The sequence below is a fragment of the Pseudonaja textilis genome, chromosome 3 (genome assembly GCF_049901715.1).
Source record: "Pseudonaja textilis isolate UNSWEBS1 chromosome 3, rPseTex1.2, whole genome shotgun sequence".
NCBI classification, from domain to species: domain Eukaryota; kingdom Metazoa; phylum Chordata; class Lepidosauria; order Squamata; family Elapidae; genus Pseudonaja; species Pseudonaja textilis.
This window is the reverse complement of record NC_141992.1, coordinates 116,916,091-117,050,697: the sequence shown is the minus strand read 5'-3', so window position 1 is coordinate 117,050,697 and position 134,607 is coordinate 116,916,091. Positions and strand designations below refer to the sequence as shown.

Genomic DNA, 134,607 nt, shown 5'->3' with positions numbered 1-134,607 from the left:
GGAGTAAAATATTGCCGGAGCAATCCTCAAATTTTCTTGCAGCTACAGTTTTATTAAAGCTAAGAACAGTTTTTCCATATCGCCAATTCCCTTCAAACAACCCTGCATTGTTTTGTAACCCCGTTTATCCGTTCATGGTCGATAAAGGGGGTCAAAAAGAAGCAGGGAATTATCAATACAGCCACCGATCAATCCCATTGCACAACATTGCAATAGGAATCCTATTGAACAACAAGTAAAGAGTGCAGAGGAGGGCAGAGCGATTGACACATTCAGAAACGGCCTGCAATCATGACTCCTAATCGGATCAGCAGAAGATGAAAACTCGAGTTTAGCGTGTTGACATCAGGCATATTTTTGCAAACCGATTTACATGCAGCTATAATCTAGGTTAGTATGGAGATTGTACACCTGAGACAAAAAAATGTAACCATGAGGCCAGCCATAAGACTTCCGAATACCTTCAATTCCAGAGCATCTCCATCTGTTCTTTGCACTGCAGAACTTCGCCAACTGTTGTATGGCTCATTTAGTATTTTATATCCCTAACCTAATCCCTAATCACACTCAGGGCAGCAAATGTGATCAAAGCAAGCAGCAAAAGATTTAAAATAGGGTTAAAGGGGTTATTTAAAATAATTTTGAAAAGATCCCATGGAATTTGCAAGAGAATGGCTAAACTGGGATGAAATACTAATGTCCGCACATACAACTTTAACGTTTAAAATAGGCTAAGGAATGGAAAATCTGCCTGTTACTAGTAATCACTCTGCCCAGAAACTGACATGTACTGTATTCATGCCTGAAGTAATAAAAGCCTTTAAATCATGGCTTTAATTATGGAAATGTTAATTCTTTATTAAGCCTGATAAAGAAGCTGGAGTAGAATTCATGTGCCTTGTAACATTTTTTAAATTAAAACAACAAAGAAGCTACAAATGTGGAACTTTTCTGAAAGACAAACCCTCTGATTAAAAACTTTAAGAGGAACAAATGGCTTTGTTGCAAGATCGCTGTTCGAAGCACAGCTATTTAATAGGATTATAGTTTTAGGTTCCAGTAATCTGTTCTACTCATGCTGCATTTGAATGATCTATCTTTAGTACAGTGTCTGTCAGTAATCCAGTATGTAATTTTTTGCTGCAAACCGGCATACAGTAGATGCTTATTTTTTTCTACTGTTCCTCAGAAATGATGGAAAACAATTCCCACTAATAGGCACAAAGCAATACTGTTATTAATGGCTAATATTCAAGAAGTTGCTGAACTGGGACCAGGGAATTATTGGCATTTAATCAGTATCTCCTTGAAAATATTTGATGGAATATAATCACAATTGATTTCAAAGGAAGGTGGGGGGATCAGTAGTTGGGTTAAAATTCAACATGTCAGACCAACAATTCCCAAACTGTGGTCTACTAGGGGGACAATAGCAGCCTTCTCAGATTTAGCAGACTGGGCCTACTTGCTCCTGAGCCTTTTGTCTCTTCCTGTTGATCAGGCTCAGCTGGCCAGGCCGAACCCTCTTGACAACTCAATGGCAGCCTCCCCATGCTCCCTGCTTGTTAGCTAGCCAGACCCTGGTCACTATCTGAGTCCTGCCCTCTCCCTGATTACCAACATTTAGCTGTTTCTTGAGAATCTTAAAGGTCTGAATGGTGGGTGTTCTCTGTAAAGACTCTCTAATAGGTCTGCCATATTTGAGGAAGGTGACTCCTATTCTCATGGACTTCCAGAAGCTTGTGAAGAACCTGACATTACCAGGAGACCTTCATTCTGCATGGAACCAGCAGTGTAGTAATGCTTTTACATAAATTGCATTAATTAATATTTGCAGCAGTGTTGTTTTTGTTCTATATAGTAATTGGATTGTGTAAAATGCCTGAGGCAGTAAATTGATCCCCCCCCAAAAAAAATTAATAAATAGAATCAGTGGCCAAAAAGAGATTTCATTGAAATGTGTAGGTGATAATACAGATAGCCAGCCATGTGAATATTAACATTCAGAAAACTGATAATAGTGACTTACCCTTAAATGCATTTACTGACTCCAAATACACATTTGCCTGACCAGTACATTTGTTCTAAAAATTAGTAAGGGGTACATAAAATACTTAATTTTGATTTAATATTTTGTGCTGATTTTAATGAAAAGGCCTTTAAACAGGGAGACTATGGGAAAATATAGATAAATATGGATGAAATAATCATCTTGCCAAACAACATGGATTCAGATGCTAACAAAGTTGAAAATGGGGGGGAGGGAGTTGAATTGGATTATCACATTTCTCAGAAGTTTATTTTACGATCCATGAATGTAGAAGGTTTGCCTGGACTTGTTACCAGGAGTCATAAGTTACTTGAAGTCACACAAAAAAGAGTACTATCTAGCTACAGAGTTTTGATAAATTTTTGTTCCTATTTTTTCTTTAAGTAAAAAGAAAAATTGGAGAGTTGTTCGACCCATGTAATTCTATAAATTCCTTCAAAGGAGACATATATTTAACAATTAAATGAAATAAATAGTATCTTTCAAAATCTATTTGAAGGAATATATTTCAATAAATTTTGATGTTAATGATGTACGTTTTCCAAAGATCTGTAGTAAACAAGGAACTGTTCAAATAGTTCTGCTAAATCTAAAACAGTTCATTCTAGCTAAATCTGACACTATGCAAACATGGCTATGATTTTTTAAATTATAAATACAGGCTATTCAGATACTATATTCAAGTTACTATATATTATTTAAAAATTACAACTATGTTGTTAGATTTATAATCCACTTTTATTTTCATGTGGTGAAACCCAAAAGATCTTTAACTAACAGAATTATTTCTAGCAACATGACAATTCCATGTTTACCTTTTCTAGTTATTTAAGTGTTTTCCTAATCTCAAAGGCCCCACACATTCTAATCACCTTTAAGATTTTAAAGTAAAAGGTGTCATTTTTAAAGCCTGCCACTACATATACAGTATTGACTTTTTTCTTCTTCTTCTGTTCAATTGTGTCCAGTTCTCAAAGCTTCGTGGAAAAATCCCTGCTGTTTTCTTTGGAATATTTTTCAGAAGTGGTTTGCCATTGCTTCCTTCTTAGGGCCCAGAGAGTTTGACTTTGTGCCTAAGGCGGTGCTAGAATGCACAGTGTCCAGATTTTAGCAGATGCCTTAACCACTACATCAAAATGGCTCTCAAAAATCAGATTCCATTGTATAAAACATATAATAAAATATTCAAGTAATAGACCACTTTCACAGTGCAATTTTAGTTTATTTAGTCAAGTAATTCCCACTGAGTTCAAAGTAAGATTTTAGGTGTACAGAGAGTCTTAATGTTGTTAAATTAGTGAGTAAAATAATTAATTTCTCTGCCTCCTTTGTTTCAACCTTGTATTTTTGCTGACATTGAAAAGTCATATACTGTTTAGAAAAACATACCACAGGATATATTGGAGCTGTAACTAAGAAAGAAGAAAATTAATGGAAATTGTCAAGTTCTTGTCCAACAACACTGAGTAGAATTGTCTTCTATCTATGTTAAATTTTCAATAGACTAATATCAGAGATATTCGGTGATATTCTCCTCCCTCAAAAATCAAGTGAACATTTTTCAAATGTAAATGTGAAGCTTTTAATTGGTCAGCAGTCCTCTAGCAAAACATAAGAGTTTTGAGGGAATTGCTGGGTATTACCTTATTAAAACAGAGATGATAAAAAGAAGAAAAAGTCATTGCCAAGCCTTAGCTTAAGTCTTGAGGTACGCAAGAAAAGCAGGTATACCATATAAGCCAGGCAGACTGCCATAGAAAGAAAGCTATATCTCCAAAACCTTGTTGCTACAAGGAATCAAAGTGCTTTGCAGAACCAGCAGAAAGTTTGATAAAAGTGAGACAAGCCTTCCTGGCACAAGGCTCCTTGATAGATCCTTTCTTCTATCAGAAGGTGCAGGGACTCCTCTTGGAGAGTGGCAACAGCGTAGAATAGAACCAGATAGCCAGAAACTGTTTTAACTTTCCCACAATGCTCCACATAAATAAATACTACATTTGGGCATTCTGGGAAGTTAAAAAGATAACCTGGAGGGCAGCAAAGAAAAATGATTAAATATTTGTTTTTTCCTTTTATGTTTCTGCAGTTTTTTTTATCTTGTGTAAATGGTTCTTTTAATAAAAATTACATGAAACAACCATCTGTCATATTAAGTACCAATATTTCTTTTTCTAGTAAGATAAGGAAAGAATAGACTCAATTATTACTATTACTTGTATCTACGACTCATGCAGCATTTCCTGCTAACAACAGAGATAAAATATTTATCAAATTTGAGACATTTTAGCCCATGTGCAACAGGTGCAAAAAAAAAAAGCGCCCTATTTTATCTCCAGCATGCTTATATGATTTAATGCAGCCTAAGATTCCTAAAGATACCTTGCAAACCAACATTTCAGTGCCTACACACTTTGGGGGATATCTTCAACATATGTACTGAAATCTGTAGGGTGCTTAGATCTGGCCCATGGGTTGCTTAGATCTGGTCCACAGGGCCGCCCTGGAAACAGCAACGGACCAGCCCACGATGCCTCTGCCAGCAAAAATGGAGCTTGGGAGGGCTCCATTTTCACTGTCAGAGGGTTGCAGGAGGCAATTGCTGCCAAAAACTGAGCTCAGGAGCTCATTTTTGCTGGCAGAGCGCTTGAGCCGCCACAGGTGTCTTGACACGAGTCACGTTGAGCTGGCCATGCCCATCCTGGCCACACCCACCCCAGCCCCCAAGGTCAAACCCAACCCTGATGTGGCCCTCAATAAATTGGACTATGTTAACGAGATGATGCCACATGTCACAATAGCAAACCTTACCAACAATTAAAATCTATATCCAATTTAAATAACATAGAAGGAATACATTTTCATACAAATACCAACAAACAAATAACAAAGAACTCAGAAATTATATAAAAGCTCACTAACTCACAACCCCAACTTGCCAGCTTCCCCAGGAACCCATGCTGTTGTCACTATTGCTACCGGGCCAATAAATAGAAATAAACCCTTTCTAACTACAGCCTGTCTCAAACTTATTTTTCCCAACGGTTCTCTCCTGGCTTGGAATAAGATATGGACCAGATTTAAGTTCTAACACTACTATAGAATTTCAAGGGTATCTGATACCTCAGAAAAGCTCAGCAATAAGGCAACTTCTAACATTCATTAAAATAATTACTGCAGAATATGTTTATTTCATGAACACCCGGCTGACTACAAACTCTATTTGCTTCTCGGTATAACAGGCTGGGGGAGGAGGATCCTTCTAAGTGAAATACAGCCAGCTTTAAAAAAAAAACATTTTATTAGGATCAAAATATAATTTTTATGCAATTTAATAACTGCACACACTCTGTTGATCTAATAAATCAGGGCACGATGCACAAAGCTCTTGCTGTGCTAATAATCCTTTTTTCCAACCCATGCAAACGTCTCCTAAAAGTAAATACCAGGCATTCCACAGGTTGTGAGAGAGCCAGCATGGTGCAATGACTTTTGCTGGTCTACAAGTGGGGAGACCTAGGTTTTATTCTTCTCTTAGGCACAAAATCAAGCTGGGTGGCCTTGGGACGATCACTCCATATCAGCACTAATCAGCATGAGACTCTCATCACATAATGCATTGAAAACTTTGCTGTGTGAACTTAGTAAATGCAGTACAAAATCAGTGGAATTACAACCCAATAGGAGAAATGTTAAGATCAACAATAACATTCCATTGATTGTGCAAACTACTTTCTTCCTTGAAAGAGAATTGCATGATCATTCCAACTATTCACAGCCTCACAAAATCTCCTATGTTGAAATACATCTTTCATTTGGCTTTGGAGTGCATGCTTGCACACCCACATACACTCCTGCAGTTCTGACAGGGCTTCAAATTGCAAGCTGCCAGCTCAGACATGTGAATCAATATCTCTCACATATGATCTTTAATATGCACTCACCCAATCCTCCCCACACTCCCAAAATCTGGCTTCCTCAATCCTTCCCTCTTTCCTGCAAAAGTAAATGTAGGTCCTTGAAAGAAACAAAGTGGAATTCCAGGAACACAAAATAAGAAATTGGGAGTTTCATCTCACCCACACAACCATGATAAATGTCTGGAATTATCCCAAGAAAGCCAGGACAAACCCAAGGAACGCTAGAGGACTTGGCTTTGGAATTCAGGGGACCTGATGTTCAATTTGTAATTGATTTTGATTGTATTAGAAACTTTAGTTTCTCTTATTTCTGTCTGTAAAAGTAAAATGTTTTGTTACAACATCAAACTGGGCTCAACATTTACTTTTCTCATTACATTTCTTGGGAATTTCCTTCTTCTGAGACTACTAATTGAAGAACAATCTTATAGTCTCCAGAAAATGGTGCATGTATTATTCTGCCAATCATTTCCTATGTTTCAAGTTTTGTTAAAATAAAGCTTGACTTTGCTTAACTATATGAGATTTATTTAAAACCCAAAGGTGGGAGGAACAATTGAGACTATTATTTACACACCTTCATTTACAGGACCTAGAAGGCTGCATTATAAAAATTATTTTATTTTCCTCAACTTTACCCTTTCATGACCAGAAAGATGAGAAAGATCTGATCTGTCAGAATCACTGGAGTTAGAAAGAATTTATTATGTCTAAACAATAGCATGGCAATCTTTATTTGGAGGAAAATCAAATAAATTTTATTAGCTCAAGAAGCCCCAATCTTCAAAAGCAGGTTTGGGGAAACAATAATGATGTAACAACCAGCATTTTTTTATGATTCAAGTCATAATTGCTGATTCTCTTCTATAAAATGTTTGGACTCATTGCTGTATTTTTTTCAATATTTAGTTTTCAAAGAGATTTTTCAAAATGCTCTATTAATCAACTATTAGGCAATCCATTGTCTCATTACTTAGTACTGTATTCTGCTAAACCCCTATAGCTCAATGAGGATCTTGAGAACTTCTTAAGGTGGATCAAATTGCAGGTTTCTCTATAACCTCCTTTTTAATTCAATCTCTTAAATGTCTGGAACTTATCTGCACTTGGATTGCTACTAGGAGGAACTCCAATGCAGATTGCTGTTTTGCTTTAAGAAAACAAATCCCTTGACAGGGTGTGGGGGTAACATTTCCAGATGTGGTCAATTCTCTTCATCCCTCAACTGTTTTGCCTACATCGGCTGAATCTCCAGTTGGGAAATTGCAAGAGCATAAATATTCTGAAGTAGCAAGGAATCTTTAATATATTTTTCAGTGACTACTGTAAAACAATTAAACAAGAGCAGAAATTAATTACCCTCATGAGTAATTAATTCTAAAAAAAGAATAACAATTTCCAGGTGGAAAGATAGTTTTATTCTTACTACAAATAGTTTTCAATAATGAAAAGCTTAACATTAATTTTAACATGTAAATAACATTTCCTGTATTTTAATAAATGATTCTCGGCAGACTTTTAATGTTTGTGTAGACTATATTGTAGATCTTCAGATTTCCTTATATAGGATTTAGAATTCACACCCTTCCATTCTCTTCTAGTTAAATAATTTTTGATATGCCATTGCTTTCCAGTTTATCAGTTACATATTTCATTATTCCCACCCAAACATTCACAGATGTGATACAATATTCCGCAATAAGAGCTATCTGTATATTCACCAATTGAAATCAATTCCACTGGATTTGGAAACAAATTACAATTCCACTGGAAATTAAATACAAAGCAAACTTTTGGTCAAGGATCCAACTAGTTAGCACAATTGTGAAGGATTAAGGTAGAACTGTTATAAATGTTGATTCTAAATCTACTAACATTTGAAACTTTGCATTGTTTGTAGAAATAAAATAGAAATCAGTGTTCTGTAGGGCGCATACTATTGAAGAAATTTTCTCAGAAAAGGCAGTCACCCTACATTACAGCATCTGTGCCAATTGAGGGGGATTTCCACACATTCTTATCCTTCAAACTAGCTGAAAGCCAGTCATGATTATTTTCACTTTTGTTGACAGGACAGAATAATGCTATGCCAGCTAAACCTCTACAGAACAGTTCAAAGAAAGGATTTTCCAAGACAAAAAAACCCCTCAGCAGCTCTGCAGAGCTGTATCATTTTCAGCTAAAAAAAACCCCAGTTTTACTGCAGTGTCAAATGAGCCTCAGCCAAGCCAGCTAAAAATTTGTTCAACCAATACTGTATAAAATACTGTAATATAGATTCAGAACTGATTCTAAACAGGCTTAAATATTTCATTTGGAAATGCCAAATTTTGCTTTTTAAAGGCAATTCTACACAAAATGTGCGAAAGACAAGCTTTAGACTGAGATGCTAAAGTTGCTCTTAAATAAATAGCTCAAGACTGAAATGATCTCATTATGGACTGAAATAATGTTGTTGAGACCAATAATACAAAGGACTTGGGATGGATGATCATCCCTGGGATAAGAATAACAATACTATATTAGGACTGGAATTATTGCTCATGAGATGAAATACCCAGGACTAGATCCGAAGTAGTGGCATGCTGGAGCAGGCTCATGAGAGCCAATTGTTAAATTTTCAGAAATTTCATGAGCTGCTTGAGAGCACAGCTGAGTCATGATGCCTACTGTGCTGATCAACTGTTTTGCAGCTTGTAGCCCATGGTGGAAGTGGAGATGGTTGTTAAACGTTTATTAGCAGGGCTTCTGGAAACAGGGAAAAAAATGGACAAGCAAATACCTATCTGTTATGTTTTTCCCTTTTAAGATGAACAATATTATGAAAAGCAGTCACCAAAAATCAATTAGTGACCAAAAAAAATGGAGAAAGAGATAAAAGCAAGAAATCAAACTCAAGCTACTTTACACCAACGTCATTAGATTAGAATTAAATTCTTTATTGGCCAAGTGTAATTGGACACACAAGGAATTTGTCTTGGTGCAAATGCTCTCAGCATACATAAAAGAAAAGATACATGAGTCAAGAATCATAAAGTACAACACTTAATAATAGTCATAGGGTACAATAAGCAATCAGCAATCACAAGCCATTCACAAGGATCAGCAACCTTGGTCAGGGTCAGCATCAAAGGGCACTGCACCAATCACTATTTCCAGGGGCTTGTTGCTCTGTTTGCACCAAGTTGGCTGAGGAAGCTGTTGCCAAAATACCCACCTGAGGAAACAACAAGCGCTCCAGGTAAATATATTTCTTTTGGGGAACATAGACTTAATGATTTCAGATGCATCTGATCTGTGCAGATTACCAACTGTTAAAATCTTTCACTCAACCTTTTCATTCCTTTCTGTCCTTATAAAACAGCCTTGCTTCCAGGATATCAAAGCATATGTTTCCTTTTGGTTTTTTTAAACAACTCATCTCTTTCTCTTTAGGATTTTGTTAGCTTTGTTCAATCATGACTTTCTCAGTTGTCTCCTTCCTCTCCACCCAGTCATTCTCCCTTCACATTTTTGTTTTGTCATACATTTTTCTTTGTATATGATCAAGCCACTTATTTTTCACATCCTTTCCTTACTGGAAAATTAAACCACCTGCTAAGCATTCAATTTATTCTCACAGATGTTTTACTTCCATCATTTATCTCTCTCATTGCTATATCAGCTTTATTTCGGTCATAGACCAGCATGCTACTAATAACAATTACACTAAAATAGAAATAAAAAATCATATTGATAGCATAAAATGAGCTAAAGATAAAATTATTTACATAAAATTAGAGTACAAGAATTAAAACACAAAATAATCTTATAAAACCATGATCAATTTTACATTGAATAATCTAAATATGATCATTATAAAAGGACATAAGTAATATTAGAATATATAAAAAGTATGAGAATGTAAAATTATATTAACTTATTTTAAGTCTAATACTTACTGAAGTGCAGCTAATGTTTGCTGGGTTAATTATTGTCCAACCAATTATAACAAATAGCAAAATAAAACATAAAACAATATGTGTATATTTAAAGGGGAAGGAGAGGAAAAAGAGGGGTGGAAGAGAGAAGGGGAACAATGGAAGTTTCTAGAAGCCTAGTAAAGGGTCAGCATTACCTCATTTGGGGGAACATTTTTAATCATAGCTGACACAGAATTAGGCTCCATTGTCTTATTTCATTTTGGATATTCATGTACAATTTCCTAATAAATAATAAAATAATAAAAGCCTCTTATAACCTTGATGTAAATCAATAAATGGACAATAAACTTTATTTCTCATGTTTGTAATTTTTCACTGATCCATAAAAGTCTGGCCAGCATAAAGCTGCCACTGCCCACTATCATCTCTCATTTCCTTCCAAATATAATTCTTTCAACTTCTTTGCAAACACTTTAAGCTAGCCATGTATAGTTTAAAGTTGCCTTTCCCTTTATTTCCGAGGTGTCAAACTCAAGGCCCGGGGCCAGATCCAGCCCACAGAGTGCTTAGATATGGCCTGCGGGGCTGCCCTGGAAATAGCAAAGGACTGGCCCGTGGTACCTCTGCCAGTGAAAACATGGCCCTCCTGAGCTCCATTTTGCTGGCAGAGGGTAGCAGGAGACTGTCCCAGCTGAAAACAGCCCAGGAGCCCATTTCCTCTAGCAGAGGCTCAGGCCACAGCTGCCCCTGACATGAGTAATGTCCAGTTGGCCATGCCTCCCGCAGCCACACCCACTCCAGCCCCCAAATTCAAACACAACCCTGATGCGGCCCTCAATGAAATCGAGTTTTAACACCCCTGCTTTAAATAAAGTAACCAAAACAAGGGTCAAGCTGTACTAAATCAGGCTCTTTTATTTCCTGCTCTGAAAGATGCTAGGCATATTTGGTTAGAGATGTATACACTTCTATGATTTGATCTGAATCACGAGAAAAGTAGATATTGTAAGGAGACTCAGATATAAGAATAACAGGAAAATACTTTATTGGAATGTTTGGGCTAAACAAGGAATTAATACTTTTTTTTTTTTTTTCATATAAATTTTATTGAATTTACAATTAAAAAAATAACATAACAACATTACATAAGAAACAGAGAGAGAAAAAGAAAAAAGAAAGAAGAGAAAGAGAGAGGAAAAAAAAAAAAAAACCGCTCGGTCTTGAGTCTCAAGTGAGAGGACAGGAGATCGGAGGTGAAGAAGTCTGGTGCAGACTTCAACACCTTTTCTGGCGTCAGGAGCGATCCCCAGGGATACATGAACCCCGGAGAGGTTCGTGTCAACGTGGAGATCCTCGAGCTGCAGAGGGGGAAGGCAACTCCCCAACAGTGAAGAGGGAAGCTCCCGAGCTCGGCGCTAAAGAGTAAGCTGTCATTTTATGGCGGCTTCTAATCCGGTCTGCCACTTGAGTGAATAAGCAAAGCAGTGACAGCCTGCGAGATCCAGTAACAGGAACAGAGAAACGGTTTATATCTTGGATTCTTTGAAGTCTGAAGGGAGTAGAATGACAGAAGAATGATAGCATAAATTCTTCTCTCCTGGTTGTGATAAGCACCTCTTGGAAGTCCGGCGGAGAGCGGCCAGAAAAGCAATTGGGGAAGCTTTGGGGAAAGAGAGAGATTGCTAAAACCTGGAGATTGGAGATCCGGAACTGGTCTGAGCACAACATGACTATTACATCTACTTAATATTGGGGAGAAGATAAATTGAGCATTATATTGGACTTTGGAAGATTTGTATGTGGATTTTAAAAGTTGGAAAGCAAAGAAAGAAGCAGCAGCAAGAGGAAGAAGCCAGAGGCGAACAGAACGCTGGGATAGACGGTTTTGGGACTGCAGATTAGTCAGCACTTTTCACCATTTGCTGATTGGAAGGCCGAAAAGAAACCTCTAGCTGGAAGATGGAACTTTAGCTCACTCAATTTGCTCTCTTTATTACGTGGTACTACTTAAGTTTACTAAGTTGGCACTATTTTCTCTTTAAGATGACTTCCTTGTGGTTGTTTGTTTGTTGATTTTCTGAAGCTGTGGTAATCTCTCTTCTACCCCTTCTCTTATTATCTTGCCCTTGCCTCCCTATTGTATCTCCTAAACACTTTACATAATTTTACTTACTGGGGGGAAGAGGAGGATACACTATTATCAAAGAGTTAAGAGTTTACTGTTGTAAGTATTAATAGTAAAAAGGGATAAACTTTGTTGATATAATCTATTTATAAATTATTTAGACTACTTACTACATTTAAGATTAATTCCTTAAAGTGTTAATTGATGTACTATTGTTGACCAATTTTCTTATTACATTGACTAGAATATTGTTGCAGATCTCTATTTATGATATAGGGAAAAGACTGTGGAGTGAGATATAAAATTGAAATACATGAATAGTCTTTCAGGTACAGAACCCAAATACTGAATGGTGATTTGGGATAATATATTTAATATTGTGCATCAACAAAAACAAATACTTAGAGAGATGACATCCACAACAACTATGGCCTTAAAAACAGGAAAGAAGGCTATCCCGACCCTATCGACTACGTTGACAGCCACCCCACCAACATCTCAAAAACTATCGAGGAGTCTTTAATAGGGGAAAAGCAGCCCAATGTCCCCAATATTAATATACAAACTTCCATATTAGCCTTGCAGGAAGCTATATCTAAAATGCAAGAAATGATGATTAATAATCACAAGGAAACTAGAGCAGATATAAGTGAATTGAAAGATGAGATGGGGAAAATGAAGGCTGAAATGAAAGCGGATATAGCGAAGGTGGAGGGTAAGATAGGGTCTCTACAGCAGGCCATGGAGAGAAACGAAGTGAAAATAAAAGATATAGAGAGTAGAACAACACGCATGGAGTCTAACTTTGAAAGGATGGATGAGGAATTTAAAAATGTACTTAGAGAAACGGAAGACTCTCTGATCCACCTCGAGATGGACAAAGCAATGGCGTATTTAAGATTCCAGAATGTGGCGGAAGCCAAAAATGAAGAATTGGAACATTTGATGGCAGAAATATTGGCTGATTGGCTAGGAAAGGAAAAAGATGATCTAATTAAAGAGTTTGATGAGGTATATAGGGTTAGCACAAGCTACGCCAGGCGAACAACTGTCCAAGAGAAATTCATATCCGCTTCTCTAGGAGATGTCTGAGGGATTTAATTTGAAAATGTCTAGGGAGGAAACAATATCATATAAGGGCAGAGAAATTAGGATTTTAAAACAAATTCCAAAGAGAGTGAGGATGATAAGACAAGATTATAAATTTTTAGCTAATGATTTAAATAAAGAAGGAATCCATTTTAAATGGTTAATCCCGGAAGGGATGTTAATTACATGGAAAGAGAGGAAAATCAAAATAGAATCGATAGAACAGGCCCAAGTTTTTCATCAACAGCTCACAGATAAGAATAGTCAACCCACCAAAGAAGAACCTAAAACAAGACCACAGGAGGTCCGATATTATCACAGAACTCAAAAGGAACGACTTTCTCCAATTTCAAGAAGTGATAATCCACAACATGGGAGAGAAGAGCAAATCCCACAACAACAACAACAAGAGAACCGAATCATTACTAGGCAAAATCTAAGCAGAAGTAGATAAATGGTGGAGGGGAAGAAGTTGCTCTCCATCAATATAAACGGATTAAATTCATTATTAAAAAGAAAAAGGATATTCTCAAAACTTATTCAACATAACGCAGATATAATATGTCTTCAAGAGACACATATTTCAAGAATGACGAAAGATATCTAATTTGTCCAAAATTAGGTAAACTTTTACAGCACCGGCCGACCAACACAAGAAAAAGGAATTGCAATTTATGTAAAACAAGATGTAAAGGCAGAACTAATCTGGTCGGATCCCGAAGGAAGAACTCTGGTTATACAAGTTTGGATAAACCACATCACATTTTTACTTGTAGCAATCTATGCCCCAAATGATGACCAGGGGAAATTTTTAAACACCTTCACCAAAAATAGTAGGCTTTGAAAAAAGAAACATTTGCTTGATTGGCGATTTTAACTCCATTGCAGACTACCAGAAAGACCATAGTAATATGGGGAAAAACAAGAAGGGGAAAAGGGAACTCTCTGCAGCATGTAAGGAAATGTTGAGAGAGTTAAATTTAAAAGATCTATGGAGGGAACGGAATCTTGAAGGAAAACAATTTACATATTATTCTAACCCACATAAGACTTGGACCAGAATAGATATGGCTTGGATGGATTTGGACTTGGCTAATGAAATAAAAGAAATCAAAATTCTACCGAATGAATGGGCTGATCATAACCCAATACAGCTAATTTGGAGGGATAGGAGACGAATAAAAAAAGATGGACACTAAATAACCAAACTGTAAACGAAGAAGAGTATATTAATAAACTGAAAGAGGAGCTAAATTATTTTCTAAAAGATAATAATAATGAAACAACTTCAAAACAGAACATTTGGGATACTATGAAAGCAATTATAAGAGGCACAACAATTTCCTATAATGCTATGAGAAACAAGAGAATTTATGCCCAACAAAACGCGTTACAACAACAAATACAAGACTTAGAAACACAATTACAAAAACCCCTAAGACCCAAGGACTACAAAATCAGTTAATACTAGCCAAACATAAGCTGAATTTAATTGAACAAGATAAATTAGAAGTTAGCTTGAGAAGGTCCAAACAAAATTATTTTGAACACGCCAATAAACCAGGAAGATGGCTATCTTATAAACTTAAAAAGAAAAAGAAAAGAGATTGATACACCAATTAATAGATGAGAAAGGCATCCCACAACATGAGATTGAGAAGAAAAAGGATATTATATTAAACTATTTCCAAAGATTATATAAAAAGAAGAAATCAATGAGGATAAAATAAGAACTTATCTGGAGAATACGAATGATAAAACAATAGGGAAGGAGACAAAGAATTACTAAATAAGGATATTACATGGTCTGAGTTAAAATCTGCAATGGAAAATCAATGTAATAATAAATCCCTGGTCCAGATGGGATTCCAGTAGAATTATATAAAGCCACATTAGATTTAGTAGGGCCTCTGATGCTGGAAGTGTTTAACGAAGTACTTTCGGCTGCCAAAATGCCAGACTCATGGAGGGAGGCGTTGATTGCGTTAATTCCGAAGGAGGATGTGGATGCCAGATATATTAACAATTATAGACCAATCTCACTTTTAAATGCCGATTATAAATTATTTACCTCAATTATTGCGAATAGAGTAAAACAAGTTTTAAATTTATACATTCATGAAGACCAAAATGGTTTCCTTCCATTCCGCCAAATTAAAAACAATTTAAGAACCGTTATTGACGTCTTAGAATATTATGAAGCTCATCCAGAGAAACAATTTACACTCTTGTTTCTAGATGCGGAGAAAGCATTCGATAACTTACATTGGCACTTCTTAATACAAAAAATCTATAACATGAATCTGGGCACTAAATTCGAGAATATTATCACAACAATTTACAATACCCAACAAGCCAATATACTAATTAATGGTGAACAAACAGGCCCACTAAGCATTGAAAAGGGCGTTAGACAGGGTTGCCCTCTCTCACCCCTCTTATTTATATTTGCTTTAGAATCATTGTTAACGCGGATAAGACAAAATCCTGAAATTCAAGGGGTTAGGGTCAAGGCAGAGGAATATAAATTACAGGCGTTTGCAGACGATATGGTTTTCTTCCTAGAGGATCCCATGGAGAAAGGACATAATCTAATAAAAGAACTAGAACAATATGGTTCAGTAGCAGGACTAAAGATCAACAGAAATAAGACGAAATTACTGACTAAAAATCTAACAGAGAACCAGAGGAAAGAATTAGAAAAAACCATGGGGATACAGGCAACAAAAAGGTCAAATATTTAGGCATATGGTTAACACCACATAGTAAATCACTCAAAGAGAATAATTATGATAAACTGTTACAGCAAATTAAGAAAGATCTAGAATCCTGGAATAAGTTGCAGCTTTCTTTACTGGGCAGGATTGCCACAATCAAAATGAACATTTTACCAAAACTCCTTTACTTATTCCAGACAATCCCAATAAAATTACCAAAAATTTTTTTTTGATGATATAAATAAGGTAACTCTTAAATTTATTTGGCAAGGGAAAAAAGCTAGAATCAGTATTAAGGCCTTACAAGATGCAAAAAGTAGAGGTGGGCTAGCGCTTCCAAACTGGGAATTATATTATTGGGCAGCCAATTTACTATGGTTAAAAGACTGGGTCAATTTACGGAATAAAAGAACTCTAGCCTTGGAAGGGCACGACCTTCAGAGAGGATGGCACGCATTTCTATGGGATGTGGGGAAAACTAAACAGGCGTACTTTCATAGACATCTTATTAGAGATTCACTATTAACTAATTGGAAAAAATATGTAAAAACATTATTTAAAAATTCCGATTTGGCTTTCAACAATGGAGGCAATGGTTCATCCCAACAATTTGGATATAACAAAAATGACTAAATATAAAGATTTATTAGATCCTTTAGGGAAACTAAGAACTCGACAGGATTTACAGGAACAGGGATTTAAAATTGATCAGTGGTTATATATACAAATCCATAGTAGATACAAACAAGATATCAAAGAGTTTGGAATTTATAGCAAATTACAACACTTAGATAAAATCTTATTAGGATCAAATAAAAAGAATATTTCTAAATTTTATAAATATTTATTGGAGGTAGAATTAGAGCAAGAGATAGTGAAAGGGAACATGATAAAGTGGAGTAGGAATATTGGAAGAAGCATTACATTAACAGAATGGGAAAAGATCTGGAATAGAATCATTAAGATTACGAAATCTGCGGCGTACAAAGAAAATATGTATAAAATGTTATATAGATGGCACTTACCCCTTCGAGGTTAGCGAAAATGAACCCAAACTCTAGTCCAAAATGTTGGAAATGTAAAAACATAGAGGGAACCTACTTTCATATGTGGTGGACCTGTAAAGAAGCCCAGAAATACTGGCAAAAATTAGAAAATGGCTGGAGGAGATAACCAAAGATCAAATTGAATACAAACCAGAGTTCTTCCTACTAGGGATCTCTGATAAACATTTTCCTAAAAAGACGAAATACATAATAATTCATATTCTAACTGCGGCCAGATTAGCATTTGCCCAATGCTGGAAATCATCCCGTTTACCTACAGATCAATTGGTCATTCAGAAAATATGTGACTGCGCAGAAATGGACAATTTAACCATAGCTCTTAAAAATAAAGAGTCTTCAGCATTTGATAATAATTGGAATGCATGGTATAATTGGTTATATCAGAGATAAACTGTTTAATGAGCATAAATAAGCATAAATATCCATAAATAGCGATAAGATGTGTATATTTAAAGTAAGGTAGGAGAATTGGATCTTGTAGACTGTCAAAAAGAATATTTGTCTGGTTTTAACGTATTTTCTTTTTTCTTCCGTCTCTTTGTTTTTTTTTTTTTCTCTTTTATAATTAATACTTTTAATAGCTTTATTTTTAATGTTTTTTTTTAAGATGTTGAGATCTTCATATCCGACAACAGTTGGGACTGAAAACTCGGTTGTTAAGCAAAGTAGTAAGTGAAACTACGATTGTTTATGATCTTACTTCAGCTTTCCTGTGCTTTACAGACCCATAAACATGAAGATTAGTGACAAAATTACTTTTTCATCACTGTTATAATTGCAAATGGTTACTAAATGAGGACTATCAGTATTCTCTTTATAGTTTGACTTGCCTTCAGTATCTACTTGACAATTTACCACAATTGAAAGAAATATTGACTAAACAGTATGACCTGGATATATGGCAGCCTCCATGTACCTACAATTTTAGCTTCTCTACCGTGTTTCTCATAAAATAAGGCCGGGTCTTATATTTTTTTGAGCCCCGAAAAAATGGCTAGGCTGTCTTTTCAGGGGTGACTTAATTCCCCCCCTTGCATCCTCATCTAGAGCGCCCCGCGGGCAGCCTCACCACCAGCCACTCCTAACGGGTGATCATGGCGAAGCGCAGAGAGCTCCCTACTCCCACCAAACACCTTTGCTGCAGACCCAAGACCTTTGGCACCTGCCGCTGTTGCTTTCCCTTCTGCCCATTCCACCGCCACATTTGGAGCTGCTGTTTCCATGTTTGGAGTGCTACTGCCATTTGGAGTGCTGCCACCATTTGGAGCACCGCCGTCAGGTTTGGAGCTGCCACTTCCGTGTTTGGAGCTGCCACCGTGTTTGGAGTGGTGGCAGCGCTCCAAATGGCGGTGCTCCAAACAGCGGCAGTGCTCCAAACGTGGAAGCGGCAGCTCCAAATGTGGACATGGCAACTCCAAACAGCGGCAGTGCTCCAAACAGCGGTGGTGTTCCAAACACAGAAGCGGCAGCTCCAAACACGGCGGCAGCTCCAAATGTGGAAGTGGCAGCTCCAAACGGCAGCGGTGCTCCGAACAGTGGCAGTGCTCCAAACGTGGAAGCAGCAGCTCCAAACGTGGCAGTGGCATAGGCAGAAGGGAAATCAACAGCGGCGGGCGCTGAAGGTCTTAGGTCTGCAACAAAGGTGCTTGGCAGGAGTAGGGGCTCTCTGCGCTCTGCCATGATCTCCCATTAGGAGCAGCTGGTGGCGAGGAATTGCTGCCCGCAGGGCGCTCCTAACTGCAAGTCCCCCCGCCCTTCCCCCATTTCACATGTTTTAAAATGGGCCTAAATTTGGGGGGAGGGGCTTAATTTCATTTTATGCCTGGAAAACATGCTGGGTGTTCCTATTGGGGGAGGTCGTATTGTTGGAGAAACACGGTAAGAGATGCTGAACTTGAAAGTCAACAATTCAGTTTTATAAGATGTTAGGACATTAAATGGAAGTTAATTTTATTTATATATTTGATCTGTGAAAGGAAGAAATGAAATATCCGATTTTGGGAAATCAATGGATTCATTTATTAAAAACATAAAATATACTTATGGTTTAAAAATGAAATATTTTGGGGGGTCAATTATCTCCCTCAAGGAATAGGTTAAAATAGATCAGGGGTGTCAAACTCATGGCATCACGTTTTCATCATGTGATGTATCATGACTTTTTTCCTTTGGCTAAAATGGGGTTGGGCGTGGCCAGCGCGTGACGCATCCGTTCTTCAGGCTGCGAGTTTGACATCCCTGAAATAGATGAATAAAATGGATGAAAACCAGATTTTAGCAATATGAAGATGCTTTAGCTTTTTCAATCTTTATGATGTGTGGAATTCTGGGAATTAAAATCTGCACATCTTAAAGTTGCAAGGTTGAAAAAATGCTTTACCTTATATTATTTGATTAATATGTAAGTTAACAATTTTAGGAAGAAATATTTATGGATCTCAATGTGATGTTGAATTATATTTCTAAAATGTGGAACTTTTTAACTTATGAATTTTTTTGGCTTAATGGAGCTTGAGGTACAGCCAAAAAGATAATTCTATATAATTTAAAAGAAAGGCACTCTTTGATTTTAAAGAATGAATCTAGTATATGAGTAAGTTATCTATTTTCAAAAGTCTTTGTGCTTTAAAAATGACAAGATGTAGCATTATGCTACTACAGCATATGGTTCTGATTTAATAAATGCAACAATTAAATTCCCAATGAAAATATGGAACTAAAATGGAGTTAAAATTAAATATAAAGACCAATTTGATAATGCACTTTTTGAGGGAGCCAAAGGATGGTGCATGCAAATAAGTGCTGTTAGATAATATAAATTACATGAGAAATTAATACTTACATTTAAATATAATAAACAAGCTCATCCCTTCATTAATAAGGTCTGCCTTAGAATTTTTTCCTGACTCATTCAATTGGACTTCAAAGATTATCCTTCCAATTTCTAAGAGACTCTTGTGTAACATTTAAAACTTAAAATGGACACCTAACATCAAAAACGTCATCAAAAAAGAATGTTCTTTATGTGCCAGCTCAAAAAGCTCAAAACGGCCCAAGGAGCTGCTGATTCAGTTCTACAGAGGAATGATCGAGTCTATCATCTGCACCTCTATAACTGCCTGGTTTGGTTCTGCAACCCAACAGGATAGACACAGACTTCAGAGAGTAATTAGGACTGCAGAAAAAACAATTACTACCAAACTGCCTTCAATCAAGGATCTGTATACTGCACGAGTCAAAGAGGGCTGTGAAAATATCTACATACCCCTCACATCCTGGGCGTAAATTGTTTCAACTCCTACCCTCAAGACGACGCTATAGGCATGGCACACTAGAACAACTAGAACACAAGGACAGTTTTTCCCTGAATGCCATCACTCTGCTAAACAATTCCCACAGCAGTGTCAAATATTTAGTAAGACTGTATTACTATATCTCCTCCCACTTATGACTGTAACCTTGTAGCTTCTATTTTTACAATTTATATTGTTTTTTGTTTCCTAGTATGATTTGCTTATTAGTAACCTATGACTGTCACTAAGTGTTGCATCTTATGATACTTGATGAAAGTATTTTTTTCTTTTTATGTACACTGAGAGCATATGCACCAAAGACAAATTCTTTGTGTTTCCAATCACACTTGGCCAATAAAGAATTCTATTCTATTCAAAACACATAAACATTGTAGCTAATTAGAAGGTATTTCAGCAGATGTCATATGTTTCATCAATTTGTATTGTTTTGGCTTGTTAGGTTTTCTTTTCCAATTCATTTCATGCTTTGTTCTCATTGATTTCATGATCAGAATATCAGTAATCCATATTAGTGGATTACAGCTCACACTATAGTAGTTATTCACAGCTCAAAATGGGAATGAGCTTCCATTACTTCCTAAAGACATTTTCTTTTCGTATCACTCTTCATATTGTTCTTTTTATGTGTAGAAGTGCAATTTCCTCCTCTCCAATTATCAAGTACCCTGAGTATATGTCAATTGTGTACAAGTATATTGCTCGTGTCAAAAATATTATAATCAAAATAATATAATTCTCCATCTGGTGCGCTCCCAATAGGTTGGCACTACGACTATAGGTATCCCAAATCTCTTGGTTTCTAGCCTGGTGCTTTAAACACTAGCTGTCTTTGTATTACATTATACACTGCTATGATAACATATTAATTCATATCTTCTGTTTGTCATCGCAATATGTGCTATGCAACTAGTTTTGATTCTCTCTCTCCCTGCACCTTCCCCCACTATGCTCTTGAATTCAGTGAATGTAATTTGCAGCTATATTACATTTTTAACAGGATGTGTTTAACATTCCTTGCCTCTATAAATTGGAGGGGGGGGGGTGTTTCTAGGCACTGAGCATAAAGAGGCTTGTATGAATGAGGCAGAAAAATATGATTTAAAAATATGTGTGTATTAGTCATCTTGTTGAAAATACATTTTTGACCATTAATTTGCTTTCTTTTATAGTCCAATAAGAAAAAAAATGGGGAAAAAGTATTAAGAATGGGTATTGGTTGCATTCAGCCTCAAAAATCTATAGAGAAAATTTTTACTCTGATGTGTTTTGGGGGGCATATTTCTCAACGGTTGAAGATATCACATGAAAACGGAGAACAAGCGTTAATCTTGTTATTACGTAACTAGTGAAACTAAATCCGTTTAGATCTCAGAAAGAAAAGACTGAGCATTTAACGCACCAGAAATGCTTGACTTGCCAATGACCATTTGGAGTCTACTCGCTTATCTCACTTGCACTGATCTAGTCCTCCAACAGGAGGCGGCCTTAAGGGGGCGACCTTCCGTTTCTCTCACGGTCGGGCGTAGCGGAGAAATATCGCGAGATTCCATCGCGGAATGTTTTGAAACCGGGCAAACCGAAGCTTTGATCCAGTTGTTCTTAGTCCTTGAAGTTGCCTTCGGTTTAAAAGTGCTTTTTTTAAAAAAAAAAGAAAAGAAAAGAAAGGTCGATGGTCTCCTAGACATCTTCCCTAAAAACGATTCTCTTGACCCAGCGAAGCTTTCCAAGTTTAAAATAGGACGTTACCTTGCCAGAAGTGAAGATGGTGTCGCCTCTGAATTTGGGCGAAATTGAAGCGAGAGCGCCCTATTCCAAAATGGCTGCCGAGACAGACAGCCCAGTAGAGGAGCGTCTTCTTTCGTTTCCCCTGTGGTTTGGGACCCCGGTAAGGTTCTGTTCGAGCGGCGGCAGGGCAGGATCCCCAAGGGAGCTGGGATTAACCCCCTGTCCAGGGAATGAGGAAGAATGGACAGTCAGCAAGAGTTTTTCTTCAGTTGCGCGCACTTTTTGAAAAAACTCTTACATAGGGTTGGCCTGCGCAGGTCTGGTCTACCCTGAGGCAGGATTTGTTGCATTCCTCGACTACTGCCATCGGGAATCATGCGGATTTTTTGCAGTGCAGATAAGATAGTTCTATATTGGGGCCTCTCGTGTGATTTTGCAATAGTCACACTATCTCAGCCCGAGAAAAGAGGTAATGGACAATCTCTCTCCCTCTCTCACACACACACACGCGTTTCTGGAATTTAGCAGTGGCAAACTATGTATTGTTGCCAAGAAAACTACTTCGGTTTTCATCAGGAGTTCAGTTCATCTTAGAGGAACCATCTGTTCCTCTGTCTTTGTTATCTTAGAGAGGAAAAGAGCAAGAGAGAGATAGGAAATGCTCTCGAACATTTCATTTATCTAGAAGAGCTGGAACTTGCTTTCTTTGTTTTCTGGAAGATAATTCTTCTGCTAGTTTTACTATTTTGGGGGTGTGGAGATTGTGCCTGCAAGTCATTTTTAGTTCCTGGCAAATCCCTGGACTAGGTGACGCAGATATCTTGGCAAGATTTTGAAAATGGCTTGCTATTGAAAATCATGTTTTATTGTCAAACATGTCTACTATTCTAAAATCTTGCCACTGTGCTTCATGCTAAAACCTATTTTCTTTTCTTTTTTTTCTCCAGAGCGAGAAAGTGACCTGTCCTTATGATGCTAATCATCAAATGCCTAAATCTTCCTTGGAGAAACATATGATATCCTGTAGATTGAGGAAACTAGAATATTCTAAAGAGGAAGAGGTAATGCTTCCCACCCACCCCCACCCCCTTATAAAAAGGTTGTTCATATTTTGAGGATGGAAAATTTTTTTTACCTTCTTTTGAAAACAAGGCTGGCTTTAGATTTTTTAAATGGACACCTGCATACACCAGACTATTTCCCCCTGAAGTTGTTACTGCAAAATATGTTAGAATTCCATTAGCAACACAGTTATTAAAATCAAAGTCATAGATAAGGATTTTGAAGGATATTCTATTTACAACTTATTGAGACCTCCCCACCCTGTTCACTTTCTCCTGATGTCCAGCTGATGGAGAGAATATGATAGATGCAAATGATAAGTTTTAGAAAAGATTTCCAATAGGCTCAGAAACTTGCTTCCACAAACCTGGTTCTAATTTGGTATAATGTGATTCATTTTTACATCCAGATGCATGACTGAGAACAATTGTAGGTAGTGTTTATTTTGTTGTTCCCTTTGGTTTATTCTCTCACAGTTCTTTTACCTCATTCTAGCATTTCTGCTAGTTTCAGCAAGTGTTTTCAATGACTTTTTAAAAGATAACATTTTACTTTAAATACTTTCCACAGTTATATTGATAAGGTTATTGCATTAGATATGGGGTAAATATGCTTTCTGTTATATTATCTTAGTGCCCAAGGAGCTTGTCTCACCTGATTTTTATTTTTTTAAATAAAGATAAGTAAAACCATTTTTTAACACAATCTTTACTGGTCAAAATTTCTTGGTTCCAAAAAGCCACACATATTGGCATGTAAAATTAAAGTTCTACATTGCTTAAAGTGGAAGTGGTCACCTCTTCCTTGCAAAGCCATCCATAAACCTATTTTGGACTGGTTTTTTTCATGTTTCCAACCTTCTCATTTTAGGGAGGATTGTTGAGAAGTTGGTTGCCTTGCACCTTCAAAGGGATCTGAATGAAGTGGGATTCCAGTAGATTTCAGGGTTGGGTATGTGGCTGAAATGGCATTAGTTGCATTTGTGGATGGTTTCTAGATGGAACTGAATGGTGGTAATGCAACTTTCCTAGCTCTGCTTGATTTCTCAGTGGTTTTTACTACTATCAAATGGATTGGCTGTGTTAGAAGTTGAGGACATGGCGTTGTGGTAGTTCTCTTCCTTCATCCAGGATTGATGATGCCAGTAAGCGAGAGGTCTACCACACAGCCCCTCTTGTATGGGGTGCCACAGCTGCTTCCCCACTAATATTTAACATCTACATGGAGCCATTGGGTGAGATCATTTCTTGGCACAAGTATCAGCAGCTGCATCAATATGCTAACAGTGCTCAGTTGTATATCTCCATCTCTGATCAGACAGGAGGTTCTGCCTTAGTGCCAGGAAGCTGCGGGGTCTAGAGTGGGAAGAACTAGTTTGAACCCAACCCAGTAAAGTGGTTGTGCCTAAATCTGGAGAGTTGTGCTTTACACCAGTGTGAAAAATTATAAAAAGAGTGAGAACCGACATGACTCTACTACAATTTTGGAGCTCAGGTGCCAATTCTAAAGATCTACAAGATGATTTATGATGATAAATTAGGAAATTATTTTATCAGGGAAGTCTAATATCTGCTACTTTTATCTGCTACTTTTATCTCTTTGGATTTTCTATTAATTTCAGAAGCTGGTGGCTGATCAATTACGTTTCCATTTGATAAAATAATTTTACATGTATTTTGTCTCCTAGGCTAAAATGTATGATTCTACTTTTTTCTATGACAAAGGCAACATTCCTAAAGTTCAAATGGGTAAGTATGAATGGGGTAATACATACTAAAGTACCAGTACTGAAATGTAACATACTAACAAATGTTAGTTGATTTTTTTTAGAAGCAAGAATAAAAACATCAGACCAGATCTTGTATCTACTCTCAGTATAAAACGTTGATGCTGTGCAGAGATGAAGTATGGATATATATTTAAGAGCTGTCTACAAATAGTCCTCAACTTACAAAGATTGCTTAGTAGCTGTTCAAAGTTACAACAGATCTCAAGGGTTACGTACAAATAGGAATTTATATATATTTGCTGTAAATTGTTGTTTACTTCTGGTAAAAAAAAAAACCCACCCATTGCAGACGAATTCATTGCATGAATTTGGTTAATGTGTGGTGATTCAACTATTGCCACAAAAAGGATCCTAAACTAAAAGTGTTGTCACGTCAAACTGCATTTTTAAAATGCTTTTATTTTCAAGGCTTGAAATCACTGTTACTGTTTGTATTGTAAAAGAGGCAATTGTTGATTTTTTTTTTATAGCTGGCTTAACAATGGTAATTAAATAAACTATAATTAGCTGCATCATAATAAATGAAAACCAACACCCCAATCAAAAATAGATAAAAAACACTGGTTTAACACCCTATACGAACAATGTTAGTTTGTCTACCCCAAGGCTTATTTTTTCAATATCTGTAATTTTTGTTTCTCTTGATTTTATAAGATTCAATGAATCTGGAATATTAAAAAGGAGTATAGGAAAAGAAACACATGGTTTCCAATGTTACAAAGTTCTGAGTATATTGTTAACATTGTTCAGTACTGCAACAATATAGCCTGTTTTTCAGGTACTATGTCAATTCATAAAATATTTCTATGGTCTTCTTAGAGTTGCCAACAGAAAGGGAGGGGGGGAAGGGGTTTGAAAGGGCAGTGCAGCAGCTTGGAAATTGAAAGTGCATTCCATAAATAGTTTTTCAAAGATAGTAACTAGGTGACTGAAGTTTCTGCTGTGCAGAGATCTAACTGGAGAACATGATTGATGACTCTTGGCTATGGACGTGCCTCATTGGAGAATATAAATTATGATATACCCAGGAGGTGGGGGAAAACCAGGGTCAAGGATGACAGTGAATTATGTGTCTCAGAGTTGGCTACACCCAGGCAGTGCCGGACATATTAACTTCTAATAAATCCTTTTGAAGTTTTGAAAGTTTGGCTCGAGACTCATGATTTAATTGGGGTAACCTCCAGAATCCTGACACACTACATTTAATGATTACAAAAGTATACTTAACATTCCTGTGTTTTGTTTTTTGCTACAGACAAAGATTTGCAATTTGACATTATTAAAAAAGCTATGGCCAAAGAGTGTGGAAATTATTGCCCAGGTAAGTGAAAGCTAAGCCTTTTTCATTGGGGAGCCCACAAATATCCACTTGGTATAGAAACTGTGGTACTGACCAAGATTCTGAACACAAATTTGATTTTTATTTACTTGCGTTGCTGCATATGCTGAATAATGATCTGATATAAAGAACTTTTGTTGAATATCTCCTTTTCTCTTCTCTGGGAATTTAAAAACATTTGCTTTTATGGGGCTCAGTCACTCTGTTTTGCGTACATGCAGCCTAATTCCTAAGTGGGAAATCATTCCCATTGGCAAACGCAAAGTGGGGACTATGATTTTGAATGTATTATTAGCCGTGCTGAGACAATTAGAAATACTATAAAAAAACAGTGAGAAGCCCAGTTTTATATATATATAGTAGGACAAGAAAACTATGCTCACTAAAAACTGGATGTAGTCGCCAATACTCCAAAAATTGTTGCTGAAATATAAATTTTAATATGAGAAAGAAGGAAGCTTACTAAAGACATGGGAATAATTTTTATTTGAATTTAATATTTATTTAGCCTTACTCACTAACTCCCATTTTTCTAAGTGTGAACTTAGCATCACACTTAAAGGTGCAGTGCAGCCCTCACCTCTAACCCCCCCCCCCAAATTACAACTCACATTCTATATTACAGGTATGTATTATGGATGATTCCTTTTCCTAGCTAACTGCCAGTTTGTCCTAGGAGTAAATAACCCTTTTGACTCTAATTATACTAGTAATAAGTCAAATGAAATCAGTAGGTTCATTGAAACTCCATGAATTGCCATCAGTCTATATCAGGCCACTTGTCACATAAAACTTCAGCACATTGCTATTTGTGTTGGGGTTTTGTTTTGTTTTTTGTAAATTTTATTTGAGTTTTCACAAAAAGAAAAGAAACACAATTAAAACATCTTTTTTGAAAGCAGCATAATCCCGGGTTACATTTCTTCGTGCAGACACAATTTCAGGTTCATGTTCATTTTTATATTCTATTCCATATCTTATTACAATTTTACATTTTCTACATGGCTTCTCCCCTCTTTTAATTCCCTCAATTTTATTGTATTTATTTCATCTCAATTCAAATCATTATATTTATATTTTTTGTCTGTCTTGTTTCAGTTGTCTATTATCTTTTCTCATTAAACCAAATTTCTCCCGTAGTTACTGATTGGAGTATGACGCCTTTATATCTTTCCCCTAAAGTTATAACACTCAATATAATACATAGCTTCCATTCAGATTCTGTTTGGTACATTCTTAAACTACACACAGTATTCTTAAAAAAAAAGGAAAGAAATAATTATAAATGTATATATCCATTCCAATTTAATTCAATCATTAATATTAATATCCATTAAAGTCTTAAGATTTTTCACGTTACTTTTCAATTAAATATGCTACTTGTGTTGGTTTTGATTGATAGATCCAAACTGTTCTCACATTTTAGGAACTTATTCATCTCAGCCTGTGGAAGTTCCACAAAACCACAAGCGTTACATTTGTGATCTGACCCAAGCTGACCGCCTTGCAATTTACGATTACGTCCTTGCAGAGACAAAGAACCAGAGGTCAAGATCTCATCCGACAGAAAATGACAGTGATCTATTTGTAGATTTGGCAGCAAAAGTCAATCAAGGTCTGGAAGAAAATTTTACAGCTATGTTTTATATCTAAAAATTACAAAATATGTAAAATATCTCTTGCTGAGTGAGTCTTTTTTCTGTTAAAGTGGGATGCTAATAGTATTCCCCCTGTTTTCTTATAACACTGGCATTCCCAGATTAATGAATTAAAATGGGACACAAATTGGCCTGAGTTGCACCCCAGTAGCTATTGCCTGTCATTGGCAGCAGATGATTGACCCCTTTCCTCCATTGCTGAGACAGATTGCTGTCACAGAAGTGACATTAATTTGCTTCACTTGTTATCTTGAAAACCCCCTCCTAGTAAAATGGTCTAGATTACAGGCATTTGCTGAAATTGCCGGTCATATATAGTCCACATCTTTATAGTTATATTACTGAATACATCCACTGGAATAATTGTTTCTAACACAGCATACTTTTTTCCTTTTTAGATGATGGCCAGAAAGGTCCAAAATCTCATCTTGAAATTCTTGCAGAGATGCGGGATTATAAAAGGCGGCGGCAATCATATAGAGCTAAGAATGTTCATATAACAAAGAAATCTTACACAGAGGTCTATATGACTTGGGAGTTATCTCAAACTATTCTTCATTTAAAAATATCTCTGTATGAAATACCTTAAATAGGCAGCAATATTTAAATTCTCCTGTTTTCCAAAAATATTGTTGAGTTGAGGCTATCACTGTGTACATGCTGTCATTGTAGTGAATACATTGCAATAAGTTAAATTTGCCTGATCTTAAGTTTATAACTCTTGAATACTTGATGTCAGTTATTGTAACATTTAGGTTTACTGTGATTCATATTTTTACTATTGCCAAAAATGGGAAAATATTTGGATGGATAAATGAAGTACAGGCCTAGTGATCATCTCTCAAACGGTCGTTTCATATTTTTAATATTTAGCTCTTCATTCGCAGATATTTACTTCTTTCAATTTGTGCATTTTAATTGCTTAAGGTAATTATAATGTTTTAACAATATTAGCAAGCTACACTACCTTTCTGTATGCTTCCTTTATGTTTTATATTGGGCCAATTATTTTACATAATTTTATAACAACTAACCAAAAGAAAAGCGGGGGAGGCAAATGGGTTGAAGGAACGAATGGAAGCAAAGTATACATAGACCATCATATTAGTAACATTGTGCAAAAGGATACTTTCCATCTGAATATTATTTAGCTTAAATAATATATTCTGGCATACTTTAATATTTTATCTAATTTCAATATTTCTGAACACTCAGGTAATCAGAGATGTGATTGGTGTACACATGGAAGAACTTAACACTCATTGGCAGGAGGAGAATAGAAATACTGGGGTTCAAGAAGATGAAAAGTCATCTTTTTCAGCCAAGTCTTCAGGAAGGTATGATTATCATTGCCAAATTTTTGCTGTTTTCTAAGTTGGTAGTAACTTAAGAAATTGTATTTTTTGGTCCTCTGAATTCAAATGAAACTGGAATTAATGACCTGCAGATTAGGTCTGCATATCATGGTATTGTGCTATACCCATTGTCCAATACAGTTTAGTTTCATTCTTTCCAATGCCTATTTCCTTTAGTGATGTTACTGATTTTATATTTTGTAAAAGTTGTAGAACATCTATTCTTTCTTCCTTTGTTACTTAGAACAGGATTGTTGGCCAGTTATTGACAACAGATAAAATTGTCATTTGATAGTTGTGAAATAATCAGAGAGGTTAAGAATGCATTTGTGAGAAGCAAGGTTTTATTTAAATATTGTGTCATGGTGAGTGGCAGAAGCAGGTTGTGTTTGCAAAGCACAATGACATTCAGAAAGCAGAGTTATATATCACAGTTGTTAAAAATGGCTTTCTCCTTGCATTATTTTACAGAAAGATTTTTCATAATTCAATTTATATTAGAAACACAACTTTATTCACTGTCTAGTTTCCTAAGCATTGTCATCTTTTAATGAAAATACAACATTCAAATGAAAGTATGGAGCAAACAATACAGTAGTAGACATTTCCTTTTATTTCCCATTAATTCTGGTGCAGCTGAGATCGGACAGCAACGGTGAAGCAGTAATTTCAGCTGGGTTACTTTTTGAAGTCCAGTCCCTCTTACATGATTCTGTGCAGCTAATTATTTTGCCATTAGTGGCAATTTTCACTGAGAGAAATTAGCATTCATTCCCTCCCTCAACATTAATGATCAAGACCGCTGCTACGACATAATTACTGTCTTTTCTTTAGTAAAGAAGAGCGAAGATCTGCATCAGTTGATTCAAGACAGTCTTGTGGAAGTTCAAAAGATACTGATTATTCTCGACATAGGCGGAATTCCAGCAGAAGTCCAGGCAGACGGAAAAGAAGTCGGGAGAAAGAAAGAGAGAGAGATTCCCGAAGGAAAAGAGATAGGTAAGTAGAGTCTTTGATTTCTGACTTGTGTTGAACTAGAGTGATATTACATCACAGACTGGGATTGTAGGACATGCTTAAACCTTGTTTACATTCAATGTTAATTTGTAGGAGAGAATTTCATAGTGATTTTCATCCAGCTATTGGCTTTAAGTCTTCCTATACTTACCCAAGAAGATATTAAATCAAAAGATGTATCAAATTAGTAATGGTACCAGAATCAATTATAAACTCAACCATATACTTTTTAAAAACAAAAGTTGATTTCATAATAACCAGCATAATCTAAAAGAAATAACAATATGGAATTCTATATCATAATTTCTCCTATTTCAGAGAAAGTACTAAACAAATCCTGACATAAAACAATTTAAAAAAAAAACAAATTACACTTGGTTTCCTAGGTTGACCGGGTTAAAATAAACTACTATTACATGAATTTATTCCTGTCTTTTTACTTCAACTGGCATATAACATAGGCAGTGATACTTTTATACAAAAAGGTCTGCTGGGAATACATGGATTATGAAGTAACGTAAATTAAACTGAAGACTTAGCATTGGGTTCTGTTTTGACAACTGAATATACATAAAGAGATGAAAATATTACTCAAAAGTAATTGTGACATAGAAGTGTTTTCTTTAGGATTTATAAGCAAAATACAGGTAATCCTCAACTTACAACAGTTCACTGACTGTGTGAAGATACAACGGCACAGAAAAAAGTGATTTATGACCATTTTTCACACTTATGACAGTTGCAGCACAGTCACATGATTTACATTTGGATGCTTGACAACTGATTCACATTTATGATGGTTGCAATGTCCTGGGTCATGTGATCACCTTTTGTGGCCTTCTGACAAACAAAATTAATAGGGAAGCCAGATTCATGTAACTGTCATTAACACCTGCAGTGATTCACTTATCAAATGTGGCAAGAAAAGTCGTAAAATGAGACAAACTCACTTAACAAATGTTTCATTAGCAACAAAAATTTTGGGCTCAATTGTGGTCGTAACTTGAGGACTACCTGTAACTTCCCCCATAAAACCAGGGTGAATAAATATAGCTTTTAATAGGAAATTGTTTTATTCAGTGTAGGGATTAAGTCTTAAATTGTAGAAAGTTTTTAAAAATAAGAAAGTTCAGTAGCCTCCCGAAAAGGTACCTTTGGAGCAACCATGACCTGGATGGCTCAGAATCTCCATACACATTTTTAAAAATGAGTTCTTTAGTAATATGCTCAGACCTGTTCTGTGGCCTGGATAATTTAATATACTTAGAAATGTTACTAAACTATTTTTAAAAATAATGAAGTATGTAATATATAAGCAATTGAGTTGTATGAATGTGAAGATTAACTGTTTTGATACTGTTGTACTATGGGGATAACTGAATCAAATAGCTGTCTTAATAATGTTTTAATATACACAGTGTATAGAGTAAGATATTACTTATACATTACCATATTAAAAATACCCATCATTTGCTCTTATATCAGCAGTATTTATATAGGGTGCGTTCACACAACCAAACTAAGCCAAAATGTGATCTCCTTATTAGTGGCTTAGCTCAGTCATTGCTTAAAACTGGTTACTTAATAACCGGTTATGAAGACTTTGAAAAGTGTACTTTACACCCTGTAAAAGATTGTACAGATTATTGCAAAATGTCAACTGCCCACGCTATCACAAAATCATTATCTGGGTGCTTGGCAATCTATTCATACTTACGACTTAACAAATGCCCCATGATCACATCATATGCAATATTTCCTGCTGGCCTCCCCAGAAAGTCAATGGAGAAGCTGGCAGGGAAGGTTGTGGGCTGCTGCAGCCTACCAAGAGGTTTCTGTCCTCTGTGGGGGCTGGATGAAAGAGGTCCCTGCCATTTTTGGTTTGCTTGGATTTAAAGCAGCTGAAATTCAATCATACGTGGAGCCCCAAATCCCTCTTTGCAAAGGTGGAGAGAGAAGGATGCTCGGCTCCATGCCTATTTGTACCTTGGCAGCTGAAATTCAAGCATGGACAGAACTCCAAAACCCTCCAGAGTCTCTGTTCATTTAACAGCCCATGAGACCATTTGATGACCACAATGCGGATTGCTGGATCATGGTCATTAAGTAAAGTAGTCAGGTGGATCATTTTGTTTAACAACCCCTTCATTCAATAACCAAGACTCCATTCCCAATTATAATTGTTAAAAAGAGGATTCCTTGAATTATATAAATAATGCTTTATGGGTTCACATATTTTGTGAATCTGGACAGTTTATTTAGTAAATTCTGTTTAAATAGTTTTTAGTTTGTATTATAACAACATATTCCCCATGAGTGTTTTGACTGCAACAAAGGGGATAGAGATTTTTTTTTTAATCTTCTCTATCTCCTTTTTTGCATATTGGTAAAAAAATAACAGATTCCCCTCCACTGGAGCAAAAAGCAGTCTCAGGAGAAGGGACACACTGAAAACAGGAGCGGGAAGAAATACTATAAATTAACTTGCCTTTATATTGCTCCGCTTCACACTTCTGTGATCTCTCTTTCAAAAACTGATTCATTTTGTGCAGTCCAGTTAGATTTAAGATTAAGAGGGAAATAGTTGCAATATTCCCTCAAAGATTCTATATTCTAAGTAGCTGATGAAAAAGGTATCAAAAGATAAACATCAGCCAATGCAGCAATATGTATTTCAATTTCATTTCAGTATGCATGAGCATTATAAGGATAATAGTTTCATGAAAATATGAGATTAGAAAAAAAAAAGTAAGAGGAATAAGCTCTAATATAATACTGGCTTCCATTTTATTTCAGAGATGAAGGAAAACGTCATAAAAGAAGAAAGTAATACTTGCATTTCTATTACAAGAGATGTGGAGCCAAACCAAGTTGTAGCTGTTTAATTCCAGTAACATATCTGACAGCTAAGATGATAGCTACTTTAATAAATATCATTTGAAATCACTATCACACTGCCACCCAGAGTTATGTTACTTTGGATAGTGAAATGGATGACATAAAAATTTAATAAATAAAAAATATGTTGTTTAATTATTCACATAAACAATTACCACCTTTTAAATCAATTGTTGTTGGTTCTAATATTAAACTATTCTTAAGAAACATTTGTTTTAGTAACATTCATCAAAATATTCAGTCTTTGTTTTAACAAATATATTTTATTGTAAAAATAAAAAAATATTATTTATAATAAAAAAATTTTTGTAGTGCCGGTATAAATATCAAGGTGGCGAACATATTCAACACATCCTCTTATTTTCACTGCAACAGCCCTGTGAGGTGCATTGGACTGAGAGAGAGAGTAAGTGGCCTAAAGTTACCAAGCTGGCTTTCATGGCTAAAGTGGGATTTGAACTCCCACTTTCTAGTCTGGTCCACTAGACCAAACTGAATTATTTTGACAGTGCCAACAAACATATGATGTTAAGTGTTATCATGATTTTGCAGATAATGAATTGACACCATATGTATGTATATCCAGACATCAGAAAATAAAAATAATGGACAGCTGTAGACCATCATTTTTCATTTATATGATTGTTGCCCAGATATTATATATAAGGGTCTCAATTACAGAAGGAGAAATCTAGAAGATACTATTAAATTCCGAGTCTGGAAGGAGCCCTGGGAGAACTGCACACTCGATACTACATCACTTACGATGGTCTCTTCACTGAATGGATGGCATAGCCAGATTGACTCTGGAAATAGAAATCTCCATTCAATTATCTGCTTACTGATTAGATTTTCTACTCTAAATACTGCTTGTTGAAGGAGTAATTAATATTCATAAAATACCATAATCTGACTTCAGACAATTAGGTAGTACACATTTTATTGGTAGTTCACAAACTGAAAAGCACATTAGAGATTACATTAATGAAAACTCTAATTTTTTTACACTATTCAACATGACATTTTGCTATGTACTAAAAATTTGTTACTCTCAAATATTCCTGTTTTAAGACATCAATTTTACAGTGGAGAAATCAGCAGTACCAACCATATAGTCCTTCCGTGCCCTAAATGAGAAAATAATTATTTTTCATTACTACTATTGAAGGAACTAACAATATGTGTCAAATCCATCTCACCCCAGAAGCTTGCAATTTATACATGAAGGAAAAATTCTAAATTTCTTTTGTTTAAAAAAATACATTTCTATCATACAAGATAGACCTCCAATCTTAGCTTAACTTGTTTTCCAACATCTATAACATCTAGATGTCCAAATGAGGCAGGAAAACAAAGATAAAAGGGGAAGCTAGTAATAAGATCCTGTCTATTTTTTTAAATAAGGTACATCATAAAAGGTAAGTTGTATTGACACATTGAGCATTTACAAAACATTTAAATTACATTTAAGGTGGTTAAAAGCATGGTTTTGCTCCTCTAATCAATACGTGTAGAATAAATATCACATAAGAATTATAAAATATCACTTTGTATTAAAGACCTGTTATCTACTCAGTCCAAAATAGTTTATCAGAATGGCCAAATTTTGTTAAACTGCAGAATTGGGCAAACTCTAATTACCCACTGATAACCCATCAGTAATCATGATAAATTATTTTGTCTATTTTTATTTTTTATTATTACTTTTAATGCTTTTATTTGCAATGCTGGTCTGTGACCATAATAAAAATTGATTGCTAGTTAGATTTAGAACAGGCCAGCACAATATTCAGCCCACCAATGTTTTCCAACAAAGTAAACTACCATCTCAAAAACATGCTGCTCAGGACATCCAAGCTTTGTTACTGGTTTGCACAACTCCACAATTTTAGTAGCCATAGAATAGCTGCTGGCACTCTTAAGCATTTCTTTGTGGCCCACAAGGATTTTTCATTTTATCAATGTGGGCATTTTCCCATCAACAAATTGGGCAGACCTGACCTACATCCAGCTAATAATTTTCTTCCTTTGATTGGCACACTGTTCTCCCTAGTTTTACCTTTCACCTTCAACCATGAAGGTTTTACATCTGTATATAAGGACAAAGTTTAAAAATTATACTACGAAATTGGTTTGCAATCATGGTTAAAGATAATAATATAGAGAGGCATACTAATTTGTGCTGTGAAGGGAAAGTGAAAATGTATTTGAACATTGCATAGCATATAGAGCAGGAAACACTGCACCATATTGGATTCTCCTTTCTCTATTCTAGGGCCCTTTGGAGATGTAAGAAAGGAGAATTAGTGGAACACTTTGCCAAACTGATGTAGACTTTGAGGTCTCTTCTCATGATCAAAAGGTTCTGGGCATTTTGAGTGAAGCAAGAGGAGATAAAAAGCTGCTGTTCAATTGGCTGCAGGGAAGGGAGGGCACAAGATTCATATACCCATTAATACTTACACTTGTTCTTTAAGAGACTTGAGAAAAGACTCGGATACTTCCTCTGTTACTTCATCATCTAAGCTAGCCAAGTAGGTGTAGAGAAAGTGAAAAGTAACATATGGAATACGTGCTGGTCCACCCTCTGGATCAAGCGTCAGAATTTCACACGCATGCTTCATCGAACTGAGCAGGGTCTAAGAAAAGCCAAAACAAGCAAACAAGTATACATTAGAACACAAGGCAAGTACTAAGATTCACTTGTAGCTGTTCTAATACTGGATTTAATTAGACTAATAGCTTCTCTTTCCACAGAAATGTAGAAGAAAAGTAAAACACCACCAGCAAATGTGGAAAGGTAGCACAGTTCTTTATAAATATGCATGGAATGAAACCTGCATTTATTTCAGTTTTCATCCCTGGTGCATTCATAAAATAAAATAAAATGAATTGTGAAAGACTATACAAAATACCCAGAAATACCAGTTCAAACAATATGCAGTTCTTAGTGAAAAGCATGCAAACCATCCAGAGGTTTTAATGCATTATGATTGCACGTATGTCTAGTGAGGGGAAACCAGAAGTGTTGGCAATCTCATCATGGCTATAGCATAAAACGGCACATATACACTCTTGGCTTTTTTATATTAATTAGCTCTAATAAAGTGGGTTTCTATTAATTCCTCTCAATTGTGAAATTTAAGGAATTTGGATTAATATATTGCAGCTTAAATAATAAAAACTCCTTGTATAGGTATTCCTTGACTTCCAACCATACTAGAGTCTACCTATCATAGTCATAAGTCATGATGGGCTAAAATGAGTTGGTCATGTGACTGAACCAATTTCCCAACCTTTTTTGCGATGGTTAAGTGAATGCTATAGTTAAGTGAATATCACAGTTGTTAAGTGACTCAATAGTTCGCTATGGCTGTAGTTTTGCCAAAAACTGGACGGATCAACAAAACTCATAAAATGTAGTCATGTGACTATAGGACGCTGCAAAGAGCATAAATGAAGCTGTGCTGCCGAGCTCCCCAAGTTCAGTCCTGTGACCTGGGAGGAGCTTCCAGTGTAACTTTGAATTAGGGTTGTAAGTAGCCCCAAGGTAGGTCCATCATAACCTTGAACAATTGCTAAATGTGATTTCCAAACAGAAACAACATTAAATATATTCTCTTCTTTGGATAAAGGAATCAATTTAACCATCTCTGCTTTCATTGCTAAGGGGAATAGTATATACTTTTGGATTTTGTGCTTACAGTGAAAAAAAAAAGAAACTTTGATTTTGTTTTTGCTGATTAGATAGGTTTGTTGTTATAAAAATGATTAGTATGTACTATTGTGTAAAAGTAAAAAGTTGAGGTAATGTTATTATATTCTACTGTCCTAAAGAGAGTTGGAAGTCAATGCCTTTTTCTTTCTTTTTCAATCTCAACCACGTATTTTCTTCCTTCCTTTCTCCTTCCCAGTTTTCTATTACTTTTTATTTTCCTTTCTATTTTATATTTTGGTAAACCAATAAAAATGTGGCAAAAAGAATAGTCATTAAACACAACTGACACTCTGAAGAATTAAAATTTAAATGTTGAAATAATTCTATAAGTGCATTTTCCAGTTTTTAAAAAAGTTGATTTATCAAAACCAAGGGTTACATAAATTTAAAACTTTTTAAAAATCTTATCTACATATGTATGTGTGTGTTTATATTTACGTGCACTCAAATGTCCATAATGCACTAATGATTTTCTATGTTTTAAATTATGCAGTCTAATTAGATCCTATTAATATTGTATATGTATCATGTGTTCTATCTTCTGAACCTCAAACTGTTTTTAAAAATTTTCTCACAGTTATTTCTTTTCCTTATGCATTTAACCAAAATTAAAATTAAAAAACTTATATTTAAACACCTGTATTATTCATTTCAGTAGAACAACAATTCAATATAAGAAAGACTTTTATATCTTACATACCCCACCAAGAGCACTACAGCAAAGGGCAAAAAATTTCATCCATTCTACTCCATCTGCAAAGGTATCTAAATGAAGAAGATTGCGCAGTTGTTCTACTGGTAAGCACAAAGTCTTCCACTTTTTATGGAGATCTATTAAATCCACAGTCTTCTTTTGATGTAACTGTAAAAGCATATACATCATAAAGTAAATATAAGAAAACAAAATAGGAAATTAACTGTTAATTAGCTAGTTCAAAAACTAGTTGCTACCAGGCAGACATGATTATCTGCTTCCTGGTCACAAAAAAACGTGGCCCATATGGAAATTGCCAAATGGACTGTGCATGAGGGTAGCAAGATCAAAGGACAATCTAAGAAAATGGAACTTCCCTACAGAAGATATTGTGTGTGAACATAGGCAAGAACAGTCTAGCATATAACGACGGTGCATACAAGCCACTCAACATGTACAGAGGAAGACCTCATCTGGCAAGAGAAAATGCTGTCAATGTGACCTGATATAGGTGAATGTCATTTAGTTTTAATTATATTTATTTTACATACTTTTTCACATGTGCTATATTTATGTGACTTATTTTATATTTATTTTGCTTACTCAGTGTTGAATGTTATATGTCTATAATTTGAAGGTGTTTTTGCATGAATAAAGAACAGCTAGTTCAAAGAAGAGTCATTTTAGGTAGTATATATCATTTTAAAATCTATAGTGTCATTGTAGATTTCAGCTGTTTAAAAAAATTACCTGTTTATGCAAAACTTTAAGGAGGCCAGGGGTCAAACCAGTATCATTTTTCTGTGTGGCAATTGGCATTTCAACACGTTCTTTTACAGGAAGAGGCTCCCCTCTTGACAAAGCATAGAAGTACCTATCATAGTGTCATACCAAATACCAAAAGACAGTTCAAGTTAAAAACCGATGAAGCTAATGTATAAAGTTTTCAAAATCAATACTACAGCTTACACTAAGTGAGAGAAAAGTGTATTTTCTTTTACTCCCTTTGGCTAGAGTGTGACAGGGATTGATCAACTCTTGCTCTCTCAAACAGATTTCTGTTTAAGTGGATATATTTCCAAATAAAATAAAATAATGTAGTTATCACCATCTCTAGGAATACTTCTGTGGGCTTAAAAGCATTTTTGAACACTCAGTATATCAGACTCCTTAAAATAATTTTTAAAGTTCGAAGCATATTTTAAAAACTCAGGTGGGACAAGAAACTAGGTGGGCACCTAAACAGTTGTTTGTGAACAGACTAATGATATTAGATGTCTGTGGTGACATGTGAACACTGACATAATTATTCTGAGCACAGACATACTTCTAAGTGTGTGTCTGTGAAGTCTTCTTAATGAAGACATTTAACTTTGGTTTTCTCCTTACCCATAAGACCACTGGAGAACATCACGTGGTTGAGTCCTGATAGCTGCTTTGGTAAATTGTTTCATAATATCTGGCAGTTCAGGTGGAACATGAATCTGCTGTGCACAGAACATAACATCTGGAACAGGCATGGTTATTCAAGGTCTCAAACTAGAATCCTATGAAAACTAAAAAGAACAATAATTCATTAATTAATCTATTCTAAAATAAACTCAAGATGTTTAAAGGCATAATATATGTTAATATCATTTTTACCACATACACATACTTTATTACATACACTTCCTCTTAAGGAGTTGAAGGGACTACATATAAGACTATCCAATTTTATCTTCACAGGAACTTAATGATACCTCGTAACTCTGGATAGATTAAGAAATGATTTTTCCCAAGGTGCCTCAATAAGCTTATAATGCTAACAAAATTTACTTAATACACCACCTTTTATTATGCCTGAACAATCTTTTTTTGTCCTTCTGATTATAGATTTGGTAGCCAACAAATAGTGATAGCAAAAACAATGCCAATTCATTTTCTAGTACAAAATTAACAACTATATTAAACTACATTCAAATTATGAAAGCAAACGTTTGCTTGCATCAAGGTATTGTTCCCTAACTTTTAGCCATTTGCACATATTCCAAATGTTTCCCAGAGTGATCTTTCCAACTTTCAGATTACGGGATGGGAGGTGAAAAATAAATACAATCCACTATAAATAGGTGGTGTATGCTGTGGTGGATTTCATAATTTTAGAGTGGACTCCTTTTGCACTTGTTCCTCTGTCATGTATTATTTTGTATGTGTTCTAGTTCCTTTAGTCTATCTTCCCATAACTGGCACTGATTACTCTCTTTTTGTTAAAAATCAGGATTCTGGTAAACTTGTCTAGGCTAACAAATTATATTAAAAGGCATATGATTTTGTATGCCTCACTTCATTAGAAACAACTTATTCCTGCTAAGGGCAATAAACTCTCACTTCACTGTTGCTTAAATCTTAAAATCCTCTGGTGAGTAGCCAAGCTTAAGTGCAACATGATCCAGAATTCCTTACGGAGATTCATCAACCTGAGATCTTTCATCAGTAAGATGGGATTGCCATACATCAGTAGATATCTACACCAGCTAAGCTACACTGCTTTTTTTTTCCTTGACATTTTTTGTGATCTCTTCTGAAGCAACCAGCAGTTACAGTATTGTGTATAGTACTCAAAAAAATCTGCATGCTTATTTCAGTTCCATGTGAGTCAAACTCTCTCCCATTTGTTTTTTCCATACCACTATAAAATGTACCTTGAAAATAAATAAAACCTTGGAACGATGACTGCAATGTCTGATAAATCAGGTTTTAGATCTGTATTTCATGAAATCAGAATCCTTATATTACTGTAGAATAAACATAGATTTAGGTTCTGCATATTAATCAAATGATTCTCAGGACATTTAGCAAGAAATATATTGTTCTTAACAATACAATTTTCTAGGAATAATATCCAGAGCCAGAAATTAACATTTTTCTCTTGAGAGGTCATTGATGCTCTCTGAGCTTTCTTGCCTTCTTGCAGATATTTCTTGCATTACCTAGTTTGGGAAATAAAATGTCTGCAAGAAAACAGTGAAGCTCAGATAGCACCATAGGACCCTCAGCTACAAATCTCTTTTATTGATTTTTCTCTTCTAATATATAATCCAAGTATCTACTTAGCTAGTGTACAATGTGCTACATACTGCTGTTAGTTTAATGCAAAACGTAACACTCAGCAGAATAGATTTCAATATACAAAATACTAAAACTACAGTTAGTGTTCATAGCAGCCTTCCACATCATCTTTGGCCTACAATATATGCCTAGGAAACACACTTTCTCTAAGGTGCATGGGATGTGAGATTGATAGTCTTAACAGTGGTTCTTGAACATTTTGGTCTCAGGATTCCTTTATATTCTTAAAAATGCTTGAGGATCCCAAACAGCTTGGATTTATGTGGATTTCTCAGGGATCCCCAGACCACACTTTGAGAATTATTGACCAACACATCTAGTTTAGAGAAAATATGATTTATAAAATGTAGTTGGTAGAAAATGCACTTTGTGGGACATTGTGTATGAGGAAAAGAAGCACCTTAGCCAAATAAAATGATTTGGGGCTCAATTACAAAAATACGAAAGGACTTATATCGGGCTTCTTGTGAAGAACCACCTATAATTATAGATAGATATTTGTAAATCCCACTCCCTTAAGCAATTCAGTTTTATTAAATACTGATGCATTCAGATACTTTTAGTTTATATTCATAAAGGTCTACTAGCTTTTACTTTTTAAAACATTGCTAGCCTTAAGACTCCCTTCTGTTAGTTTGGTGAATAAGATTAAGGCACGAAGTCCAGCCTTGACTGCATTACTGCTTAGGTTCTTTTAAAAACATATTTTACAGTCCACCATACAGTATGCATAAAAAGTGTGATATACATTATATTCATAACTCATCACGGGAGTAGCACGTATAATTCTACTTCTTATATTTATATTCAATAAACGCGTTTTCAGCGGATGGTGTGATGTAACTTGCAGTAAATATTCCGGCTGGACTGGAGCGAGGGAGTCTAGAGTTTAAAAACCCGCTCAGGTAGGAAGTTCACTTTTTTGGGGGGTGGGGGGGGGGGGTGTCGGTCATCCAAAAGGATACACCTTCTTTCTCTAGTTGCAACCTATCTCAGGATTGTTATTCAAATAAAATACGATGCTAGAAGCGGGACATCATAAAAAGCTATCCTAAGCTCTTTGTAGAAAAAGGAGCATAAATGTACCGTAGCGCAAATAAAGCAGTATCCCCCGCTAATGCCCCTCCCCAAGCTTCAAACGGGACCCTTCGTCCCCTTCCACCGGCTCAAGCGACTCTTCTTGCTCTAACGGCTAGAAGCTACGGAAAGAAGCAGCTGCTGCCAAAGCTTCGTTCCTCGGCTGCCTCTCTCGAAAGGTCTGAACGCCTGTGTTAGGTTTCCATGGCAGCGCGCCGTCTGTCTCGTAGCAACGACGCAAAGAATCGATAATGACAACCGAGGGCCGCCGTTGGTCCTCCTATTCCGCCGAAGCTCTATGGTAAATTCTCTTTACTCGCCTCCTGCATTGGCATTAACAGCTGTCGTGCTCTTTAGTTTCTTGCGCCAGCGTAGTTTTTTACATCCATCTCGGTAACGTGAGGCCGCACGATCCTTGATGACGTAGCATATGCTAAACACATCGCGCCCTCAAATAGGCGCCGTTAAGGTTGCACAGCGCTGTCTTCGAAACTACTCATTATTTAAATTCATTTTTAATTGTTAAACGATCTGGGATAAATATTAAACCGCACTTTTAAATGTTGTTTAATCTTTCATTTTAAAAAGGAGAGTGTAGATAGAAGTAATATACACGGTAAATTTTGCAAAAAGAGCCATAGCACTTTTAAATATGACTTTTATTATATTATGTATTATATATAAAAAAAAGCTTAAAATATTTATGCCAAAGATTGTACACCAACATATGGATACCAGATGTTGGATATTCTCTTTGGTTAAATAAAGGGCCAAAATGCAACACAGATCGGAAAAGATTATTCTACTGGAAGTTAGAAAGCATGCCACTTAGATTTAATTCTCCAAAATGCTCAAAGAAGTAAATTGTACAGGAGATACTTTTCTCCTTCAGTGAAAAAAAACCGCACCTCCATGTGGAAAAAGGGATGTACCTTTATATATGTCTTAACAAACAGCAAAGCCTGCCTGAAAGGGAGATGTGCCTTGTATTAAAACATCCACTTCCAGACCTACAAAGAATTAGAAAAGGCTTAGAACTGCAACATTTGCCAAACTGCGGGCCAAATAGCTATGCATATATGCAGCTACAGAAATTTGATATTCTACTAGAACAATAAATATTTTAAGAACTTGATTACAAATGAAATGAAGTGTTAAGCACAATTGCTAATTTCCACCAACTTTGGACATATACAGATTTTCCAGCAATATGTACTTTCCTATGGCAGATTTAAACATATTTTGAAATTTCAACACAGCAGGCAGAATTCAGTATTTGGCACTAGTAGAATTTGTACATAAAAGCAATTTCCTGGATTTTAGGATCTAAAAGAAAGGCACAAAAGTATATACACAAAATATAAAAAATGAAGTGAGCTGGAACAAACGCCTCACTATGTTACATACAAAGGTCAGTTTGTATCACTGAAATAGAACACAGTATACAATTCATCTTTTGGGCAAACCAGGACATGTTAAATTAAACATTTGTACATTATTTTAAGTTAATAAATATACTTAAAGATGATCAGGTATAAAAGAATTGTAAGGCAAACTGTATTTATAATTACTGTTAAAATAGCAGTAAAAAGAAAACAAGTACCAATACTTTTTCTTAACAAATTTTAATAATCATTGAACACCAGGTTGTCTGGGATAAAAACACAAATTACAAGTTACCGCATTTCTGCAAAATGCTACAGGAAGAAGCACAGCATTGCTGGCAATATCCTAGTGGAAAGACTGGATTGCTTTGTCTTTTTTTAAAAAACAAAGATATCAAGATCTAATTTTGTGCAACTGAAAGTTTGTCGCTAGAAATTGCTGTAATTGTGGGCAAACTATGTTCTTGCACAAAATACTGAAATTGTAGTATTTGCATTTCCAAAAGAAATAGATACAAAACTCACAAGTAAGATCTGTCTAAAGTACAGACAGTTAAAAGCAAGTGGGGGATTTTGGCTACCTTCTCATTACTATGTTTTTTTTTAATGAGAGCAGTGTCAAAAAAATTTAACAGCATCAAAATAAAAAAGCATTAATCCTTATATTACTCATAATGCCAAAATAGAGGTAATGCTCAAATTGTCAGTAGTGGAGAAAGAGCACAACCCCATTTCTACTGTACTTTAGCAGTGTGAAGGAATATATATTATTGGAAATCTAGACTCCAAATCTTCACCCCCATTCTAAAATCACAGAACCCAAAAAACTCTTTTCAGTACAAAAACATGCTGAAGACAGCAAGCTATTTGATAACATAATTTAACTGCATTATATTCAGGGGTGCAGTCCTGAGTGGTAACACAGCTGCATAGCATTTTCTGAATACAATAAATCTTAAAAAAACTTCTTGCCATTTTTGAATAGGGTATTGCATTTTCAAGCACATAAACTGAGAGTTTTCATATTTCATCTTGTGTTTCAGAAGTAACGACATTAAAATATATTATTACCTGCAGAAAAGAATTATACATATAAAAATAACTTGACTTGGGGGATACTTTTGGTGCAATTATTGTAAAAAATCAACTGATTCTTTAATGTTTCAGTTTCTTGTTCTAGCTGTTAATACTATAGTATTTAGATTCCCTCCCACATACACAAATTCATAAATCCTTCAGAATTCATTGCCACACAGAATGCTGACCATTTTTAAAATTACAGATGCTCATTTTTAATAAAAGAGTATGAGCTCCATGGTATGCTAGCAATTCAGAAAAAGTTGTTGCATTTTTTATCATTTACTTTTTCTGTATTTGGTAAAGTCAGATAGCCATTTTTCCTAAACTCCAAAGGAAATAAATCTTTGTACATTTCAATTCATAACAAAGGAAATATTGGCATACACAATGGAAATACTTACACAAACCTCTCAATTAGATGATTTAGCTATTTATGCCACTTGTAATGAATTTTAAGTGCATAAAATTTCATTAAAATTCTGTCTTCCAGTTCCAAAAAATTAATGCCTCACAACCAAGCGATTAAAATTGTCCGAAGGAGAAAATTTGTCCTGATCCATTCTACTGTACAGTATTACAAATGAAATCACATGAAAAAAAAAAATCAATAGAAAATGTACAACAGCTTTGATGTTATACAGAAATATTTTTTTAAAAAAAAAATCAAATGAAATTCAATGTTTTCTTATCACAGCCACTTCACTGCTGACTGTAATGGTTATTTCATTTTCATATCCTTGATAAGCTAGCCATTGCTACAAAAATGCAATTGATTCTTTTGAAATATATATATCTTGCCTACAGCAATATTGTTTTGTGGCACATATGTCAACAGAACAGCAATCCAAAATAAAGTGACAACTAGATTTAATAAATTAATATTCTTTAAAGATGTACAATGAACATTCATTTTAATCCAAGGTTGTAGGGTATTGGGATATTGCTATTTACACATTTACAGATCTCAGTACTGGTAAGTTCAGAAATTGCAGATAGTACACAGCCTTAACTGCTATCTGAACGCCATGAGAAAAGAAACCAAAATTAAAATATAAAAATCCAGCTGGGAAAATAGTTTGGAAATACCCAAATAATAATGACCAGTCTATGACAAAGAAAAAAAAGGCAAAGGAAGATCAAGTAATTCCATGTGACCATTTCTATTCTTGTGAAGACTGAGGAGGTGACGGTGATGTCCCTGGTTTCCCAGTTTTTCGTTCATAATTCACAAGTCGTTGCCCAACAAGATATCTAGGATTTAAAAGAGTTTTTTTTAAAAAAATAGTCTTCATTTCAGTTTGGTTTTGAAATGAAATACTAATTGAAGGAACATTTCTTCACAAAACATACAATTTCACAGAAGTTTTTAAAAAAGAAACTTCCATTGTTTTCAAGGGATACAGGAAGGCAGCATTACTACTGTAATCTAATCACAATAAACACAAATCCTTATCACTCCACAATTTCAGGTGCTTCTGGAAGAGCTGATACTATGAACGTCAAAAATTCTGTCCGTAGTTCCCAAGTATTCCAGCTTCCTAAATATTTAGGAGATTGTTACTGTACTCTGGCATTAATAAACCTTGACTAAGATACTTACTTATCATTTTTAATATGCTCATAAAGGCGCTTGAATTGACGGATCTGAAAGGATAAGATTCCCATCAAAACTACTACCATGAGTAGAAAAGGATAAATCCGTCGTTGTACTAAATTTTGCATCTCAGGAGTGACACCTGTAAATAGTAATAGAAAAACAATGAGACTAAAAATTGGAATTAATGCAATTCTAAACTGTTCTATTACCAATGTAAAATTTTAATGTTAATTAAGACCTTTTCATTTGTAATAAACTATAAATATAAACTATAAAAATATTACATTTCAGCTAATGCATTCTTTTAAAATAAAAGTTATATGTTTCTCTTTGTTAATGTCAATTACGTGTTTTGAAAAAGCAGTTAAATACCTGTGACATAATAGCATATTCTCAAAAACAAGAAATTGTGGTTAACTGAAAAACCCAACAGCTCAACAATTAAGTCTTTTTTCTATTCATTCAAAATTGATTCTCTCCTATTTCTCCCTTACTATGGATTCTTTGTAGTAACACCAGGAACTTTGTGTAAGATCCAATTTGCCTGCTGAGATCCAAAAAGGCAAACAATACCATTTACCTTCTTTATATGAAATTACTTAAAAGTTTTTTATTTAATATGCTGATTCTAATACTTGAGTACCAACCAGACTATACCATAAGATTATCAGGAATTGACAACTGGCATATATGCCTAATGAAAATTTTAAGGGGGGGGGGGTCATATATATAGGATCCATAGGTCAATCTGCATTCCATACTGGTATATTTAGTATATCTACTGGTATATTCTAGACTGGTAGGAGTGAACAAGTGAAGCCTATCCACTGATGCCAGCTATGCTTCTACTCTTCAACTTCCCAAAGGAAATTCAGCAGGTTCTTGGTCACTTGCTGGTCAAATTCATAGAAATTAGAAGTAATAAAACTATGGCATATTTGAACCCTATTTTATATTGAATTTTGTATTCATTGGTCCCAAACTTGCTCCAGATTCAGAAAAAAACTTCTCAAACATGACAGGAGCACAAAGTAATTTTCTGTGTTCTATGAACTCTCATTTCAATAATTTACTGAAAACAACAGGTGAAAAATAATTTATGTGATTATTTTGGGGGGTACAGATATGTTTTATGTTGTGATTACTGAACTTATACTACTCTGTAATAATATAGTGCAAATACCTTGAGATAAGATGGTCAGCCTATAAATTTTATAAATAAATTTGGAAAAAATGTCATGTCCCACTAATCTTTCTTCTACACAAATATTGAATATTCAAGAAATTACTTTTATCTATTTGATTAGGTTGCAAGGCTTATCTTTAGACATGTTTTTTGAAGATAAAAACTGGAATTTTAAATATCTAAAGCTCATCTGATGACTATAGTTTTAATTTCTTAAATATACTATTTGAGTTTTTAAGCTAAACATAAAATACAATATATTGAAACTATTGTTGACATATTCATTTAAATTGAACCATATGAAGAGATTTGATTTTTTTAATAATATAATGATCATATATTTCCACCGTAAATCTTAACTGAATGTATGCGCCAAATATGAAATCTACATTGCAACTTGCACTTACCTAACAAAGGTGTAACACCAGAAGCTACAATATAAGGTACACAGAGAGAAAGCAGTAAAACTGAAATAACAGGTGCTGCAAGCTTTTGTATTATAAAGTGTAAGTCAATATTTCGAATTCCATTTGCATAAACCTGAAATATAAAATTAAAGATATATGAATGATTGTCCAGCAAGAATATATTTAGTGCAAAGCTTATATTCATAACTGGAAGAGACTGTCAATGTAAACACAGAGATGAGAGATGAATTTTATTTTTAGTTATACTGATTTTGGCTTCCACAAACTCAGGGAATATGTCTGATAAACAGACAACTGAAGGTGGGTGGGACCAAACAAATTGGGTGGTAGGAAATTCAAGGATGCAAAATGGATTTAGTTTTATCTTTCTAGCACAGGGGTGTCAAACTGGACTTCTTGAAGGGCCGGATCAGTATTGTAGTTGTCCTACATGGGCCGGGCCAGGGTGGGTGGGTGAGACAGGATGGACAGTCTCCTGCAGCACCCTGCTGGCCAAAACGGGGCACAGGGGGGCATGGGCAGCCCCCGCATGCCCTGTTTTCAGCCTGGACAGTCTCCTGCAGCATCTTGCTGGTCAAAATGGGGCATGGGTGGCCCCATGTACCCAATTTTAGGCCTGTACAGCCTCCTGCAACATTCTGCTACGCAAAACAGGGTATTTGGGGGCTGCCTACAGCACCCCCCCACACCCAGTTTTCACTAGCAGAGGCACCACGGGCTGGTCCTTTGCTATTTCCAGGCTGGCCCCATGGGTCAGATCTAACCACCCGCAGGCCGGATCCGAGCCATGGGCTTTGAGTTTGACCCCCCTGTTCTAGCACCTAAAGTTACCTAGTTTGTCAGTGAACTTAAATGGCATGATCTGGGGATGCTCTGCAGCCCACCCAATGGTTTGACATATAACAAATTATACACCACTGTCTTAAAAAACACTTATTTTTTTTTCTTTCCTTGGGTTCCTATGAGAACTCTAAGATGGGCTGAAAAATAATTACTGGCTGTGATAAGCTTTCCAGAATGAGGGCAATATGTCACTGACTGCAAGATACCTAAACAAGGCCATAGTAATAATGAACTAAGTTAAAGAAATGAATGATTACCATTTAGTTGATTTGCAAACAGAATACTAAAGTATGTGATTCTTCCTCACTAAAGCACATACATGCCTGGGAGATTAGAGCTATGTGAAAATTGACCCAGATAGAAGGAGTAATTGTTAAAATGTTGTTCAGACCTCCCTTTACTGAATGGGAAACCCCTGTTAGATTCCAATGCTTTCCATGAATAGAAAAAATATATATTTCCTGTTTACAAAATACAAATCTGTATCCAGGCCATATTAATTTAGCTACTAATATACTAATGCTACATTCAAAATGGACCATCTTAATTGTTTTATATACATGAAAATTCTAATAAAATAGACTATTTTCTCAAAATTGTTGTCGTTATTGTAATAGGTCACGTGAGTGATTTTCATCCATAGAATAGTACTGGTAGTTCTTGATTTACAACCACAATTGAGCCCAAAATTTCTGTTGCTAAGTAAGACATTTGTGAAATGAGTTTTGCCCCATTTTGCAACCTTTCTTGCCACAATTGTTAAGTGAATCACTGCAGCTGTTAAGTTAGTAACACAGTTGTTAAGTGAATCTGGCTTCCCCATTGACTTTGCTTGTCAAAAGGTTACCAAAGGTGACCCTGAGACCCCGCAACCGTCATAAATATGAGTCAGTTCCCAAGTGTTTACATTTTGATCACGTGACTATGGGGATGCTGCAACAATCGTAAGTGTGAAAAACAGTCATGTAACTTTTTTCAATGTCATTGTAACTTCAAACAAACATGAACTGTTGTAAGTTGAGGACTACATGTATTTTCTTCTTTTCTCCCCCCACCCCCCAAGGATACTACATGAAGGATGTGCAAGAGAAAATGATTGTTCCCACCCAGTTTTCTGAAGAAAGCAATTGCAACTATAAAGAAATGCCATTAATTATATCTTACATTGATATATTCCATCATATATTCTGGTCACTAAAGCAAACAAGGCAAATATTTCTAACCTGTTCAATGACTGTTTTCAGCCACCATTGTGGCCCCATTAAAGTTATGGCAGCAATTATTTTAGCATGCAGAACACCAAGGGCCCAGTCCTATTTAAACAAAAGCAATTATTGTAGTTATTATTTCAACAGAGTATTTTATCAGCCTAATTAAGACTTAGTTAAATTAGGAAAACAAACCTTGTATGAAATATATTTATCTTGTATCTACATCAGCATAAGAATGTAAATTCAGAATCCCCCATAAAAACTATTGTTCAACTTTTGATGCAAATCCACATGGAACATCTATCTGATTTTGCTACCTTTCTACCACCTATGATATTAAAGTTGTTCTCATTAATGAAGTTATTGATCCTATTTATAATAGATTTCTGTACAATATCTAAAAGTGATTACATAGGAGGCTACTGTATCTAAATAGAGAAAAATCCCAATCCATTCTAACACTGAAGATAATGAAATGTCTACAAGCAAACAAAGTTCAGAGAGCACTAAGGATTCCATAGGTAGGATGAACTAAACACATATAAGCAGGTATCTACAGATATGTATGGTGAAAAACAGCTAAGCTATTTTATGAAAAATAGAAAGCAATTTTCTAAGACCATTTTTCAATATTATTATTATTTCTGTATGTTTTGAAAGATACAAGCCTAAATTTAGGATCAGAATGTCTTAAGAAGAGCATTATCTGAAATAAGTTGTCTAACACTTTGAAGCTTTCTTTCAGGGTTAGCCATCACATAAATTAAAGCCAATAAAGAGTCAGAATGAGATCTTCTTGTTTCTGGCATCTAGGATATGAAATAACCTTGGAAGAAGATGTATTTTTGATAATACGGACTATTTCTTTAAGCAGACTTTTTAGAAACTTAATTGCATTATATGCTTTGCTTTGCTGCTTTTAAAACTCTACATTTTAATTGCTATTGGTTCTCCTTGTTGGTTTTAATTTTTAGATCATATTTTAATTTTGCATAAGGTATTGCTTTCATAAGGTAGACTGTTTATGTGTCTCCCTTCAATTGAAGATTAGCAACTTTAGAAGCTGTAAGAACTGACCTGCCAGGGGTAGAATAGTGGGGTCTGATCCAAGGGAACTCTTAGGGGAGCAACAATAACTAGCTCAAACAAAAGTCCAAGCAAGAGTGGAACTACACCAGCCAGCAATGCAGCAACTATTAATGTCTTCATTATCTAAAGAAGAAAAAATGTTTCATTTACTGAGAATAACATAATGTGCTGTTTTTAAATAGGCAAGTGTGTACCGTATTTATCGGCGTATAACACGCACAGGCGTATAACACGCATTCCCTTTAAGAGGGAAATTTCAGGAAAAAAATATGCGGCGGGCGCAGCGCTGACATCACGTCATGACGCTGCGCCGCCGCTAGGCACTATTGGGAACGGGATCCCTTAAAGAGGATTCCGCTCCCTGGACATCGGCGTATAACACGCATACATCATTTGCCCCCTATTTTCAGGGGGAAAAAGTGCGTGTTATACGCCGATAAATACGGTATATAAATAAAATTAAAATCAAGAACCCAAACATATATAAACTTGTGCAGATGCATAAAATCAGAATTATAAGAGACAAATTCTTTACTTAGATCAGATGTGTGACAAAATTAGTATGTTAGCTGGGTGTCAGAGCAATGGTGTCATATCATCAAAGAGGGCATAAATTTCTGTTAATGATGTTTGATGAAACTTGATCTTTCTTGCTTTTTGCCTGGAAAATTAAATACAACTGAAAAAATACAGACCCAGTGAGATGCCAAAGGATCAAAAAGTATCTCTCTTGTGCCTGTTGTTGTCTGATGTCTGTCCATCCAATGTTTTTAGAATTTTTGAAATTTTGACAATAGTCCTTGCTTAATGACCATTTGCTTAATGACTGTTCAAAATTATGACAACCTTGGAAAGGGTGCCTTGTGGTCTGTAAAACACTTCTGACTTGTCGCAAAATATTGTAATATCCCCACCCACCCTCAGTTGCATCATTGCAATCTGGATGCTTGGCAAACTGTTGTCACTTCTCACTTCAGTGCCAAGAGCACTGTGATCACGTGATCACCATTTGCAATCTTCTCTACCAACCTTCACAGAAAGTGAATGAGAAAGCTAGCAAGGAAAGTTGCAAGCTGCTGCCACCTGCTGAAAGGATTTTGTCTCAATGCTGGAAGATGGCTGAAAGAGCTCTGTTCAATCTGCTTGGAACTTGACAGTCTTCTCCCTGTCTCTATGGCACTCTCTGCAGAGGTGGGGAGAGAACGACCCCAAGTTCCATGCATACCTGGACCTTTGCTGCCAAAATTCACGCACACACAGAACTTAAAATCTCTTTTTTCCTACCTGTAGCCCATGATGGTGGGGAGGGAAGGATTCTGCATTCCATGTATGCTTGGAAATCCAGGCAGAAATGTAGTTTGGGGCCCTTCTCTCCTTGTCTCTGCAGAGAGCTTTGCAGAGGAGGGGAGAAAGAGATTTGGGGTTCTGGGCATGCTTGAATTTTGGCAGCTGAGATCCAGGCATTTGAGCTCTTTCTCTCATCCACCTCAGAAGCTCTCTGCAGAGAGAATAGACAGCTTCTGGGGAGAGAAGGAGCCCAAGCTCTGTGCTTGCTTGAACCTCAGCAGCCAAAATCCAAGCATGCATGGAGCTTCAAATCCCTATCTCACTATGGAGAGCCCACAGAGGCAGGGAGATTATTGTAAGTTTTGTGCCTGCTACAGGCACACAGCTCAAAATTCCTCTCTCCTTACAAAGGACCAACAGGCATATTTAAAAATAAAATATAAAAAATATTTTCTAGGTTTTTTCTTGTATTTTTAATATTTTGATTTTTTTCTTTAAGATTAAAGATTTTCTTGTTAACTATATATGTATAAAATAAATAAGAAAATAAAAATACATTTTTTGTATGCTCAACTGGAAATCTACTAACTGGTAACATTAATAAACTAGAATAATGGAAAATATCCAGTTGTGGCAGGTTGGTGATCAGAAGCATTAACCATTTACTTAATGGTAAATGGGTATTCTCTTGTCAGATCCATATCGGTGCTGATTTTGTGAATGAGCAGCTTATAAGAACCTTCAAAATTATATTCTTAGAATTCCAATATTGTAAATCCTTGCATTCAGACAAATTACTAATATTAGTTTTCTTCTGTGGCTTTCCTGTTTCCAAGGAAACATTTGTTATAATTATAGCATGATCCAAGAGACATGGTCTCATTGTATCTATTAAATTCTCTTCCAAATTATATAAAAAAAGGATGTTCTAACAACTTACCATGAGGGACCATTCCTTTACCTTCTGAAAAATCACTTGACGACCTTGTGGCATCCAAGCAACAAGCACCGTCACAGCCCTAATTGTTAGCCAGCAAACATAGAGTCCACAAGCAGCTGTATATAGTTCATGGATTTTAGCAGTTCCTGTCCAAAAAGACATCAGCCAGCGGCCAGCAAACACTAAAAGCAAAAAAATATTAATTATTGCTAGTAAGAAAGCTTTATATTATCTTATGGTCATAAAATAAAATGGATCCAAAAAACTCATTCCATAAATAAAGTGGGTCGGTCCAGTAAGTTGTCAGTTTCAAACATTTAATGAAATTGAAAGCAATTTCAATACCTGAGGGTCCATTGTTTACTAAAGGAAGGGACTGATGAAATCCTAGCAAGTTATTGTAACATTACTTTTTATTAATCCAAATAGTATGTACTGCACAATTGCATTACACCAAAAATAATGGATGTTTGCAAAAACACTTGCCACTCTTTGTACTACCTTATCAGTTTCCTCTAAAGTCAAAAGCAGACCCAGCATTTTTCTAGGAAGCTGAATTGTGTACCAGATTTGATTATTTATGTAATTCAGTATTTTATTGATTTACAAAGCTGTGGATGGCTTGCAATAAAAGCAAATTTAAAATCCAAACATTTAAAGCAAAACAGGTAATTAACACTACCAGTTAAAATCAACAACTAAAAGTCTGAACAAGAAAATATCCTTTGAATGCCTTTTTAGAAGCCAATAAAAATAGACTCAACTCTGCAAAAGCAGCCTTCCCAAGACCTGGAGTGGCAACACAGAATAACTTAATTCCAACTTGCCACCAAACAAGCAACTGTGGATGAAATAATAAATGCGGAGATTCACAAACAGGTATTCTCTAATATAACTTGGGCTGGCATTTATGCCTAAAGAAAGACTAGAATTCAGTTTCTATTCTAGACCCTAACTACTGAATTTATTTGTTTCTACTCTTTTAATTATTTTTACAATTAACTTAAGGCAACAAATATCCAACACATCTTCCCCACAACAACAGTGCTGTGAGGTGGACTGGATTAACAGAGAGTCATTGATTCAAGGTCGCCCAACTGGTTTTCATGGCTAAGGCAGGACTAGAACTCATGGTCTCCTGCTTTCTAGCCTGGTGCCTTAACCAATAGATCAAATTTACTGTCACAGTTGTAGCTGGTAAATCATCTAAAACTGATAAAAAGCTTTTGTAGCCATTGCCTCAACTGAGGTAAGTAGAATTTTCAATATTCTTTTTTATTTTGTTACTGATTGCAAATACCATTTTCTGACAGTGTTCCAGAAAAATATATATGTGCACTATACATATATGGTGCAAAAGACTGAGAGTGAATGGAATCTTTAGACAAGATTTAATAGCTCCCATTTGAAATAAAAATTGTCTCTGAGCAATATTATCTTAAGTCTGACTCTGAAATAGGAATGGAATTATCACAAAGTCATGCCTCCTATTTCTAAATTTCTCAAGGGTTTCAGAAATATACCATCATTAATGGCACTTAGAAATGCTAATAAATCAAGCAAAACTAACATAATTATATTTTCAAACAGAGATAATCTATCAGATTGGACAAGACAGACTTAGTGCTCTAACCTTCCATGAAACAAATATGAAATGGATCACAGAATCTGCTTCCCACAGGACTGATTCAATTAAGAAGCCACCATGCTTCCCAACCATTGTATGTTAGAAATTTGTCTATATTTGTGCATCTCTGAGGATTCAAAAGAAGGCCTCATTGTTATAGAAAGCTACACAGAACACACAAAAACAATGAAAAATTAAGTGACCAAATGGATACTTTGCTATTGTGAAATGCATACCTGGTAATGTAAGGCAGATAAGACTTGCAATCAGGAGTGTTATACACATGAAAATGATCAGCAAAAATATCTGAAATATAGAAAAAGTAATGAATTTAGTACAGGTGTATGTGTGCGCACACACAGACACACACACAGTATTAAAGAAATATTGTTAGTAATCTCACCAATCTTATGGTTATATAGTGACAAATAAGCCCTATTAGTGTGATTTACTCTCTGAATAGGATACCTTAATTTATAATCAAAATTACATTTGATTTTATGAATCAGACCATTAGAGTTTGTTCCATAAGCCATAACTAAGCAAACCAAGCTTAGTCTGTTGTAGCTTTGGGGTCTGAATAGCTGTAATTTTCATTTCTGATTATCTGAAAACCCAGGGCATAATCTTTAAAATTTCTTTTAATCTTTGCTAGTGCAATTTGAGCACCCCATTTCTACAGATTATATTCTCCCAGCACTCAAAGAATCAAAGTAGCTTTTCATATAAAAAGGATGGCAAATTTCAAACCTTCTCAGAAATATATAGACATATTGATTCACACATGGTTAGAGGATTAAGATACTTTGTAAGATGCTGTATGCTTGTTTCTGTGTGAGAAGCCAACATGAACTACTTAAATGCTATCTCAGTCTATGATTTTGTTAAGAGGTTGTCTAGATTTTTCCAGGGCAGTGCTTACAGTCCTAAGATGGAAATGGTAAAAGTTTCACTTATTTAGTGGTGTCCACTAGGGGGCAGTGCTCATCTCTTTTTCTTAGCCAAGGGATCTAGTGATTTTCCAAAGAAACTTCTGTGTGATCATGGGACCAGCATGATTATATATACCAAGATGTACGTAACGCTGTTAACTTCTCACCGAAGTGGTATCTATTTATCTACTCGCATTTGTATGTTTCAAACTGCTAGCTGGGCAAGAATTGGGACAAGTAACAGGACCTCACCCCTCTTCGTGGTGCTCAAGTCTCGAACCTGAGCTGTAGACTTAACCCAGAGTCTTAACCGCTGAGCTACTGCACCTTTCAAGACAGAAATACTCCCTTTATAATTGTTTCATTATATCCCATAGAAAAAAGGCCCAGCCAAGTGAGAATACTGTATCAATCCTATCACAATGGGATTCAGAGTGAACATAAGCCAAAGAGACAGATACGATACCCTCTTAAAACTACAACCCTAAGAATTAGTTTCTACAGATAAGACAAACACAGAATAAATTAGACAGTAATTAGTTATTCTAGCTATTAAAACAGCCTACCCTGAGTGGAAATTTTAAAGGCCGGTGATAAGGCTGAAAACCAACAGGTCCTCCTTGTTGTAATATGGCTTGGTGGGCTGCATGCAGACCTTCTCCTACAACTGGAATGGCATTATTATTGCGAGCTGGTTGGTTATTAGGCTGCTGGTTTGCATTGTTTTCATTCTCTTCCTGGTCTCCCAATAAATAAGAATGAAGATCCCTAATACAAGATTTAATAGTATTTAATTGAATATATTGACATTAAAAAAATAAGAATGGCAGTAATCAATAAAATATGAATAATCTATTTTCATGGCAGATTCAAACATGATTATGTTCATTTATTTATTCAATTTCTTTAGCTACCCATTTCAAATAAGTGACTCTGGACACCAAAGGTGTCATTTTAATTAAGTGGAATGTTTAAAAGAAGCACTGTAAAACAAACAATAACAAAAAATAAGTAAACTAAACGTATGTAATATTAGGAAAGCAGTCCTCTCCCCTTTATTTTGTGCCTTCAAGTCAGTTTTTAATTCCTGGCATTTGCGTGGAAAAGCCCTTGCAGTTTTCTTGTCAAGATTTCAGAAGTGGTTGCCACTGTCTGCTTTCTAGGGCTGAAAAAGGGTGACTGGCCCAAAATCTTTGTGCCTAAGGCAACACTAGAACTTATGATCTCCCAGTTTCTGTCCTGATGCCTTAACCACTACACTAAACAAAGACATCAAAGAGATAAAAGACATGAGATTGCTGCAACTGCATACTTAGTCCTTAAGATCAAAATAACAAATGATATCTAAGTTTGCAACTGCAGCACCACATAAGATAATACATGACTATAGTTATTAGGATTCAGGGAGCCTTCAACAATTATTGAACAATATATGCCCAGGTATATTCCATTTAAATTAAACAAAATATTGCTTTCATTAAATGAAAGTAAATGAAAGTTGCTTAACCCTTACTGGGCCACCTGAAGTCCAATACACAAAAATTACAGGTAGTTCTCGATTTACAACAACAAATGAGCGCAAACTTTTTGTTGCTAAATAGATCTTTGGAAAGCAGCTGGTTTGTTGCTCATCCTTCCCACATGGTGGAGCTCCTGTGGTGCCATCCTAGAAGCAGATGCCATTTTGGAAACAGCCATATCGTAGTAACTCTGAAAATGCACCCACTTCCATGATGGCACCGTGTGGTATCCACTGTGTAGAAAGACGACACAGGGGGGCGGCTGCTTCCCAAAGATCTACCACAAAGGTGATTGTCTATGATGGAGGGGAGTGGGGAGGAGTGTGTGGGAACCAGCAGAGTGCAAAGTAGGCCCAAAGCCTGTGGGAACCCAGTGAGGGGAGAAAGTGGAGCACAGGATGCCTCAGGGTTGGGGGAGGCCTGGGCCAGGCCATGTGTAAGCTGGGGAGGTACTGCAGTGCTAGGCCTCCCAGGGCCTCTCCACTCAAGGTACCCCATCTGCACAATGACTGCAACAGGAAAAGCAGGGATAGGGGTCATTAAGCAAGCCAATCACATGGGTGTCTTGCTTAAAGATTGTCAAAACTTGTGACCATAATGGCTAAGTTCCATTATAGTCACAAGTCAAGAACTACTTATACTTATCCTCAACGTTTTAGACCAGCTGAAAGGGTCAAAATACAGGTAGCCCTGGACATCTGATCAAAATTAGGATCGTAAGTCATTGTGGTGATAAGTTGAATTGGATAATTTTTGAACAATATTTATGGTGGTGGTTAAGCGAACATCACACTTATTAAGCAAATCACATGATCATTAAGCAAATGCATCTTCCCTAATGGACATTTTTTTCCAGTTTTTGTCAGAAATTGATGAAAAAGATTACAAATGGCAACATATGACTGTGGGGGCAATGCAACAAGTGCAAGCAGGGGTCCTGAGTCATTTTTTTTCTAAGGCTACTGTAACTCTGAACAATTGTTAAATGAATTGTTGTAAGTCGAGGACTACCTGTACTATTACCCTCCCCCCAAGTACAGTTAGTCCTCGACTTACAACAGTTCATTTAGTGACTATTCAAATTTGAAATGATGGTGAAAAAATTGACTCATGACCATTGTTCACACTTATTATCGTTGCAGAATCCTCATGGTCATATGATTTACATTTGGATGCTTGTCAAGTGACTAACATTTATGACGGTTGCAGTGTTCTGGGGTCATGTGATCCCCTTTTGCAACCTTCTGACAAGCCAAGACAAGAGTAGCCAGATTCAGTTAACAACCATGTTACTAATTTAAGAACTGCAATGATTCACTAAACAAATGTGGTAAGAAAAGTTGTGATATGGGCAAAATTCACTTAACAAATTTCTCACTTAGCAACATAAATTTGCTCAAGTGTTGTAAGTTGAGGACTATCTGTGTAACATATCACATAAGAAAATGGGGAGAAAGCCTCAAAAATGGCAAAAGTTGGGAAACAGCTTATGTAGGAAGCAATTAAAATATAATCGACTAGATAAATCATAGCTTCATAAGCTAAAGGAATAAAATTATAATAAGATTTCCCACCCACCCCCACCCATATACAATGTATATTTTAAAGGAATAAAACAATTTTTCTCTTGCACAAACTTAAAATATAATAAAAATGCTGCATAGTAATTTATGCTTCATTTTCAACACATGTTAAGCCCCTATATGTATATTCTTTTGAGTTGGACTGTAAAAAGATAAAGAAAACATTGGACTCAGCTTCAATTATTTAAGTAATAGAAAGTTTCAATCATTCGAAAGGACTGGACTCTTCACACTTACAATAAGTAGCCAGCAGAAACAGTCCATCCTCGTACAAGCCCCTTCAGCCACTGCCTTGTGTGCCCTTGTTCAAGCAAAGCTGGCAGAACCACTTGAAGCAAAAGTAATTCTAAGGAAAGTTCACTTACAGGAGCATCACTGTGGGAATAAAAGAAGCTGACATATTTTAAACAAACTCACTGTCTTACTGATGCAAGTCTAATTGTACTGATGCAACTACATCATTAGTTGCATTTTTTTCTTAAACATTGTTAATTATGGGCATTCCTTCTGAGGCAAAATTAAATTAAGTGTTGCATGTTTCCCCCATGACTAGCATGATTCAAATTAGGATACAGATCATAACATGTAAAAAAAATTCCTTCACATGATAAAATATATGAGTTCATATATATGAAAAAGGAAGAAAAAATTATCTTTCATAAATGTTTGGGTCAAATATGTTAAAGGTGCAGTTCACTAAAAAAAACCTTGGGTTTTCTTGTTTTACTTGTTTTCATTTTGGTTTCAAATACCATAACCACATTTAAGCTTATATATGCTTTAGTGAGAAAGCCAAGATCAGAAATCATGATCTGAAGAAAAGCCTAAAATCCAAGGTTGTTGTGGGAGAGATTATGAAAGGGGAAACAGATGACTCTGAGTTCATTCACCTATTACTAAATTCACATTTTAACATTCATCGAAACTAGTTAAATATTAATTAGTTAGTACACTGTTGTCAGTCCACAATTATATAACCAGCAGTTCATTTCAAATAGACATACAATGTTTAGAGTCAAAGAACTACCAGCTATGGAATGAGGTAGTTTATCTTACCTGTAGAGCATTACATTATATGGTAGGAAGTGAGGCAGCAGATATTTGATAATTCTTATAGGAAGCCAAAGCATGAGCAAGACAATTGAACCAAAGACAATCTGAAACAACAACAATAAAAAAGATTCTGTACTTTTCTATTTTTAGCTTCAATTTAAAGCAAATTTAAAATGAGCACAATTCATACATTTTTGAAGACAGTAAACTTCTTTCCCCTTTCTTAGCTTCCATTCTTTCATTACCATATTTTGCCCTGACTTTAAAATAAAAAAATTGATAGATTTTAACAGAATCAAAATCCTATGCTAAATTGTGTTTATACTTTTTAGAAAGACATTTAGCCATGCTACCCTTTGCAAATAATTTTTAGCAATGGACAGAAACTAATTAAGAGAAAGCAAGTTAAGAGAAAGCAAATTAAGAGAAAGCAAGAGAAAGCAAAGCAAGTTTTCTCTAAGAATTTCAAGAACTATGAAAATCCAGGTGTTAAATTGGTTATTTGTAAGTGGTCTGCTCATACCCAAAACCACATTTATGAACTAGTAAGAGAGTTCAACTATAACTATTCTGACCTTGAAATCACATTTTCAAGTTCCTTTAATTAAAAAAGTTACTGTTAATGTGAGACTAATATAAAAAAACAAAAACAAAAGCTACTCAATGTAGTGTACATTGTTAAATAACCTTCAGATATGGATTATATAGAAAAAACCTAAATTATCTATGACAGATTTGTCAAGTTCTATTAGCATAAGACACAAAAATAAACCAGACTGCTGGTGATTTAGAACACTTTTCCTTAGAATATTAAAAAAGAGAGTAATAAACACAAATTTATAAACCATTATTTATGGTTTAAATTTCCTATAGATTCAATGTGACAAAAGTTAAGGGATCATTAAAATCTGAGAGTAATTATAGTTTGTTAGTTGACATGTTGAATGTAGGGGAAAAACATTTAACTATAAAAAGAATATGGCTGCACAATTATTTGTTACAATAAGAAAATTAACACTACAAAGAAACTAAATGTAACTTTACCACTGACAAAATAAACCTCCTGAGATGTCTATAAATTGGCAAGTGAATCATTTCTTGAACTGGATTAAAGTCTGGATCATTTAAATTCCTCAGAAACCAGAGCACACCAGGTCTTAGTACCTGAAAATAAAAATTAAATACTTCAATGCTTTGAAATTATTTTTTAAATAATTTAATATTTTAGAAATCTGCAATGCTCCATATTAACTTTCAATATACTGTAATTTATACCAACCCCTCAATCTGTTGAAAACAAATGAGCTGGTTTTGCTTCTAAGCAAAGGTACAATGTTTTAGGAAAGAGCGTCAGATGATTCTGATGTGAAAAGCCTGCTGGTTGAATGTCATCTTCAGGAGTTGGGAAGCACTCAAACAGCTGAAGCTGACTCCACTAGGAAATATCTGGAGCAGTTGTGTCAGGTGTTGTGTATCCAATCCTGCGCAGACATACAGTCTCTGAATGAGTGACAAACTTCAGAAAGCTGAAAGGGTTGCTTCATAACAAGGCAAGAGCCCCATAGAAGGTAACCATTACCTGGCAGCTCTTCAATGAGAACAATCTATCCAACCTAGATTCTGTGTGCTCATGTCTTGTAGCCCATATATCCTGGACTTCTGTTTCGCAGATCTTGGGCCAACCCAAGAACACTAAAGTTTGGATCACGATCTTATCATGCTACTCTTTTAGTGCTCTAACTTTGGACTTCTTCACAATCAAGCTCTTGCATTTCTGTGAACTAGCGTGTGTCCAACTGCACACATGCCTGTTTTGTGTGCCACTGTTAATTTGCTTGTACTACAAAGTAAACTACTTTTAAAATCAGCTCTGTGTGCATGGTTGGTCTGGATATCAAGTTTTCAAGAATTCCCTAGCACATTTGGATTTAGCTAATTCTAACTCTCTCCAGCAACTAATATCCAGATAAGCAGGGATTAACACCACACAAATAATCAGACAGAAACAATAACTTAATCAAAAAACAACCAAGGAGAAAAACTACATTCCCACTAACACTGGCAGGGCAACGTATTGTACATAAACAGGGAGTAAATCCACATTCGCTAGCACTAGTTGGGGAACAAAACATCTGCAAGCAAACAACCAAGCTCAGAGAGCACCAAGGACTCCTCAGTTCTATCCTCAGCTACATATATTCTTTTTTATTGTATTTATTTTAACAATGATGCTGCAGGTGTGGGGTTTAGTGTATTTTGTTGATTGGCAAAAAATATTTTAGAAATCAATGTAACAAATCCTAGCAGATTTTTGACAATTTGGAGAAGTCTTACAACAATGGAGCGGGAATCTGAACAAAAGATTGCTTAAAAATGTATGATATTCACTGTGCAGTGTTTTGCAATTATCATAGTGAGTGCTGACAACGAAAGCAAGCTAGCAAGCTATTTCAAAGGTTCCAGAGTTTCATCAACGACATGATGGCAAAAAAAATCAGACACTTCAATCAACGCTAGTGACATCTTATACTAAAACTAACCACCCAAGTGCTGGTTACCTGGTAATTATAATTTTAAATAAATCTCTTGCTGTCTTAAAATTCTAAGCTATGGCAATAGCAGTAACTAATGAAATATTTATCAAATGTCATTGACCCAAAGCTTTTGCATTTCTTACCAGATTAAATATCTACCTGATTTACATCACTGTTCATTTACATTTAATTGGGCAGGAAAAGAATCATGACAACAAAGTGGTATGTTTTCTCTCATATCCTTGAGAGTTTTCAATGTGTTTTTTCCTGAGGCAGCTTCAAAATGATGGGCAATTGATTATAAAAGGAATTTTCTTACTTGATATGATTAACTTGACTATCTCCCAAACCTATTCAACATTCAGAGTTTGATCCAATATTTAAAAGGGACCTTAAAATTATTTTTTTAGGGTAATATGATGTTGGAAAAATCTATTCTTTTCAGCTACAGTACCCAATTCCAATTTAAATTAGGATAGTACCCGAGTTAAAAGACATTTGAAGAAAATTATACATGCAGATATTATGTGTATTTTATACTGCGTTATGATTTTTTTAATGTCTAATGTAGCCCATGAAAATATATGTGCATATGAAATAAAAAAAACACCTATTACTGCATCTCGCTATGAAGCACTGTATAAAGACCTGTGATTTACATATTTTTAAAAATACAGAATTGAAATATAAAGAAATACAAATCTGATACATATACAGAATCTGCTAGCTCCACTGAACCACTAATCCTATTTAGTTTAGAGCTCTACAAACTTCTTCCATTCCAGCTGGCAATTTAAACATTTGTCTCTGAGCTTAGTTCCCCCACACCCCAATTCTCCTCCCCTTTTCTTTTGTGCCCTTTCTTTTCATAGTGTAAAACTGCAGGCTGGGATTTTCTTGCTTTTACTCATCTAACATAAACTGACTTGGGAAAATGTTCAATTGAACGTGATACTAATGGTTTTTACATAATTAAATCTGCATAGTATTTAGCCTGATTATTCCTGATTCCAATATATTCTTGCAAGAAAGCTTACTCAGATTGTTTGTTGATGAAATAATACAGTTGTCCTCTATACATTTTTTTAAATTTTTTTAAATAAATTAATTTGAACATCCAATAGATTTTTAAAAAAGATACAATGAGGAAAACTTTTATCATTTAACATCTGGGTTTTTAATGTATTTTCAATACTTACTTCTCTCAGGAGGAGGATGAAGGATGCAAAATAGAAGACATATACCATTCCAACTAGCCAATGTAGGAACATTGTAGTGCCAGGGGCAGACTGAAAGCTTAATTCTCTATCCTTCAAAGTAGCATCAAACATTTCCTATGAAAAAGATAGCAATGATATTTTTCTGCCTTTGAATCTGGGAGCAACTAAGAGTTTTACAATGATAAAAAACACAAACCTTTCACATGTTCTCATAATAAGAAAACACCTGTAGAAACTCCATTATGACACTGAATGATCATCAATTATTTTTCAAAGAAAAGTGCAGCATTTCATTGTATGTGAAAAGTAAATCTATAGTAATAAACCATCTTCAATATCTTTTTTTAAAAAAATTTAAAAACAATTTTGTTTACAAATTTAAAAATGTACAAATTCAAAAATACAGAAACAATAATATGTGAATAACACATAATTCTTTACATTTGTTATCGATTTGATAAGTCCTAAAAATCTTAGGTTCATTTATGTGTGTTCCCCTTTTATTGTCTATCCACTTATACCATTTATCCCATATCCGGTAGTAATCTGTATCCTCCTTCCCATTGATTTTAAGCCTCTCCAATTGGGCACACTCATATGTTTCCTGAATAGCAACATGTATCGGTGGTACATTTGGGTTCTTCCAATATTGTGCTAGTGAAATACGTGCCGCAGTTAATAAATGGATGGTCAGATATTTTACTTTAGCAGGGTAATCCCCTTTGATCATTCCCAACAAAAATAATTCCGGTTTCCACTCCAGCCCACCACACTCTTAGGATTTCTTCTATCCAAGCTTTTATTTTTAACCAATATTTCTTTATCTTAGGACAAGTCCACCATGAATGAAAATATATACCAAATTTCCCTTTACATTTCCAACAGCAAGGGTTGGCTGTCGGAAATATTTTGGCCAATCTAGAGGGTGCCAGGTGCCATCTATACATCATTTTGTATAGATTCTCCTTATGTGCTACTGATTAGGTTAGTGTCAGGTTTTTCTGCCAGATTTCTTCCCAGAAATCTGAGATCGATACTATAACCACATTTTTTTTTCCAAGCTAACATAGGACCTTTCACAATTTTCTCGGCCATTTCATGTTCTAATAAATAATTATATAATTTAGAAATCAAACTTTTCTCAGGGTTTAAAAGTATTTTATCTAAATGTGTGTCTTTTACCTCAATTCCATATTCCTTTATGTCTTTGTTATATCTCAGTTTTACTTGAAAATATGACCAATTATCAATAACTATCTCTTGTGTTTCTAGTTCCTGTTTCGTTTTAATTCTTCCCTCACTATCTAATATTTGGCAATATTTAAATTTTTTACATATATCCATTGTATTTAAATGAAACATCGCCTCCATCATTGAAAATCACCTTGGGATTTTGGTATAATGATTCCTTCTTATATCAGTCCAAATTTTAATTAAAGACTTTTGGAATGCATGCCTAGTAAAATATAGATTATTTTTACTATTCGGGTTCCATAAAAATGCATGCCAACCTAGCTGTAAGTCATGTCCCTCCAATTGTAAAATCCTATTATTCCTTAAATCAATCCAATCTTTTATCCACACTAATGCCGCTGCTCTATAATATGTCTTCCAGACAGGTAGACCCTGAATCCACCCCTGCTTTTATTATCTTGTAAATAAGTTTTTTTTATCCTTGCTTTTTTCTTTGCCCAGATAAATTCCATCACAATTTTATCTAATTCTTTGAAAAAAAAATTGTGCAGTAATATCGGAATTGTTTGAAACAAATATAGTATCTTAGGTAGAACATTCATTTTGATTGTTGCTATTCTACCTAATAATGAAATTTGCATCTTATTCCAATTTTCCAAGTCCTTTTCAATCTGTTTCAGTAATTTAATGTAGTTATCCTATTGCAGATTTAATGTTCTAGCTCTTAACCAAATTCCTAAAGATTTAATTTTATTTACAATTTGTAATCCCATCTTTTGTAAACCATCATCAATATCTAACAGCTGAACAAAATCTAAAAATTAAGTTCGTTTAAAAATATAACCTCTTCAATTTTCCTATTTTAATTTATAAATACAGGTAGTCCTTGACTTATGACCACAATGGAGCCCAAAATTTATGTTATTGAGACATTTTGTCTTTTTTGCCACAATGGTTAAGTGAATCACTGCAGTTGTTAAGCTAGTAACAAGGTTGTTAAGTGAATCTGGCTTCCTCATTGACTTTGCTTGTCAGAAGGTCACAAAAGATGATCACATGATGCTGGAACACTGCAACCATCATAAATATGAACCAGTTGCCAAGCATCTGAATTTTGATCATGTGACCATGGGGATGCTGCAATAGTTTTAAGCGTGAAAAATAGTCATGAGTCACTTTTTCAGTGCTGTTGTAACTTTGAACTGACACTAAATGAACTGTTGTAAGTTGAGGACTAGCTGTATAACTTCTCTCAAACAAAATCATCACTGCAAAATAAAATAAAAGTAATGGTTTCCCCCAAAATGCTAGTCTTACCAGCGAACAAATGTCCAGCCACCAGCCACAGATAAGAGGAAAAACACCTATTTCTACCACCACCAACAAGGACACCTGTAAAAAAAAAAAAAGTCAGCTAGTTGCTTGCATATTCACAAGTACTGAATATTAACTAAATTCATATTTATTTTTATAACTTTCTGCCTACAGATTCAATTTTAGTAAATTGTAAATATTTTAGTAAATATCTGTTTTTTAAGTCTGTCTTACCTTGACAACTATATAGCACACACCAAGCAAGCGACGTGATCTCTGAAATTTTACAAGCGCTGCCACACCCTATACAATATGGTCAAAGAAATAAGTATAATTTCATAGTGTAATATTACTTTATAGATGACAGTGTTAATTTATAGGAAATCATTTCAGTCAACAGGACATTCTGAACCCATCCTAATAATCTGAGAATGGAATACAATTAATTGGTCTTTTCTACACCAAGAGATAAAAGCAAAATCTGCTAGTAGAGTGATCAACCAATGTTCAAATGTTGAGATTTATGCAAGTATTTAAAAGGATACATGACTGACAATTAATGAGACTGCCAGCAGCACATAGCCAACGATGGTTGTGATTAGGCCTTCGAAGTGAGAAGCTTGAACCTAAAAACCATAAACACACAACATGTATACATCAAACAGACTATTTTTGTAAGATGACCTATAAAACATTGCACATACTATGGTACAGTATAAATCAATCATCAGATTTTCTATTACATGTGTATTTCCTTCCTAGAAAGATTTTAATTATAACACAAATTTTAACACTAATAATGCTGATAGTTATTATTTTAGCTGACTGAACGCTACACAACTGCTTAACTATGTAAGATTAATCAAATAGTTATAAACAGATACTAAATTTATATCCAGTCCTATTTGTAGAGAAACTAAACTAGGCACACATAGTATTCCCTTCCTATTTTCCTTCCACAACAAACCTGTGAGGTGGGCTGGGCTTAAAGAGAGTGATTGTCCAAAAATCATTCACTGAACACTTACGGCAGAGGGTAAACTGGGATTGAAAATCCCAATCAAATATTCTTTTGATTCACCACCAATAATCATAATCACCCTCCCACCAAAGTAGTTCAGTGAAAGATTTTTATCAGGTAGAAATGTCCTTCCACTAGCCATACCGTAGTTTGTGGTTACCACTTAATATTCCCTTTCCCAAAATTCCTGGAATGTGCAGGTAATATAGGTTTAAGAGGATTATTTGCTTTTAAAAAAGGAATAACTTCTTTCCTTATCTTGTATGCTTCTGCTGAACATGGGGACAGAAAATTCTGTCTAAAAAACTTCTATTATGAGAAAAACTGGGTACCTTCTCCCCTATATTACAAATTTTGCAGAAAGGAAAGCTAAAGGAATCAGATACATTTTTCCCTATGTTTTTGGTGAAGGTTGTGCTTGGATTTCTTATAAAAACTCAACACATTGGATAAAAAGCACCCTTCCTTTACTCCAGGAAACATGGGAAACCAGTAGGAAAGAAGGATGATTCAGTTCATAAGTAAAACTTCTGTGGGATTAACAGAATCACTTACATATTCTTCAAAGCCAAGCCCAACTATAGAGAAGTGTCCAATGTGATAGGGGCAAAATGCTAGGAGAGAAAGAAATTGGTGACAGATGGCTCTTTTTTGATAAATATACATCTTAAAAAACTAACCATTAGATAATAAATAGATGTAAATAACTGAATTTGTAAATTTGCTATATAAACATGGCCCATGTTATGCCAAAGAATGATTTAGTGCAAATGAAATGAAGCAATTTAGTGCAAAAATCTTTTCAGCCTATGTCTTGTTTTGTTATTTGGATTGAACAATTCTGGCCATGATTAGCTGTAATTGGTTTAAAACAAGTCAACTTCAGAATTAAGCTGACCATAATTACAATTAATCACAGTTTTCAATTCAGAAACTAGATGAATTAAAAGCAGAAATGAAAGCTATCAGTCTTTTCTAGACAACAAGAGCCATGAGCCAAAGTCTCTGCGTGGACCAATTATATTTAGGTGAAAATACAATTATTTAATAAAGCAAAATTTGATTAACACTGTCTGGATTTTATAGAATTTGTTAAAAAAATAGTCTCAAAATGATTAGTTTCCATAGCAAAATTATTTTTCTATGGTTTCAGTTTGCATGGATTATAATTGGCATGTATTAGAATAAAAACAGATGCAACATGTAATAGTATGAGCACACTCATGGGTTAAAAAAACAATTTGATGCTATATGTAAAATTATAATTATGCAGTCACTAAATTGCACGCAGGCCCATTATGGAGTCAATTTCCTTTGAGGAACATAAAAAAGCTATTTCTTTTTTAACAAAATCACATAATTAGTATTTAAAATTCATGCAGCTCTAGCATAATTTGTAGCATATGAAAAATTATTCTGAAATAATTGAAAATGCAACAACTTACCAAAGACAAGTATGAATAGTGTGTTTAATGATACCACCCAAAACACATGTTCCTGAAGAGGTGAGGAAAAATGAAAATTAATCATACAAAACTGATAAGCAATATTATCTTATATTGTGTACTTGACATTCTGCTACTAATTTGTTTTCTAATTTTTCTACAATACAATGTAGGTTTTTTTGCAATAAAATTTTTATTTGGAGGCTGTGCATTCACAACATCATGAAAAAGATCAATGCATTGTATTTATTTGTTCAAATTGTATGGTTGCCCATCTCAAACAAGTGGCAAACTATCATAAAATTAATTAAAACAGTTACAATCACCATACAAAAAGAAACAATACATATCAAGAATTATTATAATCCATATATGTTAGCATAGTCTGGAAATGGACCCTTTCACACACTTGGGACCCCAGACCTGGGGATATAAGCTGGTCTTCAAGGCCTTCCAAAAGGCTGACAGAGATGGGGCCCTCCTAATAGCTGGAGGGAGAATGTTCCAGAGGGCAGGCAATAAGCAAAGAAGGCATACCTCCTGGTCCTCACCAGCCAATATTCTTTGGCTCAGAGTATGCCCATCCTGCTGGACCAGATTGGACTGGTAGAAACAACTGAGAGAAGACGGTCTCCCAGGAACCTTGGTCCCAAACCATGAAGGGCTTTAAAGGTAAAGTGCACCTAGAAATATACTAGAAACCAATGCTGTTCATGAAGTAATGCAGTGGTGGGATTCTACTGGTTCTGTCCGGCTCTGTAGAACTGGTAGCTCTGAAGAGCAGCAGACATAGAACCGGTTCTATGTCTGCTGCTGTTTTGGCCCACCCGCCTGCCCGGGCTCTTATTTCCTGCTTTTTCAACCTCAGCTGCTTTGTGCGGCACAGCTGTGGTTGAAAGAACAGGAAAAAAGTGCTTTTTCAACCTCTGCGAAACCACACGCAGTGCTGCTCAGCTGTCCAGACAGCAAACTGACAATGATTCACACATGTGCGCAGCAAACTGTAAATCACTGAACCAGCAGTTACACTAGTTGGGTCCCACCCCTGAAGTAATGGGTATTATACATGTCAAGTAATCATTACCTGTGCAGTAAATGTGTCACACAAACTATTAAGATTTTTTTTTTAAAAAAGCTTGGCATTTCTAAAAAGTATGTGGTATATTTAGCTGACACTGTACTCAAAGATTTAACATATTTGGATTCTACTTGCTAGATCCAAATGGCAATAATAACAATAACCATTACAATTCACTTACCAAAAAAACTAGGGATCCATCAAGTCCAAGCATCTATAAACAAGAAATGATTTTGAACATTAACATAGCCTATAGCATTCAAGAGGCTTCTAAGTTTTAAACAACTGCTATTTCCCAACCTGTTCTCAACTTATTGGAAAGGTGCAAAAGTTAAAGTGGGTTAAAAGAGACACACCAGGTAGGTTGATAGACTGTGCTCAACCATTAATTATGGTTTATAAATCAAAATAGCCAAGTTCATATATTATGCTAATGGATTGAACACTGAATTAGTACAATATGTGCAGCCAATATATGCTGGTCTCTGACCATAATAAAAGTTTGTTTTGATGACTCTAATATTTTTACAAAGCATCACAGAAATGCATATCTATTAATATTTTCAACTGGAAAAGCAGCTTCAAGAATTAAAGAAATAGCAAAAGGGAAAAGGATACTTTATAAAGTTACATTTTACAATTTTCATACTCTAAATTGTTTCAGGAGTTTTAAATATGCCCTTTTTACCAACAATATTCTCAGTCTTCCCCAAACTGCTGTTTTTTTCTACTAAAGGGGTGGGGGAACTCTTTATTATTATTGGTTATTTTGTATCAATTGTAATATATAGTTTGGTCAATATAAATTGGAAGATGAAGCTGACAAATAAGATGCAGCATAGAAAACCATCCTCAATGCCAAGCAGATTAAACTTTTCAAGCTGTTCCATGACTACAGGGAAAAAAGTATTTCTGAATGTACAGGCCATACTCACTCTCTCCCATGTAAGTTCTTCTGCTGCTCGATCCCATTCCAATGCATTCCAATTCATGTCATCTACGGAGATATCAAAATGTTGTTAAAGGAAATATATATACATACAGTATCTCACAGAAGTGAGCACACCCCCTCACATTTTGTAAATATTTAAGTATATCTTTTCATGTGACAACACTAAAGAAATGATACTTGGCTACAATGTAAAGTAGTGAGTATACAGCTTGTATAACAGTGTAAATGTGCTGTTCCCTCAAAATAATGCAACACACGGCCATTAATGTCTAAACTGCTGGCAACAAAAATGAGTACACCCTCATTTCAATGTTTAGGCAGATATAGTCAGCTGTTTACCAGAATTCAATAGAATAATTATGAAACTTCAATATACTTGCTGTATTGTTATCGTAATACTGTGCAAAAATGCACAAAGTGATGCTTTTAAAATATGTTAATTGTGTTTACTAATATTATATGATCTGAATAATAATAATAATAATAATAACACTTTTTTTATAATATAAACTAAAGAATAGTTAAGTAATCTCTGAAATTATTATTTTTTTCCTAGAAAGTAAGCCTTGAAATAAATGGGCCACAATATATAGTTGTTAAAAAGTAATCGGTATACCTTGTCCTCCATTGTTTGCATCTGCTGCATCTTCAACTACAACATCTTCTTCATCTTCATTGTCTTCTTCTTCTTCATCTGGCTGTTCTTCTAGAATCTCTGGATTTTCACCTACAACTACATTCTCAGCAGGCTGATCCACAGGCTGATCAAGGATAGCATTTTCAGCACCAGCATTTCCTACACCCTGAGCCTGAACGCAGAAAAATCAACAAAATTTCAGTTTAACTAAGATGATGTGCTATAGTTTATCAATGAAAATTGTTCAAATATTTTAAAGAGCAAATGTAGAAAAAAAAAACCCTTCTTTTTAACAAGGTCTTGTTGCTATAGAAAGATTCTTAATACTCCAGACCAAGCAGGGAGCTGATTTGGTCTAATGGTTAAGGCACCAGGCTAGAAACCAGGAGACTACAAATTCTAGTTCTGCCCTAAGTTTAAAAGCCGTTTGAGTGACGTTGCACTAGTCACTCTCTCTCAGCCCATAATGTCAGACTCAGGCAACAAATCAATGCGTTAATTCCTGCTGCAGCCAATGGATCAATATTCAGTTGACCTGAAAAAAAATAGATCCTGTACTTGTGGGAAAAACAAATGTTGCTATAGGGAGATTCTTAACACTTTAGTACAGAGCTATTCTACGGCTCAATCTATAACATCAAAAGTAGTTCCTAGATTAGTAGTTCCTAAAAGTAGGTCCCCCTTTATTTTGCATATATTGGTGTCATGTTCCATGCAACCTACCAATCAGCTAAGTGTAGGTTGCAGGAAAGAGTTCCCTATAGCCCAGGGGTGTCAAACTCATGGCCTGCGGGCTGGATGCATCATGTGCTGGCCCCGCCCCTGCCCAGTTCAGCCAAGGGGGGAAAGTCCCAAAACGTCATGTGGTACCGCCGTGACAATGTGAGTTTGACACCCGTGCTATAGCCCATTAATTGTACTAGGAAGAGGATGTAACTCCAAATCTCCCTTCTATAATATGAGTATATTTATGTAAATATTATATATTTACATGAATATACAGTATATCAAAAAGTTCCTGACAAGTTTTAAGTAGATGGTTTCCCTACAAAACAATATGCTAAAGTGAGACCTAAAGAAGGAAACAACCGTAATTTGATAAAGGTTGAGTATCCAAGCTTCGGATGTAGAAATTATTCTGGACTATACAGTAGATGTGTTTTCATATATCACCAAACTAACTGTTTGAAATCTTGAAAGTTTATAAGACAAAAAGCCTCTTCCTTCACGTTACTGTTATATGACATTAGAATACATTGGGAGGGAGTCTTAATTTCATATGCATAATATTTTAAAAGTGTGGAAAACGAAAATCTCCATCTTGGCAACTTCCAGATATATAACTTCAATTTGTACAATTTTCAGCAATGATCATGTTGCATAAAGAATTCTGGGAATTGAAGTCTTTACATTTGCAAGCTATTAAGGTTGTAATCTGTGAAAATTGAAACAAGCCATCTGTAATCTATGATAAATGAAACAAGCCAACTTCATAATCTATGATTTGGCTAGTTTTCTATTTGGTACATTAAGGTGAAATTCCTCTTAAAATCTGCCAGATGTCCTTATGTGAGAGCTGAGAACTAAGTGTTTTGGAAATAGAACAAATACGTATATTTGAAATGACAGATATAACTAGGGTGAGGATATAAACTAGGCTGTGTCTTTGGTTGACTAGTAAATTATTGTAAATGGGGAAAAAATCCAGTATTTTTTGCTCTAGTAGTGTATACTTAGCTACTTTGCAGCAGCTAGAGGATTTCAGAGCTCTTTCCATAAATATATTTATATTCTCTCCCTTATTTTAAATCATGGTAGGCCTTTTCCAGAACCTATTTCAAAGCTCTCCTCTTAGCAGTTCTAGAAGTATGTTCAATTATGTCTACATGCATCAAGGGAAACTGAGTTCTTAGACCACTTACGTATTTGTTAATACTCTGCGTATTTGTTAATACTCTACTGTTGAACATCTTTAAGTATCTGTTGATACCTGTTGATACTCTACTTAGAATCAACAGAGGTTGGAGGAATGGGAAAGTGCCACGATAATGATGGATTTTATAAGTTCTCTGCCAGGTTAGAAATTTACAGCAACTTCGTTCTGCAGAAGGAAGGGATCACTTAAAATAGTTGCCCATTATTTATGGAAAGATTTATGGAAAACAATGAATTTCTGAGATGGACTGGAGATTTTCCATAGCTAACATCGGTGATTAAGGCTTTAGTCATGCTGTGAGAATAACAACAAAAGCCATTGACATCTTTTCTTCTATATGTGTTTTCCAATCTAAGGCATTGTAATATGCAGCAAAAGAGCAGATGATAAAACATGCTGAACAATGGCTGGAAAATATATGGTTGAGAAGCCACTATTAAGAAAAATGAATGTGTATGAGAGCATCTGATTATGTATGAGAACAGTACAACAGCATATTTTGCTTCCCAATAAGAATATTTTTTGCTTCTTCTGTTGCATCTTCAAATACCCTTATAGCAAAACTATTTTGTATGACTGAGACAGATAACATCTATTCAGAAAATGTCTGAGCCTGCTAGGATAGTTTCATGAATGAAGCAAAAGTTGGATGCCAAATTTCAGACCAATTCAAGTGGGACATTCAATTGTAGGTTAACGATATGGACAAGATGCTTAAAACTTTATGATCGATTATTTACTCTCAATCTGTTCACTGTGGGTGTTTTAACTGCTGGTGGAATGGCCCAGGTGGTAGGTCCAGACTACAATAAATGTCATTCAGTAACTATATGAAGTCAATAGGAAGAGTCATCAGCAGACTGGAACAAGATTTCATTACAGTGTCAGTGACACCAGCTTTTTATCTGTTATACCAGAATTGGAAAGGGCTATGAATATTTAAGTCAGTGTCTAGATCATGACAAGTAATTTGAATCTTCTAATAAGATTGAAGAAGTATTGCTAGCTGAAGAAAGATGGTTGATCACTTCAGCCATGAATTAGAAGCCTCAACACTTGATATAATGAACTCTGTAAATCAGGGGTCCCCAACCACTGGGCCGCGGACCGGTCCCGGTCCGTGGAACATTTCCTACCGGGCCGCCGGTTTGCTGGGCGCCGCCATCTTGTTTGATGAGAAAGTGCTTCCGGGTGAGCTTTTCCGGTTGGAAAGCGGCGTTTGGGTCCTGAAGGAATCCTTGCGCCTTAGTTTCATCGAAGGGGGGGCAGCTTCGAACGAAACTAAGGCGTGAGGATTCTTTCAGCACCCAAGGCAAGGCGAGCCGAGAGGCCGTCCCGAAGCGAAGCCCATCGAGAAAGGTACAAAGGAGGAGTTGAAGATGGCGGGGAGAAGCGGGGGACGGCTGGCTGGCCGGTTGCTTGGCTCGTCTTGCCTTGTCATGCGTGCTGATGCTGGTACCGGGCCGCAGATCATTTTGTGATGCCGGTACCGGGCCGTGGCACAAAAAAGGTTGGAGGCCACTGCTGTAAATCATCTGAAAGTTATGGATAGCATACCACGTAGCTGCAAGCTTGTTCTATGGTACACCTAGTAGAAAAACTGCATTAGCTACCAATTTTATGCCAAGGTTAATCTAAAAAAGTAAATCTAGGAAATCTGAAAAAATATCTTTTCAGATATTAGAGGCCTTGGTGGTTATACCATAATGTCTATTTAGTTGTCAACATTTCAAGGATTCAATAACACTGCATGCGCTTGTATAATGATGCATATGCCAAAGCAAATTAAAATTATTTTTAAATATTTATGAAATCTCACAAAAACTAGTGATCCCAGGAAAATAGATGTTCTTTTGTTTTAGGAACAATGGATACCATTTGGGAGTGTTCCTGGTAAGATGGCACTAAACAACCAGTTCTTCATTTAGATACATAGATTAATCTGCATAGGTCATTAGTCATAGTCAAAATATATTTTAATCCTGTAGAGTGATGTGAATTATTACATGATGAAAAGATATGTAAATATTCTAAATTTATTTTAAAAGTAAATGTGCATTTATTCATAAACTCTTGTTATTTCAAAATAATGTAAAACAAGTCTGAAGTTGTTTTCTCAACAGCAGAAGGAGGTAGTTCATAAAACTGCTTAGTGAAGCTCATTCTTACAATGCTAAACCATGATTTAGTAATATGGTTAAATATAGCCATTCTATGACATTTGATAAGCATAAGGAATAAAGCATCAATGCTATAAACATACCACTCTTTGGATTAAGCTCAAGTCATAAAACTTGTGCTAAGAAAAAAACGTTTTATGCAACAGTTTATATGAAGGGATGCAACATGTTTTATAAACACTTCCAATTGTTTAAAGACAGAAAAAGAGAGAGAAAAGGTTTACATGTATCAAAAAAAAATTCAAACTGAAAATTACTGCACATAAAGTAAACAGCACGTTACCTCATTCTGTTGCCCAACACCATTAATGGCTTGCTGCTGATTCTGTTCTAGCCACTGTGGTGCACCTCCATGGACGATTTGTTCACGTAACCATACGAGGCTGATAAACGCACAGAGTGTGCATGTCACAACAAAACAACCTTGCAAACAGTCTGCCAATAAATTCTCCCTGTTGAAGAGATATCCAACACATTATACAACAGTTGACATAACTGTTAGTGGAAATCACCGCTGTTTGACTCTACTATCAAGCACCCATAAGGCAAAAAAACATATTTTGGTAGCTTGTAGCTATTTCAGCTTCAATCTATTCTATCCATTTCCTTGCAAATCAGTCCGCCATTGCATAAAAGACATCAGCAAGTTTCCCTCCAGAATTTTATTTTACTTTATATTAATAACCATGCTAATTATGGTTATATCATACCAATTAAAACAAGAACTCCTTAGTCATTAATTTTCAACAAATAATTATTTATTCATTATTAAATTTATTTGTTGCCCATCTCACTGTGGGCCTACTCTGGACTGCTTACAACAGTAGAATGTAAAATTATAAAATATTATAATAGTATTAAAGTAATAATTATTACTTTATAATAATTCATATTTATACTTCCTGTCTGACAAAGAGTGCATGCAAACAGTATAAAATTGGAATTAAGACTACAAATTATTGCAGATACTTCCATATTATTGGACTCCAGCATTTTTTAAATAATATTTCCTTTTAAAAACATTTTTAGACTAAACTTAAGTGATTTTTAACATCCAGCTTAATGTTTAAAGTCTGACTCTTTATTTACAATTTAAAATAATGCTCTGATATTCTGCCACAAGTTTATTAATGTGGGTTATTAATAATGAAAATATATTAAAGTATGATTAAAATTAGATTGATATTCAATATTAATTAACTGGGTTTTATGTGTGTGGGGGGCTATATAGTTTTAGAACTGAAGAATTCTGCTGCATTTGCAGGTAAAGAAGCCCAATATGCTTTTATCAAACCAAAGAAATACTACATTCATACAGTTTTCTACTAATAATACAAAGCTAATAGTTAAATTTCATAGTGTACATTTCATGAATGTCTAGCAACAATTTTATACTGAATTACACAAGGGGATACTAGCATTTACAAATGAGATAACAGACCATTAAAGAATAGAGTGACCTATAATTTAGAAACAGAGATGAGAAAAAAACCTTTTTTGTTAATACTTACGTTGATAACATATCTAATGGCAGCGTCAGTAGTGAGCTCACAGAGCCAGTAAACAAGCACTTGTAGATACGGCCTAAAGAGCAGACAAAGTAAATAAAATTCCTGGTGAATATCTTGAATGTTATCATAATATAACTGATAAAGAGTATATTTGGCAGCTTCTTCATGGTTATCTTAACCAATACTAACAATGGCAAATCTTAGCATATCTGAGGAAATGAACCAATTCAAGCTAAAAAGAGCAAGACATATGCTTCCCCACACAGCAATCTCCACCCTTTAAATTTGGATTGAGTTATATTTATGCCATGTTCCAAAACTGAATACTTAGATACTTAAGGAAATATGAATCATGTCTGACTATCCACCTAGTAACAATGCCTTTAAGTTTTTTATTACCCAATTAACAATAGAAAATTGGCACTGAAGTATACATAGTATACAAAAACTAAACATTCATATAACTAGTTTACAGGAGATTAAGCTGCTCTATATAAAGATAGATAAATCAAAACATAAAAACTAAGATTGGCATCACAATGTGCTGCTTTCTTACAGTTTGGTCTAGTGGTTAAGGCACTCGGTTAGAAACCAGAAACCCTGAGTTCTAATCGTGCCTTAGGCATGAAAACCGGCTGGGTAACTTTGAGACAGTCATTCTCTTTCAGCCCATCTCATCTTACAAGGTTGGTTGTGGGGAAAATAGGAGGAAGAAGTATTAGATATGTTCGCCATCTTGAGTTATTCTTTTAAAAATAATAAAGTTGGGATAAAGAACTTAAAATATAGATAAAATAAAAAGTAGTCTTTCTACCACTATTTATGATTTTTAGCATGACTACCAAAAAACCACAGTAAACCTAATATTCTGGAATGCTTTAGAAGACAGCTTAACCCATTTAAGTGTGGCCCTATTCTTTGTGCAAGCACTAGTAAAGCTTGAGGCTGTATAAATTAATCTTTGAAGAATTGTGTATGCAACTCTAGCAATTGCCTTTTCTGTACTATATGACCATCTGTAATGGTCTGATTCTGCTGATAAAATCACTTCCTAAGAGCCAATTGAAAATATGTTTTCCTACTGCCTTGTATTGCCTAGGTATATTGTATTACATACTTACATGCTGTAAGAGGTACAACTCCTAACCATGCAAAGGCCACAAGAGTATAGTGAAACCAGTATCGTATTGCTGTGCCAATACTTGTAACCAATCCTGCAAATATGTCTTGGATTGGCAGCCGAGAAGGCATATCTGGAGAATAAACTTTAAGAAAAGGAGCAAACCATGAAACTTACATTGTTTTAATAGAACTAACACATAACAGAACTGCTCTTAATAATGTATATGACAAAAATAAAGAATGACTAAAATTAATGGGGAGAAAATCACATCAGAAAGTTCTCTATACTAAATTGGACCATTAAGTGAATTACAGAATTAAGTATTTATTTTTATATAGAAAAAGGAAAAAATGCAAATAAAGAAATGGAGAAAGAGGGGAGCAAAAAAGAAAAAAATCAACTGACTATGGAATGTATCAGCATTATAAGAATTAGGTTAACATTTCTAATATTTCACTAGTTTTAAGTTATACTGCATCATTTAAAAAATTATAAATGAAAGTAAAAGCAATAGTTAGTACAGTATAAAACATGTAAGATTAAGAATAACAGTAGTTTCTATTGAAACAATTAATTTATGTTAAGAGAAATCCACATTTTAGATGTAACTCCAACTAAATCTGTCCATAGATCTATAATCCAAAATTGGTTTCCAACATAATTTAAATTCTATATCAGGTTTACTTTTGAAATACAAACTTATTTTGGACATGGAGCAGTATTATGTATAAAATATTTTCCAAATTATTTACAACATTGCCACAAAATATGGAAATGATCCAACCTGCTCATTACACTTCCAACAATATGCAGAGAATGAACTATTTTAGCAATTAATAATGTAATAATATACCAATGATAAGAAAACTTATGCTAGTTTTCCCTAAGCACAATATACAGTGAATTTTGTTTTTTCCACTGAAATTCCCATTGTTACATATCATTTTTTCTATATAATTCTTCACCTATTTTAATTTTTACTTAGTTCAATTTGAGTCATATCTCACCAACAATTTATAAATAAGCGCCAACAAATGCTCTGAATTTTGTGTTATAAGTTTTTTAATTCATTGTCCTTTTGTAAGTAGTGCTTTTAAAATATCAGGGTTTATTTGAAGATATTGAATACATGTCAGATGATTTTTACCACTGCAAGGAGAAAGTTTCAAAACATTTTATTTTGTCTTATTAATAGTCAACTTTGGCATTTTGTATAATAGTGGTTTTTAGTTTAAAAAATAGTGGTCAAGTAGTTTAAGAAGCACTGCTCTATAATTAACCCAGCTACTCTGAAAGCTGAGGCTGGGATTGCTTCTACTCAGAAATTCTGGGTTGCACTGGTTGCAAAGTTCAGCATCAACTGATCCCAGAGAACTGGAGGCAACCAGATCGTTCTATTGAGTGAACTTCTTTATGCTTTCCTCTTCAAACAAAAATTCATAATGAAGCAAGAAATATGTCTGGACCAACTCTTTCCCTGTTTTTATTCCAAATTGGTAATACTCTGATAATTATTGCCTTATATTTTATAAACAAGTTTTTTCTGTCTGTATACACCCAAAAGTATTTGTGCAGGTAGCCCTCCATTTACAACCACAATTGAGCCTAGTTGCTAAATAAAACATTTGTTAAGTGAGCTTTGCCCCATTTTACTAGGACACAGTTGTTAAGCGAATCACTGCAGTTGTTAAGTTTGTAACACAGTTGTTAAATTAATCTGGCTTCCCCATTGACTTTGCTTGTCAGGAGGTCGCAAAAGGTGGTCACATGACCATGGGGATACTGCAACAGTCGTAAGTGTGAAAAACAGTCATGGCACTTTTTTTAATGCCATTGTAATTTTGAAGAGTCACTAAACAAACTGTTGTAAATCGAACACTACCTGTATAGTCTATCTGGGACACTTGCTCCCTCAATTGAGGTCATCCAGTTATGGGTAAAAACTACTTTGATAATACACAGAATTCAGCATTGTTAACAATGAATAACAGTTCTCCAAAAATTTCAAACAGAAATCTTTCACAGCCCTATAGAGAGATGTAAGACTAAATATGGGCCTACAGCACTAAACAAACATGTCATCACAGAATATGGCCCTTCCACTGACTCAAAATAGGAGGGATGGGTTTCTGACCAGACAAATCAGTCTTGTAAGCTTTAACCAATTTATAGGTTAGAATAATAAATCAGCCATAAAAAAACCAACTGGACAACTTTGAGTTCAAGAAACAAGAAAGAAAAGTTTGTGGCCTAATTGCATGTAAATCAGATAGTATTTATTTTGTTTAACTTTGACTTATTTAAGAACCTAAATGTAGCATCAAACCACATTAAAACATACAGTTGCCAAAACAGAGCAAAATAGAACAATTGCCAAGCATCTGGATTCTGACCACATGGTCATGGGGATGCTACAAAGGTCATAATCGTTGAAAACGGTCATAAGTTACATTTTTCAGTGCCACTGTAACTTTGAATGGTCACTGTTGTAAGTCGAAGACTACCTGTATTGTTATGTGCCTCTAAGGAAGATGGTCTAAAATTTAAGACAACCCCAAATTAAAGTTTAGGTTAATGTTTAGACTAATCACCAAGGCCATTTGCCTTTTCACTGCAATGTTTATTTCAATGATTTGGACTTTTAGCCAATCTTTTGTGATCTTAGCAGTGAATCCTAGATAGTTGTGTAGAGAAATAGTCTACTTATAAGGTAAATATGATAATTACTCTTGGGAAATGGGTAATTCATATTCATGACCATTGCTGTATCCCAAGATCATGTAACCTTTTGGCAAGCAAAGTCAATGGGGAAGCCAGATTCACTTAACAACTGGGTTACTAACTTATCAACTGCAGTGATTCACTTGACAATTGTGGCAAGAAAGGTCATAGAATGGGGCAAAATTCACTTAACAAATGTCTCACTTAACAACAGAAATGTTGGGCTCAATTGTGGTCGTAAGTCGAGAATTACATGTAGTAATTCTCTGAAAACTACACAAACGCTAAACATAAAAATCTAGATAAAGATCTGTATCTTTTAAAAAAACAGCATAAACATCTTCTTAGATCTTTATAGAAAAAACATGTATGCTATAAAGGCCCCTCAAAACCTAAGAGAGGCATATCATCACATAAAGCCCATGAAATAGATAACATTTGTACATCATTAAAGAAAGCAAAACATATAGAAACATACAGAAATCTAGAACAACACGCACACACAGGTATACACATACAGATACATAAAAGAGACTTTTCCACAGGCAAATTAGTCCTTTACAATTGCTTAGATGGTTAGAATATCATCAGAAGACTCGTAAAACTAGGAGCAAATAAACCATGAATTGAGTAAAGAAATCATGATTACTTTGGATCTGGTCTGTTCAAGTAACCCCATAACACCATTTATTCCAAGGGTTGAAATAAAGCCAACACTTGTGTAATTTCACTTCTTGGAAGCAATTATCTGAATTTTATAATCTGACTAAATAATCCCTTACAAGAAACATAAACCTTAGAATAACTACTTCATGTACACATAGTATGTATTAATTTCATATACTTACTTGGTGTGAAAGCAAATCTGTGTTTACATAATTCACAGTATTCTTTTCTGCTGTGTTTGAGCCATTGGACTAAGCTGCAATTAAAATATATGGTAATAATGGATTTACAGTGTTAGAAAAAAAATAATGTTCAAGAGTTCAGAAAGTATCTAAAAATTTTAAAAGAGGAAAATAGTAATAAAAATATATGTAAATAATTCAATTTATATTTTTATAATTTAATTATAAGTACTGATTTTCTTCAAATACTTTTGTTAATAAAGACAGTTTTTGAATTGCATAAGCAAAGCACTAGGCAGTGCTGATTAAACCAAAGTATTAAAAATATAAACGATTGAAACATTTTGGTTAACTTGAAATACAGTGTAAAAAAAAGAGTTTATGAACCTGTCTGAATTTAAAACTGGGTTTGTGAAGCTATTTGAACCTTCAATATTTCTGAATAAATATGAACTAAGAATATGATACAAGTTGTCAACCAACCAAAATCATCCTGAGAACAAGGTGTGTAATATTTCAGGAGGTCTCAAAGAACCCCAAACTAACATCCAAGGGTCTTTGTTGCCTTGGCAAATGTCAGTGTTCATGAATCGAAAAAACAATGGTGTGTGTGTGGTAGGGTTGCAAGGAGAAAGTCATTACTCTCCCAAAAGAACATTGCTACCCATCTACAGTTTGCGAAAGACAATTTAGGCAAACTAGAAAGCTTTTGGAAGAAAGTTCTATGGCCAAATGAGCCAAACTAGAATTTTTCGGCTTAAAACTTTTAAGCAAAATTACATTAATAAAATAAACAAATTAGGGCATAAAATAAACATAAATGGTTAAATGAATATATAAGCAAAATAGAGGATCAAAATGCATATTGTTATGATTATTTTTGTTTTGAAAAATGAATTCCTCTATAGTAACAAGCTACTGCTTTAAAGCCCACTAAAAACTACTTCTATAACTAATGCTACACTACTTCTATAACTATGCTTTGATCCTGGCCAAGGTAACTCATGGCAAATGTAACAAAATGAGAAAATATAATGTAAAAAGATGCATATAATGGAAATTTTTATTACAAAATATATAGTGCCAATTAATCATTAATATATACTCCAAAGGACATTTACAGAATTTTTGCATAATTTCAATAAGGCGATTTAAATTGTATAAACTGTTTGAATTCTGATCTCATATCCAGAATATATTTTCATAATTAAGTATTTTCACATGTAAAAAATATTTAGCCTTTTAATAATATATTCTTCTTTAGTTTTTTGGAGGAAGTTTTGAAAGCTTTAGTGAACCCAACTTTGAAATAATAGGAAAAAAACTCTTGAAAAAGTTAGCCCTACTGGGTATATCAGAGCGAGCTTTTTAGCTAAGGGTAATCCACAATGGAAACGAAGGAAGACTTTGCAGATAAGAGATTAGTTAATTCATCTGAAAGAAGGAACTCCAAAATCATCTGGAAAGTATTCAAAACATAAAACCATACAAAGGAATGAAGTAACTTACATATTCATAAAGGATATCACTAAATTATTTTTATAACCCAGTAAATGACAGGATTATTTCTAGCAAAATTAATGGATATCCAATGAACATAAATGTTAAACAAGTATATGCTACTTATACAATATAGCATACTATAGGTGCAAGAGTGAAAGACACGGAAGAATTCTATGGCATGCTGAAAGAGATGCTAAATACATCACCAAAGAATGTAGATTAGTTATTTCCAATCATAACTGGTAACTGGAAATGTTGGAAAAATGGAGAGTCCTAGAATTATTGGAAGATCTTAATTAAGTAGATTCAATAAAGCAGGAGAAAGAATTTTGTGGAAAAAATATTTCTTAATATTACCATCCATTTCGACTCTACATCTATTATTGTATTATTTCCCAGAGAAATACTAGAATCAAATAAAATACCTAATAAGGAAATAGAAGATGGAGAACTGCATCTCACTTCCAGAGGCAGATTATAAAAAAATACCATAAATTATGGGGTCAGTCGTGCCAGTTTGTCTTAAATTAAAGTCAACCAGCTAGATTTGACCTGAAGAATACATAGTAAAAATATAAATCAGATTAAGAACAGATTTTGTATACTTACCTATGTAAAGAGAACCTGAGGATTGATGGAAAAAATAGAAATTATGAAAAGTGAAACAAATAAAATTATGAAAGGGAAAAGATCTAAATGAGTTCCAACGTAAACTATCATGTTAACCAAAGAAGGAGATAAAGAACTTGGACAATAGAAAGATGCAGTGAATGTAGGCTTTCAACAGCAACCAAGAAAGTTGAAGGAAAGCTATCTCAATCTAAAACATCAATAAATACATGAAAATGACAAGGAAAAATGGAAATCATAGGAAAATTTGTAGTCAAAATAGGAATAATAAAAAAATATTAGAAGAGAGTAAATAGATGCAAAGGATGTAAAGGAAGTCGGAAAGACTAAATTAAATATCTTTACAAATCATACTGAAGAATGATGAAAGCGCTTTCAGAGAGTATATATTAAATAAGCAACTCTAGAAGAAACTGAGACATGATTAGCTCAAGAAAAAAAAACAGGTGTAAATATAACACCCTCTGAAACTGTAGATACTAAAATGCTAAAGATTCTATGAAAACAAGAATGGAGAGAGAGAGAGAGAGGGAGGGAGAAAGAGAGAGAGAGGGAGGGAGGGAGAGAGAGAGGTCTTGAGATTGGAAAAAAATGTACAGTTAAACTTCATCTAACTGACAGTTTGGGGGAAAGGGATATCCATTACTGCCAAATTTCCATTACATATGAACATATGTCACTGTTGCCTAATGATGTTATTAAACAGAAATGGTATTGCCTAAAGTTTGGAATACTTATATGGATGTGTATATCATAACATTACGGTAAAATTAATGTAAATTTGACTGCTTCATCCAAACTATTTTATATACACGAACCTCTCATTTTAATATAGTATCCAGATGAAACTTGATGCACAGCATCAAAGTCTACTAAGTGAGGCTCCGTTAAATCAAGATTACAACTTTCAGCTATTCCGAAAAGGGCAAATGCAAGAGAATGTATATACTGAATCAATGGGCTAATTTCTTGCAGAAGCAAGATTTAGCTTCCAAAATTCTAAATAAAAATAAAATCATGCATATGCATGGCAAGTTCACAGAAGCATGGCAAGTTCAAAAAAGGCAGAGAGCCATAAGATCAAATATGAGATCTTACAGGTAATGTAATAATGAAGACAGCAACAGATTATAAAAAAAACCTTGAATATGTAGATCATGCCAGAATGTGCAATATATGTAGGGTAATGGAACATCTGAAGAATCATTACAATAAGGAAGAAAATACTGTAAGAGCTGAATTTGAATTGATAGTTCCGAAAATGAGAAATAACTAGCGACAGAAGATATATTGCCTTTATCTGTTTAACTTATAAAGCAACCAAATACTATTGTTAAGAGATGACACCTAGAATCAAAATAGGAGGCTGAAGCACTATATGTTGAAATACAGAGACAACACAATTTTATTAGCTGAAAGTAAAGATGATTTAGAAAAGCTAAACATAAAATTAAAAATGGAAAATGAAAATCCGGGTTAATGTTAAATATTAAGACGACAAATGTCAACCAACATGCTTAGTGAACTTACAGTTGAAGGTGAAGATGTGAAGATGGTACATAATTTGTTTTCTTAGGCTCAAGAATAGATATAGATGGACAGTAGGCTGGAGAAGTAAAGAGAAGATTAATCCTAGGGTGGAAGGCAATGATAAACTAAGACAAGATCTTTCAATAGAGCAAAATAGTGGAAGTAGTGATCTTTCAAGTAGGAATGTATTGCTATGAAAGCTGGATATTCAGAGAGAGTGAAAGAAAGACCCTTTCAAATAATGGATCAAAGAAGGCTATCATAATGAAGTACTATCAACTGCAAGAAACTGCCTATCAATGAGACCTAGACAAAATTGAGACTAGTAGCCTCGTTAAGGAAAATATCAGCAAGAAGAAATTCACCTATTTCAGTGATGGCAATTTAGAAAAGCTATTGTTCTTGGTGAGATTGAAAGCTCATGGATAAAAAGCATGGTCATTATCAGAGTTCATATGGCTGTCTTTGGAGGATTTACAAAGTATTAGTAGAGATGTGAAGGAAACAAATATTTGTAGAAAGTCAACACAAGTCAAGTTAGAGTTAGTGCTATTTAATTAATTCACGCTGTACTAATATCTAGTATACAAGGATCATTTTGAACATAACTTATTGCATTGTTTTTGTGCACAAATTGTAGAATGCCATGTATAGATATTATTTCAAATGAAAAACAAACTTACCATTCTTGATGAATGAATTTAATACTGCCAGTACATACACATGGATGATAAAGAGGCTTTTCAGGAGTTCCTTCAGATCGACATACTCTACATATGTCTGTTGACAACAAAGAAAGTTGATACAGAATAAAGTAAATACTATTTTATTTTTTTTAAGATATTTAAAAGTGGAAATAGAGAAAAGGAAAAAAGAAATGACATGAAATAAGGAGTGATAAAGAATACATTAAGAAATGACAGAATATAAAAATTACATAAGAATTTACAAGATGTTAAATGAAAAGGGAACAGTATTTTGAAACAGATATAAAAATGATCATGTATCAGTTTGGCATTTTAAGAACTAATATAACAGCTAGTCCTCGACTAACAACTGTCATTAGAATTAGAAATCCAGTCGAGTTATTACAATAGGAAGTTAAGATACCCATTTGACCAGAAAGAATTTTCCAGACATTTTCATGCTGGTCATTAAGCAAACATGCTGATCATTAAGCAAATGCTATCATTAAATGAAAAAATTCATTTGAATGGGGAGGGGTTTTTCTAGAAATCAGCAAAAAAACCATAGTGAATTGTGATCATGTGACCATGGAACATTGTGATTGGCCATAAAGCTGATCCAACCAACCTGCAATCACATTTACGACAGACATTTTGTGGCCATCATAATATTGAATCTATCAAAATAATTAATTTCTAACTAAACTGGAACAGTCCATCCTTAACTTCATCACAAATCACCAAAGTCTAGTTTTTAAAAGCTTACATTAAAAAAAACTCTAAAACCTTTCAAATATTTTTTTAAACATTTAAGTTTATCAATGAAGGAAATCAAGCAAGATTAATAATAATATTGAAAAAAACAGAAGAGGTTGATATATGTCCAACAAAATAAGCCATTAATCCTTGAAATAATTTTTATTTTAAAATCCCCAAAACTGATGAAAGGTTTTATTTAAAGGGTATAGTTGAAAAGGTAATCCTATAGATGAGAAAACAGTGGTACTTCAGATGCTGATTGAAGAAGATTCTAACATCCAGAAATCCATTCACTTCACCTTATATTTCATCATAAAAGACAATACATGATCTATCTGCAAATAAAATCAAGGTCAAGCTATATTTTCCTTTGTTCATAAACAGATGAAAAAACCTGCAATTTAATGAGATGCTTTAATCATAATGCAGCTTAAAAGTCTATGGAGATTCTCAGTCATCTAGGTCATGGTTGTCCCAAAGGTGCTTTTGCAGAAGGCAACTTGGCTTACTTGTTTTTTCTTTGAAGGCATTTCGCTTCTCATCCAAGAAGCTTCTTCAGCTCTGACTGGATGGTGGGGAATGGAAGAAAGTCCAGTTGCCTCCTGAAAAAGCACCCTTGGGATGACCATGACCCGGACGGCTGAGAATTTCCATGGACTTTTTTTAGCTATGCACCTTGGTATGAACACCCTTCAAATAGTGTGGGAATATGACTGAATTCCCAGAAAAACTGCAGACTAAGGAACCATTTGTATTTCAGTTTGACATGCAGACAACACAGACTCATCCCCAACAGCCTGCACCTGTCTACAACAGTGAAGAGACACAGGACAGAAAACATCATGCAGCCAAGAAAACTTCACACCCATCTGCCCTACTCAAGTGGTCCTGAGGACATAGAAACATCTTCAAGTGTGGCCTCAAGGACTCTCTAAAAGAATGCAAATGACCAGCTGTCTGCAAGGAATATAAATCCTTTCATTCCCCACCATCCACTCAGAGCTGAAGAAGCTTCTTGGAAGAGAAAAAACAAGACAGTCCAGTTGTCTCCTGAAAAAGCACCTTTGGGACATAATGCAGCTTCCTAAAAATTTTTTAAATGTCTTATATATCATGATTATTTTAAATGTCTCATATATTTTAATTAAATGTTACTATACACCTGAAACACTTCTGAATAGAAAAGCATATAAATCATATTGTCGTTGCTGCTGTTATTTACCAATGTTAATGTCCAGTTTCATTTTTACAGAAGAGATCTTTTTGGGGAATAACTAGTTATCAATTACAGGTGGATTGCAATTTTGTTTCAGAAACACTTTTAAATGATACCCAGTAGATTTAAAAGTTTAATTAGTTTATAATTACAAGTTTAATTAAAATTTTAAGCACAGGGATATCTTAAACTGAACTGAAAGATTAATAGTATATTTTGAACTAGTTTTATTTCCCCAATGGATAATATAATACTTGCTAGAAAGTTTAAATCTCCAAAAAGATCATGTCCATAAAAGTCTGTCATAAAGGCTATTAATTCCTGCTTATCTTGATGCTGGCTGGCTGAAAAAGGGCCATGCCAAAATCTAAGCACAATTTTCAACTATGAAGCAATTACACCCCCAGAGGAGAGGCAGCAGGATAAGATAAGGAGCATAGGGCGCCTCAGGAACTCGCTTGAAGGGGAGCCCTTAGGAATCCCAGTGCAGTGTCTCCCATTCAAGGACTGAAAATTCTGTTGGATATCAGCAAGAAGGATTTTTAGCTCCTGAGCAAAGACATACTTCCGACCAGGGTTTCTCCACTCCCAGGTACCCTACTCTCCTTTCTGGGATTGTCTGCTTAACAATCCACAAGATCACTTAACAACTGCAAGGCAATGGGGAACTGATAAAATACTCATTCCCCTCGATGAGAGGTCCAAGTTTTTTTGTAAGTTCTTTGGCTATGTTGCAAGTTGGGATCCCTGGTAACAATACAATTGGACAAAGTGTTATGTTGGGGTTATGTACTTTGGGGTGGGGGATGAATCCATTGCTTTTCATAAAACATAAGATTTTCATGTTTTGGGTCACTGTCTTGCTGCATGGATGACTGGATAATAGAAATATTAATTTTTGATATTAATATATAGAGTAGGATAGGATAGGATAGGATAGGATAGGATAGGATAGGATAGGATAGAATAGAATAGAATACTTTATTGGCCAAGTGTGATTGGACATAGAAGGAATTTGTCTTGGTGCAAATACTCTCAGTATACATAAAGAAAAGATACATTCGTTACGCTAAAATGAAATAAAATTTAGTATTTGAAATTTAGTATTTGGCCTAGTACTATAGGTCTACCACTCCAGACAAGTGGCGAACTGGTTCCCAGCTCAGAACCACTTGGATATCCCTGCTCTAAACTACATAATTAAATAGGATGAAACCAATATACCATTTTAGTACTTTATATAGTACTCTACACAGTACAACAGCAACAATAATAAAAACACTCCAAATTAATGTATATCTCTATACAATTTTAAGAGTACAAATTGTTAAAACTGTTTAACCAATTGAACCTTTTCCCAATCTCAAATGTCATTACCCCCTAAAAACAAAAATAAATCCAGACTGTTGTTTTACACATGTATCTTGGCAGCAGGAATCCCAAATTGAATCCTCAACTCACAAACCAACAATTAAAATTGCTTCATTATCCCAGATGTGCTCAAATTACCCACTTGGGATAATTGCACACAGTTTAAGAACCACTGCAGTAAAGCAATACAAGGGCCAGTGAGCCAATGTTCCCAGACTGGTAAGGGCAGGTCCTTTCTGCACAGAGAAATTTTCTGAAACTTGCTCTCTAGTAGAGCTGATGGCAAGATGTCAAAATACAATAGTACAAAGGCTTATGAAATTTGCGAACTGTATATACACTTCGTGTGGTCTGGGGAACTTCTTAACAATAGTTATCACTATATATGCAATAATTTTATTTAGGCTAGCACTGTATAGTTTTAGAAATAAGCCTTGGGCCCCAATAGGGGCATTCCATACTGAGGCGGTTAGTGGATTAAAAAGAAAACTTCATCTCCACTCCATTGTATACTGATTTCAATCTTAGCTAATTTTAATTTTAATTTTCATATTTAATATTTTATAAATATTTTACAATATATAAAAAGAGAAGGAAACAGGAAAAAACAGTCAGACACATCAGTTTTTGCTTTGTTTTCATTGCAGCAACACAAAATTTAGGTACCATACAGGTAGTAATTTCATGTCTGAGAGGAAAGTCATAAAAATTATTGGTTGTTCCAGGGTATTAACACAGTAAGTAAGCTATTCTAAATATCCCTGTAAAAATGTTCAGTAGCACATATTGTTCCTATTTTTATTTCCCTGTATCCCTATAGGAAGGTGTTAAACTAATGAGGTTTTACAAATGTGTATTGGGAAGTAACTTGTACCTAGCCTGAAAAACAATTTTCTCAGCCTAGGAAAGTTAAGAATATTTAAATATTTTGCAGGTTTCTAAGTACTCTTTTAGAATCCAAGTTTAATTGTCTTGTAACAGCAGCTTCAGTCTGAGGTTCTATATCATTTAATATATAAGAGGATAAATTCTTTAGTCTGTACATATCCCAAATTTATTTTAAAATCTGCTGATAACTCATATGCTATCTTTCATTCTACTGTAACTTCCCAGTTTGAAGAATAACTGTCAACAAAAAAACAATAAATCTGTTGGGAAAATAATGGATCGTTATAGATATCTAATAGTCAGTCTCTCAACCAATATTCCAATTTTAGATATCCCCATCTCCAATGTGAGCAGGGCATTTGTTTCTTAGGAAAAACAAGTACAGACCTTAACAATTTTGTTCACATTGCAGCATTTCTCCAAGTACAGATTTCTACTTTTGCACTTTATAAAGGACTTTTTATTTAAAGAGTTTTAATACTTCAATATTTCTTTTTTATTTTTGTATAAAAGCACTTGGTAGAGATCAAAGATCTTGAGTCAATTAGAAGACATATTAATGTTATGCATTCCAAAACCTTGGCATGGAAAACTACCACAAAAGATGAATCTACTATAGCTTATGCTCCAACCTTGATGTCTGTTTTTTTTTTTTTAAACAAAAGCTGGTGGGGTTTTTTTTGTTTTGTTTTTGCCACAATACATTCTTAGTAGATCCTTCTTTGTATACATGTCTTGTCAGAAAGCAGCCCCTTCTGGATTGCATTTCACATATTACAGTTTCTGGATTTTAAACAAGTAAACATATTTCTGAGTTTCTCTCATAAAGTGATTATAGATAGTGAATCAAAATACAAATCTTGCTTGTAACTTTTAGGAACATGAAAACATTGATGGCCTTTACTGAAATTTTAAATTACTTCTTAATGTTCAAAAGATGAGAGTATCCTTTAAAACTACAAATTAAATTCTTTAAGATTTCTGCAACTGAAAAAGTATGTTAACATCTACTATCTCCGTGATGGCGAACCTATGGCATGTGTGCCACAGGTGGCACACAGAGATATTTGTGCCGGCACGCGAGCTGCAGGAAAACTTACCTCACTGGGCATGTGCATGCCTCACCGCTGATTTTCCGCCGGTTTGAGGAAAGCTTCTGCAGGCCAAAAATCAGCTGTGAGGTGCAGTGTGGGTAAGGGGGCAGCAGGGGTGGGTAGGTGGGGATTATGCGTGCATGTGTAGGGAGCACACGCATTGCCTTCTGGGTGCTGGCATGTGAGTGCGAGCATGCAAGCGCGTGCACAAATTTTGGCACAGGAGCCCCAAAAGGTTAGCCACCACTTACTTTCTTGATACTCTAATGCACAGGTGTCAAACTGGCGGCCTGCAGGCTGGATGGATCACATGCAGATGATGCATCAGCTTTGCGAATGGAAAAACATTGCAAAACGTGATGAGGCGAGTTTGACACCCATGCTCAAATGGGATTGGCCTGCTCTACAGCAGAAGAGGCCTGCTGAAGACACTATCAGTCAAGGAATTCTTGCTTACAGGTTCCAGAAGAATCTTTTCTGCTGTGGCTCCTGCCCTGTGGAACATTGTGTCCCATGAGCTGGAATCTGTCCCCACCCACTTGGTCTTCGGGGGGAAACCTCTAAGCTGGTTCTGCTGATTGATTGGCCTTGGGCCCCAATAGGGGCATTCCATAATGAGGTGGTTAGTGGGTTAAAAAGAAAACCCCACCTCCACTCCATTGTATACTGATTTCCATCGTAGCTAATTTAATTTTAATTTTCAATATTTTATATTGTCATTTTTATCAAGCTGTAAGCTGCCCAGTGTCGCCTGATAAACAAATAAATAAAATATCCAAATAATTCTGCTTTTAATTATGTTGGTACAGATTATACAGTTTGATAAAAAATGTTTTTTTTTAACTGGATGTATTTCAGAGGTAAACAGATAAAACAAATGAAAGAAAATATATTTTCTATACCAAGATGGATAGGCAATGAAGACCCTTCTCATTAGCTCAGGGGTGTCAAACTAGCCGCCTGCAGGTCGGATGTGTCACATGCTAGCTCTGCCCTGCCCGGTTTAGCGAAGAGGAAAGTCCCGATATGTCACATGACACCGCCGTGATGACGCGAGTTTGATACCCCTGCACTAGCTTTATCCATTATTCCTTTGCATTTCTCCAAGGTGGAACTGGATGTGCAAGTACTTTGCTTTCAAATTTTGATGTCTAACCTCAAAAGATGAAATCAAGTACATTCTAATAATTATAGAATTCAAACATCTATCTTTTCCCTCAACCTGTAAATCATAAAAATATAAGGTACTCTGAAAATCAGTAAAGAACAGTGTAAGACCTGATAAAACAACTGCCCCTTCAGCTTTTAGCCTGATTCCTCTAGCTGCCATTGCCCCTATTTAGTCTATAGGAGGAGGAGATAGCTGCAAAACAAGACTACCAAAGACAGAATTCCTGCTTCTGGACTTAAATTAAGCTCCTTGGCCAGAAGCATTCTCAATTATGTTATTAAAAACATGTTTTCCTTTTTTGTGTGTTTTGTAGATTTAGGCTTATGAACAAGGACACTGCAAATCACTTTTTAGCTAAAAAAGGGAATATAATTTGCCTTCGATCAATCTCAATAACATTTTCTTGAATCCAGTATCATTTATTAGTTTCAATTCAATTAATTCAAACAAAGGAAGTTTAATTCAGAACAGGGGTGTCAAATTCACGCCATCACAGCATCATCACATATTGGGACTTTTTTTTCCTTTGCTAAACTGGATGGGGGCGGGACTAGGTCATGACCCATCCGGCCTGTGGTCCACGATTTTGACACCCCTGATTTAGAATGACCAAAAGCAATGTACACTGTACATTGTACAATTGTACACTGTGTTGTAATATTATTAAGCACCTTGGTTGTTTATTCTTCCACCCTGGAACCCAAAGCAGCTTCACTTCAGTCTGTTTCTTGCAGATTTTAGTATCTGTGTGATTTCTTAAAGATTTTTCAAAGCGCAAGATTTCTGATGTAAGCTCATGACATATGCACACAATACTTCATTCTTGAAACATGAAGGAGTTTGTGTTGCTTGTTAAAATAATAATAATCATGTGCAAATGCTCTTTTGTAATCTACCCCTTTATCTTTCCTCCTTTCAAGCAGAAAATAATAAGAGCTAGAACACACTCTAAGAACTCTTTCAACTGTAGCTGCTTTTAACTGCATACTACCTTTCCAAATAATTACATAAGGGACACATGTGGAAAAAAAATAGGGTACAGCTGGCTTAATCATTTCTTTTTTATTCCTTAATGCCAAGTTCGGTGTAACCCCTTTGGCACACTTCTCCAAAACACCACCATCATGTTCCCCAATCCAGCCCACAACTTCCAGATAAGCCGACCCAGATCAAGGCACCTCCAGATGTGCCATATTTCCAAGCAAGGCAACTTCCTTCCCATTCTGACCCAGCACTCCTTTAAGGAATAGCAGCCACCATCACAACACACATACACATACACACACACACACACACACACACACAGTGTTTTGCTGAACCGTCTCGGCCACTTGCCATACGCCTCAATATACACACATATATATGCACCAACTCCACACTCCAAACTCTTTCTTCGTCTTGTACCCATTACACCGTACAGCAACCCACGACAACTGCAGGCGCCTCAATTAGGCCTCGGACCGCCAGGCACTTGGGGTGTCTGTTTGAAGAGCACGAATTCGGTCCCGGCAGGTGACTACCTTCCTCCGGCTCCCCAAGACGCCTCTCCCAACCCTCGCTCTGGCCCTCGCCTTGGCCTTAGCCCCACGAACGCGAGTGGACTCTAGGACGTTACCTTCCTCGGCGGTCTCCATCTTGTCCGGATGACGCAGTCCGGTCGCGCAGGCGGGTGAGGTGTGATGCGAAAGTGGGACGGCTTGGAGACGGAGAGCGCACGATAGAGAAAGAGGCCGAAAGAAGCGGTACGGAGCAGGCCCAGCTGGCTCCGGTAGCCTGGGCCCCTTGCGGCCTTGCCGCGGGCTCCCCCTAGAGGTTTTGAGCCGTCGCTACCTCAACTGCCATGGCCTCGCCGTGAAACGTCACAGAGAAAATGCAGAGCGTGGGGAGACCACTAAGCCGATGCGGGGGTAACGCTGTCAGAAAGACAATCACACCGTGATCCACCGAACGCTGCATGTACGGGCAGCGCTTATTTAAAGCAATACATGAATCCCTTGCGATGACTGTCGTTTTCAGACAGCCGCAACGTCCACACAAACACATCCAACAGACTGACCAAGTATATCTTGGAGCACTCATCTCTAATCTATGTGCTAGAGCCCACTGCAACTATACAAAGCCAAAAAGGCATTAAGAGTTGTTAACCTAATCTTACGGAACTTTTTCTCTGGTAATATTACACTACTAACTAGAGCATACAAAACATTTGCTAGACCAATACTCGAATACAGCTCATCAGTCTGGAACCCACATTATGGATCTGATATTCACACAGTTGAGAAAGTTCAGAAATATTTCACAAGAAGAGTTCTCTACTCCTTTACTCATTGCAGAATACCTTATGCCACCAGACTTGAAATTCTAGACCTAGAAAACCTACAACTACGCTGCCTTAGGTCCAATCTAAGTATTGTATATAAAATCATACATTGCAATGTCCTACCTGTCAATGAATACTTCAACTTCAACCATAACAATACAAGAGCAAACAATAGATACAAACTCAAAGTTAATCACACCAAACTTGATTACAGGAAATACAACTTCAGCAACAGAGTGGTCAGTGGCTGGAATATTCTACCTGACTCTGGTTTCTTCCCCAAACCCCAAAAACTTTAATCTTAGACTGTCTACTATTGACCTCACCCCTTTCCTAAGAGGTCTGTAGGGGGCGTGCATAAGCGCACCAACGTGCCTACCGTCCCTATCCTATTGTTTCTTATATGTACTCATTTCACGTATTCATAACTATGTTTATTCTTATACCTATTATCTTGTAAGCGATTGACAAATCAAATAAATAAATATAAATATAAATATCTCACACTGGAGGAATGCAGGAACTGAAGTTCCCATAAAAAGGCAATGTAACTGATCAGTTGCTCGTTTTTCTTTTCCTAAGAAAATATTAGAGATTAGCAGTACTTTTGAGAACTCAAACTTTTTTTGGACTGATTTGCAATTTTAAGAACGCGTGGGTTCTTGCAAACTGGCTGCTGAGGTTAGGGGGAACTTGAACAAATTGCCTGCCATTGAGGATTTAAACAGTTAGGACACATTTGTTATCCGGCTAGATTTTCCCATCCTAGCATGATGCTCCATGCTGACTTATTGTCTTTGTTTTCCAGATAAGAGGACATACAGCCAAACAAAACATGGAGCCTGACCTTCATTTATATTATCTAATATAGTTTTGGAGCCTATTTGTGGTTTAGAGTCATTCTTGGAAAAATCTTTAAAAGATAAAAGATGAAATAAATTAAGGAGCATGGCAAATTCTAAAAAAACAAAACCTAGAGCAAGAAGCAAAGCACTGCTCTGTATCTAATAAATTCAATTCGCATGTCAGGAGGATTTTCCACTATACCATCTAATAACGCCTCTAAATAAAGATGTGATTCAACCATTTTCCCATCCTACTCCCTTTTCTCCATCTTTTCTCATGAAGAGTGCTTGACATTTAAGAGCTTGCAAGGATTCTATAAAAGTTCATTTGTCTAATTAAAGCATTTCTTCTAAAGCATTAGGATATCCTCCTCCCACTATGTATGACCAAGTTGCTTACCATTTTATTTTCTAAAAGTGCATGTTTTCTTTTATGTATATTTGGTATGTCCAATATTTATATTGGGTGGTCAAAAGGATTCTTTATAAATGAATGGCCACACCTATAGAATATTATTTTGACACAAATCATTGATATAGCAATCCTGTATACTGTCTCTCAATCAAAATTTTCATGGATCTTTAATATTTAGAGCATTTTATTATACTCAGAAGAGGTTGTCATGTCTCCAGCTTCCAATTCAGAATCCATATTTTGTGAGATTAGCTTTATAGATACTGATACACACACAAAAATCAGCTCAACTATTTAAATGCATATTCATTTTCTGAAGGTGTGAGTGTGGGTGTATGTATTGATAATGTGCTCCACAGTTAAAAATGGTGAGCTTGTCAGCTGGAAAACTGAAGTCTGGGTTTGAAACCCAAGTGCCATGCAACAGGGTGAGCTCCTGTTACTTGCCCCAGCTCCTGCCCACCTAGTAGTTCGAAAACATGCAAATGAAAGTAGATAAATACATAATAGCACTTTGGTGGAAAGTAGCAGCATTCCATGCATCTTGGGATACAGTCATGCAGGCCACATGACCATGGAAATGTACCTGGATAACGCTGGCTCCCTTGGTGAAGAAATTTTTACTATCGGTTCTGTGGCTGTGGCTGTGGCTTGGTGGCCGTGGCTGGGGAAGGATACTATAAAATCTCCAGTCAGAGGTGGAATTTGCCAGTGCTCTGAACTACTCAAAATTTCTGCTACCAGTTCTCCAGAACTGGTCAGAACCTGCTGAACACCACATCTGGCACCCACCCAGGCCTGCCTTGAGTCAGATATGACTGGATAGGGGAAACCTTTGCTTTCATGTGTCTATTTATATCAGGAAGGCAAAATATTGTTGTTCACAACATTGCTGAACTTTTATTGTTTTTCCTCACATTATACATTTCGTTTTAATGATTTTCAGATGGAAGTCATTTATAATATATGCATTAATAATAGTGAGCATGTCACACTGTGTATACACATATTGTAATATCACACAAAGGAATCAGAAACGGGGAAGATGCAAAATTTCATCATTGATTTCTTTGCTTTTCTTTCATCAAAATATTTTTTGTAGAAATCAAATAAATAAATAGTTTTAAAAGGCCTAATTAAAAAAAACTTACAGTGTTTGCATACAGTGTAGAATATTTCAACCTTGTAAAATGTTAAACTTCAGAAAGTCAGATTTACCAACTACATCTTTAAATGGTTAATTTTCAAACATTGTTACTGAATTTAAAAATAGTTTTTTAAAAACACATTGTATCATGAGCAGATCATGATACAAATTAGGAAATTTGAAGCAGGAAGAATTTGGAATGCTAGGTTTACCAGAATAATGATCCATGCTTGCTGATGGCCACAGGTAGACATTCAGAGTCCAGTTTAGGGAGATAAAGAGAGATGATTTTGATCTTAAAATTACTCAGAATAAAACAGGTCAGAATGAAAAAGGATCAGATTCAGGGAATTATCAGTTCCTACACATTTCAGAAAGCCAGATTACTGGAATTCACTATCCTTTCATATTTATGATTATGAACTACATTTTAGCCCCTATTATGTAATTTTTTGCTTTATGTGTGATTTTTAAAAATCTTTTGCTTACTACCATATGCTTATCTCATTCTTGATGTAAGATTCTTGATGTAAGATTCTTGATGTGATATTTAGTATGGACCAGGATAGCATACCTAATTCAAATAAATGTAATGTATTTGGGATATCTTTTGAAATGAATATGGTGGGAAAGTAGGGGAGAAAAAAATGGAAGAGGAAAAAGTGTAGGATAAAAGGGGGAAAAGAAAGAAAAACATTGATTTTTGACTCCTTTTAACACAGTAGAATAAGATACTTAAATCTTATTTTTCACCTCACAATCTTTTTCTATTTTACTTTTCCTCAGCATCCAGACCTCATTGCTACATTGTCTCCTCATTACACATTGTCTTGTGTATACGTACGTACGTACATACATACATACATACATACATACATATATATATATATATATATATATATATATATATATATGTTTTCACGGGTATTTATATGTATGGTATTCAGCTTTGTTCGGGTATTTTCCCATGCAACGTTTCAGCAGAATCTCATCTGCCATCATCAGGCTCGTGTGTTGGGTTCACACATGACGAAGATGAACCCAACACACGAGCCTGATGATGGCAGATGAGATTCTGCTGAAACATCGCTACAACTTTAAAAGCACAACTATAAAGACGTGGGAAAATACCCAAACAAAGTTGAATACATACATACATATGTGTGTGTGTGTGTGTGTGTGTGTGTGTGTATGTATGTATATGTACACATATATACATATACAGTATGTATACACACACACACACACACACACACACACACTGCTCAAAAAAATAAAGGGAACACAAAAATAAGACATCCTAGATCTGAATGAATGAAATATTCTTATTAAATACTTTGTTCATTACATAGTTGAATGTGCTGACAACAAAATCACACAAAAATTATCAATGGAAATCTAATTTAGCAACCCATAGTGGTCTGGATTTGCAGTTACACTCAAAATTAAAGTGGAGAAAAACACTACAGGCTGATCCAACTTTGATGTAATGTCCTTAAAACAAGTCAAAATGAGGCTCAGTAGTGTGTGTGGCCTCCACGTGCCTGTATGACCTCCCTATAACGCCTGGGCATGCTCCTGATGAGGTGGCAGATGGTCTCCTGAGGGATCTCCTCCCACACCTGGAATAAAGCATCCCCCAACTCCTGGACAGTCTGTAGTGCAACGTGGCGTTGGTGGATGGAGCGAGACATGATGTCCCAGATGTGCTTAATTGGATTCAGGTCTGGGGAACAGGCGGGCCAGTCCATAGCATCAATGCTTTCATCTTGCAGGAACTGCTGACACACTCCAGCCACATGAGATCTAGCATTGTCATGCATTAGGAGGAACCCAGGGCCAACCACACCAGCATATGGTCTCACAAGGGGTCTGAGGATCTCATCTCGATACCTAATGGCAGTCAGGCTACCTCTGGCGAGCACATGGAGGGCTGTGCGGCCCCCTAAAGAAATGCCACTCCACACCATTACTGACCCACTGCCAAACCGGTCATGCTGGAGGATGTTGCAGGCAGCAGAACATTCTCCACGGCGTCTCCAGACCCTGTCACGTCTGTCACATGTGCTCAGTGTGAACCTGCTTTCATATGTGAAGAGCACAGGGCGCCAGTGGTGAATTTGCCAATCTTGGTGTTCTCTGGCAAATGCCAAACGTCCTGCATGGTGTTGGGCTGTAAGCACAACCCCCACCTGTGAACGTCGGGCCCTCATACCACCCTCATGGAGTCTGTTTCTGACCATTTGAGCAGCCACATGCACATTTGTGGCCCGTTGGAGATCATTTTTCAGGGCTCTGGCAGTGCTCCTCCTGTCCCTCCTTGCACAAAGGCGGAGGTAGCGGTCCTGATGCTGGGTGTTACCCTCCTACAGCCTCCTCCACGTCTCCTGATGTACTGACCTGTCTCCTGGCAGCGCCTCCATGCCCTGGACACTACGCTGACAGACACAGCAAACCTTCTTGCCACTGCTCGCATTGATGTGCCATCCTGGATGAGCTGCACTACCTGAGCCACTTGTGTGGGTTGTAGACTCCGTCTCATGCTACCACTAGAGTGAAAGCACCGCCAGCATTCAAAAGTGACCAAACCATCAGCCAGAAAGCATAGGAACTGAGAAGTGGTCTGTGGTCACCACGTGCAGAACCACTCTGTTATTGGGGATGTCTTGCTAACTGCCTCTGCTTTCCACCTGTTGTCTATTCCATTTGCACAACAGCATGTGAAATTGATTGTCAATCAGTGTTGCTACCTAAGTGGACAGTTTGATTTCACAGAAGTGTGATTGACTTGGAGTTACATTGTGTTGTTTAAGTCTTCCCTTTATTTTTTTGAGCAGTGTATAGATAGATAGATAGATAGATAGATAGATAGATAGATAGAGAGATAGAGAGATAGATATACAGACAGACAGACAGACATACACATACACATATGAACACACGCACGCACCACTCTGAGCCTGTAATTAAAATTGTAACAGTTGATTATATCAATTTTCAAGGGTTTCAAAATGCTTTTGCCTCAAAAGAAATGTAACAAAATAGACATCTGATTACTGTTAATACAAATTGAGAATTACATTATACAAAACTTCTCATCCTTTGTTTCACTGAAATTAAAAGAGACTTGCATGATATTAACACTTTTAGCTTTAATGCTGTTCAATTGCATATAATAAATTATATATCAGTATCAAATAGTACATATAGGTCTGAGAAATTTACATAAGAAAAAGACACTGAAGCATTGTAAAATCTAAATATAAATCCCAGGAAGAGAATATAGATAAGGTAACAATTGTTGCTTAGATTTTTAAATCTACTAGCTTTCTCTGTTGTTTTTTATTTAGCAATTTTTGCATCCTATGAGGAACAAGATGCCAGCATGTACTGGCTAACCTCTGTTGCTAAATTCAGCACTGTCATAGAGCTCACCTGGATAAACAATGACATCATTGGCTCTTCTAGTGAGCTGCTTCCTGTCATGCTTTTCTGGCCATCTTGGATATGTAGGATATCCATTATCACAATGAGAACATTTTAGCCTTTTCTATGATAATACTAAAATGTATAACAGGCCTTTATACTGTAACCATATCTCCTCTACAATACACCAGCCTAATGATCTATTCATCTTCCACTGAAGCGTACAATCAAGTGTAAGCATTTTTCCCCGATGTTGCCTTTCTTTTCAAAAATGGAGAATTTAATAACCCTAGAGGGCATGACTGAATATTGCTTGTTTAGTAAATCTATAGATAATTTCAATCTAAAAAGACTCTAAATTATGCAGACTCTAAATTATGGCAAGATTGAAGTTTTGGGTATCTCTTTGGGAAGGAGATGCAGAGGTTATCCCATATAGTTTGTTTGTTTTTTAAGTTCAAATCATTTTTAGAATGTAAAATAAAACATCCAAATCAACAAATAACTGCTACCAAATTTTGATGCTGAAATCAGCAGAATGAGTGATTGCTTTTGCTATAAGCTTTCAGCCATCAGATTTTCATCAGAACATTGTATTTTACGTCACTCATGAATATTATCTGATTTGTACCAGACTAAGGCCTGAAATAAATGAAAACCGAAGAACCAACTTCAGTGATGCAGAGAACATCCTCTCTCAAGATCTCCAGAAGATGGATGACTACTTAAAAAAATGATGCCTCTAACCAAGCCTAACAAAGGAGCCACATTCCATCTCAGCAATAGGTACGCAAATTACCAGCTTTCAGTGAAGTTCCAGAACCATACTTTACAATCTAATAATTCTCTCAGTACCTGGGGGTAACACTGGACAGGTCAATTCCTTTCCATCAACACCTGGAAAAACCAGCAAAATTTAAAAACCACAATTTACTGAACAGACTGGCTGGAACATTTTGGGGTGCTGATGCTAACACTCTGCGTACAACAGCCTTGACTTTGGTTTATTTGACATCTGAATATTGTGCCAGTGTGTGGTTTACCAGCGCCCACATCCAAATGGTTGATATCCAACTCCATCAGAGCATGCATATTATGTCTGGCACATTACACCCCACTCTTGCGCACTTGTTGCCAACATGTCTAAGGAGATTCTCAATCCAGGTAATGGTTGTTCCAAAGCTGATTTTTTCAAGAGACAACTGGACTTTCTGGTTAAGAGTAATTACTCTAATTACCAGTACTTAGCAATATCATACCGGCCTACATTAGAAGACAACTGTTCTGACTGGGCTCCCAAACACAACCAGCATGCTGTTTTTAACTAAATGTTCCCTTTGTTAGGAGTGCCAGCAACCACAACAAAGTCTCTGTCTGTCTGTCTGTCTGTCTGTCTCTCTCTCTCTCTCTCTCTGTCTCCCTCCCCCTATTCCTCCTGCCCCTTCTCTCACTCTCAGCAGGCTAATGAAGTCTCTAAGTGTCTGTGGAAAGCACAGACATTTCCCCCTGAAATGGCTCCAACACACCAGAAATCGCTCTCTCTCTCTCTCCACACTGTAACAGAAGTCCTGGAAGGTGCACTCACTCTTTTCTCAGCAGTGAAGACACCCACACACACACGTGCTTAGAAGGCGCACCTGACTCTCAGCACTGCAAATTCCAAGAAAGGATTCTGATACAGGTCCCAACAGGATTCAGAAGTTTGGACTTTCAGTGGCTGACTGACAGGGAGACAAATAGTTGTCTGCCACATCTGTTCATCTCTTAGCTAGCCTTTTATCCCCAGAGCTTGAGTGGGGCTTAGCTAGCAGCAGTGGCTCTTCCATCCCAAGGAGCGGCCGATAGATTCCCACTGCTCTCCTCTCCTCTGACTTCTGCGCATCAGTCACAGGGCCCAGCTGTTCCTGTTCTTCCTTATCAGCCACTTCCAGACCTGGGGGCTGTTGACTCTGAGGGCTGATGGATGGCCCAGGCTCTGCCTCTGTCTCTATCTTTGACAGCTCCATTCCCTTTCCCCGCCCTTGGAGCTCTCAGATTGCCTTGATGGTGGCTCCAACTCCCACTCTGCCTCCTCATCTGATTCAGCTGCTGGAGGGACTGGCAGCCTACAGGCCACAAAAACAACAAGCTCTCATTTGGCTATGGTTAAGGATGCTGAACAACAAGGTTCTTCTTATTCACCAGGATAATGCACAGCCCACCACAAGATTGAAATTCTGTAGGCCAACTTGGAAAACAGCTATTCACTTAACATCTACCCAGTTTGACGAAGAAAATGCCTGGATATGGGAATGGTCCAAGATACCTTCTTGTGCCCCAAGTTATCTCTCCACCAAATTTTTTGACCCGCCTTCCTTTGTCTGGTTGAAATTAGGTGTGAAGAAGTGTCTCTGCTGTGTATCAGTGGGGATGGAAACATTTCTCTTGTTGTGATTGTGGTGCTGATATGCAAACTATTAAACATATTGTGCAAGATTGCCTGTGATGTGCAATCTCTGCTTCCCTAGAAAATCTGTATGAAGCAATACTAGAGGTAATCCACCCAGATAGCTGAACTGGATATCCAGTTATGAGGCCACTGCAATAACCCCATAGAAGTTTTATTTAAAATTACGTAGGCTATGTATATATGTTTACTTCTCTTCTGTCATGTTTCCATCATACACTAAATAATAATTAGATTTGTACCAGATTAAGGCCTGAAATGGAGAACTATTAATGGAAAGATTATGTAGCTCAGCATCAGCATCAAGCCATGAATCCTGAAATCCATATTTATGTCTTGTTTCACTATCAGGCTAGAAGAAAGAAGCTGATTAGAATGGCAGTTAATATTTAATAAAGACAATACACTAAATGTTTATTTAAATCCAGGCCACAAATGTAGTGTTTTTTCTTAGTAGTAAATGCTAATTCTTTTCCAAGTGCTTCAGGAAGAAAGATGGGAAATTACCAGAAAATCCTAGATTTTCAGGCGTGTAAATTGTGTGGGTAACTGAGCAAAAATTTCCTCAAAGAGAATTTGCTGTGAAACCCATGTGGAGCAATGATGGGTTTCTAATTTTTTTTTCCTACCAGTTCTATGAGAGCTTCGCGCTCACATGCAGGGCTCAAAGACTGACCTCTGTGTCAATGCTGATGAGCTGAGCTGTTTTTTAACTCAGCTGAGGCACAGCAATCTTCTCTGCCATGTGAATCAGCTGAGCTAAAAAACAAGGGAAACAAGGGAAAGGTAACTGTGGAGGCAGGTGGGTGAGGCCAGCCATTTGTTGGTTCTCCAAACTACTCAAAATGCCCGCTGTTAGATCACGGGTGGAGTGAAGATGCAGGATGCTCAGATCAGTTATACGCTTTATTTGCTTCTGTGCAGGACTGAAGAAACCGAGTTGCGACAGCTCTTTTTACATGGGAGCTGTCTGTGGCTTCAGCCAGTGATGCCCATTTGTTTTTCCCACTTCTGTGGCTCAACCAATCACAGGTAAGTATGCAAATACCTAATACCCACTACCAGTACACCAGAAGCAGTCCGAACAGGCTGAATACCACCTCTGATGTGGAACTTTGGAAACCCTCAGCTTGGCTCAAAGAAGATGTTATTTTAGAGACAAGAAATTGGAGTATATGATTCAATTGCAAAACTTTTTTTTAACCTGGCACAGTAGAACTAGAAGTCAGAAACAGATCTATTTTAAATTACATTGGTTATTTTATCAAAATAATAGAACTTCAGAATGTAAGTCAAACTTTGCAGTACTCAAGACTTTTGATAGGTATATAGTCTGTCTTGGAAGAAAAAACTGCCCTAAGTTAAAGAACTGATCTTCCAAAAACTCCTATCAAGATCTTCCCAGTTCTTATCCCCTTTGCTTTAAAATACCCTGTGTGTCTCCTCCCTTTCTGGAGGCTCTGATGGATCAGTTTCCTCCCCTGCTTTGGAAAATCCACATAAGATAAATTCCACCTCCTACTTGTGAACAGTAGACAGATTGACTGCTAATATTACTGAAATTACTTCACAGAAATACAATAATTAATACAGAAAAATCCTAATATAGTTCTCATCAAGTTATTTTACATTGGAATAAGAATAAATAAAACCTTGTAACTGGTGACTAAGCCCAGGGGGAGAAGGATGGAAGTCTCAAACTCCCTTCCCAGAAGTCTTGAGTTCTATCACCCTGGCATTTCCTCCTGTTTGGGGTTGAGCTAAGCCTACTACTGTACCTACCCACCAGAAGAAGCCTCACTGTCAGCCCTTTGTGGTAGTCCAGGCCAGGGGTCTTCAACCTTGTCGACTTTAACTTCCAGAAAAGCTGGCTGAGGAATTCTGGGAGTTGAAGTCCACAAGTCTTAAAGTTGCCAAGATTGGAGATCCCTGGTTCAGGCAGTAAACCAAAGTCATGAGTAATAACACTCTTTTATAAGATTAAGGTAACAAAATCTTGCAAGTCTGAAAGCACCTCTCTCCTCCTGTATTCTTACTTTCCAGAGAATTAAGGAGAACCCCTTCTGAGATGGTTTCTCCATCTCCCTTCCTTCGATGGGCTGAGATATCTCTTGTCAGACCATTGCTCATGGGGCACTTTTCTTCCTATCTCCCAAGGCTATTTGGACAACTATTACACCATCTGCTACTCAAGAGCCAATCTTAGTATACGTGACAGATAGGGTTGTCTAAACCTCTGTTGCCTTTCTCACAATTAAGTAGCCAAAATGCATCCCTTCCCCAATAAAGAATAATTTCTATAATCCCACTTCCTGGTCACATAGCATGGAAACACCTGGCTAAAGGATCCAGCCTTTCTTGTCCTCTTGGGAAACAGACCAATCTCACAAAATCTATCTTTAGTTTAAAAAGAAGGAAAAATATTTTTAAAATCCTTCTTTTTAATTTAATATTAATTAATTTTTATTATTTAATATTTTTAATATTAAATAATAAAATCCCAACATTCACTCTAGTTTAAAACATAGACCTGTTCAGAACACAGGACAGCATCCTATAAGAAAATCATATACAAAAAAAAATAAAAATATTGCATTAAGCAGAATGCAGATAGCATGATCCTTTCTTCAAAATAAGTACTAGAGAATTTTCAGATTATAGTACATTACAGATTAAAATTATATCACAAGGAAATTTTAAGGAAAATATGTTTTCTTGCGCCTGTCTGAGATAAAAATTAGAACTGACATAAAAGCCACTTTTTCTAGCTTGGAGTTCGAGTGAGTGAGAAAAGGAAAGGATTTAAAATTAAAGATAAAGGCCCTATCCAGTAGTATCTAACTCTAAGGGGTCACTCCATTTCTTAACCAAGGGAGGCAGCATTCTCTGAAGACACTTCCATAGTCATGTGGCCAGCATGATTATATGCCAAGGCCCAAGGAACATTGACACCTTCCTATGAAAGTATTTATCTACTCATGTTTGCATACTGGAGCTGGGGCAAGTAATGGGAGCTCATCTCATTAGTCAGCACTTGGATCTTGAGCCCGGCCTTCCAGCTTTCCAGTTGACAAGCTCAGCATTTTTAACCACTGAGTCATCATGTTCCCATTGAGAAGGACTTAGTATCCTGCAAGATTAATAATAATAATAATAATGAGCAACCAGGGCATGGGCCTGCAGAGCTACTAGAAGCTGAACAACCTCAGAAGCAGCAGAAATACACCATGTCAGAGAACCGCGCTGTAATGAAATGCTACTACAAAGTAGAACCAGAAAAATGAGGCTACCAAAAAAGGTTGTACAAATTATGGAAACAAGAATACCCAGACTCGAGGATAACTGAATTACAAACAGCCGATCAGTGACGATTCATCACTCAGAACAAAGTGCTCAGTAAAGTCGAACTTGAAAAAATACAGAAAAATTGTGAAATGGGAACACAGACTGCTGAACAGCAGACTGCTGAAGTGGCAGCAGAAAATACTCCAATAACATCTAGATCAGGGGTGTCCAACCTTTCACCTTCCCTGGGCCACATTAGAAGATGAAAATTTGGTTTGGGCCGCACATAAAATAAAATAACAGTAACGATACCCGATCATCCCAAAAAACCATAGAAAACATAGTTAACATATTAAATTTATTTGGAAATAAAGTTAGTGAGATGTTTTTATTATTTATTATTAATTATTTATTAAAAATTATTTATTTTTTATCACGGTTTATTTTTCACAGTTTTTTTTTATCACAGTTTATTTTCCGGCCAAATTTTGCGGGGTGGGGGGAGAAAGCTCGCCTGCCTCATGCCTACCTCTCCTCCTGCAAATAGCCCGGCTGGATGAGGCAGGATTGAAGGCAGAAGTAGCAGCAGCGGCAGGGGCAGAAGCAGCGGCGGGGAAGGCTTCTGCCCCCGCCGCTGCTGCTGCTGCTGCTGCTGCTGCAGTGGCAGGGGAAGGCTTCTGCCCCCGCCGCCGCTTCTGCCCCCGCCGCCGCTTCTTCCCTGCCACCGCTGCTGCTTCTGCCCCCACCGCCACTGCCCCCGCCACTTCTGCCCCGCCACCGCTGCTGCTTCTGCCCCGCCGTGCCGCTTCTTCCCCGCCACCGCTGCTGCTTCTGCCGCCGCCGTTTTGCCGCCACCACCACCCCCGCCGCCGCTTCTTCCCCCGCCACCGCCGCCGCTTCTTCCCCCACGGTGGGGGCAGTGGCGGCGGGGGCAGAAGCAGCAGCGGTGGCGGGAGAAGAAGAGGCAGCGGGGGCAGAAGCAGCAGGGGTGGCAGCGGGGCAGAAGCGGCGGCGGCGGGGGCAGAAGCAGCAGCAGTGGCAGGGGCAGAAGCGGCGGCGGTAACAGCAGGAGGTGGCGCTCTGACGGCACCCGCCTTTTCTCTTGCTGCTTGGCCTGGCGCTCGCCTCGCCCCGCCTCGCGCCTGCCTCTCCTCCTCCTTCTCGCTGGCTGTGGCACGATGGTTGGGGTGGGCACTGGGCCGCATTACGAGGCGACCTGGGCCGCATGCGGCCCGTGGGCCGCGGGTTGGACAAGCCTGATCTAGATGAACTGAATAGCCTGAATTCAAAGAAAATGCAGATATTTTGCAAGAACAGGATCAGTAAGGACCTGAAGTCATCATTGAAACACCAGGAGTACTCAATGACAGGCAGCAAGAACTGAAAGCTAAAATCTTGGCACATACTGCAACAAATGCAGAAAGAAGGCTTCCACCATTGAAGACTGTGTCTAGAAAACGTTTGGTGCCATTGATGATAGATGCGAACTATGCCCTTGCAGGAGTCCAGATAACATCAATTGAACAAACAAATCAGCTGCCTATAGTACAGCATAGTAACAGAAGAACCAGGGATTCAACAGCTGCAACACTCTAGAAAATCGACTGGAAAACCGCAGTGGAAAATCAGGTTGGAGTTGAAAATCAAGACCCTGCGAGCAGATGCAAGCAACCTGAAGAATTTTCAGGAGAAAAAGCTGAAGAACAGCAAGATCAATAAATATCTGATAAAAAAATATGGGCTCAGCACAAGAAAAATTGACAAAGCATTGGAAATCGTGAAGCAGCAGATAACAGCAAAAGCAAGAAAAATTGGAAGATACGAAGCCAGAGTCATCCAGTACAAACAAAATCAATTGTTCCAATCAGACCAAAGACAGTTCTATCAGATTCGGAATCAGATGTGGGAAATGAAAATTGAAAAACCTGAGAAAACGGCAACTACTCAGTTTTGGAAAGATCTGTGGGAGACTGAGAAATGTTATAACAAAAATGCTGGGTAGATCAGAGACTTTGAGATGAAATTCTCCAAGAACAAAATGGACCAAGTGGAAATAATTACTGAGATGATAAGTAACAGAATGAAAAAAGTCAAGAACTGGACATTGCCTGGCAATGATCAACTGCATGGCTTTTGGCTCAAATAACTGACCAGCCTGCATGGAAAAATGGCTGAACAATTCAATGAGATGCTGCAGACAGGAAACATCAATGAATGGTTAACAGCTGGGAAAACCTACTTGATACAGAAGGATCCAGCAAAAAGGGCAACACCTGCAAATTACAGGCCAATAATGTGTCTGCCAACCATGTTCAAGCTGCTGACCGGCATCATAGCTGACAGGATCCAGGACTACCTAGAAGCAAATAACATCTTGCCAGTAGAAACAAACAAGGAAGCAGAGGCACAAAAGATCAGCTCCTGATCGACAAAATGATTCTAGAGAACTGCAAAAGCCGAAAAACAAATCTGCATACAACTTGGATTGACTACAAGAAAGCATTTGATTCACTACCGCACAGCTGGATCATCAAGTGCCTATATGTCATCAGAATATGCAAGTGCATTGGTACTTTCACTGCAAATGCGATGAAGCACTGGAAAACAGAACTGTTTATTGGAAGTGAAAGCTACGGACTGGTCAACATCAAAAGAGAAATTTTCCAGGGTGATTCTTTGTCACCTCTGCTGTTCATCATCGCCATGACCCCCCCCACCCAATCAACAATTTTACAGAAAACTAACCTGGGTTATCAACCTGCTAAAAATTCACAGAAAATCTCTCACCTGCTGTATATGGATGATCTGAAGTTATACGGAAAATCAGAAATTGAAATCCAGTCACTGACCAATACAGTTCGAATTTTCAGCACTGATATCAGCATGGAGTTCGGCTTGGACAAATGCGCCACAGTGGCACTGAAGAAAGGGAGGATCGTAGAAAGTGATGGAATTGAAATGCCCAATCGACAAACCATCAAGTGCCACCAACCTGAAGCCTACAAATACCTGGGCATTCTGCAGCTGGACAATATTAAGCACGGGCAAGTGAAAAATGTGTCAGCAAAGAATACACACAAAGGGTCAGAAAACTTCTAAAAAGCAAACTGAATAGCAGTAACACATCAAGGCAATAAATACCTGAACCATACCCGTGATCAGATATACTGCTGGGATCATAAACTGGACACAGGCAGAGCTGGACAGCCTGGATAGGAAAACAAAAAAACTGATGACCATACACTATACGCTGCACCCACGTAGTGACGTCGACAGGCTATATTTGCCCAGAAAAGCAGGCAGCAGAGGATTTTTGCAAGTGAAGCAGACAGTCGAAGAAGAGAAGCATGCTCTGGCAGATTATGTGAAAGACAATGTTGAACCAGCTTTGATGGAGGTCAACAAGAGGAAGCTGCTCCAAGTGCAGCAAACCAAGAATTAATATAGGAAAATAGCGATACAAACTCGGGCTGACAGCTGGTGTAACAAAGCACTGCATGGACAGTTCCTTGAAAAGATCCAAGGAAAAGTAGATAAGGAAAAGACCTGGTTATGGCTGACCAACCGAACACTGAAGAAAGAAACAGAAGGCCTGATTCTTGCAGCCCAAGAACAAGCCATCAGAATGAATGTAATCAAAGCCAGAATAGAAAAATCTGCTGATGACCCCAAATGCAGACTCTGCAAAGAAGCGTATGAAACCATTGATCACATACTGAGCTGTTGTGAGACAATAGCTCAGACTGACTACAAACAACATCACAACACAGTCACTCAGATGGTCCACTGGAACTTGTGTCACAACTACCATCTGCCTATAGCAAAGAACTGGTGGGATCATAAGCCTGAAAAAGTGGTCAAAAATGAGCATGCAAAACTACTGTGGGACTTCCGAATACAGACAGACAAAGTTTTGGAACACAATACCCCGGATATCACGATTGTGGAGAAGAAAAAAGTGTGGATCGTTGACATTGCCATACCTGGTGACAGCAGAATCGATGAGAAACAACTTGAAAAAGTCACCAGATATCAGGACTTGAGAATCAAACTGCAGAGACTCTGGCATAAACCAGTGCAGGTGGTTCCAGTGGTACTTGGCACACTGGGTGCTGTGCCTAAAGACCTAGGCAAGCACTTGAAAACAATTGGCACTGACAAGATCACCATTGGTCAGCTGCAGAAGGCCACCTTAGTGGGATCTGCTCACATAATCCGCCGATACATGACGCAATCCTAAACACTTGGGCAGTGTTCGACTCGTGATTTGTGATATGAAACCCAGCATGGTTATCTCATTTGCTGTGTATACTGTCATTTTTGTGTATCATCATCATCATCATCATCATCATCATCATCATCATCATCATCATCAACACTTGGGAAGCGTTTGACTAGTGATTTGTGATACAAAACCCAGCATAGTTATATTGTTTGCTGTGTGCACTGTCATTTTTTGTGTCAATAATAATAATGTAAATTTCATGGTTATAAATATTAACCTATCTTACAGAAATAGAATCCTCTTCAAGCAACGTTCCTCTTTCTTTTTTCTAACTGCTTTCCCACTGCTTCAGGCAAAGATTTTTTTTTTCCTTTTTACCAATTTTAAACAGAAGCAAATTTATTTAAAGGCTTGGAGGAATGTTTATTTGGTACTTTTCCCAAGCTGGGTTCACAGTTTTAAAAGGGCCATTTTGTTTTCCTTTAGCAGTCTGGAGAATGGAGCTTCTCTGTTAGATGACAAAGGGAATGTCAACTTCATGTGTTTTCTCTGTCTGGCCAGCTGCCTGTGCTATTGTGAATGTCTGTCAAGGAAGCTACACTGACAGCAAACCTATTAAAAATCAGTATCTTGCCTCGAGAGCTGGGGTTTCTGCTTTTGATCTGTAGTGAGCACCTTTTTCTATCCATCTGCACACTTACACATTCTCCAGAACGATCTCCCTTCCAAGAAATGCCTTTGAAGCTAGTCTTTCACTGGAGGCTTGCAATCTTAATGAAACAGGTCTCTCTCTGCAGAATATCCTAAACCAGACAAAAAGTTTCATGTAGTTGTTTTCTCACTCTCTTACATCTCCTTCTTGTTGCATTTATTTACTAATGAAATGAATAAGGCTTCTTATTTATAACTCTAGGTAATAATTTTCAACTAAAAAAAAACTCCTTCAGAATAAATCAAACAATAATTTAAAACACTCAATTAACATCCCATATGGGTTATAATTTGATCTGTCCATCTATCTGGATCTCTTCCAGTTGGTTTTATTCTTTTCCTTCTTTGCTGGTCTATAGAAATTGGGCAAAGGCATGAAGTGTTGAAGCCTGGATCAATTCAACTCTGGAATCTATTGAAGAGACACATCATCCTTTGCCCCTCTGTTTAGTCTACTCAATATAGGGCAATGGGAACGCTGATAGCTTTTGGTGCCACATGTATGGGTTGGACTCAACTGCTGTGATGAAGATTGGAAGCCCCTTCTGTTATGTCCTGAGGACTCAAGGAGTTCTCACTCAGGTCCACTCACTTTGTGTGGGCGATATTCCCCCATTCCCATTGGTTGGTTCTCCCCAGCAGCCAGCTATAAAAGCAGGCTGCGGGGTCCAACTGGTTGCTTATTGCTGCGAGCCAGTTCCAGGCTTGGCAAGCACGGTCAGCCCTTTATTTGTAAAATAAAGTACTGTTGCACTCATGCTCTGGTTCAGCCTCTCATTGCTCAAACTTAACACTGGCGACGAGGATGGGATGGCTACCAGATGCACCTTGCAACCGCTGAGTCACTAGCCACCGATCTGCAGCCCAGAGAGAGCGATCGGCTGGCGATAAGGGGAACGCTGATCCGCAGCCAGAGAGAGCGGTCAGCTAACTAAACGAGCGATCAAAAAGAGCAAACGCAGATCCGCAGCCAGAGAAAGCGGTCTGAGTCAAAGTTAGAAGCGTCTGTAGCCGCTTGTTAGCCCCGCCACGGGAAAGTGAAGCGCTGCGAGCCGCAGCCGCTCAGATTTGGCGCGAAATTCAAACGGGTGTCATTTGAATTTCGAACCAGTAGGAATCACAGCACAGCGCTGTAGAGAGTCACTAACGCCCACTTTTTTTGGCGCGAATCCAGACACCTCCAACGGCTGGCAGCCAACGTGGTAACCCAGAGAGAGAAAGAGAGGTTAGCAAAAAACCTCTCCAGAGCTGATATCACTAGTAACTCACGAGCGCTCGTAGTCCCAGAGAGATTTTTCCGCAGGTAGCCCAGCCGTTCCAGCACCATGAGTTCCAACCCAGTATTCCCAGCGTTTAAACCAGACGAAGAGAAGTGGGAATCGTATAAGAACCGTTTCAATCATTACATCGATGCGGTCGGCCTGGCGGATGCGGGAGAGCATCGGAAAAAATCCTATTTCCTAATCTACTGCGGAGCCACCGTTTACGATACCGCCGCAGCACTCGTAGCGCCGAGAGAATTGAAAAACGTTCCGTGGTCCGAGTTGCTTGAGATCCTCACTAACCACTACGCTCCCAGGCCTTCACAAATCGCCAGAAGGTTCACATTCCGTATGAGGAAGCAATCGAGTAAGGAGACCATCAATCAATATATGGCCGCCCTCAGAACAGCAGCCCTGCACTGCGGGTTTGGAACATACCTGGAGGACATGCTCCTCGATCAATTGGTTTGTGGGGTCAAGGATCTCAACCTACAGAGGCGACTGCTAGCCAAAAAGACCTCAACCTTGCGCAAGCGGTAGAGGAGGCCCTAGCAGCCGAGCTAGCAACGAACTCAGCCACCGAAATTCAGGGCCCAAGTGCCAAGCTAGCATCGTTCCCAGTCCATTCCGAAGAGGTGGAAGCGGAGGAAGCCCACAATGATGAGAACGATGTCCATCGCCTCACCAATGACAGACGGTCACAGGTAGGGGCCAAACAAGAATACACCGGTCCACCCAAGCACATCACGCTGTGCCTAGCCTGTGGGGGATCACATCAAAGGGCCACCTGCAAGTTTAAAGGAGCCGTTTGCAACAACTGCCATAAGAGGGGCACATTGCGAGAGTCTGCCAAGCCCCCAAAGCGCTGCACACAGACCCCCGTCCTCGCACTCGGGACCACAGAGGCAAGTATTAAACTGTCGCACGCACCGCCTTGCCAGGCGTACTTGCCACACTGTTAGTAAAATTTCTCTCTCCGTTTCCCTAGAAGGTAAACCGTGCCACATGGAGGTGGACACAGGGTCAGCGCTCTCAATAATCTCGTGGAACACCCTCAAGAGACTCCACCCCAGCCTATCTACTACCCGGCTTCAGAGATGCCAGTTCGGTCTGAAGGACTACCAGGGAAGGCCATTCCCGTGATCGGCAGAGGCAAGTTCTTTGTCAGTTTTAGAGCTTTTAAAGGCCACCTACCTCTAGTGGTAGTTAACGGCAATCTACCCACATTATTGGGGCTCGATTGGTTTCCCCACCTCGGCCTAGGGTTAACAGGAGTCCATGCTGTCTCAACCTCAGACACTGACTCCTTATTCGCTGACTACGCAGATGTGTTCAGCGAGGAGCTGGGGTGTTATAATGGAACCCCCATCTCGTTCACCGTTGACCCCAGGAAGTCCCAATCAGATTAAAACCGCGTAGAGTTCCATTTGCTATTCGACCAAAACTAGACGCTGAATTGGATAAACTACTAAAACAAGGGGTCATTGAGCCAACAGATTTCGCCAAGTGGGAGACGCCCATTGTCACACCCTCAAAAAGATGGTAGCCTGAGAATTTGCTCGGACTACAAGACAACAATCAATAAATATTTACAAGTTAGCGCCTACCCGTGCCCGTCATTCAGCACTTATTGCACACATTCGAACCGGGCAGTATTTTTGCTAAATTGGACATGTCTCAAGCATATCAACAGTTCCCTGTTGATAACCAAACAGCGAACTTCAGACCATCGTCACTCACAGGGGTGCCTTCCGATGCAAGCGTCTCCAATTTGGCGTAAGTGTTGCCCGGGTATTTTTCAATCCCTCATGGAGCGGATTTTACAGGGCCTCCTGGTGTAGTACCCTACTTCGACGACATCTTGGTCTCGGCCAGGGACAGACCCCAACTCTTCCAGAGAGTGCGAGCAGTGTTAGAGAGGTTCAGACAGCATGGCCTCAAGTTAAAGAAAGAAAAATGCGCCATTGCCACTAGACAGGTGGACTTTCTGGGTTATAAAATTGACGCCTCTGGCATTCACCCCTGGAGTCCAAGGTCAGGGCGATCCACGAAGCTCCCACACCGACCTCCAAAACGGAGCTACAAGCTTTCTTGGGGCTCCTAAACTTTTATGCATCCTTTTTGCCCCATAAAGCCTCAGTAGCCGAACCCCTACACAGATTACTAGACAAAAAGTCACCGTGGCACTGGGGGCACAAAGAAGACCAGGCGTTTAACGCCGTCAAATCACTACTTACGTCAGAGGCGGTGCTCATCCAATTCGACCCCAACCTTCCTTTAGTACTGGCAGCAGACGCATCCCCTTTTGGAATTGGGGCGGTCCTTAGTCACCGACTCGCCAATGGCGCCGAGGCCCCCATCGCCTTTTTCTCCAGGACGCTCTCGGCCACGGAGCGAAATTACAGCCAAATAGACAAGGAAGCCCTAGCAGCTGTTGCAGCCGTGAAAAAGTTTCACGAATTCCTTTTTGGCCACTTCTTCGAACTGGTCACCGACCATAAGCCCCTCCTGGGCCTACTGGCGGCGACAAGCAGACACCTCAAGTCCTCTCCCCTCGGATGACAAGGTGGACACTTTTCCTAGCGGCCTACTCATACAAACTTATCCACCGCCCGGGCAAAACTCTATCCCACGCTGACGCGCTCAGTCGCTGCCCCTTACCCGCTCCGGCTGAAGACCCAGCTCCTGTCAATGCCATTTTGAAATCACCCAGTTGGACCTGCCCATCACCGCCCTTGACATCGCCGCCAAAACCAAGGCAGACCAAACGCTCGCCCAGGTGCTCGACTGGGTGAGGAGGGGGTGGCCGGGAGGCAATGTTGATAACAAATTCGCACCCTTTAAGACTCGCATGCAGGAGCTGTCCAGTTTGCAGGGTTGTCTACTGTGGGGCACTCGAGTGGTCATTCCGACCTCGCTGCGTACCCGAGTCCTGGAGGCGTTGCACGAGGGACACCCGGCATTGTGAGAATGAAGGCGTTGGCACGCAGCTACGTGTGGTGGCCGGGTCTAGACGAGGACATTGTCAATTGGGTAAGTTCCTGCAGCATTTGCCAGGAATCCCGTCCTGCTCCCCCCATCGCCACCCCTACCAGATGGGAGCGCCAGCGCCCCTTGGTCTAGAATCCATATCGATCTGGCCGGCCCCGTGCATGGAAAGATGTTCCTAGTGGTCGTGGACGCTTATTCCAAATGGATAGACGTGGCACAGCTATCCACGACCACCACACTAGCAATCACCAACGTGTTAACGCGCCTGTTCATTACACATGGACTACCCGACTCCTTGGTCTCCGATAATGGCCCACAGTTCGCATCAGTAGAATTCAGCCGTTTTGCAGCCAACCTAGGCATTCGCCACATTTTCACAGCCCCATTTCACCCTGCGAGTAATGGGTTGGCTGAAAGGGCCGTCAGGACCACCAAAGAGGCCCTCGCTAGGTTTGGCAGAGATGATTGGCACCACAAACTCTCACGGTTCCTGATGAGCCAGCACTCAACCCCTGTGCAGTCACCAATAAGTCCCCAGCGGAACTTCTGATGGGCCGGCGCCTGAGGACTGTATTAGATAGACTGCACCCACAATACTGCCCTGACTCTCCCCTCGCTTCCACTTCGGGGTTAGACATTTTATGTTACAGGAGCCGATATTCGCAAGGAATTTCGCTGGGGACCCACTTTGGATTCCGGGCGAGGTCATCGCCGTCACCGGGCCGAGATCGTATAGAGTCAGGCTGGAGGATGGTCGCATCTGGAGGAGACACATAGACCAACTCAGAAGGCGCCTCAGCAACCTCGCAAACAAGAATCCAGAGTCTCCAGTCGAAGGGGAACCGCCTCATCCGCCACCCAGCCACACCGCACCCAATGACCAGTCTGCGCCAGCGGTCGTTCCGGTCAGCCCAAACTCGGACAACAGCGCCCAGAGAGTTGACCAACCGGATCCAACCCACGAGAGCTCGACCCCAGAAACCAACCCGGTGGTTTCCGAGGATGCCCAGTCCAGAGAGAGTGTTGGCGACACTATGCCAGCTCAACCGTCACAGACTGATACCGAACAGTCAGACAATGTTCCCGAGTTGCACCGCTCCGGGCGCCAACACAAACCCCCCATCTACCTCAAGGACTATGCGTGTTCGCATCTGGGGGGAAGGGGTGTTATGTCCTGAGGACTCAAGGAGTTCTCACTCAGGTCCACTCACTTTGTGTGGGCGATATTCCCCCATTCCCATTGGTTGGTTCTCCCCAGCAGCCAGCTATAAAAGCAGGCTGCGGGGTCCAACTGGTTGCTGATTGCTGCGAGCCAGTTCCAGGCTTGGCATGCACGGTCAGCCCTTTATTTGTAAAATAAAGTACTGTTGCACTCATGCTCTGGTTCAGCCTCTCATTGCTCAAACTTAACACCTTCCCTAGATGTTTCTTTTCCCCTTCATTTTTCTCTTTTCTTTTTTCTTTCCTTGTACCTTTTATTCTTTGTTCTAGGCCTTTTTCCAAGTTTCATCTGTATTTGCTTATACTCTTATAATCAAAATTTCCCGTTACATTTTAAAAATAAAATGTTAAACAATTTGCTGAAGCAAAACAACTCCTGCTTGTAATGCAACCAATTATTATTATTTTTTTCTCTCTGATATGTCAGTTAAGTATTTTAGTAGAACTCACAACTGCCATCTAGTGACTATTGTATGTTAAATGTAGATAAAAGTGAGATGAAAAACGGAGGGAGGGAATATTTGGAGGGAAATGTAGAGTTTTCTTTAAAACGCTAGTTAAATTATATTCAGACTATAACTTACATTTATAACATATGTATGGTTAATAAAAATACAAGTAACACAAATAATAAAATATAAATTAAAGTGATCATTTCTCATCTCTTGAGGTGAGCCTCAGAATGGAAGCATTAGTATGGAAGAAATACCTTGACACAAGTGTAGAAAGTTAACACCCACCCCGCTCCTAGAAGAATGAAATATTCTAGGAAATATTAAAAAGGCAGAATATTATATTTCCCTGGATGAGAAAAGGAGAAATATGTTTTAAAGACAAAGCAGCTTCCTGCAGCTCCCTGGACCCCCTCCAGCTCCAGGGTGATGGATTAAGACATGGCCCTCAGGACATGATAGGATTACCCATCTCACCACATGGCACCTGGGAAGATTACATCACCCAGCAGGATTCAACCAAACTTAGCACACATACAACCTACAAAGCTAGCTATGACCCCTGACAGCACCCAATCAGAATACTCTTCCTGTGTCCGGGAAGTTCAAAGCTCAGAGAGGGCATTAAACCAAGGGACTCTCAGCATCTCTTCCCTTTTCGCTTAGGAGCTCCAAGGCATGTGGTCCTGTCCACCATTAAACCTTCTTTCCAAGCAACTTCCATGAATTCAGTGCCTTTTCCCCCACTTGGAACCCAGAAGGATATTTCTTCCAACACAAGACAAACATCCCACACATTCCTGAAATGATAATTACAAGAACATGTTATACAGGCATTTCTCCAACCCAAGAAGGCTATGATTTCCTTCACTAATGAGTCAAATTCTGGCCTGGAGTTTGTTTCCTTATCTGAGATCTGCCTACTCCATTTCAGTTAAAGGATGAAGCTTACTCCACTGGGCACATTTGGTGCTTACCCACTTAGAGTAGGGTCCACACAGCAGGTAATCTCATAGCATCCCAGGATCTGCTGGAGAGATAAAGAATTCTCCTGATAGCACATGTGTCCTGGAACTCTAAGATGCTCTAATATTAGTAAAAGAAATTAATTCACCCGCTTAGGTGATCACACAATGGAAGAGTGGTTGATTGTGCACTCGACTAACTGTAACTGGACATACAGTGACTAGAAGATAACTCTTTAACTTGAACCATCTCTTTGTAGAGCTGAGGCAAGAGCAGGTCAGTTGCTTGCCAAATTCCTTTCATGCATTTCTCTTTCCAATGTTTAAAGTGTCTAATGTGGAGGACACACTGAATGATGCCTGATTAGGATACCACCATCATAGAAAAGAATGAAATGAGGCATATAAATGCCTCATATAAATATTTAAAACACATTCATCACATATGAATAATTTGTTAACTATAATGTTTAAGACAAAAAGTAACACTAATTCCAATCTCTTCAACATCTTGAAAAACTTCCTTGAAACAATATAAATATGGTTTTGCTAAATGAGTTAAATGAGTAAAAACTGATCCTTGATTTTATGCTAATTTATCCTAATCCTTCACTATAGACATTCTCTCTCAATTTTCCTTTCTTGTTTCTTTGGGGTGGGGGGTGATATCCGGAATTATAGACCGGTCCTGACTTCCAGCATCAAGCAGTTCAGTTATAAGGCTGGTTGAGAGACTGATAAAATTGAAAGCTGATTGCTAATACTGAGCTTCCAAAGACTGCCGTCTTTGTTAAACGACATTTGCACAAGATGCTAATTTCAATTTGTTTAATTGTGATTTATTTATAATTGTGGTAGTCCTGGAGAAAAGGGACCTTATAGGTCATCTAGTCCAACCCCCCTGCCCAGGTGGGAGACCCTACACCATTTCTGACAAATGGCAGTCCAATCTCTTCTTGTTCCAATCTCTTCTCTCAAAGTTATCCCTCCCCATTAAAAGCAATACTTGAGGAACAAGAGATGCTTGCCTCTATGATTCATGCCTCTGTTTCTTTCCTTTCTTCCTCAGTCAAACATTTAATTCTGAAGGAGCCTCCTTCTTCCCACCACTTATATCTCTTAGCATATCTGAATTTCAGAGTGGTGTAGCTGGTAAGCAGACACAAGCTGCAGTTGTGTAGCTGGTGGTGTAGCTGGTAAGCAGACGCAAGCTGCAGTTGCTGTTTTTCCCTTCAGCAGAGGACACAAACACCTAGGCTCTTTCAAAAGGAGTTTGTCCTGGTTTCCAATTACAAGCTTTCCAATTCAGGTATGTACAGGTGGAATAAAAACATCTGCTCACCTTTTCTTGAGGTAGAACAATGATAGTACTACCAGTATATGACTGGACAATATTTTAAAAACATGTCTTGTCATGGCTAATGTTAATTCATACTGGCTTGGTAGTAAGTCAATTATTTCACAAGCAATAAAGGGAAGCATTCTTAAAATAGCTAATGCTGCAATGGCTTGCTTAATATGCAGATTGTGTTCAATATCTAATAGAAGCTCAGTTCTTGGCACTTTCTGTACATGGTTGTTTGCTTGCAGATGCTTTAACATCATCAGTACTAGTGAATATGGGATTTTCTCCCTGTTTTTATACAGAACTTTGCTAGTCTTGGTGGAGGTGTGGTTTTTCTCTTGTAATCCCCTGATTAGAATATTTTCTCATTGATTGTTTGTCTCCGGTTAATCTCTGCTTATCTGGGTATTGGTTGTTGGAGAAGATGTGTTTTTGTTTAGTTTTTTTTTAGTTGCCTCTTTTGAATTATATGTAAATGTGGTTTATCTCTGTGTGTCCTTTGATCAATGTATATTAACCATTAAGCAGACTAACCACATGCTTAGGGCACCAGGACCAAAGGGGGCATCACAAAATCTTTTATGTAGTGTAAACTTGGCTTTGTTTGTACAATATGTACAAAGGAGAGGGGGAACCAAGATGTGGCAGTGTTTAGGACACCAGTGAGCCTTAATCCGCCACTGCCCTTGATGAGTGGTTTGTCTGAATGCCAAGCTTCTGGGAATTTCCTAGCATCTTTTGGATTTAGCTTGATCTAAGATGCTCATAGTTTCCCATTTGGAAACTACACTCACTTACAGTGATGCTGTTACCTAGTTAATAACATCCGCAAGCAAACAACCAAGGTCAAAGAGCCCCAAAGAATCCAGTTTTTAAATGTTAATAAAGTTTTAATTATTGTAACTGCCGTATCCTGTTATTAGAGGATATACATACCTTTAGAGTACTATTTGGACTTTCTCCTTTTTTACCCGGAGCAGATTTGTTAGAATTTTTTAAAAAAACCTGCAAATATCAAAATAAATGCTCAGATGCTTAAAATAGTACATAACAGCAACTGTGGTGTGAAATATTTGGGGGGAAGAAAGCAATTGCAGCTTGATATATTTGAGCATGCGAAATCTGATTGATCTGATTGAATGCAAGAACAATTCTATTGCTGTTATTTATATATATTTTATCTTCTTCTTTATGATGTGAAGGGTGACATTCCCATCCCAGTTTTGTGTGTATAAGAATCAGGGGTGGGATTCTACCAGTTCGCACCTATTCGCTAGAACCGGTTGTTAACATTCTAAGCAGTTCGGAGAACCGGTTGTTAGAAGAAATTACTGGCCTAATCCTGTAAGGAAGGCAGGAAGGAACTATTCTGGTGTTGCTTACAGAAACTGCCTCTCCGTTAATCCTTATTACATTCTTAGCAGGAGTAGACTTCCTGTCTCAGGAATTTCTCTGGAGTTTTTTTCCCCTCCTTTGCTGGTACTTTGCTTGTGTGGAGTGACCATTCAAAGTTACAATGGCACTGAAAAAACTGACTTATGACCATTTTTTACACTTATGACTGTTGCAGCATCCCCACAGTCATGAGAGGCCAGGCAAGGAGATGCGTGCCTCGATGTGAGTGATATTGAGTTGGCCACACCCAGCCAGTCACATGACTACCAAGCCACGTCCATCCAGTCACATGACCACCAAGCCACACTCACCAACTAAGCCACACCCACAGAACCGGTTGCTAAAAATTTGAATCCTACCCCTGATAAGAATATATCTGATGTAAATAGCTAGAAGAGAGCCATTAGTCTAAGATTATTCACAGTTCATTAGATCAGGATTGAGAACAGGGCTCTGTACTTTTTCTATTTGGTCGTTCATCCATTCTGCAATGGAGTTCATGTCCACATAAAAGCACTGTAATATTAGTGGATTTTAGTATAAAAGAGAAGTCCATCCATTCAGGGGTGGGATCCTACCGGCATAACAACCGGTTTGGTGTGGAAATGAATAATTAATAAGTAAGATCCTTGGGCTAAACAGGGCGGCACAAAATTGTTCACCTTACTTTGCAGGAATAATTACATTACTAGACACATATTGGAAAAAATATAGTCCGAATATAAACTAAGAATGAATAAATGCTAGAGGAGGAAATTATGCATGGTTGCACTAACAATTTTACTCTGATAATGTAAGAACTTGCCATTTTCATAAAGGTTTAGATTAACAGAGTTGGAAGGGACCTTGTAGGTCATGTAGTCCAACCCCCCCCGCCCAAGCAGGAGACCCTATACCCTAAAGGTGTTATGAGATAATTAGCTTTAAGCAGAGGATTGCAAACTGAGTGGTTTGTCACAGAATCATTCATTCTTCTTCAGGATGTGTTGATCTGAATATGTGAGAATATTCCAAAATTTTATATTTAGCCCAGACTGGCGCTATTGGTATCTTACTGAAACCTGTGTAGCTCTTGATTTTTTTTGTTATTTTGCCTATTTTGACATTAGTCTAGGGGTGGGATCCTACCAGCATAGCAACTGGTTTGCTTCACACACGTGCGCACCAAATGCACATTACTTTACAAATTACTGAGTCTGGCAAGCGTTCACTTGCTCCAGCTGACGAGTGGCACTCAGCTGTGCTGCGCAAAGCAGCGGAGGAGGGAAAAGCATGGAATAAAGCACAGTCTAGAGCCCGGGCAGGCCGGTGGGCCATACAGATGACCAGAAAATCATCACAGCAAAGCAGTTTGGCGTCAGTTGCTCTTCAGATCTACTGGTTCTAGAGAACTGGGAGCAACCCACCCCTGCATTAGTCCTGGAAATTGTAAAAGAAATCTTCCATCCATTCTCATCTGCAGTGAGTCCTTTAAGACAGGGTCTCTGAATAAACTGAAATGCTTTTTCCTAGGTTGCTTGATACCTGGGTGAAGTTTGTGACATAAACTGCCAAGGGACTCGCATTTGGTCTTTTGATTCTTTATGCCCAGTCTTCTTTCCATTGTTTTGTCAGCCTCCCCATAATCTTCTGTCATGACAGTGAACCATATTATATTCATGGGGATGTGGATTGCATGGCTGAGCATGCTAGTTGGCATGGAGGCCACAGCTTAAGATTATTATTTTTTTGTTTTACAAAATGATTCATTTAATTGAATAGCTTTTTCTCAGAGTGTCATAAAGGAGCTATAACTTGATTTGTTATGCTTTTAAATTACGAACATTTGAATATCAATTCCTTTAATAGTGTGTCTGCTGAGTAAATATTTTCTGAAAGCAATTTTGAGAAATAAGAATTTCTCACCATCAGGCAAGTAGAAGTACAGGAATATGCAGTTGAGATGAAAAGACATTGCAGTCAATGGAGGGTGGATAAGATCTCGCAACTCACCTGTGTAATTTAGTTAACCAAACTCTGGCCTTTCGTTTACTCATCTAAAATATTTATTTGTTTAAACTAAGGGAAGCAGTTTACAATAAAAATGAAATTTGGTGAATGTTTACACAAACATTAAAGAAAGTGTGCCTCTAGCAATCTGTCTTCAGCATCACTCTATTCTCATGTTAGCAGTTTGTACTCTCTTTAATCAGACCTGTTAATCAGGACAAACAATGCATTGGATTTGAAGAATATGTTCATCTTTCAGTCTCCAGTATTTTCTGAATGATGATGCTTTGATATACCCTTCCCTCTGGTTATTCACACACAAATGCTAACAGGAAATGCTGATGATTAATTATAATTTGCTTTAAAAAAATTTTTTGAAATTTATTCAAACAATATATCTTCCATTTAAACAGTGCGTCATCTGGGTGCAAATTTCTTGTGCGATAACCATTACAGTTTGTACCTATTCATTGCTTGGTACTAATACTCTATTCTTACTTAATACTAGTATACATAATACATCTAATTCTTATAACATTCCCCATCTTAACATTTTTAATTCTTTTCACATGTTTATTATTTTTTGCTAATCTTCTTTAATTTCTAACTTCCATATTTATTCTCCAGCCATTGATAAATTAATTCCCATATCAGCAATGTTCAGTTTGCTCCTTCTCTTTAAATTGCTAGTGTTAGCCTATTCATTTCTGCATATTCTAATATTTTTTTAATCACATTCTCTTCAGTCAAAATCTCTTCACTTTTCCAATTTTGTGCAAATACAATTCTAGCTGCAGTTCATACATGAATAATTAAATATACCTTCTCTTTACTATAAGTTTCAGGTATAATCCCCAACAGAAATATTTCAGGTTTTAAATCAATATGTTGCTGTATCATCACGTATGTATTTTTGTCCAATATCTTTTAGTTTCTGTGCATGTCCACCACATATGATAATATGATCCAGCTGTCTGGTGGCATTTCCAATATTTAGCTGATTTATCTTTAAACATCCTTGCCAGTCTTGTTGACGCAAAATGCCATTTATAACTTGCCTTGAAGATCATTTGGCATCTTCTTTAATGCTGAATAGATTTTTGCTTCATTAATGTTGTCAGTGATAATAATTATGTCTATCCCCACAACTACTTATTCTCTTAATCTGAAGCACCACCAATATATATTTAAAAGCTCTTAGCCACCCCATTTCCATAGGTTTTTTTTATTGTTGTTGTTGTTGCTGTTGTAAATTTGTTTTTATTATTGGATCAAAACTAAGAGTTTTCCTGTTTAGCTTTGCATCTATTTTGCTCATAGGATGGATTAGCATTCCAAGGATTTTTATTTTCAGACTTTGTAGTTTGAACATCCTTTTTTCTATTTTGAGCCTTCTTTTAAATAGTCTTGTTAAGCAGCCTTATGGCACATTAATATAAAACAAGTAAGTGTTTAGGTAACAAAGAAACAAATCAAAAACTCTTCTGAACTTTTAAGATGCTACTATAGAAGGTCTGTTGCTTCTGTTGTGTATACAGAGCATAGATTTATGTCTAGAAAACATGCTGAATTATTTTTTATAATGCTTTACATTGTGAACATGAGTTCAGCCAATGCCACTATCAATTCCTTTTAAAAGAAGACTTTTGCCATTGATTCTTATCAGGAATCAGTCACAATCTGAATATAACAAGATAGAATGGTCAAGAAAAGAAGATTATCAGTGTCATGCGATTCATTTAGAAACATTTAGAACAAAAGATTTCTGCACAGAATCTTTATGCAGAGGAAAATAGCACCCAATGATTTTCAGGCTGTTATTTTTTAATAATAGCAAAACTTGAAACTAAACATGAAAGCCTTACCTATCAAACTTGTGCTATGTCTAGCAATAAGGAAGTGGAAAGTTCCCATCTTTAACAATGGAATGGAAACACAGTTGGATTCAAGGCTGTGACAAGAAAATTACCGTTTCATGTTGCATTGACTTCTTTTCTTAATTGAAGGAGTGGACAATGTTGATGCTACTCATTTAAACATGCCTGATTCTCAGCAGTTCTATGGACCAACTCTAACTTTTTTCAGGTTGTTTATCTTTTTGCTTTACTTAAATTTTAATTAACTATTTTTTTTTGCTGACTCCAACTCTTCTCCTTATAAGGGGGCGTGCATAAGCGCACCAACGTGCCTATCGTCCCTGTCCTATTGATTCTTTTTATTTTTCTTATATGTATCCATGTACTCATAGCTATGTTTTTACTTATACCTATTATCTTGTAAGCAATTGACAAACCAAATAAAATAAAAATAAATAAAATAAGCAAAGTTGTCAGATGCAACATCCTGTAGGGTTCTCACTGATTTTTTGGGAGTAGCTGATTCCTACTTGTGGTAAGAGTTGTTCTTTTTCTGACAACTTTAAAGAGACAAAATCTGAAAAGTCACATAAATGCCAGTTAGATTTCATTTTAATCTTTTCTTTCTGTTACCACTTGGAATGCCGTTAGTGTTATTATAGCTTTTGTGGGACTTGACTAATGATTGTGTTTCTCTTTCAGTTTTTTTTTAAATGGCCAGTGGAGATTTGCCTTTCCAGTATGACATCGGAAGAAGGAGGAATTATGAAGGGCGTGGCCAGGAAGTGCAAATTCAGAACATCAAAGCATATGTTTGTCGACCTGCTTCTGATACAAACAAAGCTGTGATTTTGGTTCATGACATATTTGGATGGCAATTCCCAGACACAAAATATGTTGCTGATATAATTGCTTCTAATGGATACACGTAAGCAAGGGTTCCTATTCTTTCAAGAATGTAAAAAATGTATAGTGAGGGAGGTGATAAATGGTGAGGACTGCCATACCTGTGCTGCAACAGTCTAACCAGCCTTTAGACAGCAGGAAAGGGACACATGCATTTGTTTTGCTGCTGTCTAGTGGCACTCATATTTGTCAGTCCAGATATAGTAGCCCTAATTAGAAGTACGAATGAATTGCCACATAGCAAATAGAAATATGAGGATTCTTCTTTAGTTCATATAATCAACACTGCCCTGCAGGAATGCAGGAATTTTTTTTTAAAAAAAGGAAAAGCAGACATATAGTCATTTATTTAAACTATGCAGTCTTACAGCAATGTCTCTAGGTGGCATATAAAGTTAAAAATTTAAAGACTCCAAATCACAAATGTCCAAGGTCATAAACAGCAATTTCAGCTGATAATAAAACAACCTCAGCCAGCTGTGTGTGTTTAACAGCCAGCTCTTCATTACACAAGGAAAGGCAAGTAGGGTTGAGGCTCTCGGCTGTTCTGTATGGCAGGCAGTGCCACAGAGAAGGCATGAGTCCTGGATATCCAACAAGATAATGGTGTTTCATGGAAGGGACACAGGGTGTGTTTTCCTTGTTAGAACTGTTGGGATGGACAGAGATGACTGGAAACAAGCAGTTCTGCAAATAGTCTGGCGCCATGCCATGTAGAGTTTTAGCTTCTTCAGGAGAGGAAAGAAATCTGGTTCTTTCAAGATAGGGTGGCCTATCCCTCTTGCAAAGAAATATTCAGCTTTCATGAATCTAATCACAATTCATCTCCTAGAAGTCTAGCAGGGATGTGGATCTAAAATATAAATGGCCAAACTCATGTTTCCAAGGAGTCTGTTCACTTCATCAGAGTCAACAGGTACTAATTCTTCAGAGGTAACCAGGCAAGATCATTCCTCAGGTGACTCTGTAGAACCAATACAGCCACATTCTATCTCTGAGAAAATCCAAAGGACTTATATAACAAGATGCCTAGAACAGTCCACACAGTCCATACAACAGACCTGTAAGTGTTTCCTAGGATTCTCCTTGCCCACAATGGACTGGGATATTCTAAAAATGGCCACAGCTTAGTATTTTGCAGATGCTGTAAAGTTGGAAAAATAGCTAAGCTTTGCCAGGGTTAATTGCCATGAGGCGATCCTTAAAGAAAACTCTTAATCTGTGTTTGGGTCATGCACACAATTTTCCTATTGTGGAACTCTCTTACACTGACCTCTTCTGAAAACCAGGAGCCATCCAGGATCAATGCGCATAGCATCCTCATAGGTGAGATCCAAACCAAGGCTGTTATCGTCCTCTCATTCCCAGTCACAAGCAGAAGCCAAACTGTGCACCAGAGCCCTAAGAACAACCCCAATTTTTAAAACCATTCAGTTTCCTTTTCCAATAAAACGTTTAGCTCATGTATACAACTCCCCCACTAAAACAAAATAAATTTTGGCTGAATCATGCCTATATCTTACACCTGCATAGATGGGACCAAGAAGCTTAACAAAAAATTCCCAGCTGGATGGTGTCGCTTGCCAGAAAATAGACCTCTTTTATGTCCAAATATAATGTGAAGACTTAATGCATATCATTATTAACATATCCACTAAAGCTGCAATCATAAATAATTACATAAACCAGAGTTTCTTAAAGTGTAGTCCTAGGAATCTGGGTGTCTCCCAAGGCCCTTTCATGGGTTCACAAAATCAAAATTATTTGCCAATCTACCTTGAAAAATAATACAATATTAAAAATAATACAATATTAAAAATAATACAATATTAAAAATAATACAATATTAAAATCCCATCAAACAATCATGAGAAGCGGTAGTGGCAGTGAATATGTTCATTTTAAATTTTAATACAATATAACCCATTGAAACAAAAGCTCTTTTGGATTCCTCTACAATTTTTAAAAGCGGGAAAGAGTCCTGAGAGGTTTAAGAAATAATGATATAAGCATTAAATTAATTGCATTTTAGTGGAAATTCCTTCTAAGTAAGAAAAACACTGGATAGGTTAAAAATTAGAAATGTGTTGTTTATCTTTATTGTTAGTAGTTAGCTTTAATATTTTGATTTGTTTTTTTTAAACAATTTATAGAATTACTGTGAGTCAGGAGTGTATAAATTTAATAAATATTTATCTATCTAAACTTCATGCTTGTTAACTTCTTAAGAGCTAGCTTTTTTTGTACATGTGTATGTGTGTTTTTCTGTGTTATTGTAAATACATATTGTTTTAATGCAGTAATATTTGTATAGAATTGACTGGAGATGAATAACACTTTTAATATTTTAGATAACTTAGACTACTGAAGAAAAATAAATAGAGAACTAAAGAGATAACTTGGGAATTCATCTCTCACAGAAATCTTCAAATAAGTTATTAATGCAATATTTTTACAGAACCATCTGCCCAGATTTTTTTCTGGGAAAGGTACCTTGGACACCAAATGATCATTGGCAGAATTTTGGAGACTGGTTAAAGGATCGAGATCCCATGAAAGTGGACAAGTAAGATTATTTAAAAGTAAATGCAACTGATAGGTATCTGATTAAGAAAACAGGTTAATTAAGCAAAGCCAGAAAGCTATTCATAATTGATAGGCCAGCAAAGAGTGGAGAGAGAAGATTGCAGCCTTGATACCTTTTAAGATAAAATAAGTTAGCTTCCCAACAGAAAAAGAAGGATCAATGTTCTTTGTTTTTTTAGGATTTTTTGTTTCCATTGGATTCACCAAAGCATACATACTTGCATACCATCATACAATGTCTTTTCAGAATAAACAACTTTGCCTTGGGCAGAGGGCTAGACTAGAAGACCTCCAAGATCCCTTCCAGCCTTCTGTGATTCTGATTCAAATGCAGGCCAATTGCTGAGCACCTTAGGTGAAGCACAGAAAAAAAGTTAAGCAGCAGTAGTAGTAAGCAAATAAATTAAGCGAAGAGAATAGGAACTATAAACCTAGTTTATACCAATTCCATTCACTCTAACAATACACCTTGGAAACTATCTGCACTTCTACCTTATCTTTGCACCAGTTCCTACATTAGAAACAGATTTATTCTTCTATGCACTCAAGGTTTTTATCTAACTTTGCAATGTTGAGAATACACTATTCACAAAAGAATGGGTACCACATAGAACCAAGCTGTGCATGTAAAAACATGTCTTGTTCTATTTTCTCATCCTTAATAAATATTATATTATGGTTGAGGTTACTGTACCTGGGCAGCAATTCATTTACTTGCTGTAATGATTCACCATTTCTTTATATACACATTCTTGTCCAACTCACTATTCAGTATTCATCTGTTCACTAAGTATTCCATTTATTCTTACATATAGCACTCTTACCATGTTTAACAACCAATCTTCAATTCCCTATTCTCATGAAATGTCCCAATCTATTCATATAATAATATTCTTTCTCTAAACTACCAATATATAATGAATGTTATTTATACAGTTCTCAGTACTGAGAAACAAAATCTTTATATGCTTTTCCTCATATAAGAGATATACAGCATTTCTCAGAGTCTTGTTTTTCTACCACTTACTTACTTTCGGTCAGAAATTTGCCAAATACACTCCCATGCATTAATAATAAGCTAATCCCCCAATAGATTTTGCATTCTTTTTTCTTTTCTGTTTGTATAACAAAGCAAAAATGCCATTATTCTAATCATTTAGAGATGTAGTCTTCACTTTAAAAAAGTTACACAGCCATTCTTTGATATACCACCCACACCTAAAGCATACAACATTCTCTCAACAATTATGACATCATTTTTATAATTACTCAACATCAACATTTATTTCAGTTCTGGAATATATAACAATCATTTCTATATATATTTCTATAATATTTCTCCCATCGTTTTTCTTCTTTATTCACTCGGCTACAGACCTCTTATTCATCTGCTTCCAAAATATTTTCTCCATCCAATTACTCTGTATTTTCTAAATCAGCCAGAGTTGGTTAGCTATTGACATCTACTGTGACCTAATGTGTGAATGGTGCTTTACTATCTATCTAAGGTTGCACATATAGGGGAAATGAAAAATGTATCTCACACTAGAGAGTTTTAATGTTACTGTTGTGTTGCAAGTTATACCTATATTTGTAGATGACTCTACATATCTCTGTGGAGCTGTACCATTTTTATTGGTGAACTGTACAACCTAATTACATGATTGGGGCAAGGATGATGCAAGCAATGTTTTCATGTAGAAAAATACTAAGTATAAATTATATAGCCACACGTACAGGTAGTTCTCGACTTACGACCACAGCTGAGCCCAACATTTCTGTTGCTAGGTGAGACATTTGTTAAGCGAATTTTGCTCCATTTTATGACCTTTCTTGTCATGGTTGTTAAGTGAATCACTGCAGTTGTTAATAACCTGGTTGTTAGTGAATCTGGCTTCCCCATTGACTTTGCTCATCAGAAGGCCACAAAAGGTGATCACATGACTCCAGGACACCGCAACCATAAATACAAGTCAGTTGCCAAGCATCTGAATTTTGATCACATGACCATGGGGATGCTGTGAAAAATGGTCATAATGCAGATTTTCCAGTGCTGTTTTAACTTTGAACGGTCACTAAATGAACTGTTGTAAGTTTTGATCTACCTGTCCCATATTGTTTTGCATGTAGAAGGAAAAGATACTGTAGTCCCATTTCTCTTCTTTCTTTCCTCCTTCTCCCTTGGCTTGCCTATACAGTATATTTATTTAATGACTTTCTTTTAACCTAGAGTGATTTTAAATCTCTCTCTCTGTCTATTGTTAAAATGCTTGTACGTAATGTGACAGAATCACCAAAGTGAACATCCACTGAACACCTCATTCGCAAGTTAAAAGTAGGCATCTTCATAAAGATTTAAAATAGTACCAAACCAAAACATTTTTTAATTATTTGATTGGAAATTCAAAAATATACATCATGCTGTTATCATTTTAACATGTCCGTAATAGTAAAATAATAGTTCAGTACTATGGCTTATCAAACAATGGATTATATCAGACACCTTTTCAAGTAAATCAATAGACCAGAAATGCTGCCAATTGTGTTTATTGCAAAACACCTTTTTTTAGATACTTTGCATTTTTTAATTCCTTTAGGTTGGAATTTGGTGGAGATAAGCAGTTAACAATAGCTAAAAGTAGCAGGCTGGGGCATGAGCGAGGCATTTCACTTGCCTTCTTCAACTCAAATTAAGCCATACCCCAGTACTGAGACAACCTATCCTTGCTTTTTGGGAGCTTTCCAAAGTAAAGGACAATGCCCAGAACAACAGTAGAAAATCAACAACCAACTATCTGTAAAAGTGACTGAGCAGAGCAAAAGGACAATAAGGCTCCAGCGTTCTATTGTAGTTATGCAGTTTATAAAATTTCAATTAATGTGGGTTTCAAACTCTCTAGAACAAGGGTCTTCAAACTTGGCAGCTTTAAGACCTGTGGACTTCAACTCCCAGAATTCCTCCTCCAGTCGTGTTAGCTCAGGAATTCTGGGAGTTGAAGTCCACAAGTCTTAAACTTGTTTGAAGATCCTTGCTCTAGAATGTGATCAGTGTTTGTCATTGGTGCATTTATTTGTAAATGAGTACCAAATACAACAATAAGTTGTTCACCACGGGCATTTCATTTTAGAAAATCCATTCTAAGACTTAATTGGTAGTCTATTGTCATCCTCTTAAGAAACCAGCACCTGAGTGGATAATGTTTTATAAGAAATTGTTTTTAATAAGCAGGAAAGATACATTTTGATAACTGTGTAGTTTGTTTTAGGTACATACAAAGATGTCTTTTTTGTTTATGCTTTCATTTTCTTAGGACAGTTGATATGGTCTTAAAATATTTAAAAGAGCAGTATAACGCAACCGGGATTGGTATTGTTGGATTTTCCTGGGGTGGAATGGCTGTACATCACGTGATGCTAACAAATCCTGAATTAAAGGCTGGAGTCTCCCTCTACGGTACTGAAGAATGCTTATTAATTCTTCAATTTCTAAATATTTGAACAGTATTAAATAATTATTTGTAAAGATAAATTGCATTATATAAGTAAGACCATTTTACAAGCTGAGTGCTCTTTTTTGTCTCTCTCTCACAAACAAGGGGCATATCTGTGTATCTAATTGCCCCATTACCAGACAGGCACACAATTTCTTCTGGAAGGAAAAAAAATGAATGTTATCACCCTACTCACTATCCAAGACTTCGGGTTGCATTTTTATGCCGTATTTCACTTTTGAAGTACGCATTTATATGTTATGTCACCTTTAGGCTTTTATCCATTTCAAATAATCTGCTTCAGTTTGTTTCCGAGTAACTGCTGCAATTCATTGGACAGCTGACAGAGGAAAGATTGCTCTTTCAGCTGAGTTGGTGATCGCCCTGCTAATATTTTCTAAAGCTCCTTTAGAAAAAATACGTTCTGACATAGCCTAATGGCTCTAACTGTTGCCTTACAAATAGAAAATTGTTTAAAATCAGCTTTTAAAAATGCTTTTTTTAAAAAATTACTATTTTCTTTTCTATTTTCTATGCTTCTATACTTTTTTATTGTATGTTTTTGTAAAGTGGTAAATTATTTTTGTTCCTGGGAAGAAGGAAAATGCCTGCGATTTTATTGTGTCTGTCATTTCCACTTTTCACAGAATAATTGAAGAACATTCAATAATATGAAAAATATACATTCCCATTTTATGATTAAATATGTACATCACCACCTTATGCATGTTTACTTCTCCTAATTTCCAATAATCATACAGGTAGTCCTCAACCTGTGACCACAATTGAGTCCAAAAATTTCCAATGCTAAATAAGACAGTTGTTAAGTGAGTTTTGTCCCATTTTATGATCTTTCTTGCCACAGATATTAAGTGAAACACTACAGTTGTGACACAATTGTTAATTGAATCTGGCTTCCCCATTGACTGTGCTTGTGAGAAGGTCGCAAAAGGTAATCACATGACCTGGGGCACTGCAACCATCACAAATACAAGTCAGTTGCCAAGTGTCTGAATTTTGATCACATGACCATGGGGATGCTACCACGTTCATAACTGGGAAAAACAGTCAACGGTCACGTTTTTTTAGTGCTGTTGTAACTTTGAATAGTCACTAAAATGAATGGCTGTAAGTCAAGGACTAACTATAGATAGAATATTCTCTTGGGTTGTCTCACAATTTCTCCAGGCCATTGAGGTTGAAAAGCTTCAACCCAAGCTCTCAAAAACCTTCATAGCCCCCTTACCCAAATATTAAATAAGAAGGCTTGGCAGCAAAGGATTGGTATAGTTAGAGGATATGATTTAAATTCATATTGTGTCAAGCCAGCATGAGCACAGATATGGCCAAGAGAATATCCTATGTGTGTTTATTTGGAAGAAGTAAAGATGCAAAGATTATGTTGTACATACAGAATTATAGTCTTTGGCTAGCATATTGATATTTCTTTTCAAAAAGTGGAAATAAGAGAAGCAGTCAAAGCCCTTGTTAATTTTCTTATCTCAAGTAACAAGAATAGTTTATTCAATTTAGCCCAGCTTAATGTTATTAAAATCATTTTTCATCTATGTATGCCAAAAATATAAATAGCTTCTCACTGATTAACCCTGGCAAATAAAAATACTAGCAGATGGTCAGATAGGAAAGCTTTATAAAAGTGGTTTATTTCATGACTACATCATAAATGACAAAGACAGCTAGGTAAGTAATCATGATGACTGAAATTATTAAATTTTTGTAGATTCATTTACAAGACTTTGCATAGTACATGCTGCCTCTCCATTCTTTAGTCTGTTCCATCGGTGGTTTGATTTGTGAAGAATGTATGCCCTTTAGAAACCAAACATACACCCCAAAGTCTGTAAATATGTTTTACAACTCATGTTCTTCAAATAATTGTAGAAATAATTTTCTGAAGACCCAAAGTTTTTTTTAATACATATCAAGCTGGTGCAGGTTTGCAATCTCTGCTTTAGTACTAGACTTACCATGAAAGGGAACTGGTATCCTGGATATACTGCATAGAAAACAATGCAGTTTATAATAGGACTGGCAGATGATATCAGGGGTGGGCTTCCAAAATTTTAGCAAAAGGTTCTCTGTCTGGTTGATGGGTGGGCATAGCTTAGTCGGCCTCCTTCACCATGGCCTCCCTGGGCTCCAGAGGCTTGCTGGAAGCCAGAAACAAGCCCATTTCCAGCCTTCCCAAACTTCCGGGAGGCTTTTTTTTAACCCTCCCCGAACTTCTGCACGTGGCCTGAACTTACCTGCATCAAAAATGGGCCATGGGGGGTGGGCGGGGCCAGCCAGGAGTTGGATTTGGGGGTTCTCCAAACTGCACAGAATCTTAACTAGGGGCTCTCCTGAACCCCTGTGAACCCCCAGCAGCTCACCCCTGGATAATATACATAATTTAGTACGTTCTAGGAATTGGGGATACTCCAGTATCATAGAAACAACAGGAACTGGCTGGCACTAAATGCTGTTTTCAAAATTAATAAATGAAGTATATATAAGATGTCCTTGGCCCTCAAGTGCACATTGAAACTGTACCAACATAAATAGCAATAGCAATAGCACTTAGACTTATATACCACTTTATAGTGCTTTACAGCCCTCTCTAAGCAGTTTACAGAGTCAGCATATTGCCCCCAACAATTTGGGTCCTCATTTTACCCACCTCAGAAGGATGGAAGGCTGAGTCAACCTTGAGCCTGGTAGGATTTGAACTGCCAAATTGTAGACAGCTGGCTGCAGAAGTAGCTTGCAGTACTGCACTCTAACCACTCCGCCACAGAGGCTCCAAATAACTGCAGAGCCACTTGAGTGGTTCAAATAACATTTTATATTTGTATTATATTTTCCAATTATATCTTAAAATGTCTGCCTCACCATCACATGACATAATAATTAAGGTAAATGGAGTATTTGTTTTCTACTTTTATTGTTTGCTTTAAAAAATGTAGTTTTAATGTAACTTCTCTTCTTTTAGGAATTATTAGAGATTCCGAAACTAGATATAATTTACTGAATCCAACCTTTTTCATTTTTGGCGAGAAAGATCATACAATTTCTCTTAAACAGGTAAATTATTATCTTCAGATTCTGAATAGTTTTATGACTGATATCACTGCAATACATTTAGAGAATGAGTGAAAATGGGGAATAAGCATTGCTGGGGATCCTTATTTTCATTTAAGGGTCATTCCAAAATATAATGAGCAGCTGCTTTTACTGTAGTATTACCAATGGGAACATTTAGCAGCAACTAATGTGATACTGGAGTCGCAGCTGAAAACAACTGTTCATCTCTGCTACATAGTGTTTATGTGGAAGAAGGGAATTCCTGCACAGAGGGAG

General features: G+C 36.8%; 4 protein-coding genes across 8 annotated transcripts in view; 2 read left to right on the top strand and 2 right to left on the bottom strand.

Moving 5' to 3' along the window:
- The first annotated feature begins 21,737 nt into the window (after positions 1 to 21,737).
- SNRNP48 (small nuclear ribonucleoprotein U11/U12 subunit 48) lies at positions 21,738 to 33,660 on the top strand. Of its 2 annotated transcripts, none has more exons than XM_026701039.2 (9): positions 21,738 to 22,087; positions 22,875 to 22,988; positions 24,677 to 24,737; positions 26,034 to 26,099; positions 27,544 to 27,732; positions 28,174 to 28,295; positions 28,991 to 29,112; positions 29,965 to 30,129; positions 32,944 to 33,660. In XM_026701039.2, the coding sequence occupies exons 1-9, from the start codon at positions 21,965 to 21,967 to the stop codon at positions 32,975 to 32,977; spliced, it is 996 nt and encodes a 331-aa protein (XP_026556824.1). In that variant the 5' UTR covers positions 21,738 to 21,964; the 3' UTR covers positions 32,978 to 33,660. The 2 variants fall into 2 exon arrangements, with proteins under 2 accessions (XP_026556824.1, XP_087786816.1); XM_087930690.1 differs by having other exon boundaries at positions 22,009 to 22,396.
- On the bottom strand, positions 33,289 to 42,057 carry ROPN1L (rhophilin associated tail protein 1 like). 4 transcript variants are annotated; one of them, XM_087930691.1, is made up of 7 exons: positions 41,744 to 41,959; positions 40,688 to 40,708; positions 38,847 to 39,013; positions 38,208 to 38,331; positions 37,464 to 37,625; positions 35,509 to 35,684; positions 33,289 to 34,172 (listed from the first exon to the last, which is right to left on the bottom strand). In XM_087930691.1, exons 3-7 carry the CDS (start codon positions 38,975 to 38,977, stop codon positions 34,112 to 34,114), a joined length of 654 nt encoding a protein of 217 aa, XP_087786817.1. In that variant the 5' UTR covers positions 38,978 to 39,013; positions 40,688 to 40,708; positions 41,744 to 41,959; the 3' UTR covers positions 33,289 to 34,111. The 4 variants fall into 4 exon arrangements, with proteins under 4 accessions (XP_087786817.1, XP_087786818.1, XP_026556822.1 ...); XM_087930692.1 differs by lacking the exons at positions 40,688 to 40,708; positions 41,744 to 41,959 and adding an exon at positions 41,966 to 42,057; XM_026701037.2 differs by lacking the exon at positions 40,688 to 40,708 and having other exon boundaries at positions 41,655 to 42,016.
- A 1,197-nt stretch (positions 42,058 to 43,254) lies between these two features.
- Positions 43,255 to 93,623, bottom strand: MARCHF6 (membrane associated ring-CH-type finger 6). The gene is made up of 26 exons (XM_026701035.2): positions 93,584 to 93,623; positions 85,467 to 85,563; positions 81,121 to 81,194; positions 77,550 to 77,693; positions 76,429 to 76,501; positions 75,201 to 75,369; positions 70,781 to 70,973; positions 70,148 to 70,209; positions 69,394 to 69,426; positions 68,135 to 68,186; positions 67,245 to 67,303; positions 66,214 to 66,294; positions 65,903 to 65,971; positions 65,672 to 65,746; positions 63,140 to 63,274; positions 60,451 to 60,570; positions 59,410 to 59,510; positions 58,591 to 58,728; positions 55,817 to 56,018; positions 54,555 to 54,624; positions 52,692 to 52,873; positions 50,453 to 50,587; positions 49,388 to 49,477; positions 47,301 to 47,433; positions 45,711 to 45,846; positions 43,255 to 45,361 (listed from the first exon to the last, which is right to left on the bottom strand). Exons 1-26 carry the CDS (start codon positions 93,600 to 93,602, stop codon positions 45,271 to 45,273), a joined length of 2,733 nt encoding a protein of 910 aa, XP_026556820.1. The 5' UTR covers positions 93,603 to 93,623; the 3' UTR covers positions 43,255 to 45,270.
- A 25,153-nt stretch (positions 93,624 to 118,776) lies between these two features.
- LOC113436478 (carboxymethylenebutenolidase homolog) overlaps positions 118,777 to 134,607 on the top strand; it is a 20,247-nt gene continuing 4,416 nt past the window's right edge. The window contains exons 1-5 of the mRNA XM_026700908.2: positions 118,777 to 118,988; positions 124,967 to 125,192; positions 127,629 to 127,736; positions 131,068 to 131,210; positions 134,240 to 134,331. Of these exons, the coding sequence (XP_026556693.1) occupies positions 124,978 to 125,192; positions 127,629 to 127,736; positions 131,068 to 131,210; positions 134,240 to 134,331 (558 nt within the window). The 5' untranslated portion in view covers positions 118,777 to 118,988; positions 124,967 to 124,977. The remainder of the gene's footprint in view (positions 118,989 to 124,966; positions 125,193 to 127,628; positions 127,737 to 131,067; positions 131,211 to 134,239; positions 134,332 to 134,607) is intronic.

Bases quoted from the DNA above. Each gene is read 5' to 3' on its own strand.
- ROPN1L (XM_087930692.1), bottom strand. From the start codon at position 38,977: ATGCCTGTTCCAGATGTTATGTTCTGTGCACAGCAGATTCATGTTCCA. The intron at 37,626-38,207 runs GTAATTTTTTTA...ATGCTTTTACAG, and splicing joins TTAAAGTTTTGCATAAACAG to TTACATCAAAAGAAGACTGT. The intron at 34,173-35,508 runs GTAAGTATTAAT...TTTCTCATTTAG, and splicing joins AAGTCTCTTAAAGAACAAGT to GGCACGGAAGGACTATATGG.
- SNRNP48 (XM_026701039.2), top strand. From the start codon at position 21,965: ATGGTGTCGCCTCTGAATTTGGGCGAAATTGAAGCGAGAGCGCCCTAT. The intron at 24,738-26,033 runs GTAAGTATGAAT...TTTTTGCTACAG, and splicing joins CATTCCTAAAGTTCAAATGG to ACAAAGATTTGCAATTTGAC. The intron at 27,733-28,173 runs GTCTGGAAGAAA...TTTCCTTTTTAG, and splicing joins GGCAGCAAAAGTCAATCAAG to ATGATGGCCAGAAAGGTCCA.
- MARCHF6 (XM_026701035.2), bottom strand. The intron at 67,304-68,134 runs GTAAGTTGTTGC...TTTCTCTCCTAG, and splicing joins ACTATTCATACTTGTCTTTG to CATTTTGCCCCTATCACATT. The intron at 63,275-65,671 runs GTAAGACTAGCA...TCTTTTTCATAG, and splicing joins GGCTGGACATTTGTTCGCTG to GAAATGTTTGATGCTACTTT.